Source organism: Gambusia affinis, linkage group LG24 (genome assembly GCF_019740435.1).
Source record: "Gambusia affinis linkage group LG24, SWU_Gaff_1.0, whole genome shotgun sequence".
Taxonomy (NCBI): domain Eukaryota; kingdom Metazoa; phylum Chordata; class Actinopteri; order Cyprinodontiformes; family Poeciliidae; genus Gambusia; species Gambusia affinis.
In genome coordinates, this window is record NC_057891.1 from 2,056,897 (window position 1) to 2,178,792 (window position 121,896).

Sequence of the window (121,896 nt, forward strand, 5' to 3'; positions counted from 1 at the left end):
TATTCACCACAAATAACACACAACTTCTCCTATTTAGCATGTTTATTTTAAACGTGAGTTTGAATAATAAAACCAATAAACTGAACAAAATCTTGTTTTGCATAAAATACTAAACCTTTAACACTTTTACTCACTAAAACTATGAAACATGAAACTGAAATACAATATTTTGTGCCTCTCTTTAGCAATGTGTTTTAATATGTTTTTAATAGAAAAAGCAGAAAAAGTCAGAAATGTGGTGACCCCTCTGCAGGACCGCCATGACCCTCCTAGAGGCGGCGCCCCTCATGTTGAAGACCTCTGATTTAAACCAATCTAATAAGAAGCACTTGGTAAAATGACTGTTTTTCTACATTTATTACATTTATTAGAACTTCTCGTAAAACTAAACTAAACTAATGTTACACAGAAAATAGAAAAAATAAAGAACAGAAAATTTACAAATATGACAGAAACTATTTATGTGGCATTTCTTGATAAATAAATAAGTTACACAACTCAATAAAGAAAAAACTAATAACAACTCCAAACATTGATTTAATAAAGCACAAAAAGTTACAACAAAAAAGATACAAAAAGACAAATTTACCACAGAAAGCTACAGAATTTCTACAAAAAACTACAAACATTAAAAAGTGAAAATAGCAACTTGACCAGTTTGAGAAACTAAATATAAATCAGCTTCATGTTGATAAACATCATGATGCTGTTGACTTATGGAGTATTTTTAATTAAAGTTGAAACAGTTTTTAAATCAGAGCAAATCATTTCGTGTGTTTGCAGAATAACAATGATCCTGCATTAAGGGGAGGAGTTTCTTACTGGTGGTATTTCTGAAAACTGGAATGGTTCCAGTCGTCGGCTGCAGGACAGGCGGCGGCGGTCTGGGGTCAAATGTCACGCCCACTTACGGCCGAGCAGTCGGAGGAAGAGTCAGAGACGAAATGTTCCCCTTCAACTCCTCAAAGGCCAAAAGGTGGAGTTGAATGTTTAGAGTGAAACATTTAAAGTTTTTGAAGAGCTGGTTGACATTTATTGACCTCCGTACATCTTTTTAAAATAAATCAAAAACACATTAAGTGTGAAGGGAAACATTTCCATCAGATTATGCAACCTGACATTTCAAAGTCCAACAGTAGATTAAAACTTCATGACCTCCTGCAGCGACGGCCTGAAAGAAAATAAGTTTTTATTTCCACAACAAACTCTTTGATTGTCTGATTGACAACAAGCATTTATAATAACTGATCAGGAAAAAATCTGAGGTGGTTATGTTTATTTAAAAATGAGATTGCAAGATTGGTAACTGAAAACGGTGAAATGGTTTTCAGAACAATAATATTTCATCTCTGTCTTATTGCTACAAAAACATACAAATAACCACAAATGTCTACAAAAGATAAGAGCAATAAATATAAAAACACAAAAAGACACAAAATCAAAAATGTTCCTGAAAGATTTTACACAAAAATTGTTACAAAGAAACAAAAAGCGAAATGAGACACAGAAGAGCATAAATAACCAAATCAACTCTTAAATGTTTTAATATTTTAAAAAGAGATTCTCTGTTTGTTTAGAAAACCCACTTATGGAAATTGCAGTGGTCTTGTAGAGGAGTGGAAGCGTTTCCCATTATTTCCTGAGTGATGTGTGTTTCTGAGTTTGGCGGTTTTCCGCCGCCATGCCTCCATGATGGCCGCTCTCCTCGTTCTGTCACCCTGTTAGCGTCTCTGCTTCCTCTTCCTTGACACAAATTCCTGCTTTCTTAATGCCGCCTCTCCGCCCTAAAAGCGTCTCTCCCACTCAATTTGTTTTTATTCATTCAAATTAAGGGTTTGGTTTGTTTGAGAGGAGTTCGGCGTCGATACGACTTCAATCAAGCAGCGGGGGAATTTCAGGGCGCATCCAGGCAAGGTCGGCATCAAATCCCACTAATGTGTCTCGCAAACGGCCGTTATTGAGTGAAGGCTTGTAATTAAAGGCAGGTTCAAGTCGATGAATGTGGGTTATTTAGCTCAAAAGATAATTTCTGCTGATGCTTTACATAATCCTTAAAATATACAAGCTTCTCCTGAGGAGAAAATATAAATTAATGGAAAAGCTAATGGACACGTTGATGACATTTCAGTAAACCTAATAAGAATTGATTCGTGGTTGTGGGAACGTTTTCATTCCTCAAGCTTCCCCCCCATCTGCTTTCCAAGCGTAATGAACCTGCCTGAGCATTGATCAAAAACAAAAATTGGGGGAGTAAATCTGCTTAAAACGCCGGGCTTTGTCCTGGCAGCGGGCCGGCCTGCTCTTTCCGAGGTGCTATATGTCTCTTAAATTACCAAACCGGGCCTTTCTCCACCGGCGACGGTTTGCGGGCATTAGCCGAAAGTTTTTCCCGCAAATATTTAATCCTCGCTGTGACTGACAATGTTGTCAGACCTCCGGACGGGTTTTACGCCGTTATTACAAGTGCTCCTCCGTCCGTGGCGTTTTGGATTACTCAAGATTATGTTGTAATCCCTTTAATCCTCATTGCATTAAGATTTCAGTCAAAATATTGCAACAGTAAAGTAGCACTCAGAGGTCTTAAGCAGGCGTCATGATTGGGCAGCCGCCTTCATTTCCTCCCTGTGTCTCTTTATTTATCCTCCCGTCTCGGCCGCATTGTCAATAAGCTCAGCAACAGATTTGCTTTTTAGACGCCACAATGAGTCATTTTATGCAGTCAATCTCCAATCGCAGCGGAGGAAAACACATATTTACCAGTGTGAAGGCGAGGCAAACACACACCCAGGGCGGGGTGTGTTCACAAGAGTTTGGATGTGGGAACTTTGCTGATGAAATATTTGTCTCTAGCCGTGCATCCAGCAGTTCCTGTTCGACTATTTCTCCCCCCGCTGCTCTATACAACCCTTATTTCGCCTCGCTTGACTTCCCGCCACATTTCCAGAGAGTCTCCAGCAGGCTACTGTCTGCATGAATCAAACAACGTCCAGCTTTCAAACTAGGTTCTCATTTTCTTTATGCGTCTATAAAGCAAATAAGCCGCATCATGGATGCAAATTCACGCAATGAAGGAGAGCAGGAAAATGGGCTGAAGATGTTTTGTTTAGAAATTATCAGGAAAGCTTGTGGAAATTTGACCACAATTTTAGCATAAAAATTTACTGGTTGGTGTTAAATTTGCTTCTTTAAAGGAATGTTTAAGAAAAACAGCAAGAAAAAACACTGATGTAGAAATATGAGACGATCTGGTAGGAATGGAAGAGCAGATGGACAAACAGGTTAGTTGATTTGGATGGATGATGGATGGATGGATGGATGGTTGGTTGGTTGGTTGGTTGGTTGGTTGGTTGGTTGGTTGGTTGGTTGGTTGGTTGGTTGGTTGGTTGGTTGGTTGGTTGGTTGGTAATTTAGATGGATGGATGAATTGATGGATGATGGATGGATGGATGGATGGATGGATGGATGGATGGATGGATGGATGGATGGATGGATGGATGGATGGATGGATGGATGGATGGATGGATGGTTGGATGGATGGATGGATGGATGTATGGTTGGATGGATGGATGGATGGATGGTTGGTTGGTTGGTTGGTAATTTAGCTGGATGGATGAATTGATGGATGATGGATGGTTGGTTGGTTGGTTGGTTGGTTGGTTGGTTGGTTGGTTGGTTGGTTGGTTGGTTGGTTGGTTGGTTGGATGTTGGTTGGTTGGATGGTAATTTAACAAAGTTTTCAAGGGTTTAAAAAGAGAGAGTGGCTAAAAGGAAACATAAATTGATCAACAATTTGTTAAAAAATGCAAAAGTAAACCAGATAATCTTGAAATCAAAAAATCTTGGCGGAAGTAAAAAAAATAAAAAGAGAAAATTATCTTACTAAAAATAGAGGAAGTTTATTTATTTGACTGAATGAGGAGCAGAATTTAGTTTAGAAAACAGTAAAATAAAAAGACACACCTTCACTCTCAGCTTTTGTACCAGAAATCACAATAAAAAACTGATGGTTCTTCTAAAACGGCTCATCAAGATGAATCAGCATGAATGCAGTTTGATGCAGTAAAGCTAATTTCTGTAATAGATTTTAAAAAAAGAACAGGAGTTGGAAAGGTCGTGTTTGAATGTCTGATTTTGAGAGCCTAATTATTGTAATGAAAAGCTAAAGTTGAAATGATACGGTCAGGTCAGAGTCCTCCATCTTTATCTCCGGCTAACCATTAGCTTGAAGCGCCTCAGATTCCTGCTTTTTATGGGCGCTGACATGTTTCCAGTGATGTAGAAAGGCTTGCAGGCGTAGAGACGGAGCGTGATCAGGTCTGAGGGAGATCTGCAGCAGCATCATCCTTAATGTGGTCACTGACGCTCCTCTGATCTGAGACCAGCTCTGCCTCCCAGACGTTCAGCTCCTCTTCCTCCGCTCCTCTTCCTCAGGACCTTGTTGTTGTTTTGTTTCTCTTGGGGGGAGAATCGCTCGGAGGTGAACGGAGAAGCGGGTGTTCTCGACTTCAAACCCGATAAGATCTCTGATTTGCCTCAGAGTCCGACTTCAAACTGGCAGCAAGTCTTTGAGACGAGATCTTGTTCTCGGCGCTACAGGCCAGTTTCCTGTCTGCTTGTGCGTCCAGGATGTTGTTTCCACTGACGTACTCACACACAGAGGTCAGCAGGCGCCAAAAACTGCCCCACATACTTTTAATTTGAAAAGGATTTGGTTTGAAGAGGTTGGATATGTTTCAAATGACTTGATTTATTGAATCAGGTTGTTTGTCTTCTCAGAAAGATGTTGAAAAAACGCAAAAGGAAACAAAGAAAATGATTACTAACAGAATAAAAAAAATGAGACAGAATCTCTGCAAAAAGAGGCAAATTAACAGCATTTAAAAATGGATGAGAAACAAGATGAAAGTGATTCAAAACCAAACAAAGTGATGCTTATGAGGGTAAAGAAATAGGCTTAAAAACACAAAAACTAATATAATATAATATAATAATATATACACAAATCAAACTGCATATAAAGACACCAAGCAAGAGTAAAAAAGTGTAAAAAGAAACAAAAAGCAGCAACAAAAGACAAAATATGTCTAAAAAAAATAAACAGAAGAAGAAAATAGAATATCAGATTGTTATAAATCCAAACAAAATGGCTACAAAACAACAAGATATTAGTAAAAAATAAAATGGTGGTAAAACAACATAGGTCTAAAAAGACAAAAATGTTCTTAAAGAATAATCAGTCAAAGTGGTTTAAAAATTAGGTCCATAAAAACACTCAGAAAGTCCACTAAAGTGTAAAAAACTGTCATAAGAGAGAAAACATGCTTAAATAATCGACAACATAGGAAAACAGTAATGAGAACAAAAAGACAGAATGTTGAAAAAACACAAAAACTACAGATGTTAGGAAAGAACACAGCATGTCCACAAAATTAACAATGGAAAACACAAAAATCTCACAACAAATGTCTGAAAATTAACATGGAAATTCAGAAAAACTGCAGATTAGAACCAGATGCAAAGTAACAAAATGTGACAAAAAGACACAAAGCAACAGAAAACAACAACACAAAATCACTAAAGGAAGACAGTAATAAAAACAACATGGTGATTAAAAATGGTCACAGTTTCAAAAAGGCAGAAAATGACAGGAAACAAAATGAAGCTTAAAAAGACCTAATGTCAGCAAAACATGAAAACTGACAACAAAAAAATAGAATAAATAATAAAAGAGGAAGATAAAACGTCTTAAAAATAAATGGAAAAAGAGCAGAAAAATGGACAACGATATTTAACACACCAGCAGTTTAAAATAGTATTTTAACTATAATAACGGCTTATAAATGATTATTTAAGGTAAATTAAAAATATCTCTGAGCATCGGAGGATTTTTCTGTGAAATCCTGCATGTACACTACAAAAACTATTTCTCAATGAAATGTTTTAAATTAGAGAAAATGAACCCAACCTGGTTCCATTTAATCAAGATTTTAATGTGATTAAGATTTTATTTAGTGTCAATGAAAGTAATTTTTAGAGTTATAGCATCGTTTTGTATGTTCAAACAGAAACATCTACAATATAATTAAGTAAAACTAACTTCCAAGTTACTTTTCAGTTTATGTAAAGAAATCTGCTCCATGGAGACACAATCATATTTTTGAAAAGGTTCCAGATTCTCTGACAGATTATTTCACTTCCAAAAGAAGGAAAAAGTTTTGTTGGAAGAGAAATAATCTGTATTTTTCAGGCGTTATCGTCTCGTCTCTGTTTTGTTTTTGCAGTGTAAAGTTTAGCAGCAGCGTTGGTGCAGGTCAGAGCGACCTGTTTGGGGTCGAGCGCCCGCCGTCGTCGCCTACGGAAACGCCGCGGCGCTGTGAAAAAAGCCTCAAAGTCGGCCATCTTCACTGTTTCGGCCTTTCGACTTTGCAGAACACGCGATCCGAACTGTTTCTGTTTGTCCGCCGCCGTGAAACTGGGTTAGACTTTGCTGTTGGGACATTTCTCTGACCCCTGGCCCGGATCCTGCTCCCCCTCCCCTCTCTGGGAGCGGGGTCAAAGTTCACAGGCAGCCTGGAGAAGCTATCACATGGTGGCAACAGTCAAACCGCTGCCCGCGTTTCCCCAGAACGCCACGCCGCCGCGGTCGCCGCCGTCCCGGTTCTGTCGCAGCGAATGAGCGGGTTTTCCCCTCGGATCAGCTCGGTGTCACGCTGACGAACAGAACGGCGGCCATTTTACATAAACTGGGCCGGATGAAGACGCTGCAGGTCCAGAGTGACAGGAAGACGCTGATTAACATCATGAGCAGCTCAGATGAAAAGTTTGTTTTTATGATCGTTAAAACCTTTAATGTCTGAAAAACAAGCTGAGATTTTATTAGGAATATTTTACTGAGAAGAGAGAAATTTAGTTCATGAGATTTATTGAACAAAGTCTTAGTTTTACAGTATTTCTGTAAGGGGAAAATGTTTTTTAATGCAGCTGGATATGAATCAGTAAGTAATCCCCGAACCTTTAATATGATTTTAATATCGTTTTGCAGCTTTTAGCACAGAAAGCTGAGGATCTCTGAGGGCTGCAGTAAAGTGCAGTTTGGCTCCTGAACATCTTGAAGTTAGAGGAGCGTCAGGGAGCCGTTGGACAGAAAGTTGACTGGTTTATACGAGTCGCAGCGAGAAGAGATATAAAACCCAGGACTGTTTAGTCAGAGCGGTACACAAAGCGCTCCAGGGGTCGCATCGCCGGATCGTCCGACATTTTTAAGAGGCTGGTTCTGGGTTAAAAACAATGAGCAGTAAAATTGTTTTAAAAACTCTCACTGGAGAAAAATGGCCACTTTCAGCAGCGCGTGTGTTTACACGAGCTCAGCTGGATCCGCCGCCGCCGCTACAAATAAACAGGAAGGCCGCAGGCGCTTGGACCCGGTCCACGCTCGTAAGTCACAAAGAGCCGCGCGTCGCCGAGGCCGCGGGGACGCTTCGCTGCAACGACGGCAGCGACCCGTCGGTCCGTAACGAGCAACGCCGCAGTCGTTGCAGAGCGCCGCAGCGTTTGTGAAGCGGCTCCAGCTGTTGGTGTGGAGGAGAGCCGTTTAACTACGAAGCTGTGGAACATGGAGGCGGGCTGGATGAAGCTGGTGGCCCTCCTGGCTCCTCCACTGGGTCCCTTCATGTACTCTAGTTATAAATGCGTTTATGAAAATTAATATGATTTTATCCTTAAAGGGACCTATGGTAGAACAATCTCATATTTATGCTTCCATCTGGGTTTCTACTGCACAACAATGCTCTAAAAAGGAAAAAAAACAACATCCTCCCATGTTTTTGTTGCAGTACTTTGATGTTTTTTGGTGTCTGGAAAAAGAAGCGTTTCAAAACCATTTGAAGGATTTCTAATTAAATTCAAAATTTAGAATTTCATTTCCTTTTGTTTGTTTAAAGTTGTTTTGATTTTCAATTTCAAAACCTTCCACTCACATTTCACCGTTACCTAGCAACCGATCCAGGTTTCTGCCTGTTACCTAGCAAACCAGGCTGAGCTCGTTTTGGTTTTATCTTTGTACAATGGCTGCTGGAATAGACAAGTGTTTTGTTGTTGACTTACTATCCAGAAACCACTTGCTATATTCTTGGTGGCTGTGCAGGAGGCTCCACTTATGCTTGTCAAAGATGTCTAGCAGTATAACTTTGCATCCGTTTGGATTTTATTTGGATTTAAAGTGAAAGGAGCCCCTAAAACGGCTCATTCTGAAAGGACTGAGCTCATTATCTAACGAGGATTTGGTTCAAAATAAAGAATTGAAAATGTTTAGTGTAAACCATTTTGCTTTTAAATTTTAAATTGGCACTTTTGGTGACGTCTTCCATTGAAAACACGTTTTTTCAACACATTCCCATTAATTTCTTATGATGAATGGAAAACATCCCAACTTTATGTAAATATTAGCTGGTATTTGAAAGAAAATACAAATTTTTATTAATTGTTGGTTCTAAAACTGTTTAATGTTTATAATGTACTGGAATTTCTGGAGGATATAAGTAGCATTAGTGATGAATTAAAAACAAAACCCCACATAAATCATGAAAACAGCAGCTCTTACTGTATTTTTTGATATTCTGAAAGTATAAATATGGAAGCAGCAGAAACTGTTTGTGTCTCTAGTGTGAAACAATAGCAGCAGATTTGCTCCAACGTCGCCGTTTTCCAGCCTCTTCAAACTGACTGACTCCCATTTTTTTATTTTTCTGCCACTAAAATAAAAAAAAAAAGCGTCCGATCTCTCTCTGCTACACTTAAACGCTCAGATGCGCGCAGCCAACATGAAAAGCAATCTTCAAAAGCTATCTTTATCCCCTCCGCAGCTTGAAGTGCCCAAATTAAAGTTGCATACGGACGCCGCTCTGGGAGATTAACGGCAACGCCGATCGAGACGCGATAATCTGAAATTGCCTCCTTTCACAGATCTCTAAATCCCGACCGGGTGACAGCGGAGAGTCGCCGCGGCGACGTCAGGCGGTCAGCGCCGCTGGAGACTGTGAGCCGCCATGCCAGTCAGCATCAGCGGCGAGTCAAAGGCCTGGAAGTTAATCTGAAGTTGAGGAGTTGATGCCTCGTAGATTAGAGGTCGTTAGATTATCTGTGGAAAGGCTTTAAGAGTTTAGATTTGTGTGGGAAGTCATTTATTTAAGGATTTAGAGATTTACTGAACTGCTTCTCAGTTTAAAGTCAGATCTGCTCCGGGTCTGGACCAGTTTCCAGACCAGTAGCTACTGGGGTTCAGACATTCTCCCTTTATGGAGCTTTATGAGCTCTTATCAGTCGGATCGAACACCAGAATACCAGGATGTAGTAATCCTTAAAATGTCTGAAAATCATTAGAAAGTATGTAATTTAGCCGTAAATATCCGAATCCCAGGTCTTAAACTTTGACTTTGTACATTCTGTTACTTTCCTAAAAGTTTGAGTCATTCTAATCTTACTAAAGGCCATTATAGCTACAGCTAACTAGCTGCTAATAAACACAGGCTAGCTAACTTCTGTGTAAAAAAGCTTCACACTTCCACCTAAAATATGCAATTTTCTTTTATAATTTCTGTAGTTACCCGGCTCTTAAATTTTATCTAAACTATTTTATTTTATTTTTGTTTTTTTTCCTTCTTGGACTTTTTCAGGCAAAACTTTGAGTCACTACATTCAGATTCAAGGTAATTGCGGCTACTGCTAAATAGCTGCTAATAGGCCCTAGCTAGCTAGCTAACCTTCAAAAAGCTTGGCACTACGATATAAAATTATCAATTTTCGTTTATAATTTATGTCGTAATACATGGTGTCGTCTTAAAAAGTCTTAAATGTCATTTAATGAAACAGAGAATTATAATTATTTGACAGGATTTTTTTGGTGCTTTATTTCTTCATTATATCTGTTATTTTCGGATCTTAAAAGTAAGGAGCCATGAACCCAAACACTAAAGGTGGAAGCTGGGATATGAATCCACAGGAAATATTTCCTGATTAAATACGCAGCAGGATGGGGGTAAAGGGCTTACAAAATACACCTCTTTTGCAATATAAACAGGGTTTTAATCTAAATTGTGTACACAGTGGCGATAGTTCAGCTGGAGAGCCTCAGGTCTTAGCTCACTAATATGGCAAACAGCTTCGATGCAGATATCACTCACAGGAGCCCAAAGTAAATACAGCTCTGCGATTCTTCCAAGGTAACAATCGAGCTTGTGTACGACATGATGGAGCTCACAATCCCCCGCCATTAAACACTGGTTCAAATATTTAGATTTCCCCACGGTGTAAATATAACAGAAAGTTTCACAGTTCTGGCATTGTTTGGAAGGCCGAGGAACACGTTTGAGTTATAAACGAGCGCCCGGTGACAGGTGGCCACGCAAAAATGAAGAGCGTCGAGGGCCTGAAGGTAAACAGAGCGCCGCAACAATACGGGCTGACGTGTCTGGGTCCAGAATGCCGGTTCTTTCTGTCTACATACCAAAGGACACACTTTCAAAATGTTGCCTTTTTCTGCTCTACGGCTGTGGATGGAAACAACTCCAGCTAGCTCCCTCTGTCCGCTAGATTTACTCACAGGTCTGAGCAGCATCGGGAATAAAATCTATAGTTTTTGATTATGGATCTTCCAGCAGAGAATGTTGTTTAAAACTGAAGGGTTTCGATGGCAGAAACAGATCAATAAGTCTACATAGAAAATAAAAACCTTATCTTTAATGCAAGAATCATATGAAACATGTGGGCAGCGCTAACTAAAAAGCTAGCCATGCTAACGGTAAAAAACTAAACATAAGCATTAGTTTGTCAATAACTAAAGCGTTATACCAACATGGTATTTAGCACAGGATAATGTGAAGTCACTATGCTAACATTGTATGTTGCGTAGGCTAATGCTAAAGTGTTATAGCAACATGGTATTTAGCAGATGCTAATTCTAAAGAGTTGTACCAACCTGGTTTCAGCAGATGCTAATTCTAAAGAGCTATACTAACATTATATTTAGCAGAGCCTAATACTAAAGCGCTATTTTGTTTCTCAGCAGTTTTTTCTCATACTAATGTTAATCTTTTGTTAAATGAGTTGAGTCTGTAGTGGACTTGGTAGCAACATTTTGATTTAAAATTTTTTTTTGTTATATTAATCTGTTGAAGTAGCTTCCATAAACTTCCAGTTAATTGTTATGAACCGATGCCAGTCGGATAAACACGATGTGACATGTCCAGAGGCCTCAGCGAGCGTCTGAAAGTTCAGACGACGCAGCAGAAAGTCATCTTTTGATTCAAACAGCAGCACAATCCATTTCTCTCAAAGAAACAAAGAGGTTTGTTAAAGTCTGATGTGAACGGCTGTCCAATAAAGATGAATTACAGTGTAGGGAGGAGAAAAGGAGCTCATTTGTAATGCAAACCTTTAATACTCCTGACTGAGGAGGCCTGACATGCTGAGGTGTAATGTCAGCTATCGATTGATCGGCGGTCGGGTGTCTCGGTGTCAGCCCCCATTGACATTCTCTCATCTTACGATGAAGGGAACTTGTTATATCTGTTTACGGCCACACGTATGTGCCAGGAACTCGTCGTCTCAGCGGCCGCTCGCTCCTCCGTCAGCCGGCTTTCTGGGAAGACATCGTAACGGATCTTGTAGCGCGTCGGCCGCGGCTCGGCTGTTGACTGTAAGTGCCAAGACAATTGATCACCTTCCTCCTCCTCTGCGACACAAATCCCATTGATAATCTGAGACCTGCAACGGTTTGAGTTGCAGGGGCAGCGATTAATCTAAATATAAGATTTTACACATAATAGGGCTTTTTAAATAGATGTCTATTAAAAGGTGCAACCCTGTACGGAACCCCCACAATGCCACAATTTGTTAAACGTTGAAGCTAAATATAATCAAGCAGATATAAGCATTCCTTCCAAATAAATTGTAGAAAAAAAATTGCATTTTTATATGGAACTATGTGTGTGCCATGTATTTGTGAAATTATCCAAAGATATAAAAAAATTTACTCTAGGTAAACTAAAATTCTGTGTGGAATGGCAACAATTTTTTTTTTTATCAAACTTGAATCTAAATGTAAAGAAGCAGGTTTAGATATTCCTTGGAGAAAAAACTAAAGGAAATGTTTATTTGTATGGAACCTTCTGTGTGCCATATTTTGTCGCAATGTCCAAAATATGTAATTTTTTCAAAGTTTCTTGATCATAATGGAATTCCAACAATTTATTTTTCAAAGTTGAATCTAAATTTAAACCAGCAGTTGAAATCATTTATTAAAAGAAGGAAAAATAAGCATTTTGTAAGGAACCACAATTTTCTAAAAAAGTTTATTTTGTTCTTAAAAATAGATCATTTTAGTACATGTTAATATACTACAAGAAGTTTGTTATTTTCTATTTATTCAGTTAAAATTACAATTCTGTATGAAATCCTCAATGTGGCAGCAAAATTATTTCAAACAAATCTCAATATAAAAAAGCAGATGTAAAAATTTCTTCATAAAAAGTAACAATTTAGAAATGTTTATTTTGTATGGAACCACCTGTTTGGCAATATTTTCCAAAATATATAGTTTTATGATGTTTATTCAATAAAAAGTACAGTATGGAACCCCCATGATGCCAGATTAATGTTACAAAGTTGAATGTAAATCTAAATCCTTCAAGGTTGTGTGATCGACTCTTTTAGTTTTCACACTATTCTACCTGAACACATGGAGAAAAACAGTGGATTTATTTTCCAGAGTCATAGATTAACAGTTTGTTTATAATTTTAATGATTTCTCATTTTCTGTTTTTTTTTGTTTTTGTTTGTTTGTTTGTTTGTTTGTTTGTTTGTTTGTTTTCCAGGCCTTTGAGAAATTTTCTCTTCATTTTTTTCTCTTTTGACATACTGGCATTATTTGTAATTTTACTTTATCTTCTTTCCTGTCGTGTTTTCTTCTTCTTCTTTGTTCATCGATTGATTTGTTTCACGCCTCGAGGCCGACATCGTTTTACCTCGCAGCTTCGCTCGTTGCATCCTTCTTTTTATCCAAAATCAAACTCCATCCTTCCGCTCAGCTGCTTCCTCTTATTGTTTTCTCCGTCCTCCTCCCTCTCTCTAATCGCTGACCTGCAGTTTATCTCATCGTGCATCACACCTCCAGAGCCGCTCTTCATGCATGCATGCACTCCTGCACACGCCGCATATGTATTTTCTCAAAACAAACACACAAACACCCGGAGCAAGCATGTGTTGTTAGGTGACAAGTCGGCGCCCCCCCTCCAGCGCCGTGTTTTCTGTAAAAATAAAAGCAGAGAGGAGGTGCGCGCCCCGCGCTGCGTCCCTCTTAGCGGGAGTTATCGATTGTGACGTGCGCTCGCAGTGCACCTTCCCAGTCGCCTGTCAGCCAGATGCGTCCTGGCAGGTCCGCCCCCTGACAGCTCCCGCGTGGCGGCGAGGTTCCAGGGGTGCCAGTGGTGTCAGAGGAGGTTGGGCGGGGGCAGAGAGATAGAGGCAGCTGGCGGGGCTCTGGCCCTCTTTCCATCCCTCAGCCTGCAGAAGGTGAACCTCGACCCCCATCCGGTTTGCCGCTCGGCTGTCGTCGCTACAAGGTGAGCGCAGCTGCCTGCGCCGGTTAGCCTCCACGTGACGATGGCCGGGTTTGTCGTTCTCACTCCGAGAAGCCCCTCAGGAGGAGAACGAACCGCTTCGGTTTTCTTTTCACCGCCGCGTTTAGCAGAACAAACTCCCCCCCCGAACCTCCACCTGTTTAATGGCAGCGCCTCCAGAAGGTGCATCCTGTGCCGGCGCAGACAGGTAATGAGTTAGCTCGGGGGATGCCGACATCACTGCACGCCTGCGAGAGTGTGAAATTACCTGACACGGCTTTCAGCAGCGCCTGTGTGTGTGTGTGTCTGCGGCCGTGGGATTTCTGCACACATATTCACACAGAGAGAGAGAAAACGCAACATATGCCGCTCGGTGAACACCTCAGTCCGATGCATGTTGTCACGGCAGCGCCAAAAACTTTCTCAATACCATGCTAATGTCGGAAAAACACAAGTTTGCAACTGCAGTGTCTCTAAGAATGAAGAAGTGTTTTTTACATTTTAAATGAAGTTTGTTTCCATGATAAGACAGCATTCATTCAGAACAAATATCCAGAAAACTGCAGAACACCCGAAACACAGAGTTCCTATAAATGAAGAGTAAAAACCCAGATGGTTAGAGACTCTGGAAACAGAATCAATAAAACTTTGACCACTATTTTGATGTGACCTTTACAAAGAGTAATGTCACTTTATATTTACCATCTAATGGTGCAACTTCACATTTTAACAAGAATTTGGCTTCACAGGCAATTTCAGAAAATCTGATTGTTGCAGTAGGATCAGGTAGTTGTAGTACCGTTTCAGAATTGGTTTATTTTGCAAAACTGCAGTGGAAACATTGTTACTGCGTAACGAGTCACATGGTCAACAGCTGGATGTTACTACTGGCAAAGAAACGGCCATTTTTTTAAAAATTGCCGTGTTTCCAGTAATGGAATTTATTTTTAAATTGGATAAGTGATCGTTCATTAGCAGTGAACATCCTGACCAGTTAGATTAATAACCAGGATGGATCAGAACAACCCAGAAACGCCAAACGGATCATAAATAATAATCAGCTGAGAGTTACAGAGGATAACCTCCATCCTCTCCTCGCTATCTCCGTCCATTCGTCTTGGAAAAGGAAATTACTGGATCCAATACAGTTTGATAGAAATCTGTGTTGGGGTGTTAATGCTGCCTGATGCAGGCGGCGGTTTCCGGCCGCGCGCCATCCGTCATCCTGGGGTCGCTCCGCCGGTCAAGCTGTCCAAAGCGCTGAAAGATGGCCGCTCCGTGGCGCCATCCGTTAACGGCTAAGGTTAGGAAGTTTGTAAAAGTCAGAGAAGTGATTTATATCTGTAGTGTGGTTGATGTCAAAGTATTTAGTAGTTTGTTTGTGAAACAACAGTTTACAACAAATGGCAACTAAAGGCATTGACCAGATAAACTGAGTCGATTTATGAACAGAAAAACAAAATTAAGTCAGAAAGAGTCAACAGACATTTAAAAGAAATCTTAAGGAAAGGGGATAATTATGAGTTTTAAAAGTTTTCATGAGGCTGGATGTATGGATGATTGCAATATTATCTTTTAGTGTGTAAATGCTGAGTCATGACTTTGTAATGTTGCGTCATGACTTTGTAATGTTGAGTCATGACTTTGTAATGTTGAGTCATGACCTCTGGGTGCTGAGTCATGATCGTTTCCTCCAGTCTGATCCCAACAGCAGATTCAGGTTCAGAGTCAAACCTGAACTTTGATTTGTCTGATCAGACGGATAAATCCTGCTGGATCGGTCAGATGTTTCAGGTTTGACCCGAGAGGCGTCTCCAAACCCGAGTAACTCTCTGGTCTCCATTGGTTTCAGAAAACTCTTCATCTTACTTGTTGACTCTTTTTCCCCCTGAGATCCACGGTTCAGGATTTCATGCATTTTTAATTCCTTATTAAGGCGAACGAGGAGCTGGAGGGTTTCTGTGATCACTGCCACGTTTTGACAGACCTGACCTCCCCTGCTGGGGTTGGGGGGATTACCGGGAACAAAAGTTGGCCCAGGCGTCGCCGTGCCGACGCTTTCGGCGCCGCGGACACGGATTAGGAGGAAATCTTCCACAGCCATCAGGAAATGGTGCACAGACATAATGAAGACGCTTTCATGAAGCAGGGAATCATAAATCTTTAGAAGTGCAGATTTCTGGATGCTTCTCTCTCTCCCTCTTAAAGCAGGTCAAAGGTCACTGGAGTCTCTGTGCGTTTCTATCCTCTGCTGTTTGTTGCTGAGTTTTCCATTTTATTATCCAAGACAGAGTCGTGTCAAACCAACCTGCTGTCAACGAGCTGATGGATGGACGGATGGATGATGATGGATGGACGGATGGATGATGATGGATGGATGGATGATGGATGGATGGATGGATGATGATGGATGAATGAGGATGGATGGATGAATGATGGATGGATGATGGATGAATGATGATGGATGATGATGGATGGATGGATGATGGATAATGGATGGATGGATGGATGATGGATGGATGGATGGATGGATGGATGGATGGATGGATGGATGATGGATAATGGATGGATGGATGGATGATGATGGATGATGGATGAATGATGATGGATGATGGATGATAGATGAATGATGGATGGATGATGATGGATGGATGATGATGGATGGATGATGGATGGATGGATGATGGATAATGGATGGATGGATGGATGATGGATGGATGGATGGATGATGATAGATGGATGATGGATGGATGATGGATGGATGATGATGGATGAATGATGATGGATGGATGATGATGGATGAATGAATGAGGATGGATGGATGAATGATGGATGGATGATGGATGAATGATGATGGATGATGATGGATGGATGATGGATAATGGATGGATGGATGGATGATGGATGGATGGATGGATGGATGGATGGATGGATGGATGATGGATAATGGATGGATGGATGGATGATGATGGATGATGGATGAATGATGATGGATGATGGATGATAGATGAATGATGGATGGATGATGATGGATGGATGATGATGGATGGATGATGGATGGATGGATGATGGATAATGGATGGATGGATGGATGATGGATGGATGGATGGATGATGATAGATGGATGATGGATGGATGATGGATGGATGATGATGGATGAATGATGATGGATGGATGATGATGGATGGATGATGGATGGATGGATGATGGATAATGGATGGATGGATGGATGATGGATGGATGGATGGATGGATGGATGGATGGATGGATGGATGGATGATGGATAATGGATGGATGGATGGATGATGATGGATGAATGATGATGGATGAATGATGATGGATGGATGATGATGGATGGATGATGATGGATGGATGATGGATGGATGGATGATGGATAATGGATGGATGGATGGATGGATGATGGATAATGGATGGATGGATGGATGGATGGATGATGGATGGATGGATGGATGGATGGATGGATGGATGGATGGATGGATGGATGGATGATGGATAATGGATGGATGGATGGATGATGATGGATGATGGATGAATGATGATGGATGATGGATGATAGATGAATGATGGATGGATGATGATGGATGGATGATGATGGATGGATGATGGATGGATGGATGATGGATAATGGATGGATGGATGGATGATGGATGGATGGATGGATGATGATAGATGGATGATGGATGGATGATGGATGGATGATGATGGATGAATGATGATGGATGGATGATGATGGATGGATGATGGATGGATGGATGATGGATAATGGATGGATGGATGGATGATGGATGGATGGATGGATGGATGGATGGATGGATGGATGGATGGATGGATGATGGATAATGGATGGATGGATGGATGATGATGGATGAATGATGATGGATGAATGATGATGGATGGATGATGATGGATGGATGATGATGGATGGATGATGGATGGATGGATGATGGATAATGGATGGATGGATGGATGGATGATGGATAATGGATGGATGGATGGATGGATGATGGATGGATGATGATGGATGATGGATGGATGGATGGATGATGATGGATGATGGATGGATGGATGATGATGGATGATGGATGGATGGATGGATAATGGATGGATGGATGGATGATGATGGATGGATGGATGATGATGGATGATGGATGGATGATGGATGGACGTGTGAATCAGTGAATCTTCAGTCATGTGGCTCAGTGGATGTTTTTTCTCTCTCTCTCTCTCTCCTAAAGCAGGTCAAAGGTCGTTGTGTTCTTGTTATATTTTCTCTCTTTTCTTTCTTTTCTTTTCTCTGTTTGTTGCTCAGTTCTCTCTCTTCTTATCCCACAGAGCCTCATGTTGCCCCATCCTGCTCTCAATTAGCTCCCAGTGCTCCCAGTTAATGGAACTTTTGATTGGGGGAACTGCAGTTTCCTGGTTGACGGGTCGTTGACCCTCTTTTTTTATCTGCTGCTGCAGAAAGATGAGTTGCTTTATTGAGCAACCCCTCTACAGTCAACTTGTGTTGTCCAGTTGTTAGTTGGCATCTCTGAAAGCAACAAAGATCTTTGTTTCTTTTATGTAGGGAAAAGTTGAAATTGACAGACATGTTAACAGACAAACTTCTCTAGCATTGCTGATATGTTACCATTAAATAATTAAATCAAGTTGATTAGTGTTGTTTGAGCAACAAGACATTTGAAGTTGCTTTATATCATAAAAACACCAATAACAGAATAGTCAGTTTTAAATAAATGTTGGGCAATGTTCCAGTTGTCGTAGTGAAACAGCAACTGTAAGTTGTTGGGTTTTAATGGTGGTTTGTGATATGGGTGGTTGCCCAGGGTGGCATCAGGGAAAGGTTGTAACATAAAAAGCATCTTCAGTTGATAGCAACTTGTCAACATGGAGTGGAGGAAGTTTCACTTAGTTGCTGTTTAGTAATGTAGCAAATAATTAGTGCAACACAAAAATCAGGAAGTTTCCTGAATGTTAATTATTTGGAGTGTGGAAGGGGGAGGGGCTTAAGGAGACGCCATTCCTCCACAATTTCATCCATCCATCCAACCATTTCTTCATTCATCCAACCAACCATCTGTTTGTTCATCCAACCAATGGCCGCCGGACCTTCATGTGGACACAGTCACAGACGTCCGAAGTCCTTCGGAGTGAGGAAGAGTTGTTCCTCTTCCTCAGGTCATAGGTCAGTGAGTTTCCATCGTTCCATCAGAGGCTCACATGAATCCTCAGCCTTCCAGGCTTCTTCTTCCTCCTCTTCCTCTGGAGCAAATGCGTCACTGACTTCCTCAGCTGCTGGTTGGCAGCCATGTTGGAGGCAAGGTGACCAAATCAAAAAAGGAGAATCATTTTTGTAGTTTCCAAAGAATGGCTTCGGGTGGAATAGTTCTGCAGTGGGGATGATGCTGCCACTTCTTCTTCTTCTTGTCCTCCGTTTCTGAAATGATGTGGAGGAGAGGAGGAGTGGAGTAAACAAAACACAAACGGCAAAGAAATGCACTCTGACAATCTCTTCTTCCCTGCGGCGGCTGGATGCCAGAAAGGAGTTTGTTGCCTTTGGAGAGTCGTTTCCCTGGAGATGCCAGAGAGAGAGAGAGAGAGAGAGAGAGAGAGAGAGAGAGAGAGGACTGCAGGATAAAATACTCTGGTCATCAGAGAGTCACTCAGAAATGGATCAGAATCACAAAACATCACTAATCTCTCCAAGTTTTTCTATTTTTTTCATTTGGTTGGTAGTGGAAATCCTTAAAACGTAAACAAACCTGGCAACCACTTCCACTGATAAAAAAAAAAAATTGTTTTTTTTACAAGATACATCCAAAGTCATGTCTTGAGAGCAGTTAGTTTTGTCATTATCATCTTTGTAGTATGAGAAGAAAAAAAATAGGAAATTTGAGTGTAAAATTGGGGGAAAAAATCAAAAAGTAGAAATAGAAATTTGAAATGTTAAAGGAAAGACTCAAAAAATTATCAGTTGTAAAATTCAGAAAGTGTTACATGACTGTTTGTAGGGCATCAGTCAAATTATATCATAGTTTTCCTTCCACTGAATTTTCCATGTAACTGTGTTTTTGTAGCTCCTCCTTCTTGTGGAGGGATACAGTTGCTGTTTTATAGTTTAACTTACTAATTACCAACCATACTTTTTCCTTCCACTGAACTTTCCATTTATGTTTTAGGAAACAGCACAATGTATCATTGATGGTATTAAATTTGTTGCTCATATTTCTTGTGGAAGCATTCACAGACAAGTTCCAAATATCTTGTTTACCCATCTTTGACAACACTTTTTTCTTCCACCAAACTTTCTATAGAAAGGCTAAAGATACAACACCTTGTAGCTTTTTTTTCTTCTCACCCTTCTTGAGGAAATGTTTCTTTAATGTGGTTGCTATGGAATCCCATAGGGTTATGTATGAATTTGAAATGATACTTTTTCTTTCCACTCAACTTTCCAATTTCCATAAGTAGGAATCAGGATGCAGGATTCAATGATGTTTGTAATTCTTTAATGCATGGTGAAAAGCTACAAAATACTTTTATATATTCCTCTTAGTTCATTTTCAACTATATATTTTGTCCTTCCACTAAACTTTTTATAGAAATACAATATCCTCTTGCTCAGTGTTCCTCCTTATATGTTTTTTTAATGTAATGCTGTGACGGTGGAATATTATCACAACTAAGTGATTGTAATTTTTTCAACGAAAAAGCTGGAATAATTTAAATTCTTTCTATTTATTTTAATCAAAAGAGCTGAACTTGTTGCCAGGTCTGTAGAAGTTTTAAGGATTTTCTCTTTGAGTTGTTTTTGCTTCTTGAAATGTGAAAACCTGCTCACACAGAGAAACTCTGACGTTTCTCATTTTCACAGAAATATTTTGCTGCTATCAGAACCAAAAAAAAAAAAAAAGGTCCCAAAGTTTCCTGTGGTCTCGCTCGGCCCGCCTTGAATAATTCAGCGTCCAACGCAAACAAACGGAATAAAACATGGACACAAATACGAACAAACGGCATCCTAAAGAAACAGAGAAGAAGAAACTGAGAGCGCCCGGCGTTTTGGAGCGACAGTGTTTGACTAGCTGGACCAAACATCTTCCTCCTCCTCCCTCCTCTTCCTCAGCAGCGATGTGAAGCCAAATTACGTTCAGGACTACAAAGCTGCAAAACAATAACTGGGATTCAGCAGCAGCAGCAGCAAATTGCAGTAAAATCTGAGTCTCTTTGTTTGAATTATTAATGAGGAACAAACCTAAAAAGACAAAAGCTGTTATGAGCGGCGGAGAAAACCGTAATTACACCAGAGAAGAAGAAGAGGAAGGGAGCCAGAATCCGGAGCTGTGGGCGCCATGTTGGGAGAAGTTTGATCAGGTTTTTAGAAATAAGATGGAGAAAAACACCAAATATCACCAAATGTTTTAGTGTAGATATATTTGACAATAAGACTAAACATTTCTGTAACACATACTAGCTTCATTTCAGTCGACAATTCATTAATATGATTAATACAATAATGATTTGTAATAATATTAAATAAATTAAGTCAAAACAAACAGATGTTTTTAGCTTCAAAGTTAGTGGATGAAAAAATGAATAGGTTAATTTACTAATGAAATAGAGAAATGTTGTGTAAAAAATCTAAAACGTGGTGAATTGTTGAGTTCAAACAAGCAGCTCGATATCCTGCAGTAAGTTGTAGATTAATGACTTGGTAGGATTTTGTGTTTTTTCAGTGTAGTAGTAATGAGATCATTAGGGATTTTTCTATATTCCAAGTTTTCAACCAGACATCTCAGTAAAAGTAGTTGGAAGGTAGAAATGTACCACTTTTAAACTGCAAAAAAAAGTACTTCCCCAAGTAATTTTGTTAGTGCAAATATCTAAATAATCTTTAAAGAACATAAAAGAAGCTTCAGGAAGAAATTGGATCTATTTAAAATAAAAAAATCTGTAATGTTGATAGAAGAAAATCTTCTAATGGTAGATTATTTCACTTCAAAGATGCTAAAAAATGTAAGTAAAATAAATAATCTAGTAGTTATTTTATTTTACAGAACATTTATAGATAAGTTTTACTTATTTCAACTGTGATAAGATGTTTGTATTAAAATGTGTATTAAAGTACTTTGTAATATTAAGTGTTTTTACAGTGTAGCTTCCAGCTCCGTCACGGCCGGTTCTGGAAGGAACGGAGATCCGAACGTTCAGAACCGACACGGAGAATCTTCAGCAGACGGGTCGACCTGGTAAAGGTTCAGCAAAATGAGGCAGAAATGCTTAAAATTAGGAAAGAAAAACACTGAGAAACTCAAAAATAGAAATCTAAATTATGATGTATGGAATGAAAGAAGAGGAAAAATCCACACCTTATTAAAAGATGAAAGCAATTAAATTGTAGAAGGTTTTTTAAGTGAACTAAAAGAAAGTAAAATGTTTAAATGGGTATATGAGATTTGATCTGATTTAGGATGGAAAAGTCATTTATTGTCAAGTTTTTCATATTTTCATCTTGTAGGTGTAAAAATCAGCTTTAACATGTTTACAGGTTTTCCATAAGTTCTAAAAACAACACAACTTGTTTCATTTTTGAAAAAATGTTTTTCTTCTCTGGTTGGTTTTCTATCAGTTTTCAGCCTCACATGTAAATTATTTGGAGAAGGAAAGAAATGTAATTATAGATCTATAGAGACGGATCCAAAATCTTAATATTTAGTAGAAACAAACACTGTAAAAAAGATTTTATTCACAGTTTGAGGTCGAGGTAGAAAAACCAGCTTATTTTATTATGTATTGGTCAATTGTAGGCTAGAAATTAAAATCTGTTTGTTATTAGAAAATAGTAGAGAAAAGAGTTAAAATCTTAGTTTTATATCAAATCAAATAAATAGTTAAGTAAAATAAGGATAGTAGAAAAATCTCCCATAATTATAGTAATCATAGGTATTGTTTAATGACTTTAAGTTCTTATATTAGGAAATTTTCATTTATTAACTTTCTACAATTTGATGTGAAGAAATGTAAGAACAATGTATAAAAATGGAAAAAAGTTATTTACTTATTTCTTAAGTTATTTCATAATAAAAATAGTTTTGTATGTTTGTACTTTAGTTAATGTGAATGTCTAATAACTAAGTCACTGTTGCAGATGTTTATTAGCAGATTGTAGAAATCTGACTGGAAAAGTAAGAAACATTTTAAACAGAATCAGCCAGAGGAAGTTTACTGATTTAATTTTAATTGAAGTTTAGTTAATTAATATTAACTGTAAGATGAAATTATAAGTTCTGTAGTGATCAATAAGTCGTTCTGTAATTTAACTAAATTCAACAAGTTAGTAAAAGTAAACATAGAAGTTAGAGATTGATGTAAACTATTAAAAAGTGTTGTACTACTAGTGAACATGTTGTGGAAGTTACTGCAACATAAAAGCTGGGAAAAGTTATTATAGCATTTGTTTCCTAAGTATAAAAAAACGAACCAGCAGGAAAGTGGAGTAAAAAAGAAGAAATAAAAAAACCAAACATTTATTTGATGAAGGATACAAAAGTCTTCAAATATTTTTAGAAATGTTTATTGTTTCTGGTCCTTTTTTTATGACTTGTGAGAGTAGTTACACACACACACACACACACACACACTGTGTGGTCCGGTTCCTCTGCTCACAGCAGGCCGCTGCGTCCCTCAGGGATCCAGAACCGACCAGAGAACCGATGGTGGAGCAGTGTGTGTGTGTGTGTGTGTGTGTGTGTGTGTGTGAGGAAGAGGAGGATGAGTTGATGTTGGTCAGCTGATCAGCGGTGACTCTCTATTGTATTTATGGTCGATTTGTTCATTGATCTGATCGTGGATCAGTGGTTACAGTGTTCTGATCTGGTTCTGGTTCTGGTTCTTCATCACTTGACAATGAAACATGTGAAGTGATTGTAATTCAAGCAAAGTCGTAGTTTAGGCTTATCTGCAGTCCAGTCGTTTAAAGATGTGAGACGTTTTTCTTCTGGATTGTTTGTGAGTGACCTTTGACCTGATGCAGCGTTAGTGAAGTGCTTCTCATAGAGGTTAAAGGTCGCAATGGTCTGTCTTTTGCTCCCTGATAGATGCTGTTGCTGATGTTTTCAGTGTTTCCTGGTCTTCTGCTGCCCTCTGGTGGCGGATTGGTGGAAATGCAATTTAATTTAAAACTGTATTAGTTATTGAACGTTGTTTATGGAGTAGCTGTAAATAATATGTGTGATAGAAATTTGATTTTACTTTAATTTAGTTTTTTATCACCACAAACAGTATTAGATGGTAATGTTAAGATTTTAAATGAAGTTCTGTTGAATCAGTTTAACGCAGTTAGAGTTTAGTCAAGCAGAGAAACAGTGAAGAGGAACATAAATGTACAATGTAATACAGGAAATATGTAGCAATACAAGAGTAGTTTGATATATCCATCCATCCATTTTATGTTCACCCTTTTCCCTAATGGGGTCGGGAGGGTTGAGAGGCAGGGTTCACCCTGGACAGGTAGCCAGTCTGTCGCAGACTTAATTCATGTAGTAAATATATAGAATCACATTAGCATGAAAGATATGATATAATGAAAAGGTAGAGATAGTAGCAGTCAGCCACAGTTTTAGAGTTTCTTTCAGATCAGTAAATTGTCAACATAGAGGAGAAACTTCTGATAAGTGAACTAATGTACCAATGAAACTAGTTCAGGTTCAGAGGTTACAGATGTTAGACAAACATTCCATCTTAGTAATAATCCAGAAGTCAGTAGGTGAATCATGAAACTTTGAGCGGCGATCACAGTGAGAACATTTCACAGTTTCAGGACTTGTAAGGCTCTGAGGGGTTTGTGTTGTGATGGAAATGAGCTTCCATGCTGACAAGGTTGCAGTTTGTCATTCCACATCATGTGTTTTATGTTTAGGGAGGTTGATATTTACATAATGTATTGGTTGTATATCTATAAAAGAGATCCTGAGACAAGCAGCTTGTAGCCAATTTGATAAAATTCTCTTTGCTTCAGCTGAACCTCCAACCAGCCGAGTCTAACCAAAAGAATCCGGTCCAGTGAAGTTAGTTTATCTCTGGTTCTCTTCACTTTTTGTTAACCTTGTGGTGTAGTTGATAGAAGAGCAGTCAGTGATGTTTCATGTGTAGCTTTTCATGAAGAGTGTCCTTTGCAATGATTGAATGAATGTGAAGAAAAGTGTAGTGCTGTGGATTGTACTTTAGCCAGCGTTCAGATGTGAAAGGAGCTGTAGACGGGTGTGTTGGTGGTTCAGAGTAAAGCAGAACAGGTAGTATGTGTTTTCTGTGATCTCTATGTAGTGTAGCATTGTGTATTTGGGTTTGGTTTGATGTAAAGCACTTTGAAATGCCTAGCTGTTGAAAAGTGCTATACAAATAAAGTTTGATTGATTGATTGATTGATTGATTGCAGCTCTACATGTGTCAAGGTCTATGTTAGATCGATGTGTATGTGAAAGGCTGACAATGTGTGTGTATAATGATGAAAAGAGAAACAGTAGCTGTATGTTAGCTAACAGAAGTCATCAGGGTTTCCTCAGGAGTGAGTTGGTGGGTTTCTAATAATCACTGGAGTCAGTAAGAGATGTCATAGTGTCATAGTTATATAAAATATTGGAGTTATGTGAATCAGAAACTGTTGTTCATGAGCTTTTGTAAAACCAACACTATTTAGCAGGAGGTGATGCAGTGGTGGTAGAGAGAAAGATGGTTTAGTAGAGGGACCAAGTGTTTATTAGCAATGTGAACAGCACAGTATATTTTTATTTTAGAGTCTTTTATCTGTAACATGTTTCTATGTAGGAGGTTGAATTAGTGGTGAAAAGGGAGATGGAAAAGAAATCAGTGAATCTCTGTAAAGAAAAAAACAAAAAGATTGGATGAGACTGTAGATGTATGAAAAGTTGTTAGTGAAGAATCCAAACCTCATGTCAGTATGTTGAAGTAAGGTTGAGAGAGAGGGAGGGAGGTTAGTCGATGGTGAATCATTGGCAGTTTTCTCATCTTCTTATCATTTTCTGGGTTTTTCCAGTTTGTAAATGGAGGTGTTGGTATGTAATGTAAGACATAGTTGATAAATTCAGAAAGGAATAATGGTAATTATTTCTCTTGACCAAGAAGCATAATGTAGAGATGGAGTGAAGATCTGGAGATGTGGAAATATGACTGTATATCTCCTGATGAGTCAGTATTGTGTGGTTAAGTAGGTTTCAGAAATGAGACACGAGTGTATGAGTTTAACATCAGAGTTGTTTCCTTTAGTAGATTTGAGTGATGGTGTTAACAGCTATTTTATAATATCTTTGATAGCAAAGATGTTTGGTGTGGAAGGGATTATCTTGGTGTCCAAATTGTAGCTGCTGTCATTAGGTTTAAGTATGTCCATGTCAATGTTCTCACCAGCATGTCTGTAACCCTAACCCTGAACCCTACTCTAACCCTAAGTAACCCTACACAAACCCTAACCCTAAGTAACCCTAACCCTGAACCCTACTGTAACCCTACCGTAACCCTAGAGTACTAGGGTGTTGTGGTCATAATGGGTTGTATTGTGTGAGTATTTCAAAAAAGAAAAGTCAAAGTGATGTAAGGTGAAGTCAATCATTTATGTTCATTCTTCTCTTCTCAGGATGTCAGGTGAAGCAGCAGCAGCAGCATCAGCAGCAGCACTGATGGTGTTTCTACAAAGGTTAGATCATGTCTCTCTCCTTAAGGTCAACAAGTCAAGGTTCTCATCAGTCACTCATTGAAAGTATAAACATGAGAAGTATTTTAGTGATGCAGCTAGAAATGAAGAAAAATAAGTCAAATGTTATGTAGTCAGGTCTGTAAGGAAATCCTTTTCTAAGCACAGATTGTCTTATCTGTATTTGTTGAATGTAGAGTTTGATGTGTGAACGTGTAGCGATGTTATTACTAAATGTTTGTAACTTTATGAAATAGCCATCTCTTGTTTACTGAATTGAAAATGTTTGTAAGTTGATGTTAGTGTTCACTTTAGCAAAGAGATCAATTCTCTTCTCATAGATGTTGACCAGAGTGAGTTTGTCCACTGAGAGGAAACTTTATTGTAGAAGAGAATCATTGATGACCATCACTTATTGGAACTAATCAATTTATATCTCTGTGTTTCAGGGACCTGCTGATGACTCCAGGGAATTCCCTTATTCCCTTATTCCCTTATTCCCTTATTCCCTTATTCCCTTATTCCCTTATTCCCTTATTCCCTTATTCCCTTATTCCCTTATTCCCTTATTCCCTTATTCCCTTATTCCCTTATTCCCTTATTCCCTTATTCCCTTATTCCTTATTCCCTTATTCCTTATTCCTTATTCCCTTATTCCTTATTCCCTTATTCCTTATTCCCTTATTCCTTATTCCTTATTCATATTCCTTATTCCCTTATTCCTTATTCCTTATTCCCTTATTCCCTTATTCCTTATTCCCTTATTCCTTATTCCCTTATTCCTTATTCCTTATTCCTTATTCCTTATTCCCTTATTCCTTATTCCTTATTCCTTATTCATTTATTCCCTTATTCCTTATTCCTTATTCCTTATTCCCTTATTCCCTTATTCCTTATTCCCTTATTCATTCCTTATTCCTTATTCCCTTATTCCTTATTCCCTTATTCCCTTATTCCTTATTCCCTTATTCCCTATTCCTTATTCCTTATTCCTTATTCCCTTATTCCCTTATTCCCTTATTCCCTTATTCCCTTATTCCTTATTCCCTTATTCCTTATTCCTTATTCCCTTATTCCATTCCTATTCCTTATTCCCTTATTCCTTATTCCTTATTCCCTTATTCCTTATTCCTATTCCTTATTCCCTTATTCCTTATTCCCTTATTCCCTTATTCCCTTATTCATATTCCCTTATTCCCTTATTCCCTTATTCCCTTATTCCCTTATTCCCTTATTCCCTTATTCCCTTATTCCCTAATTCCCTTAGTCCTTATTCCCTATTCTATTCCCTTATTCCCTATTCCTTATTCCCATATTCCCTTATTCCCTTATTCCCTTATTCCCTTATTCCCATATTCCCTTATTCCCTTATTCCCTTATTCCCTTATTCCCTTATTCCCTTATTCACTTATTCCCTTATTACCTTATTCCCTTATTCACTTATTCCCTTATTCCCTTATTCCCTTATTCCCTTATTCCCTTATTCCCTTATTCCCTTATTCCCTTATTCCCTTATTCCCTTATTCCCTTATTCCCTTATTCCCTTATTCCCTTATTCCCTTATTCCCTTATTCCCTTATTCCCTTATTCCCTTATTCCCTTATTCCCTTATTCCCTTATTCCCGTATTCCCTTATTCCTTATTCCTTATTCCCTATTCCTTATTCCTTATTCCCTTATTCCCTTATTCCCTTATTCCCTTATTCCCTTATTCCCTTATTCCCTTATTCCCTTATTCCCTTATTCCCTTATTCCCTTATTCCCTTATTCCCTTATTCCCTTATTCCCTTATTCCCTTATTCCCTTATTCCCTTATTCCCTTATTCCCTTATTCCCTTATTCCCTTTATTCACTTATTCCCTTATTCCCTTATTCCCATATTCCCTTATTCCCATATTCCCTTATTCCCTTATTACATTATTCCCTTATTCCTTATTCCTTATTCTTTAGTATATACTGTTGTTGGCAGATGTGTTAGTGTTGAGAGAAGGAGACATGCAAGAGAATTTGATGTGTGTAACGGGTAACAATCATGAGCCCAGATCTCTGATTGTTACTCTTCACACACATCAAATTCTTGCCAACACTATTCGCTTCACTAATCAATATCTCCAGCGTCTGTAAAGCTGAACTTACCTTACTGTGTTGCACCAATAAAATGATGATGAAGAAAAGAGGTCGTTTCTTTATTTACTGCTGCAACATGCATTTCACACCAATCCTCACAGGTTCTGGACTTGGAAACCTAAAATAAAACATCAATGCTGGGACAAGACATGCATTAAAGCATCACCAATACTTTATTCAACAAGTTGATGCCGTGTCTCCTGACCTCCAGGCCCAAGGACATTCAGGAACTTCTGGCAAAGAGGACAACAGACACTTTCATTAACAGTTGTGGTTCCACATTTTACTACTTCTTGTTTACCTTCTAACATACACTGGGTTGTGTTAGGAAACAAAGACATTAACACATGAACCTAATGACTCACCTCTTTGTTTGTGTAATCATGGCAGCTTCATGATAGTGTTTGAGGTCCTTCAATGAAATCTGAGGAAAGATTATACATGATAACACATCCTTACCATTGACTGTGAATAAACTCACGTTTTCACCCTTTGTTGGTCTGATCAGTTCATTATATGAAAGCATCAGGTCTCCATACCAACCTACCGCATAATGAACCTTTGGAACAAGTAACATCCTGGACACTTGCATTTCTTCTCCCTGGAATACATAAAAAGGACAAGACAAGCTACCTAGCATTAATGCTAAGACTTTTAAACCACTTACCTGCCAACAGTATAAAGGCTTTCTGATTGCGGGACATTCAACTCAAACAAGGAACTAAAAGTGTTGCAAGTAGCTATTACTTCTACTTTTTATGAAAGTCTACACTTCAAGAAGGCACCAAAGCATTCATTTCTACTGATATAGCTACACCTACTCTTCTAGTGATACCATTTACTGCTTCTATCTAGTCTCCCCCCTTCAATCTTTCAAACAAAGTCCTGCTGCGCTCCACGTTTCCTCCACCAGCTGCTTTGGATCAGCAGCACCACCAACGATAAACACCTGTAAATAAACCATTCAGACAGACATTAACTACAGTGTGCAACCATTACTACATATATTTCTATTTTACATAACTTACACAGATAACCTGGAACAAACACTAGCACTCTGTGGTGCTAGCATCTGCAGCAGCTACTACAACAGCAGCAGCAGCCACCACCACACTGATCAAACTCACCGTGACGTCTGCATGCAGCAAATCCTCCAAGTTGGAGAAAATCTCTGCTGCATCTGGATCCTTGGGAACTGCTGACCTACAAAACACAGAACAACATTCTCCCACTCACCTGGTTTCTCTGACAGACACACCGACTGTCACTGGCAGCAACCTGCCAACAACTGACCTTCCTCTGCTTCCTTTGGCCTCTTAACCTCTTCAACACAGGTGACTTCAATTACAGCTGATCACCTTCAGCTCCACCAGAACCTGGAACCGCCTCATATCAACCCACATGACCTCACCTGTGGGAGGTTGAAGACCAATCCTGCTACACTGATTACTGATCATGAACAGTTCATATATTTATTAAAAGTGACATTATTATAATTATTATGTACATCACTGTCTTACATTTCATTACATCACAGATCTTATATAAACTTTCTCCTTTTGTATTCTAGCATTTGTGACCACTGGAGCTCCTTCTTCACCATTTCACATAAACTATCTGCCTTCATACATTCTGTACTTTTATCATTATTTCTTCTGAATGACTACACCAAATGTTTACCCTTTAAAGTAATTATAACACTTTATTCTGGGTTATTACAACTCTATGCTACACCACAAAGATACCAAACATGCGACTTCCTCTTTTTTCTCTCCATCATTCCCTTTGATACAAATACAGATTAATTTCTTCATCATCTTTTTTCACATATTCCTTTTCATAACTGCTTACAACACCATAAAAATCTTTGATCATCCCTGTTATAGTGCATTTACCATTAAACAAATATTACATTAAACCTCATTTAACCATTTCCACTTTAGCATTAACATTTACACTCTTAACCCTCATCATCATAACACTTTTACTTTTTCTGTAGGGAATAATTTCAATTTCATATGATCTCTTTTATTGGAAATCACTTCCTACTTTAATTAATTTCATCTAACTTTGCTTTAACAGAACTTGACCTTCAGATTCTTAAAAAGACATAATAAAGACAAAACAACATCTGCTGAGTATCTATGAAACTTCTTTCTATCCCACATTTTCTTGACCACCATCTCATGGTGGATAAAATGTTATGTCTACATAATGTTTTCTACATCTCAAAGCACTTTCTCTATAAAAAAATACTTCTAAACCTGTTTCTACCTTACTAGGATTCCTTTAATGTTTCACACTTCTTAATCACTCCATCCCTCTGTACAGCAGAAACTGTGAAACCTGTTCTAATCAATCCCACTCTTTTCAACATTTATTTCTCTGACAGAACATAACATTCTACATTTTCTTTATCATCTGGATCTTAACACAAAGCTTCCCTCTTTTGCCCTGAAATAGTGATTAACATTAATTATTAACTCTACACATCCCTTAATAAAACAGGTTTATAACTTTTACCTTGGTTTCAGCTAACATCTTCTCTAATATATATATATTCAAACATTTCTGTTCTTACATATCTATTTTGGACTGTAAAATGACTGATTAACACAGACACATTTCACTACCACTAATCTTCTTCTGTCTTAAACATGAAACCAACACAACTGCTACACTGAACACATGAAACTCCCTTTATGCTGACATTTAAATGTATACATACAACAGATGCTCAGACTCACCTCTTTCACTCCCCTCACACCTGGGCTCCCAAACTCCAGTCCTCCAGTCGATGTCCTGCAGTTTTTACATGAACAACAGATACAAACTCACTGGAATGAAACATCTTCATCACCTCCTTCCTATGTGGATCATCTCTGCAGAGCCTCAGTGACCTCATTACTCTGTTCAGGTGTTGTGGAGTTTCAGACCTCTACCTCACACTAAAAGGAATATCTTGCTATTGTGTAATGATTTCATTTGGCCACACGATGGCGCCTATTTCCTCTTATGTTGATCTGATTAAAATATAAAGTATATTGAATTACTCACTGTAAACGTGATGATGGACTTCTTTGTAAATTACATAGAATGACCTTAATATTGAACTCTACTCCATTTGCTATACATACATCATACAGAAGCACTAACCCACCACCACCACCAGCCAGTGGACTTTCACTCTATTATGTGAGAGGACTAACTCTTTCACAGTGTCCCATACAACTACTGCATGTCCACTACACAGACCACTAGGACATCATCACTTCTTCTGGGTCACAATGGGTGAGAAACACTGACTTTCTGAAAACAACTAATTCTACATTCTTACCTTTCCTTGGTTTTCCAATCACATCTCATTAGCTGAACATTTCTTACATTTACATCATGTTTCCATACATCACTCATTCCTCTCATATAAATCCTATTTTTTCTTTTAAGTCCTCTAACTTGAACTGGATTATTTCTAACACAATTGACGAATTATAAAAGCTTTTTTGACTAAAATATTGCATAAAATAACTTGGAACTTACTATAACCACATTATGTCAAACAATACTAATTATTAATATATTACTTCAAATTTCCCATTACATTGTCTAACAACTTCTTCATGCATGATGGCTCTGATAACATTTCATTACAATATATATTGATAAATACATTCTATTTTTACAACACCTACAGCAGAAAATACATACTGATATAAAACACACATAATAATCTCCCAAATCTATTGCTTACACTACATATATCACATTGAATATATTACTCTACATATGCACTATTTCTTTCCATTTTTCTAAATATGCACCTTTTTTTCCTCTACATTCTAAAATTAACATCTCTCTCCACATTACAAGAATACCCCTCCTACATGAAACTTCATATAGAACAGCTACCTGTAAACAGCTTTAAGCTGAGTGACAGAGATGTGATGGGAGCTAAATACTGTGAAACATTTCCAGTTCCACCACAACAATGGTTCTCCTCACTAATGTGCTGCTACTGGATGCTTCCTCATATATACACAGTTCTGGGATGTTTACGCATCGCGCTGCTCTGGGCTCTGCGACTAGGAGCGCTGGCGCAACACGGTAGGTGCAGCAGAAGGAACCGACGCGTGCATGCAGCCTCACAGATCCAGAACCCAATAGCACCGAGAATTAGGAGCAGAACAGGCATGCTGTTGAGCCGCTGTCTAAAGGTTAAAAATGTGGGTCTGCAGGGCGTCTGAGAGCAGATCAAAGCTGATTATAGGAGACTTTAGAGGGCCTCGAGCCATTTAATGAGAAACTGAGGGGCAACAACAACAGCAAACATGTGGAGAGCACAGCAGGATGAGCTGGAGTAACAATAACTGTCTATGAAGCTCAGACAAGCAGGACTGCAGACGGATATTTAGGACTCATCAGATCACTAGCACATTATCTCATCAAAATGTAAAGGTTTTACTGACAGTTCAGTCCAGTTATTCCAGTTCCAGCTGCTGCGGTTCTCTTCCTCACTGCATTGAATCAAACCAATCAAATTCTGTGAGCAACCCGTTCCACTCCTCGCCTGTGGGGGCGCCGCACCAACAACCACACAAAAAAACAAGATCGAAACATCTGAGCACAACTTCCTTCATCAGATGTAAACTAAACTGGAGTGACATCAGATGTTTGTGATTGTTTTTGGTAAGAAACTAAAAGCCTTTGCTCCTGCTAGCACTAAGCTAACACACTTGTTTGGGATGTTTTTACCCACAATGCCATGCATTGTGGTCTCAGGGTCATTTGTCATTCACATCTCTGTTCAAACCATTCCAGAGTTCACTTAAACCAAACTGAGAGTTTTAGGGTCAGAGTTAATTTTTTTAACTCCAGTCTGACACCAACATGGTGGTGGAGTGATACTTTGGAGTTCACCAACAGATATTTCTTTTTTCTTTCTTCATTAAGTATTTTACCTTAAACTGCATTATTTTCTTCAACACAACAGAGAATATATTTGCATATTAAAAATTTGGATTTCACCTTTTTCAAAGCTACATTGACGCTGCAAATGCATCGTAGCTCTGACTTCTTCAAACAATCTCATTTGTGCCGCTTGCGGTCAGAATGCTCGTCACATTTAATCTGACTTTTCATGCGTCATAAATCTGCACCAGCAGAAGCCAAACGCTGTAAATCAGGACATAAACAATGGCTGAAGCTAGCAATGCCAACACTTTGATTTTCCCTTAGCTTTCTTTGTCTTTATATGTAGAGTTCCTCTAAAATGAGACAGAAAAAGTTTCATGCTAACATATACTTCCTACTATTTTTTTTTAACTTAACTTTTTACACGTCCATTTCAGCCACAACATAACAGGAGAGTGAAGTTGGTTTCAGCTAAAATCTTCAAACATTTCTGCTTCAGAAATATCTATTTTGTACTCAAATTTTTATAGTTAGAGATTTAAACTGCTACAGTTTTAAGAAGCTTATTTTGCTTTGAGATAACTAAACACTTCTTCCAGAGAAGGAAACTTAACATAAACACATATTACAACCAGACATATTCTATTATGTTTAAAACATGATGACAAAACAACTGCTACACTAAACACATCCTACTTGTTTTATGCTCAGTTTCACATTTAGAAACTCTACAGATTCACAAACTCGCTTCTTTCTTTGCCCATGTAACCAGTTTGTTGTTATAATTACACAAGCTGTCATTGTTTTGAACATGTTAGCCTACTTTAAGAACGGTAGCCCCTTCTTTTTATTTCTTCTTTTATAGTTTCGTCTTTTAAATGTTTGCGTCCCTTAGGCCCTCTCCTGTTGTCATGTTGTCCTGCGGTAGAGGTGTGTCCTATTTATTTTCTATCTAAATACATCCAGTTTATTTAGATATTTATTCTGTTAATTTCTGTTATGTATTTCTGTTTGTGTAGGACTTGGAGCGGGCAGCTTGTAAAATGATTGCTTTTCTTTTTAATATTTTCGTCAGAATAAATCGATGACAGCCAAACCGAGTGACGGCCTGACTAACAACCAATAACCAGCACAACGCAGAAGGGATCCGGTTACACCCAGAACAAAAACCCATGTGTTGTTCTGCAGTGACTTCATTTGACCACAGGATGGCGCTCATCTCCTCTTATTTTCATCTAACAGAAATAGAATATTGGAAAATTCACTGTAAACCTGATGATTATCTTGAATGTAAAATATATACAAACAGAACATGAGTGGACTGGGTTTCATTTAGAAAACAGACACTAAAATGAGCCAAACCTGATCATTTCATTTGATTTGAACCTTCTCCACTTACTATCAGCACATCATACAGAAACACAAACACAGTTTCACTGTAATGTCAGAGGACAAACTCGTTCTTCACTGTAACATCTCACAGTGTCCCACACTGATACTGCATGTCTACTAAACAAAACCACAAGGACACCGTCACACGTTCAGGGTCACAATGGATGACAGCAACTCTGTTTCAAATAACATTGAATATATTTCAACTTCCAACACATTACAGATAAAAAGTACTTACTGATTACATTCTAGTCTGACCTTTAGTTTTTTCACCCACTGACACTCATTAGATGGATAATCGTAAAATTAGCATCACTATCCTAGTTTATGTGCAGCAAATTATTCCTAATAAATTAATCAAATATCTTCACAATAATCCTCCAACCTGGAGTGAATTATTTCAAAGACATTTCATGAGTGATAATACCTTCTAATGGTTAAAGTGGATTATACAAAGACTTGCACCTTAAAATACACATAACAGTATGTTGGAGAATAGAAATTGTATAAATATGAATTTGGATTACATATTACATTGTCTAAAAACTTCATCATTCATCATTATAAGATATATTGATATCAAATTTGTCAGATTGTACATCAACAGCACAACATACATCCTGATGTAACTAACATAACATCTCCTAAATTGTTTTATTACACTTCCACTATCACATTAAGTATCTTCTTAAAAGTATGTTTTCGTTTTTTTTCTTATTCAGCTTTTTGATTATAAATCAAAATTGTACCATAACTATATGCTAAACTCCTTTCTCCACATAACAATCCCATTCCTAGATAAAAGTTTCTGTATATTATCTACCTGCAAACTGCTTTAAGATGACTGACAGAGATGTGATGGCAGCTAAAAACAGTTAAACATTTCCAGTTCAACAACCACACTGGTTTACCTCACTGATCTGCTGGTACTGGATGGTTCCTGACAGATCTACAGAAAAAACTGTGATGATGTTATTAAAATGATGAGAGATTCTATCACAGAAAAGTGGTGAGTACTTCTTCAAGTTTAATGATAAACAAATGATAAAAACCAGGAATCCAGGGCAAAATACAACAATGTGCACAGGAAAGTAACAACATTTAACAAAAGAAACCAGCAAGGAGTGACTGAGAATGATTTCTACATATATTGGATAATTTGATTATTGAACTAGGAAAACACGACTCTTTAGAAACAGATGTGAGAAAAGAAAAAACACCAGCAAACAAAGTGGAGAAACTGGGAACATGGAGAAACATCTAATAGATAGAGATACATAAAAACTAATCACCACTTATTTTTGCTTCATTTCTGATTTACTTTTATTAAACTTTTCTTAGTGTTCTTACTAACAACATGATAAATAATGTTATCACTAATCTTAAATTACTACATCAAACCCCAAAACAAGAATGCTAATAAACAAACATAGAAACCAGAAGAAAAGATGCTCCCCACTGCTGAAAACTAACCGGTGTTACCAGGCAGTGTGCCGTATTTATTCCCTCTCGTGGCCTTTATTTAGCAAAATAAAGCAAAGTGGATTATAAGAGAGGAGGAACACATGGTAAAAACATCATCAGGCCGTGAGAGAACCCAGTGAAAGCAACATTGAAGAGAAAGGTTTCCATTTACAGATCGCTCTCTACCAGTGAAGAGACAGTTTTGGATGATAACATAAATATAGATCCTGTTATTTACATGAGCTGCTGACTCACAGCTGCTTCACCAGATTTCAAACTTCTTGTTGCCCTTAAAAGGAGTTTTGTTGATGATGTTGTTGTTGTTCAGTCTACAAAAAAAGCAAAGCAGAAAAAATAAAATTTGAGAAACAACAACATGGCTTCCGATGCTCAGAGATCAGCCAGGGTTTACCATCAGAGGCTCAGAGATCATCCTCTGATGGTAAACTCCTCCAATGATGGAGCTCTGAAGAATGTCTGCTCACCTCAAACAATCAATGAAAGGGTTCATGAAGCAAAGACGGAGTAAACAATCAGTGGAGAGATCAGTGATGTGATTGTGACTCAGACTGAAACACAAACACAAGACAAAACTTCATCAAAACATGTTGATTATTGATCAGTAAATCTGAACCAAAGAGGAAAGCAGCCAATTCCTTATGAAACCGTCCTTTTGTATAACATGTCTAGGATTTATCTGACAGTACATTTCACATCATAATCCCAGTGAAATACTTAACAATGACCCATTCCCCATTGGCTGGCTGAGGAAAATCCTAATCTCACCCCTCTGCTCATTGCATGCAACCAGATTTAGAGTCATCTGGTGAGATTGTAAAGCACATCTCACCAAATAATAGCATCAATTAGCTGCCCTAATAATGGTAGCTAATATATATTAGCTACCATTCTATCCCCAGTGATAGAATGGGAGATACTGAATAAGAGGGGTCCCAGAATTGAACCCCATGTGACTCCTGTCAATCTGATGAGATGATATCTCTTGATATAAAGTCCATTTTCCTTAAGTACATTTCAAAACACATTTCTGCACCAGGGAGTCGTACCAAACTCTCCAGTCCCTGGAATAATATGTGAGATTAAAATCATGTGAAATGAGGCACTGAGATCCATTGAAAATCAGCACTGCAGTTGTTCCACTGTCTGTTTACATGGACGTCATAAAACACTTTGAAAAGCAAAGTCTCAATACTTTGATGAGCACCAAAACCAAACTGAAACACATTAAAGCTGTTGGTCGTCTCTATTTAACTGTTAATAAATATTTTCTAACATTTCATTTCTTAACAACAGATTGAGCATTGTCCTATAATTGCACTGTAGTGATTTAGAAAAACTTATTTTGTTTATCAGTGGTTTATTAATTGGTTCTTAACACCTGAAGATAAATAACTCACAGAAGAAATGACTTCTCCATTTTATTTAGATCAGATGCATTGACAGACAGAACTTCAACTGAAGCTGTGAATAGAATGTGCAGAACTTCTCCAGATAACTCAAGGAGAACAATAAATGATTTATCATTACATCCTAATTTGCAGGGTTCCAAGTTCACCACATTTGTTATGTTAGAGCTCAGTACTGGAATTGGATTTGGTGCTGATCCAGGAATCCTGAATCAGATCTCATTCAGGATGAGGATCCATCTGGTCCAGGCTGGAAATGGGTCTTTGGGGAGAGCTGGCATTTGGAATTAACAATTGTTTGTAGTAAGGTTACAATTTTTTTACATTTAAACCTTTACACTATTATTAAATACTTCAAGTTTTTTATGACACATTACTATTTGTTGAAGGACAGTGTGAATACAGAGATGTCTCTGAAACCAGGTAGAGGCTCAGTTCCTCCAAGTACTGGGTTATTTTCTGCTTCCACTCAGGGTAACAAACCTCACACCTGCAGCTAAAGAGGGAAGAGTTGAATATATTGTAGGGAAAAAGGTTTTGTGTGATTATTTAGGTGAGTAGTCTCTTAGAGACTTTTGCTGTGAGATGTTCTGAGAAATGATATCAAAAACAGATCTTCATATTGAATTAAAATGATTATTTTCACCTTGCTCACTCTTTTAGTTCTGGTTTACTCCTTCACATATAGATCAAGGAGAAATTTACTGATCTTAAAACACTCCATATCTCACAGAGGTCAGTGGACTCACTTGCCTGGGGATGTGTTCCTGCTGACCAGCAGTGTGTGGCAACCATTTGGGATGTACTCTCACTTTGGTAGAGAGAATATCCACATACATCGTTTGTGATGGAGCTGTGCTGTTTTGGGATGAGCATGTTTGAATACCTACAGGTTCATTATGAGGGACCTTCCTCCACTGGGGAAAGTGATTGGCTTGCAGTTAATACTTGGCTTGGAGAAGTGGGATGAGAGAAGTGCAGGTACCTGAAAGCCATGGCCATAAGTATTGTTTGGTTGAGGGCCAGACTGGGTTTGCTGCTATTGTCCAAACAATTGGCAAAGATGAGTTGAGTGACTCCATCCATCCATCCATTATTAGTACACCCTTCTTCCCTGATGGGGTCGGGAGGGTTGCTGGTGTCTATCTCCAGCTGCGTACCGGGCGAGAGGCAGGGTTCACCCTGGACAGGTCGCCAGTCTGTCGCAGGTGACTCCATCTCAAGAAAGGGATCCTATCCACTTCCTTTCCCCATCACATGCAAATAATATTATTTACATAACCACAGAAACATGTCTTGGTTAGGTGACTATGGAGCAGGTACAACCTGGTGTGGTTGTGCCTGGGTTAATGTTGCACTAGCCTAGCAATAACCTTCCTCCTCAATTCCACTCAATTCTAATCTCACTATAACAACTGACTAGTGACAAAGATATTCAGCGACATCACAGCAGTTAGAATTAATTTCTGATTTGTTTACAAAGACAGAACACACTGAATCGTCAGCTGCAAAACTGCAGGGAAAAAGGAAACTTCAGAGGAAAGGAGATTGATTCCAAATAACTGTTAGTTTCTTAAACAAGATTACCTGGTCTGATGATGAGCTGCCACACTGATTAGCAAAGGGGCAATAAAAAGTATAGAAACTGTGCTGGCAGCAAGCTGAGGGGCAAAAACTCTTGGAGCAAAAGAGCTAATGTGGGTACGTACTCCTATGATCCACCTCAATCCATGAAATAAGACTCAAGGACATAAGCAGACAGCCCCCATGACCAATGGCAGAGCTGCAGCGCAAAGACATAGACTGAGCTGAGAGTCCAGTAAATAAAACAACAGAAAACCAGGGCATAAAGGCTAATCAGGAAGAACAAGCAAGAAAGTGACACTGGACATAGCAATGAGCTCCACCAGCCCTGAAACATGAAGAATGACTGCTTTGATAACCAGGACAGACTGAGGCCTAGCAGATCCTGGATGATACTACATCCAGTGTGCCTCTGAATCTAAACACTTCATATAAAAGATGGCTCCATCCTTGTAAAGGGAAAGAGACGTCACACTCTTTCATGTGCCCAGCTTCACTAGGGGAATCAAATAAGTCATATTGGAAAAGCAGTGAATAATGGTGATTATGGTGGTCCATGGTGTTGGAAGTGGTTAGACCTGTGATGAATTCCAGTGGGAAACAGGCAGAAGGCAGAGAAACCCTTATGCAGGATGGAAAGCTGGGAACACACCAGGCAGTCTGAGACTCATTCCTTCACATCCCTGGTCATGTTCCTCTATCAGAAGTGTGACTGGAAAACCTTGAGGGTCTCAACACCACCAGGAACACTAAGCTACCTTGAAACACAGAAACACTTCAACACCTTTAGGATTAGATTGTGTGAGAGAAGTAGATGGTGGGAAGGAGAACCCTGAGGAACAGTTCCTGTTGGTTGGCCTCCATGTTCCTGTTCTCAACCTCTAACTGGGTTACTGTCACACTGACTGGAGAAGAATAAATCACCCCAGTGGAACAAGTGGTTGTTATGATGAAGCCCTCTTTCAAAATTTGCTCCTGATTTCTCATTTTTGGATGCAGGCCCATAACATAATATAAACTATAGAAATACAGAGTCCAGTTGTCTTGCCTGGGGAAGAATATTTATCTGTCTTTATGTACTGCAGATTCTTGTTAAAAGTTTCTTAGCTTCCCCAGCAAATGTCTCTATTCCTCCGCTGCTAACTTCATCACAGACAATGGAGATGATGGTGATAGGAGTTCACTACCCCACATTCAGTAGGTTGCCAGTTCAGTCCCTACTCTCCCCACCTGTGTCATTGTGTAGTTGAGCAAGATACTTGACCAGCCTTGCTTGCTGGTGGTGATCAGACATGAAGATCAGTAGCTTACCATGATCAGCATATAGTCTCCATTTGGGGTATTGAAGGCATTTTTCCATTCGTCCAAATACACACCACATTTTGAGTATTCCTTAGACCTAATTTAGAGATGACAGTAGAGCCCTGGATGCATTGAAATTCAATGTTTGTGAGTGGGACAGAATAATAAATCTTAATGGCAATCTCATTAAAACCTCTGTCAATGGTAAATGGACTGAACTTATATAGCACTTCTCCGGTCATTTTGACCACTCAAAGCACTTTCCTCTACAGTAATACACCAATACCTACAGATCGGTAGTCAATTTGGGGTTAAGTGCCTTGCCCAGAGGCACATCGACATGTGGCAGGAGGAAGCTGGAATCAAACCTAGAACCTTTCAATCGCAAGACAACTACTCTACCATACAGCCACAGTTGCCCTCTAGTAAATGCTATGCCCAAATGAACCATCCTTCTTTCCTACTTAGGAGAGGAGGAGGAAGAAATGATTCCTCCTGGAGGCCCTCCTTTGCGTGGCCCTGCATGATCTGGTCTTCACAGATAAAAAAGTGAATAAAAAGAAACTTTGGATGTTCTGGGCCCCTTGCAGAAAGATGATGGAACAATCATAGGGGTAGTGAGGAAGCAATGTTTGTACAAAAATAAAATACATCTCCTTGAGGTGATGGTAGATGTTACAGATGTTGGAAACCATATTTGTTCACAAACTGATCAGATCTATTATTTAAACATTCCTTGTGCTACAGAGATAACTTCCAAACTCCCCTCAAGTATCTGATAACATTTAGTCAGATAAGAACTGATCCCAACTACAAAAGCAAACATCCAAATAAATTGTCTTTGGAGTTAGCCTACAACAAATACATACAAGCTGAAGATCTACTTCATCTAACCTGCAAGTGAGGAATAGAATTTATTACAGACCTTTGAAATGTGCTTTTGAAAACTTGTACACAGCAAACTGCCCTTCTGCATTCCTACAGAGAGAAGAAAACTCTTGATACGTCTACCTACAGAGGCCACCTGCAGTGACCTCTCCATTCCTTTTAGAGAAGGATCCTTGCTTTACTTTTTCCTTAACTAAATTACCAGAGATTCTAATGACATTCATTATTGTGTAAAAACTTTCTTCTACCAGTCAACTGATTTCCTTCTTTCACGACACTGAGTGACTTAGGACTCCAGACATGCTGGACTTGGTGTCCTGATTAAAGATTTTTATTGTTATATAGTTTAAATTATAAATTATTTTTAACTACTATTAATTATCACATAAGTAAAACATTGATGACAGTTCTCACATTTTTTGCAAAATTTTTTCCTTCCTACATTTCTAATTGCTACCAAGTCCATGTAGGCCATTCTTCAAAATAGTAAATCTACATTAAAGTTAGATCAACCAGCTTGTTGAAGCTTTTCTTAACATCAAAGAAAAGCCCCAACAAACCTCAACAAGCAAAATAACACACATCTTAGTTCGCGGTTTTTTGAGCTTCTAACAAAAGAAACCGAGGAAAAAACAACTTCACATCAACTACTTTAGTAGTTTTCAAGTAGCAGCAGGGTTGAGATGATGCTTGTTGAGCTAGCTGACTCAACAAGCATCATCTCTTTTCAAAGAGATGATGATTTGGATCATCTTTACAAAGAAAGGTATAGAACAAAGGGCTGGTTTTCACCAAGCTAACGCTGCACTGGCAGCCATGTAAGTTTCTCCACCACTATGGTTGTCTGTGCAGTGATGGACCTGCAGCTTCAGACTTCAGGGAACCTTTCTAAGACTTCCTCATTTCTCCCTTTGGCCCTGGTGGGAACAGCTGTGCCTTACCAAACCAACTTTTACCCTATTGAAGAATCTCAAGCAGAAACCTACAAACATAAATGCACACAAACACAGACAGGTGTTTGACTAAAGGGTCTTCAGATACACTCTGGTTGCCACTACATAGATCTTCAATTAACTTGTACCTTGTCATTTTCTTATGTTGTTTGTCACTAATGTTTCTCTCTTCTATTCTCTTTCACTTTCTGCAGGTGGAGAAGTAAACTTCTACAATATTGCCTTGTACTTTCTCTATCCTTCTGCTCCCCCTACTTTTATCTCTTCTTTCCTTTTAAACCTTTCTCCCTTCCCCTTTCTTTACCAAGGTCATTAAATTTGAAATAAACCTCATGAAGTTTAACATCATAGCAAATACCATAAGGCTCTGTAACATAACCACTATGTTTGTTTTTTTCCTGAATAAATACATTAAAAAGTATGAAAAATGTATCAAACTGTCGTGTAGAACAGTTGCTGTGATTTCATTGTTAAAAAATATTTTCTAATTTCCACTGTTTGTAACTGATTTGGGTGAATCATGATGTTTTCAGGTGTGTGTGAAATTAGAGACTAAAAAGGGGCGTGTGTGTCGGCGCGAGAAGGCACAACCGGAGAGGAAGACGCTCACCGTTACATCTCTGCAGAGGGACTTTTCACTTGTCTGAACATTTAAAAAATAGTAAAATCAACGAAAAGACGTAAAACAACGATCAAAGTTCACCCCAGCACCGCAGATCATATCTTAGGAACTGGATCAGAACTGGTGATTCATTGTTGCTAAGAATCAACAAATTTCATATTGAGTGGTTGGGTTTTGATTTATTTTTAACAAATTAATGGTGTAGCATATTTTTACCTGTTACCTAAGACAGATCCCCCCTGAGTGTATTGTGATTTCAGCTTCAAGCCTAATTTTACAGCTCTACTTGTGACAATACATCAGTTGGGTCTCACCTTGATACTGACAGAACTCTGAGTACCAACCCTTCACCCCAAACACAGATACAACATGGATGGTCTGTGTCTGACAGAGAGGAGAGTCTGGGAAACTTACTCCAGGTTGTGCACTTTGTGCAGATGTCTGATGAGTTGGTCTGTCAGCAGCTGGTCTGTCAGCTGGCAGTGACTGAGGTCCAGCTCTCTTAGATCTTCACAGTAATCCAGCATCAGAGCCAGAGCTCCACAGAGCCTCTGATCCAGTGGCCGGTGACTCAGGTCCAGTTCTCCTCCCAGGGCTCTGCACAGGGACGTTGCTCGTCTCACGGCGTCCCTCTGATTGTTCACGGCAAGCAGAGACAGAAGCTGGACCAGGACCGTCTTATTGACTCTGAACAGAACAATAACACCAAAGAACATCAACTTGAAGGTCAATAAACTTCTCCCTGCTTCGGCTTCGGCTTCGTCGGCTCTCTAACTGACCTGAGACGGACTCTGTCCAGGACGGGAAACAGCAGGTCCAGCCCGCTGTCCTCCGCCTCGCAGTCTCTCAGGTCCAGCTGTGCGTCCCTGCTGCTGTGTCTCAGGACGGTGGAGACGGCCCTGCAGTCGGCCGCCGTCAACCTCAGAGGCTCCGTCTGATCCTCCTCTGGTAGCTCCACGCAGGACGAGCAGGAAAGATCCAATCTGTGCCGTAGGGTCCACAGTAGGTCTGATGCTGCCCCCTGCTGGCTGTCAGAGGCAGCGCAGCAGTGGATGAACCTCAGCAGGAGATTCCTGTCCACACTGGTGGGAAAAGAGAAGAAACAAAACCAACCGGGTGATGAACGGGAGGGAATGGTTCATCGTGGGAAGGAGGCCTGAGGAGCAGGTTCTGATATCTGACCTGAGATCAGAAACTGTGTGCAGCATATAGAGGATGGACTGAATTCCCTCTGTTGGGATGGAGCTCCACAGCAGCTTCAGTTTCACTCCCTCACTGTGTCTGAGGATGAACAGCAGAGCGTCGCAGTCCTTGGAGTCCAGCTCTGTGCAGTTCAGGTCGATCACGTGATCCAGTGACCTCAGCAACCCGGTTATCGTGTGATAACTGGGGTGAGTCCTGAAGATCTCCCTGATGGAAGTCCTAACAAAGCTGGGACTGGGCCTGAAAGAGGATTCAACACGACACTTTGTTAGTTCCAGGAACCACAGGCTGCTGATGGAAGATCAGACCAACTATTGACTAGAAAACAAAACATCCACCTTTCAATCACCATCCTGTGCAGGAAGGGCAGCAGCTGAGCAGCTCTCTCCTCTAACAATCGGTTCTTCCTCAGGTTCACGGTGATGGGCTGAGCTGTCGGCTGCTGCAGCAGGAAGTGAAGAAGCTCCCAGCTCAACTGGCAGGAGCTCAGGTCTCCACCGACCTTATTCAAGAGGGGCTGAACGTCAGGTTCTGGTCCTGAACCTCGTGGAGGAGAACAAGAAGCTGCTGGAGTTTCTCTTTACTCAATCTGCAGAAATCACAGATTAAACTCTTACTGTGTTTCTTAACTGTTTACTTTCTGATAGACGTGATGAAGATTTTCACCTGAGTGTGAGAGGAGCGTCGTGAAGCAGCAGACTGAAGAGACTCTGAGGAGGGAGTCCGGACTCGGTCAGGTCCAAGCGTCCCGCTGTCCAGAACCTCAGCAGAGACGACAAACTGCTGCCGACCTTCAACAAGACTCTCTGTGGCTGATATTTGGTGGAAACCACAGAAAGCTCTTCTAGGACCAGAGGAAAGGCCACTCTGCCTCTTCTCACCCACTGAGAGAGGAACAAGACCAGACTGTTGGAGAGTCTGGATCAGAGAGAAGAACAGAGATGATGGACATCAAGAACTGATGGTTCAACAGCAGATAAGAGATGAGAAAGAGACGTTGTTCTTCAGGTTCCTGCCTCAGACTGTGGAGATGTGTTGTAGATCTAAAGAGGACAGCAGCTCCTCTGACGGACATCTGGCTGTCTGTGAGGATTAGATCCACTTTAGATCCACACAGGGAGAGAACTTTTCCCACAGAGCTGCAGGTTTTCCTGGATAAAACTCCTGTTAGCAGCAAATTGAAGTTCAGAAGCTGCAGGAGAGAAACCAGCTGCTGGATCTCCTCTCTGGATCTCATTGACAGAGATGAACAAACACTCTGGAAAAACCCAGGAGGAGAACTGAAACAGAGAGAGAGAGAAGTGAAAAAAAATAATTTGAGATAAAGGAAGCTAAAATCTCAATGACAACATCTTACTGTACCTGAGCTGTGAGATAAAAGGCAGACACTGCAGGAAACTCCTCACTTCACTCTCTTCATGTGAGCAGTCTGTCAGCATCACTAGTTTCTTGTCTGGTTGGAGTTTCATCACTTCCATAAAGTCAGACATCTTTCTCTCTGACAGATTTATGGTCCAGTATTCAGGAGTCGACTGTAAAACTGACTGTAATGATGGAAGGAGACTCAGACCTGATTTAGTCTCTCTGTCCTTCATCTGGGAGTACAGATCCAGCAGGAAGTCACTCTGTGATTTTCTGCATCCATCTTCAAAATCAGCCATGCATCTGTTATCTAATGGAAATGTTTTATATCTACAGACTGATGCCAACATCTCCAGCATCTTCTCTCCTGTCTGCTGTTCTCTCTCTGCTGCTGCACAGAACAGTTTCACTAACAACCTGGTTCCTTCATGAAAATCTGAGCTCCAAGGATCAAACCTGGAACAACAAGAAGGAAACATTTAGTGATTATTTGATCTGAGCTGCATAAATTCAACCTTTGTTGTTGCTAGGCATGTGGGTGACCAAGGCACATATGATTTGTTGTTGACTTCATGTAGGAAGAAGTTACTTTATTAACCTTTTTTAATCTGGTTACAAAGGAGACGTTATACACACTACCAATTAAATCGGAATGGAGTATATTTATGTACATGTGGATAAAGATCTATGTAAGTGTTACATATGGAAAACTGTTAATTTTCACAAAATATCCACATGATACTCATTTTTGTAACTCAGATTAAATATAATGACTGTACCTGAGTTGTGAGATAAAAGGCAGACACTGCAGGAAACTCCTCACTTCACTCTCTTCAGGTGAGCAGTCTGTCAGCATCACTGGTTTCTTCTCTGATTGGAGTTTCATCACTTCCAGGAGGATGGAGGTCTTTCTCTCTGACAGCTTTCTGGTCCAGACTTCAGGAACTGACTGGAAAACTGACTGTAATGATGGAAGGAGACTCAGACCTGATTTAGTCTCTCTGTCCTTCATCTGGGAGTACAGATCCAGCAGGAAGTCACTCTGTGATTTTCTGTATCCATCTTCAAAATTAGCCATGCATCTGTTATCTAAAGGAAATGTTTTATATCTACAGACTGATGCCAACATCTCCAGCATCTTCTCTCCTGTCTGCTGTTCTCTCTCTGCTGCTGCACAGAACAGATCCACTAACAACCTGGTTCCTTCATGAAGATCTGAGCTCTCAGGATCAAACCTGGAACAACAAGAAGGAAACATTTAGTGATGATTTGATCTGAGCTGCATAAATTCAACCTTGGTAGTTGCTAGGCATGTGGGTGACCAAGGCACATATGATTTGTTGTTGACTTCATGTAGGAAGAAGTTACTATGTTAAACTATTTTAATCTGCTTACAAAGGAGAAGTTATACACACTACCAATTAAATCAGAATGGAGTATATTTATGTACATGTGGATAAAGATCTATGTAAGTGTTACATATGGAAAACTGTTAACTTTCACTAAATACTCTATTTCATAACTCTGATTTAATAATATGACTTTACCTGAGCTGTGAGATAAAAGGCAGAAACTGCAGGAAACTCCTCACTTCACTCTCTCCATGTGAGCAGTCTGTCAGCATCACTGGTTTCTTCTCTGATTGGAGTTTCATCACTTCCAGGAGGATGGAGGTCTTTCTCTCTGACAGCTTTCTGGTCCAGACTTCAGGAACTGACTGGAAAACTGACTGTAATGATGGAAGGAGACTCAGACCTGATTTAGTCTCTCTGTCCTTCATCTGGGAGTACAGATCCAGCAGGAAGTCAAGACGAAATTTAAATCTGTCATCATGATGATCATCATCATCATCATCACATGTTAATTCATCTCTACAGACTGATGTTAACATCTCTAGCATCTTCTCTCCTGTCTGCTGTTCTCTCTCTGCTGCTGCACAGAACAGATCCACTAACAACCTGGTTCCTTCATGAAGATCTGAGCTCTCAGGATCAAACCTGGAACAACAAGAAGGAAACATTTAGTGATGATTTGATCTGAGCTGCTTGAATACAACCACACACTACTGATGGACTCCATCTTGTCTGTCATCTATGGGATGAAATTACATGTTCAACATGTTTGATCAGAGCAGCTCTTACTGACTCTCAACACAAACTCTGATCCTGTGATTCACATCTCTGAGTTATTATCATCTCTGGGGTTTTAGCATTAAGTTTTTAAACTAAAACATCAAAACTAAAACCAAACATGAGAGAAACGACCAAAACTTCAGTTCATCTCGTGAACAACAGGAGCTGAAGCTTCACCTTGATCCTCATTTAACACATAAATCTCAGTTCTGCTGCTCAACATCTGCAGCTGGAGACACAAAGTGATGAAGACTCCTTACTGTCTGCCATCCTAATGTCTTGCTCTCTATAGAGCTGCTAGGATCTTCATCATGCTCAGTAAAGTTCACTGCAGTCACAAGGTCAAATGCAGCTACATGGAACATTGTCTGTTTGTCTCATGCTGGGTTTAAAAGCTGTTCAGTGAAACTAACAGAGATTCTTCTTTGACTTTTTAGCTGCATGTTTCCAAACTGCTGCACCTCAATGTTTCTCCCTCAATGTTCTCTTGGAACCATTTGTTCAACCAGAGACCTTTGTTCAGACCAGTTAGACCAGTAATGGTTCACGTTGCTGTTCTGAGGACTGGAAACACGGGGGAGGAGTTAGAGAGGATGGACTGGAAGAGGAACCTGAAAACTGACTGGAGTCAGTTCTGCTGAAGCCAGAAGAAAATTACAAACATGAAGCTGAACTAACAGCATCTAGAAACTAATAAACATTAGTTCACATCCTGGTAGTTTACTGGGAAATAAAACTAAAGTAGATTGAACTGAACTCATGTTTAATAATATTAACCTCAAAGATAATTAGTAAATAAACCTTAACTACAAATATGTTAACATTAACAGATCAGATTTTCCTCTGAACTATAAAGGACATTTAAACAATATGAGAACATTAATAATATCAGACGATAAAGAAACATAACTGGATTATTTTAACTTTGTTCTAATATTATAAATAATCCAAAATTTAAATCATTTACAGACAATGGTTATTTTACATAACAGTAACATAAAATAATATGACTGTACCAGAGTTGTGAGATAAAAGGCAGACACTGCAGGAAACTCCTCACTTCACTCTCTCCATGTGAGCAGTCTGTCAGCTCCACTAGTTTCTTCTCTGGTTGGAGTTTCATCACTTCCAGGAGGATGGAGGTCTTTCTCTCTGACAGCTTTATGGTCCAGACTTTAGGAGCTGACTGGAAAACTGACTGTAATGATGGAAGGAGACTCAGACCTGATTTAGTCTCTCTGTCCTTCATCTGGGAGTACAGATCCAGCAGGAAGTCACTCTGTGATTTTCTGTATCCATCTTCAAAATTAGCCATGCATCTGTTATCTAAAGGAAATGTTTTATATCTACAGACTGATGCCAACATCTCCAGCATCGTCTCTCCTGTCTGCTGTTCTCTCTCTGCTGCTGCACAGAACAGATTCACTAACAACTTGGTTCCTTCATGAAGATCTGAGCTCCAAGGATCAAACCTGGAACAACAAGAAGGAAACATTTAGTGATGATTTGATCTGAGCTGCATGAATACAACCACACACTACTTGTTGGAGCCTGTAAAGGGTTGGATGAATTTGTTTTTGTTGATGTTGCGGATGAGTGGTGGATTTATTGTTGTTTGTTTGTTTTGTGCTGGGGCCCTCCTCCTCGTCAGTCAGCCTACTTCTATAATTGGCAGGCAGGCAGCAGCTGGGAAGTTCTGGTTGTTTGATAGAGGAGTGAGGAGTGGAATGGTTTTCTTTACCGTCAAATAAACTTTACTTATTATAAGTCAACTCGGAGACTATTTTTGATTAAAAGTTTTGATATCTTTCGACAAGAAGCCATCTCCGCGAGTGCTTTTTGGTTTTGACGAGTCAAAGACCTCCTCCTGAGGACTACTCTGGCGATGAGAAAATTTGGAGGCTTGTTAAGACGCCAGAGTAGCCGTAACACTACTGATGGACTCCATCTTGTCTGTCCTCCATGTGATGGAATCACAGTACTTGGACACCCACGAGTCTTACACTAGCATTGGGTCCCATACAGGAACTACTAAAATTAAATCCTGAGGTTGTTTAATCCCTCACCTGTTCCGAATCACTGTTAACCTAGTGAATACAACCACCATGGACTGATAAAAAACAAACCTACTGTGAGATTTTTTTAACATTTAGAACTATGAGCATTTTAATGATGATTGGACTCTATATTTTTTTTGTTGTTGTGTTGGAGCCTTTGCCTGCCTTGAGAAGACAAGAAGAGAATTACAAACCCCGGTTTTGTGAGCAAACCAAACACATAGTGGTGTTTTTCCCCGAATAAAAGGGCTGGTTTATCAGTGAAAATATGAGATGCTCTGCGACAGACTGGCGACCTGTCCAGGGTGACCCCACCTCTCGCCCAGAACGTAGCTGGAGAGGCACCAGCTACCGACCCCATTAGGGACAAGGGTGAATAGAAAATGGATGGATGGACATGAGATGCTGAAGGACCAAATCCCCATCAAACTTTGTCCCCACCCACTTACAATGGTCAGTTAGTTATCCTGTCAGGTGAGCCTCTCTCTCTCTGAATGTATTATTGACTCTTGAGTTGATGAAGCTTTCATAGATCTAAACCCTGAATAGGGAGACCAGTCAGATGTTGTTACCACTAACGATCCAAACTACTCCCTAAAAATGGTTTTTTTTTTCATCCCCTTTTTTTTACATAAAAAAAGTTAACATGGAACGTGCTGTGGTGGCGCAGGGGTTAGCAAGCACTACGTTTGGAGGCCTTAGTCCTCGACGCGGACGTTGCAGGTTCCTGACAACCATGTCTTCCCCCCTCTCCTCGCCCTCTTTCCTGTCTGCCTATTGTTGCAAAAATACAAGCCACTAGCGCCGCAGAAAAGTTTTTGGACAAAACAAAAAAGAAAAAAAAAAAGTTAACCTGGACCAGAGCACCTGACCTCAGGTTCCACCTTTCTAACACCCACAGTGCAGCCCTGACACTCAATTTCACAGAGACTCACACCTTGAGACATGTAAACAAAACAGCGCACATCTTAGTGTCACTGAGGACTTGTTAGGATCATCAGAGTCAACGGTGCTAACAGGGAATTGAATAGAGGCTTTAGAGGCAGATCCATAGTACCCTGATTGTCTCTACAGTGATTTTAATGGCTTTGTTAGTGACCTGTATTGCCCTGTCAGTGTGAATGTTTGTGATGATACTAAATAACCCTGATATATAGGGTTATATATATCAAAACAACTGTCAGAACTGAAGAAGTCTATAAGATGAGAGGTGAAATGTCTTCAAGATAACAGGAGGAGTCGATTTCTCCACATTTAAAATACCAAACATCTGCTTGGTCTGCACCAGTTTCATAGCCACTCCTAACATACAGAAATAATGTTTCTTACCTGAGATAATGTGTGTATGGCAGAGCCTGTAGCAGGGATTCACACAGACTCTGGCAGACATGATCTCTTTGGGTCCACTGGAGGCAGACATTGACCTTTGTAGCTGACCTCTGCATGACCTTCAGAGCTCTGTCAAACAGCTGCTTTTTAACTGGAAAATAGAGCTGGTTTCCACAGCGCTGCAATAATGTCATATATTCTGTCAGCCCTTCACTGAGAAAGACAACAGTCCACAGCTGCTGAGCCAGAGGGTAAACCCTGTAATTAAAAAAAAAACTAAATCACTATATAAAAATGTTATACAATATTAGCATTGTGTAACCAAACTTATCTGGAATAAATTTTGTAATAGTATATGTCCTTATCAAAACAATGAATATGAAACAAAGCATGTTGAGTCATACCATTGAAGATTTTGAATGCAACCAAACAGTGGCTTCACTCCTTGCTCAGACACCGTCACATCCTGAAGGTTCAGATTTATTTTCCTTTCCTTTGACTGAGTGACCACATAGGCCAGAGCACAGCAGGAATATGGGTCCAGATTCTCTCCACTGAGGTCAAGATGGAAGTCCAGTTTCTCCAGAAAGGAAATGCAGATTTCAGAGCTCTGTGACTCATATAAACATTGGCAGAAAAACAGTACATCAACATCAAGTTCAGTGTCTTCATTTTTGGAGATAAATGTGTCAATCATCTCTTTGAAGAACCATCCAGATGTTTCCTTGATCTCCTCAGCTGGAATCAGATAGCTCATCAAACGTGGACTCTTCTCATTCAACAAACTGCACATGAACGGGATCAGATGCTTCATGTGTTTCTTCTCCTCAGTGAGGCACTGCTGGAAAACCTCCCTGATCTTATCAGGATTCTTCAAAAGCCACAAAGCTGCAAAAAACTCCTGCATGGTGTAATGGAGGAAAGCATAGAGGGTTATGCTTTCAGTAGGAGGTACTTTTACAAAGAGTCCTTTCAGAAAGGAAAAGATGCATCTGTCTTCACAGTTCTGAGTAATCTCCTCAGAAAGTTCTCCCAGGTTCACAGTTTTTCTTTCGGTTGCATTAAAAGCAGCTTCAGCCAGAGACAGGATCCCTTTTCTCTTGGTTTGGATGAATTGATTGAGGTTCCTGATCCTGGTTTTGTTGCTGTTCGTCTGAAGACCAAATCGAACAATATTGATGTATATTTCAGTCACAGTTCTGGGCTGCAGAGAGTCTTCTGATGAAAAGCTGGCAGCCACCATCAGTGCATACATTGGAACATGACAAAGAGTCAACAGCTCCACGTTACTCAGGACCTTCCTGTGATCTTCACCCAGAGTTGAAGACAAATATGTCTTTATTGTTTCCTCACTGAAGCCTTTCACCTCCACTCTGAGCCAGTCTTCAGGACAAAGGTATTCCTCATCTTCAAGTCTGCAGGTAATGATGATTTTAGCATCAGGTAATAAATCTTTGTCTACAAATTTCTCCACAACTGATGTAGATAAATCAGTGACTCCATCCAAAATGACTGTAACATTATCAGAGTTGCTCTTTATGTCCTGTAAGACTTCATCTCTACCCTTATCTGGTTCACTGCATGCAGTGAAAAGAAGATCCTCCAAACTCCTGATCGGTGGGATGTTGGTTAATTTCCTCATATCAATGTAAAACATGTAATCCAGCTCCTTGTTGTCTCTTTCTGACCACAGTCTCAATATTTCATGACTCAGAGCCGTCTTTCCAATTCCAGGTTTTCCAACCAGGAGGATGTTTTTATCTGTTTTCAGCAGGTCACTGGGGGAGATTTCTGGTTTATTCTCTGGAATATAAGTTCTTAACTTTTTAGGACGGGACTTCTTGCTTTTATTGTTTTTAATTTTTTTTATTTTGCATGAAGAAATCTTTCCTTGGATATCAAAAACAAGTGCACTGTAAAACAGATCAGGCTTCTTGTCTTCTGCAAAAAGATCTTTACTTGCCCTCCAGAAGTTCTCTGATAATTTTTTTGCTTTTGATTTTAACTTGTTCTGATAGTTGCAGCATGACCTTGGACCTGCGATAAAAGTAACAATAGGTTAATAAATTAAAATAATTTGGGAATTATTCAGTAGTATTATTCTCTTCCAAGAGACACATTAGATATAAACACATAAAAACGTCACAACATTAATGCATGACTTGATAAAAAACACAAATATACCAGACGTTTTTATACATTCTGGCAGTTGCCGATTTGGTGTCCAAAAATACTAACAGAAGTGTCACTGAGGTGACTAATCAATTGACTAATAATTAAGTGATCAAAAAGTTTGTAATTTGAAATTTGGAATATTATATAAAACATTACTTTCTAATAACTTTTTTACTGTGAGCTGTCTGGACACATGCCAAACTGAAAGCTAATCTTAACAACAAAACTGTTGTAGAAAAATCTTAGTCTTTAAGCATTCATATTTATACTGGACTGCCAATTAAACTATGAATGTTTGTTTCAAAAGCAACTATAAACAGGTGGATTTTTAGTCTAGATTTAAAGGCACAGTGTCGGGTCTATTTCAGTTCCCAACCTGCAAGGATCAAACAGAGACATCAGTTACTCTTCTGCAGAAGAAGGGAGAGAAGCCAGACATGGAGAACCGCAGTCAACCAACTGTCTGGGATTAACTCCACCGGCTCTCATCTCTCAGCTGATTTTTATTATCATAACAAGGAAAAGAAGGTTGGGTTTCGTCACACAGTCACACAGACTATCAGAGAATTCTGCCACAGGATGTTCTAGGACGCTCTTACAAGGCACAAAGCTGCCTGTCTAAGGCAGGCAGTTTGATAAAACCATAAGAGTGTGCAGCGTTTCTAATCTTCAAGCAAACATCCAAAGAACAGGTAAAAAAAAGTTTAATTAAAAGAAAAAGTGTCACAAAATAATATAAAACATAACCTTTCGGTTAAATTCATAATTTAAATGAACTTAGATAATAATTTTTCAAACATTCTCTCCTGTTTTTCATATTATTTACAGTCTAACAAACATCAGGAATACATTTCTTGCTGACGCATTTTCAATGCACACACCATTTCTTCACACCATTAGAAATGGGAATCTTCATCGGAGAAGGAGGCAACAAGTTGGTACTGATACATAACATTTCCAGCACACTGTATTTCAGCAGCTTTGCAGTTTTCTGGAAGTTTGTTCCAGATTTGTGGTGCATAGAAGCTGAATGCTGTTTCTCCATGTTTGGTTCTGGGGATGCAGAGCAGAACCAAAACCAGAACCAGAAGACCTGAGAGGTCTGGAAGGTTGGTACAACAACAGAAGATCTTTAATATATTGAGTGCTAAGCCCTTCAGTGATACATAAACTAAAAACGGTATTTTAAAATCTATCCTCTGAGCTACAGGCAGCCAGTATAGGGACTTTAGAACTGGTGTGATGGACTATATCTTCCTGGTTCTTCAGGTGACAGAAGGCCGACTTTGTAACTGTCTTTCTGTGGCTCTAAATGTTGAGGTCAGAATCCATCACTACTCCCAGAATTCAGGCCTGAACATTGGTTTTTAGTTGTAATAACTCTTGCTCATTCTTCTTTAGATCCAAAGATGATAACTTCAGTTTTGTTTCTGTTCAGCTGTAGAAAGTTTTGGCACATCCACACATTTATCTGTTTGAGGCATTTTTTCAGTAACTTGGATGGGTTCCGAGTCTCCTGGTGACATCGTAATGTAGAGCTGTGTATCATCTGCATAGTTATGGTAGCTGATCATATTTCCTGTTATAACCTGCTCTAGTGGGAGCATATAGATACTGAATAAGAGTAAAACAGATCAGTCTCAATCCAGGGCTAGGATTGAGCCCTGGGGCCCTTAAGGGATGGAGGATAAAAATGTATCAAATATATTAAGCTTTTGTGAATATTAAAGGGGTGGTACTTTCTTCCCAAAAATTTTAACTGGTAAAACTTTCAAGAATTGAATTACACATGTGTAGTGATCAATTCTTTTGATGTTCCCAACAACTTTATGTAGTCAGACCCTCTTGACGTAATCAACATGATCTTGTGTCAGAAGACAGATAACAAGTTGCTCTAACACTGGCCCAACGGCCTTAGATTTTCATCTAAGGCCGTTGGGCAAAATCAGCTCCAATACATTTGGCTCTAAATAAAACACCTATGAAAAACTAAAACAAATAGTTAAAACCTTTTTACTCCTAGTTTGACACATCATTTGCAGTTTTTATGCTTTCTGACGTGTGTACTGTGCTACTTATTTGAAGTTTTAATTACCTCGTATGTAGTTTTGATCCATTTCTGGATCTTCTGTGACAGGAGAGCAGCTGATCCAGTGGTGCGGGTCAAACTTTGTAGCCTCAGTTGAAGCTTCATGACTGTTCTTGAAAAGAGGAGTTGGTCTCTCTAAGGTTCTCCTCCTTGTCTGGTCAATAATCCTTAGAAACCTGTAGCAGGCTTCTTCACCTTTTCTAATGACTGAGTCCAGTATTGCTCTGGTTCTATCATAGTCATCTTTCTCTGCCTTTATCTTGCTGACCTCTTCATCAGTGAGAACTTTTTGCTGATACAAGTTCTCAAGAATCACTGAAAGACTCTTTAATTCTCCAACAAGGTGAGGTCTGGCATTCTTAACATATTCCAAGGCTGACTGTGATGTGCAAGCCATAACTTCAGAGGTTTGTTGTCAGAAAAACCCAAATTCACTGATCTGAAAAATTAAAAAATCAGTTTAAAGAGGTTTTGAGTTAAGGCAGCATATATGAACACACACAGCACATTCATTACGTTTAAGTTCCCCATAAACTAGTCTGGCCCTTTGAAAACTACTGAAACAACAATATGAACAGTTCTTGTAGTTCATTCCACAAGTAAACATCATTCCTAATTCAGTGATATGCATTTAATAATATTTTTCTATTTTATTTAAATAATCACTTGATGTAAACTAGTAACATTCTCCTAAAACTCAAATATTGGCTTAAAAACATTAAATAAAATTAAGTTGTTATCAAACACCAGACTTAAAACATATTATACATAAATAAAACATATTTAAGCATATAAATACATATAGAATTTAGAAACACCACAGTCACAAAAAATATTTACATTTAAAGATGCAAAGTCTGAACATTTTCAAAAGATAATTTTGAAAATGTCCATATGTGAGTGTATGTGTATGGTTGTTGATATAGTGTAAGAACACAAGAGTTTAAGTCAGAGTATCCATTGCATTTGACATAACTGACTCAAAATTCTATCAAATGTAAAAACGTCCTCAGTCATTTAATCATATTTTAAAAGACAAATAACTCTCCTGTATTGGTTTTCCTTCAATATTTGCCAACAAGAAAATCCAAACCAACCTAAACATAAACATACACATTTCATATATCTACAATTACATTACAAGTCATGAAGTAAATTCAAGATATATTGATTTGAGTTTTTACTAGTCATAATTCTAACTAACGATGTCTGGAATGACAACATAATTCAAGATATCTTAAATTGTAATTACGGATGTGTCCCGTCAATTGACGGATCCAGTGTCGTAATTTGAGATATTTTGAAAAGAATTTTGACTCGTCAAAATTTAATTGAAGATATCTTGATTTATTATTCTTACTAGTCAGAATGTAGATGGAGACATCTTGAATTACCATTCCGTACAGTCAAAATGTAGTTTTGTCTAGTTAAGAGGCATTTTTAGAAATCTATAATGTAATTACGGATAGTCAGACGAAACAGAATTTATGTTAAAACGACTTGACATAGCATGCCAGTTAAAACACGGAAACACGATTCATTTTACTAGGACTGTGTTTCAGGTTTATTTCACCTAACGAAAGGAAAATAAATTCTTAATAAACATCTACTTCTCATCGCAGGCTGTCAATCTTTAGTAAAATAAGCAGAAGCACTCACATATAGATATCTCCTGAAAAACAACTTCTACACTCAGTCCGACGTCACTAGCCTTTAAACTTCCGTGTAACTTAAAAAGCTATCACAAGTTAAAATAGTTTCTTCAAAGAAGGGAGTCTAAACACTGTACCTCAACACATGAGCGTTTATATATACAAAACACATGAGCAAATTGAAATCCATTAAAAATAGCTTCAAATCTTACCTCTGTGTCATTTGCAATAACGGCAAAAGATTCATTGTTCTGCATTTCCTCGTTGAAATACGGACTGTCGTCAATCTAGATCCGTGTATCTTCAGGCGTGTTTTTTCGTTTGGAACAAAAAACTAAAGAATTTGGCTTTTCCGTGTAATGAACCAAAATTAAAAATTGGATAACAAACCAAACAGTCATCGGATTTCCAATTTCTGGCATTAAACGAAAGTGAAACTGTTAACGAAAATCCTCCTCCTGGGTGGAGGATTTTACATCAGGAAGTAATTAAAATTTAGAACAGCATGTTTCAAAATAAAGCTTCAGGTTAATGGTAAAAAGAATCAAGGTAAAGATTAGTTAATGTTAATGGATAAAATAATCAAATTAATAATTTTATCTTTTTATCTATCAAATCTGAGCAAGGGGAAAACTTTAGATACGTTAACAAGTCAGTCTAATAAATGGCTAACACCTACTCAAAGTCAGGCGAATGGTACATATAACTTGTCATGCTAATAGATCATAACTATTCAGCGTAAGGTACATAGTCTTAGCAAGAACGATGTACTGCTAGTCAGGTACTAATCAGTCTGGCATCTTGACTGGTCGGAATCAAGGTCATTCCTGACAGTTAAGCTAACATGGTGATACTAGTGACTGATAAACGTCTAGCAAACAGTTACACTGTCAGACTAATAGCTACTTAATATCAATATAATATTAAATAGACTCAAGTTAGTGGTTCAGTTTTTGTACATTTAAATAAATGAGAGATTCATCTCAATATAAGATGTACAAGTTTAAACATGTTTAAGTGGGAGAGAAACTGAACCTGTGTCCCTCCAATCAGCCAGTGATTCTCTTTTGTATTCATTGATTGATCAATCGGAGCAGACTCAAGTGTTTTATAATTTGTTTAATGACACTTTCATCTGTCATTGACAAGATCGTTGCATATGGACAGGACGTTGCAGCACCCAGGGCTTGTTGAGGTTGCTGAAGTTGTTTTCTTCTCATTTCGGGTTTAGCTGCTGCTGGCAGCCAGAGCTTTTCCCAGAGTTTCGATGAAGCGATGCACGTCCCTGAAGGAGTTATAGAGCGGCACCGGAGCCACTCGCAGCACACTGGGCTCCCTCATGTCACACTGCAACAGGGAAAAACGCCATTCAGAAACAAATATTTAGCTTCAGATTTTACAAAATAAGAGGAATTTATCTTATTTTTATCTGTTTACTCTGCCGTAAACAGGATTTTAATTTACTGCAATATGATTATATAAAGGTTTATGTAACCATTCTAATAAATAAATAAATATTATAAGAAACTAATATTTATATTTCCAATCTCTTCAGTTTGTTTTTATAAAAAATCAATCTACTCAGGAGGTACGATGCATACTATGGCCATTGTAGATAGAAAAAAAAGGAGATTTCTGCCAATAAATTTTATTTCAGACATTTTCTAAAGAAGTGCTAGGAAATTTCCAATGAAATTTTTTTTTTTAATTAACCTCAGAAATTTTCTTAAACCAAAAACCCCCCTGACATTTCTTGAGTTTGAAAATTCAAAACATTTGCAGCTCAAATTTTGAGATTAATCAGAAAAACTTTCTAGAAAACCTTACTTTTAACCTTCTTTTGGTCTACAATGGCCCTAATACTCTATTGTAAGAGAAGCAATAGTTCATAATATTGTTCTCATACAAGTAAATAAACAATACAGTGCAGTAAAACTACTCTTATAAGTATCTTCCCCTACATCACCTGCAAAAAAAGCTATTCCAGTAACTGCATCTATTATGACCCAACTCTGAACATGGACAACAAAATTACCATCTATTCTTGTTAAAAAGCTTAACATGATCTATTGGACTAATTAATCAATCATTTAGTTAACATCCAGCAGCATAACTCAACTTACTCTGTTTGGTAATAAACTGCAAAGTTCTTTCCCTACTGCTGCTCTGCTGCCATGTTTCTAACACGCCGGCGTGTCGCTCTGCACAGCAGCTTGTCTCCGTCGCTGGTTTAAAACTGGCAGGAGAATCTAACGCTCATGTTGTGTTTAAAGGCAGCTCGGAAAAACACGTTACGACATGTTAGCAATGGATTAAACAGTTGTAATGGCTGGAAAAAGAGCAGGAGCCCCTACTGTATGAAACTGAGATAGGAATAATAGAAAGATGGCCACTCTGAGGTAAAAACAAACAAATAGCGTCCAGTTGAGGTGCTTACAGCGACTCCTCTCTTCTCCAGCTCCTGGAAGACTCTCCGGATGGGGATGGAGAAGGAGAGCGACAGCTGGCAGCCTCTCTGCTGGGGGTCAGAGGGCGTGAGGATTCGGACGTAGGCTTTGTGAGGCTGGGCCGGGTCCTCTGTGTAGAACTCCTTTATCAGGTACTCCAGGTACCCGGTCAGGAGTACAGACTTCCTCCGCAGCGACTGCATGCTGGCCATGTTAAACACCTGGAACATTTTATAGGCCACTTTAAAAACAACTAGCTTCTCACACAGAACATGAATCTATGAAAAAAGTCTTGTAAGGTTCAATACTTCTAAGCTGGCCTGTAGAGGGCAGACAAGAAGAATGGGTTGATTTGAGAGTCTGAAGCCGCTCACTCCAGGCTGCAGCTCCATCACTGGGAACAGAAAACAGTAGAAACATACATGTAACACAATATTGATGGAAGAGGATTAGGGCCACTGAAAGAGAAAAAGTATTCTGAGTTTAACCTCACAAATTTATATAAATCTGAATTCAGAGATTAAACTCAGAAACCTGACATTAAAAGTCAAATCAGAGAAAACAGTCTAAATTCTTAGTCTAAAGTTCGTATAGTTTTTTTTCCAGTTGCCCTAATTATCTTCAGTACAACTATTTTAGAGCCTGAATAGTAATTTTTATTGAATGAAATAGGATTTTCCTCCCACATTAATCAACACTGTGCATGAAATACCAAAAATGGCCACAAGATGGGAGCAAAAAGCAACACTATAGACCAACTGTCATTAGATAAAGTGGACAGTTTACCGTTGGTCATCCTAAAGCGAGTTGTCAGGTCATGACCCCACCATCCTAACAGCCTGAAGGAGACACAAATTAAACAATTAAAGTGACAGGCCCCCTTTATTCTAATTGGCCAATGGGGTAATAAGCAGCTTAAACTTAATTTGTACTTTAGTTTGGTTGTTTAACACAAAAATCAACTTCTGGGATAAATTAAAAAGAAATTAGTTTGTTTTAAACAGTTGTGTTACTCACGCCGGTTTGATGTTGTCTTTATGTTTTTCATGAATGAACGCCCCGGCGAGACCACCAGCACCTGAGTTCAGATACTGTAGAGCCATAACACAATCATCAACAGTTTCCTTTCTTACATTTCTGTCTGATTCAGGCTCTCTGCACAGACCTTATAGGAGCACCAGCAGGCAAAGTCAACATCCCAGTCATGCAGCTTCAGTTCTGCGTTTCCCACTGCATGGGCGCAGTCAAATCCAACAAAACAGCCCTGATGATGCACAAAAACATATCAGAATCAGTGATACCTCTAATGTCCAAATGAAATGTTCTGGGAACTTTGCAGGGAACTGATGCGTCTCCTGCTACCTTTTTGTGGCCAGCCTTTGTGATGGCGTGCATGTCAAACAGCTGACCGGTGTAGTACTGGACCCCAGGCAACATCACCATGGCGATGACGTCGCCTTCTTTCTCGATGACGTCCAGGATGTCCTCCGTTCTCAGGGTATCTTCACCCTAAAGACAGAGAAAAAGATCACATTTGTGGGAACTCAGGACTGAATCGATTGGATTCCGGTGTGAGGTGTTGTGGACCCACTGGTCTGGGAGACAACATCAGCATGCTGCTCTCGGGTGAAAATCCTCGCAGGCGGATCTGAGACTCGATGGCGTACTGAGAACAGAAGAAACATTTCACAATGAGTCTGAAAGTCCAGCTTAAAAAAGCTACAATTGCATATTAGGGCCATTTTAGACAGAAAAAATAACATTTTAAATTAATTAAATTTCTTTCCTCTAAAATAAAAAGATTGACAAGAAAAAAATGCAACCAGTTGGTGTGTAGGAGAAATTTGAGATTAATCTCAGAAAGTTTCTACAAAAAATAAAATTTTTCTAAAAATGACCTAGAAAAATACTCAGATAGTCATGCCACAAACTTCCAACAACTTTTTATCCAAACATACTTGGGCACATCCATCAATTATATTCAGCTAAACACAAAAAAAGTTTCTACAAGAAAATTCTCATTTTTGTTGCTGGAAATAAACTAAAACATTTTATAGAAAAAAAAATATTCAGATTAAGTTAAATACCTATAAACATTAACACAAAATATCATACTAATATTACTCCTTTAATTTATTGTTGGCCAGGCAAAGTAAAAAAAAATCTCATTTTGGCCACTGAAGACTTTTAACTTGGGCAATTTGGACACCACTGTGTTACCTGCAGTCAACTGCTCATTACTGTAGTTTGTTTTGGGATTTTTATTGTATTTGATTTAATATAACAGGACAGAAGCTAACAAAGGAGGGTTACAGACATACTCACATGATCCGAAGGGAAGGCTTTGCTCTCCAGAAGGATTTTGTATCTAGTTGGAGTCGGTTTGTAGAAGGACAGCTGCAGAGTGACACCATCAGATGACTCAATTCTTCCATTTAACCCTTCACTTTAGACACATTTCTGCAAGGCGTTACCATTAGGAGATGCAGATTAACCGTCAGGCCGTTCATCAGCGCTACCTCCCCACTTTTAGCTCCTGGCATGAAACAAAACCTTCTTATTAGTTCAAGTTGGTAAACTTAGATAATCAAGGTGCTGTCAATACATTCAATGTTGTAAACATTTAGAAAAACCTGAAAATTAATGTGGAGTTCCTGAAAATCTACTGGTTTAAACTGATCTGGTCAGTCAGTGAGTTCAGGGTCAGTCTGGTCACTGACCTTCAGACCAGAGACTAACACAACTTGCCTGAAGCTTCACAGCTTAATGTGCAGAAGATGCAGCTTTAGATCATTTTGAAGTCAGTGCTGCTCTATGGAAGTTATCCAGAATTCATTGTTGTCCACAATTTGTGTAACTAAACACAAACATCCTGACGTTCACACTAAACCTAAACGTGTCTTTGAAAGAACTTTGGAAAAAGGAACGTAAAAAAGCAAAAAATATATTTTGTAATGACTGAGAAAGGAAAATGTTTTTACAAGATTTTCTTCTTCCTGCTCCTTTTCACTCATGTTGAGTTACTGTTGTAAGAGTTTGTGTTTGTACATTGATTAAATTTGATAAATTGAATGAACTTATTTATTGATTGAGGTTCTTTCTTCAGTCATTGGACTTTCTGAACCAAACCCAAAACTGAATATTTTTACAAACTTCCTGACATTCTTAGATCTGCCTCCCTCACCTTCTTCCAATCTCATAAACTTGTATCAAATGTTTTTACTGCACAAATTTTCTCTCATGCTGCTAATAAAAAAGGTTTCCAGATGTGATCGTCAATATTATTAATGCAAAAGCAGCACAAACTACAAACTTTGCTGCACGTACCATAATGATTGACAACAAATTTGCTACATTTTGTAAAAGTGACCTCTGATGACCTTTGGAAATGTTTTATTAATATCTTGTAAATGATAGCAGCACTGATGAAAAGTTTTACTGCACCAACATTTGACACCAACCTCGTTTGGTTTGTAATGTGGGGGAGCTGCATGACCTTTTGACCTTCAAACTTTCAGTCATATATGCAAAGCAAAAGTTAATCAGCACAAATGTAGCCGAGTTTATTGACGTCAGATGGTTGACCTTCCATGACCTCTGGTAACATTTATTAATACATTCTAAATTTTGGTTGCTTTTGACACCAATTTTATTCAACTTAAAGGTCTTCAACCAAAATTTAAAGATATATCTCCAACTTTATTCTACTAAAACTTCATGAAACATTTGTGTAAATTGGCACTTTAAAATTTATCCAGATAAGAGTCATAAATACTGCAAAAGTTAGTAAAAATGCCAAACCGGCAAACAAACATTTAACTCTGATATTAGCAGATTCAGTGTCCCAGTCACTGATGGTAGTAATCTTATAAGCTAGAGTATTTTTGTTTTATCTGGATACTTTACATTTTAAGTTCAAGGACAGTAAAGTAATAGGAATGTAATGGTTGTATTAAGGAAAACACTTTGCTTTCCTCCCAATAATATTTATTTCTTTTTTATTGAAGGATGTCAATTTAAATCGTTGTTCTGTGTTTCCATTTTCATTTCTTCCTAATTTGTTTTATTATATTTGGAGGTTTTTTGTCATTTCTCTGAACTCACCAACAATATTGGCCATGAAGTCTTCTAGGTTGTTTTCAGCCCACGCCCAAGGCCTCGAGCCGACAGTGTGACCATGAATAGCTCTGTTTAAAGGACAGCAACAGAATGTGAATAAAATACTTTACTAACAAAGCTAATAATGAAACAAGCTAACATCTTAGCCCAGTTGTCCAGCTCCTCCTCCAGATATTTCCGTGCATTTTTGGGTTGCAGACCCAATGAGTTTCCACACAGGTAAATGCATTCTTGGCTCCCGTCCACCAGAGAGAGATCAGCTGCAGAGAGTCAAACTGAATCATCACCACAGTCCACCTTCAGGCCAGCACATCTCAACTGCAATATTTTCTACTCACTGGGAGGCAAATCTGCCATTTTGGGCACCAGGAAGTTTTCTCTGAAGTGCTGCAGTTTGTCGTGTTTGTCAAAGTAATCAGCTACTTTCTCTGAGGTTGGACTGCAGTCCAGCAAGGCGGACGCTCGTTTCACCGCCGCTGTGGGACTGAGGTCAAAAATGTCGTCCATTGGTGAGGGAGCAGAAAACCCTAACAGGTGAACCAAGAGAAGCAGTGGGTGATGTGACCTGATGCATTACAAAATTTCAACATCACTGCTAAGATAATAAAATCTTAGTAACTCATTGTGGTCAAGCTTCGATAGATAACAATAACAAGTGACTTTTGATGAAAATAGTTCTAGTTCCAGTTCATAATTGCATAAACTGCTCATTTCTTTGCTTCTATAAGATCCTGTGTTGTCAATTTTGATCTACATTAAGTTTTTTATTTTTCTCTTATTTCCCTGAATGCTGCAACACAAATCAAGTTTTCTGTCTGCACTCTTTAAAGAGAAAGTTGTAACTCACTGCGACTCGGTGGGTTATAGACGAGTTTCCTTCCTGCTGGCAGGACAGAGTCTGACTGAACCCTGGGAGATGCTCTTTAACCTCTCTGTGCTCACTCTCAGGTTAATCATTGCATCAATGAACTGACCTCCAGCTTCAGATAACAGCTAACCACTTAAACAAAACGCCTGGATCACATTCAGCCCCGTAACTGAAAGTTATGAAAAAAGCTGCTTCCTCTTTCGTGTTTTCAGTTTTGAGTGTGAAATTTGAAGAGAACAGGGTGAACTTCCTCATAAAGAGCCAATCATTGCAGCTGCTGTTGCAGAAACAGCCAGTTGTTTCACCGGATCTCAGCCAGACAGCAGGGATTTGTTCCCATTTACTAACTAGGAAAGCTGGTCTTTATGGAGATTAAGGCACAAAGGGACAAACACAAACTGCATTCATGAGGCTGGACACATTATTTTCATCCAGTTTTCTTTTTAATTTAATAAATTCCGTATTCATCAATCTTTAAATGTGCAATTAATAAAGACCAGTCAAATTCCTTTGGAAGAAAGGTTTACCCCTTCTCCACCAGAGGGCAGAAGAGGATATTTAAATTGTCTTCACTAATACTTTAAAGGGGCAGTTTTATGTTTTGACTCAAATAAATAAGTATGTTACCTTCAGTTGTTATAAACATTATTTATATCAAATCGTCAACTTCCTAAAATAATATCCTACATCATATCTTGGCAATAAAGAAACAAAAATCACTTAGTAAAAAGACGATCAAAGGATTGATGTTTTGGTCAGTAACTCAGTACTTCATTAATCTCTTTACCCAATATGTTTTTACTCTTACTTTAGTCATTTCTTAGTCAGATACTTTCTATTTTTACTTGAGTACAATTTTTGGCTGCTCTACCCACCTCTGTACCAACCAGGTAGGTAAGAGTGTTTGTGTGATTCCTTTGCTGGAAAATCCAGAGATTTCAAAGAGGAGTTCACAGAAGTTCCCTGAAGCAGCTGGCCAGTCAACCAGCAGGAATCTTCAGTGTGTCGTCCATCGGTCTGGCTCACCATCACATCCAAACTTCAACGTCAGTTCTAGGGCTTCAAAAAATAAAACAAACAAAAAAAACCTCTAAAATTTGGAGCTCAAACAACAGAAATTAACTAAAATCCACATTTTCAATATTATTTATAACTGTTTTTATTAGTAACTTGCTATAGCACCCAACTTTCTACAACAGAGGCAAAGTAAATTAAAATATAACTAAATTTTATGTTTTCAAATGTTTCTATAATGCCCTATACATTTGACTGGACTGACAACAAAACACTAATTTAACAAAAGGAATAAACCCCAAATTTATATATCATTTTATGTATAAAATATAAGACAATCAATAATTCATTGAGCTATTAGGAATAATAAATAGTCATTAAATATTCAAAGAAATCGTAAGGTAAATGATCTTCTTGCTCAAATTAAATGCTTTAACACAAAATACCAAAAAAAAGTTTTAAAAAATCTAAAAACTTTTTCTGGCATTTAAGTTTGGTCTGATTTAACTTAAGAAAGTGTGCAACAAATCGTTTAATGTGTTTGAAAATATCTGGTTTCAACTGTAAATAACACTTTTCAAATTTAATCAAATATTACACTACAATTATATTACAAAACTGTGAAGTTTAATATCAAGCAATTTTCAAGCATTTTCTAGGTAAGTTTTCAAACGCAATCCATATTTTATACAATTAGCCTTATGAACACCTTTAAACTACATAACATCATGAATTAAACATTAAAAAATTTCTTAAACACCCCAATTGGTTTTTAACTGACTTGTTTAACCGTTATAAGAAAGTGTCAGCTAGCAAGTGGTTAATTAAAGTAGTTACCTTCACTAAACAACCTAGTAACATCACTATTTTAATCACCTTTTTCCAACTGCTAAAACAGCTAGCAGTTAGCTTAGCGGAGGTAAGCTAAGGTTAACGAACATTTTTGTTATCGTCAAAAATGTGGGTTACATTTTTGGGTTAAAATGTAACAGAGACTTTTCCACTGTCACCATTAGCTTGACTCACCGGAGTTTCCAGAGTAAGCGACACTTTTCAACCTCCGTAAATATACGCAGTTCTTTAATACGGACGTGGAGATTTTTTTTTCTTTTGCGTTCCCTGATTTTTTTACAAACTGTCGTATTGTTCTTTTTTGTTTCGTTTTCCCTTAATTTTGTCCGCGAGCTCTCTATCGCTGACCTCAAACGTTGCTCTCTCTTCACGCACGTACGCGAAAGCCGAAGGAGAAGCGTGCCCCCTACAGGCGCTACCGAGAAACACAACAGTTTTAATGTTAATGTTTTTAGTGACCCAACTCTGTTAATGTTTGAGTTACATTCATACATACCTGTCAAGTCTACCGTACTACAGTATTTTACCCCTCTATGTTCGGTCGTGATCCCCGTTAGTATTTTCCAGTAAATTTCCCGTATTATTACACACTCTCCTATATGTTTAAGTTGATATACAATTTTGTCCTTTTTTGAATTAAATTTGTTAGAATGTCGAGTACTACAAGACATTATGAGTCATAAATGATATTGAAACTGTTTTAACTCCAAAGTTTGGTGCCTAAAGTTTGATTACTTACCTAGAAAATGGTTGAAGTGTGCTTGAGCCTCAAACTAACACGCCTGGCTCCTGCTGCGTTCGTCTTATTTTGCTTCCATAAGCAGGAGGACATGTTGTGACTCAGATTGGAGGAACAATGTGGCTGCAAGATGTTTGCAGCTCCCCAGCAGCTGACATGCCGCTCGCTCTTGTTCCTGCAGTAAAACGAGGATGTGGGACATCTGGAAGCAGTCAGGAGGCAACAACGGATGTTTCTCTGGGCGCTGAAGTCAAACCAGGAGGTAGAAAACGTTCTCTCTGCTGACTTCAGAAGATTCAAGGGACAAGAGAATAAAATGCCATTAAATTATGATTTGTCCACTGAGAAGCTTTTCTTTGCAACAAATGTTTCAGAAAAGCAAACTGCAGCATAAATGCATCATCACATCATTTAAAACATCTCAGAAAGGAATTATGAAAGGAACCAAAGAACATTTTTAATTATGCCCTTTATTCTGCAAAATGCTGAGTCGGCAGTTTGTGGCTGATAAAACCAGAAGCTCAACTTTATCAATATGAGAAATTTCAAATTAAACCTTTAGATACCCCGACACCTTGCATTTTATCACCAATACTTTAATATTTAAATTATTACATTAAACTTATAGATAAAATCTGTTCCCAAGTTGATTTTGCTGATAAAGTGAGGTGCTAATAGATGTAGCATGTCTTTAAAAATCAGATTTATGAGCTTATTTTGTATATTTATATAAAACATGCTAATTAGACCATTTGAAACAGAAGAAAAGGAAGGGTTATTCTCATAATGTGAATTATTTTCATAAAAATTAGCAGAAATATTCAATTTTCTTGTTGTTTTTAGAGTTTGCAGGTTGTTCCTCTCGGATCTCTCAGTGGAACGGCGAGTTCAGCACACCTGCTGCTGCACTCTGGTCTTTTATTTAGTGGAAAGGTATGTGTTTTCTCTCCTCTCTGTGGCCTCCAGCACCTGATATTTACCCCGGTCAGGAGGCCAACCCACCCCCAACCCTCCTGCAGGGACATCGGCTCAGTGACAAACCGCCTCCCATCACATGAGATGACTTCCTGTTCTTTAAGAGTTTCACTGAATGTAAAACTCAAAGGAACAAGAAACTAAACAACAGCAAATTCTGTTTTATCCTCACGTTTCTGCAAAGCCGTTTGGCAGCCAGTCAGAACGGACCGATCCGGACTGGATGAGGAACAGTCAAATATTTTGGCTTTTCTTACTTAAACACCAGAACCGTTTATGTAGTTTAGTCAGAGAACTTTTTGAAATAAAGAATTGTACTTTTAGATAAATATGGACTATTTGAAATATTGTCGCATTTTTAAAAGATCACCATTTTATTTATTCTTTAGAATTTAGAATAAACATCAAATTTGGCCAAAACTGTGGATGAAAAATTAACCTGCGTTTGGTTAAAAAGAAAAAAGAATAACATAAATAAATGTACATAGAATAAAGTTAAGAGCTTTTGTGGAAGGTCCAAAGAGCCACTTATATCAGAAAAGAGTTTAAAAGTTAGTTCTACAACACATTTGAGTTAATATTTATCTAAAATGATAAGATTTAACAAGTTGAGTGGACAGATTAAAATCACTCTTTAGTTTGTGAAGTTTGCAGACTCCTCCCTTGTTACCAAATCTTTTTAAAGTAGATTCTGATACAAATGTCTCAGTAAATGGTACTAGTTGGGTCGGCCCCCTGCTGCACCTTTTTGTTCTTTTTTATTGTCTCACCAGGTCCATCTTTCTGTTAACTGTTTGGGGATTTTCTTTTTGTTTTTTGGATACAGGAATTGAGGGTATTTAACTCTCTTTATGTCTTTACAGAATATCAAAAGCAGCTGAACCAAAAGGGAAATTTCTACAGTTTTTAAATAAAAACAATATTTGAACCCTCAATTTTGCATCCGTGTTCACAAATATATTATGCATTACTTTGTTCCCCTTTCATATAAAATCTGACCAAAACAATTAAATATTGAGTCCATAATGTTATGCAAAGTTTTAAGGGGTGTGAATATTATGGGAGGAGATTCTAAGCAGCTGGAAACGCAGCGAGAGCCTCATGTTTACACAAACTGAACCTGGGAGGAGAACGACTCTGAGAATCTCCAAAGACCCTCCTCCAGCAACAAGCGCTGTCCTTCCTCCTCTTCCTCCTCCTTCACCTCCCAGCCAGTCTCCTGAGAGCCGGACGCAGAGTTTAGTCTCTCATCCTCTAATTAACAGAAATTTTTGTGCCACTTTTGCAACCTCTCCCCCTCTGCTTCCAATGGGCCAGAGAGACTGATCCAGCTGTTTGAGCTGCACACATGGATTGTTGCACCTTTGCTGCGGTTCTGGGATGTTTACGCATCGCGCTGCTCTGGGCTCTGCAACTAGGAGCGCTGGCGCAACACGGTAGGTGCAGCAGAAGGAACCGACGCGTGCATGCAGCCTCACAGATCCGATCCAGAACCCAATAGCACCGAGAATTAGGAGCAGAACAGGCATGCTGTTGAGCCGCTGTCTAAAGGTTAAAAATGTGGGTCTGCAGGGCGTCTGAGAGCAGATCAAAGCTGATTATAGGACACTTTAGAGGGCCTCGGGTCATAAAATGAGACACTGAGGGGCAACAACAACAGCAAACACGTGGAGAGCACAGCAGGATGAGCTGGACTAACAATAACTGTCTATGAAGCTCAGACAAACAGGACTGATATTTAGGACTCATCAGCTCACTAGCAGATTGTCTCACAAAAATGTAAAGGTTTTACTGACAGTTCAGTCCAGTTATCCAGTTCCAGCTGCTGCGGTTCTCTTCCTCACTGCATCCAATCAAACCAATCAAATCCTGTGAGCAACCCGTTCCCCTCCTCGCCTGTGGGGGCGCCGCACCAACAACCAAGCAAGGAAACGATATCGAAACATCTGAGCGCAACTTCCTTCATCAAATGTGAACTAAACTGGAGTGGCATCAGATTTTAGTGGTTGTTTTTGGGAAAAGACTACAAGCCATTTCTCCTGCTAGAACTAGACTAGCGCGCTTGTTTGGGTTGTTTTTACCCACAATGCCATGCGCTGTGGTTCACTGTCTTTTTTGCTGTGGTCTCAGGGCCAGTTGGCGTTCACATCTCCGTTTGAACCGTTCCAGAGTTCACTTCAACTGAACCGAGTGTTTTAGGACCAGAGTTAATTTTTTTAACTCCAGTCTGACACCAACATGGTGGTGGGGTGATACTTTGGAGTTCACCAACAGATATTTGATTTTTTTTAATCTTCATTAAGTGTTTTACCTTGAACTGTATTAACACAGAGTAGGATGAAAATGTGCAAAAAATTGCACATAAAAAAGTGGATTTCACCTTTTTCAAAGCTACATTGACGCTGCAAATGCATCGTAGCTCTGACTTCTTCAAACAATCTGATTTGTGCCACTTGCGGTCAGAATGCTCGTCACATTCAATCTGACTTTTCATGCGTCATAAATCTGCACCAGAAGAAGCTAAAGCAAGCAATGCCAACACTTTCATTTTCCCTTAAATTTCTTTGTCTTCAGATGTAGAGTGCATCTATTAAGAAAAATAGAAAAAGTTTCATGCAAAAAAATACTTCCAACGATTTTTTTAAATAACATTAACTGATTTGGTGATCATACTATCAGCTCCTGCTGATCAACAACTTTAAAAGTTAGTTGTATGAACAATGTAGTTCTTCAAAATCAGAAGTGAGAATCAAGAACTGTTGTGTGGATGTAGCCAAAGAGAAATGTTTTGAGTGAATAGATTACCACTTTCTTGTTCAAATATGTTGTTTTTTTTTAAAGGATCTGGAAGATTTATTTGAAAATAGTCGCTTCATTCATCCAATCTGTTCAGCTTTAGTTCAAATCGCTGGAGATTTATGGTCCCATTTACTGTGACAAACTGAAAGAAGGTGGTTTAGATTGTGTTATGATTCAACACAAACCTCAGCAGATGAAGAAGTTGAAACAGAATAGTGCAGGTATAAAGCAGGTAAGTAAAGGAAGCCATCTTACTCCAAATATTCACATTTTATTCTTGCATTTTATGCTTTAATTTCCTTCTTGTATTTTGTGTAAAATCAACTTTTTGAGCTTTACTTCTTATTCCCTGATTAAAACATACCTGGAGTGTTGCTTTCATTCTTTCTTAATATTACCTCTTTAAAATAAAATAAGCTCATTTATGTTTCAGCTGATCTCCAGACGGTCCAAAAACGTTTACTGTTTTTTCCTCTCAGCCCTAATCGTGTTTCTCTCCGCCTATTCATCAGTTCTATAAATGTACTAATCCAGGGGTTTAACCAGCCGCTGCAATCTGGTCAACCATCATCCTGCCTGAAGACCAGGCTGTTTGGATGACCTGTGACCTCGCGCCTCTTCAGAGGAGCTTCCAGACGGGTCGTGCGCTCAAACAGGCGACAATGTAAACAAAAGCATTTGCTTTAAAGAAGCTGTCAACAGGAGGATCGGCTGTAACTGTTCGAGACGTTCTGAATGTTTGTTCAGAGGAAGCAAAGTCTGTTTCAGCTCCAGAGCAAAGATCGCTGCTTTGACAACAAATGCACAACATTTGCAGGTCCGTCTTCACCTTAACGCCGTGTTAGTCATCCCCCGTTGGACTGAGCGTCCGTTCCTGAAGCAATCCAGGAGAGGAATGTTATTCCTGGGAACTGAGATCACCTGAGGAGGTGAAAAGATCCTTCCTGTTACTAAAATCAGCAATCCTGTCTCCGGTTTCCTTTAACTACTGAATTTTACAAGGTGAAATGTGTAGTTGTTAATTTGTTGTGCAAATCCTTAATTAAAAAGAACATGACACCTTTTATATTTGCAAAAAATGTGGTTGGAGTACGTCTTTAGTGAAGGTTGGCGTTTAAAACCAGATCATGTGTATTTTGTGCTGTTTTATTATTGCAAGTTTTTACTCTTTAGAGATTTGTTAGCTCAAATGGAAAAGTTTGAGAAGTTATTTGTACCAAGATACTTTTTGAAGTGACGTGCTTCCCAGGAAAGGTCTACCTCCAGCAAACACACAATATGATGTTTATTAAGCAGCCTAGCACATCTTCAAATTGTGGAATGATTCTTCCTGGGAATGCATCACTCCTCTCCTAATAGGATAATTTTTCCTCTCATGCCCGTTTTGAACGCACCAGCTGTTTGTAATTTGAAACCATCTCAAATCTGCATGTGGGCCAAATGAAGTCCAGATTGGACCGTCTCTTCTGGGTGCCTGAAATTGTCATTTTTCTGAGTGTACAACACAACAGAAATACTAAGGCTGCGTTCCCACAACCCCTGCTTAATCTGCTTTAACTGACTCCAGTCCGTTTGCGTAGAAAGTCCGGTTCCTTTGGGGAAGTGTGAATGCATAATGCAGCTCTGGTCCGCCTACAAATCTCGGTCCTGGTTCGGTTGAAGTGAACTTCGGTTCGGTTTCTATGCATATGTGAACAACAAGTGGAGCGGAGATTGCTCCAAAACCAGGAAGTGAACTACAGCGCAGAGCATTCTGGGTAAATACTATCAAAACAAACATGAGTCTGGTTGTGGTCTTTTGCAAAACAATAAGATAAATCCTTCAACTGCTAAAATATGAGGTTACTTCATTTGTGTTTAAATTTCGCGAAGAAGGAAGTTGCCCTCAGTCTCTTCGAGGTTTTTATGTTGTTTCCTTCAGTGGTTCCTGTTGCAGCGCCCCCAAAGGTCAGGAGGGGAACAGGTTGCTAAAAACGTACAACTTTATTCTCATATAATTTTGACTTTATTCTTGTGTAATTACGAGTTGTACAACTTTTTTCTCGTAATATGGCTATTCTTCTATAATTACAACAATGTGTTTATTCTTGTATTATTTTGACTTTGTCATACGACTATTTTCTCGTAATATTATTCCAGCATAATTATATATTTGTTCTCATTTCTGTCAATTTTGTCGTACAACTTTTTTCTCGTAATGATTCGTAAAATCCTAGCTTGACCCTAATACTCTGTCCCAGTGTTTAAGTGAATGTAAATAAGAAACATTAAGTACTTAATGTAATAAAATTAAGAAATAAATTTTTTTTAGTGAAGGCTATAACAGCATTTAGCTAAAATCCACTGGTTTAAAAGCCAAAAATGTCATCTAAGCCTGTATTTTATTATGTAAAACTTGGGATTCCTCTGATATTTGGAGGTAAATATGAAACATATCTGCAATACTTTGAAGAAATGCATCCGGTCACATTGAGTTTCTTCACATGCTGGCTTTTCCCAACTTTCTCAGCAGGATTTAATTTAACCGACATTTAGAGACCAGATGTTCAATCGTGTAAGAAAACAAGCCAGATGAAGTCACAGACGACAGAGAATAAAAGTCTCAATAAAACCAAAGAGTTGCAAATCCATGTGCCGATTCCCACGGGCTGGTTTTGTTTTGTCTACCACCTAAAGGTCCGTTCTGCAGAAAACAGCTGTAGATAAAGACCTGACCTAATTATGGTCTCAGACTGGAGTCTGCAAGGCTCAAGGAAGGGATTTTAGGTGGAATGACACTGACTCAAAGTAGAAAAGCAAACCCAGTCATGAGAAAGTTTACAGCATTTCGTCATCTTTCTTCACAGCTCCAGAGTGTTACCCTGGAGGACATCGGATCTTACGCAGCCCCTACCGCAGCACCGACTTCGACTCCACAGAGATCCAGAACACGGCCATCCAGGACCTGATCTGTGACCACTCACTGTTGGCCGGCTGGTACAGATTCCGGATTAACAACAAGCCGGCAGAGATGCCAACCAGCTGCATTGAGGTTGGAGATAATTTCACCTCAGTCTAATGTAACAGTGAAGGACTTTTGCACAAGTCTTGGTCAAAGTCCAACTTCACTGTAGAAGAGGGGGATGGTTCCATCACCTGAACTTTCTCATGGTGCTTATTAAAATCAGCAGACTTGTTTAATAAGCACCTTCAGTCCAGCTGCAGGGAATAACAAACTCCTCTTGTGGATAATGACTGGTTCTCGATTCTCCACCTGCAGATGAACCACTGTGGTACCCAGGCTCCAATCTGGCTGTCGCTGAAGGACACCTCTCTGCCGCGACCCGGCCAAGTCCGCCAGCTCTCCGCCTGCGCCACATGGCAGTTCTTCCATGGCAGCGCCAAAGACTGCTGCCTTTTCCGCATCCCCATCACGGTGAGGAACTGCGGCGACTTCCTGGTCTACTACCTGCAGCCGACGCAGGGCTGCATGGGATACTGCGCTAAAGGTGAACACCAGGAGGTTTCTGTTTTCTTAAAGATGACCTATCTTTCTTCCTTTAAATTTTTCTTAGAAAATGAGATTTTAATGTGGTCCGTTCTGCCTATTGTGAGCTCAGAAAGAGCTGCTTTAGGGCCTTTGTAACTTTAAATCCAAATAAGCTGCTGCTGGTCGTGCCCTCAAAACTCAATGTTTACACTAACATGTGAAAATGGCTGCCATTATACAATCCTTCATATTTGAAAAGCATTAGTAGAGCCTCCTGCACAAACAGTAACAATGCAGCAAATGGTTTCTGAATGGTGAGTCAAATACTTCTATTTTCCAGCAGCCATTGTACAGTGGTAAAACCAGCTGGAACTCAGCTGGGGTTGCTAGGCAATATTGCAGTGGATGCGACTTAACATCCGGGATGTTTTTCAAAATATCTCAAAAAAACATTAGCTTACTGCCAAAAATTCCAATGTGTGCTTTTTTCCAAGAACTTGGACTTCTTTTAAAAGCAGTTTAAACCCAAATTTAAGTTCAAAAGTGTACAAAATATGTATTTTGCATAACAGGTCTTCTTTAACTATGGTGATGACAATTTATCTGGTTAAACTTTTGTTTCAGTTGCTCCAGAATCGGGATCCAGAGTCTGTTTGCCAGGAGAAGTGGAAGTTAACGGACAATGCAAAGGTAAGACTTACAGGAAACTAAAGCCATTCATATTTCTTCAAAATATCTTAAAATGTGTACTTCTGTCCCCAGTTTTGGTTCCGTCTTTGCCTTCCCGGCCGGTGATCACCCCAGAACCCATCGGACACAGCGTCCATCTCCGGTGCTCCTTCATCCCGCCGCCTTGGAGCCAGACGCTGGGCTTCCAGGTGGTTTGGGCCCGACACATCGGCCAAAAGATGAAGGCCGAGATCAGACAGGAGTCGACGCTGAAGCCCTTCTCCCTGGTGGAGATGGACGGCGTCCACTTCAGGCTGGGAGAGACGGTAATTCCCACCAGATTGTACTGGGATTACTGGAGGTAGGGGAGCACATGTGGAAGGCCTCAGCATGAGATATGGATCACACAGAAGTATTTTAATATTCTTTGACCCGCCTCAGAAAAAAAGCAAGCAGGGAATGTCTCTCAGATTGAGTTAGGAGAGAGCAAGTGTAAGGAGGGGAAGTTAAATCAAAAGCAGGTTGGAAAAGTCTGGATCCACATGGGTTTCATTCACAGTGGATTCCAGGGAAGCTCTTTTAAACACACAGATGGTACAGAACAAACTCTAGAAAACATCCAATCAAACCGGATGAGGAATACAAATGGCTGAAGGAACAGGAAATGAAGACACCTGAAATGTTTACAGCTTCCAGTGAGTGAATCCAGAAGCACCAGTGAGTGAAACCCGGATACCAGGAACAGAGTCCAAACCAACAGAGGAGAGGGATTTTATGGCCTGATGGTTTTTTTCTTTCTTGTAGAACATTTTAATCCGCGTTTTTCCTTCTGATGTTATTTAATAAAACTTTAGAGAAAGAACTGCTGAGATAAGCAGAACCATGTCGCCATCAGAGAACTGAATACATAGGAGAGAAGAAAAGCAAAATAAAGAAATATAAAACAAATAACAGTAGAACAAAACTGCAAAAAAGGAGAGGAAGAAAGAGCAAGAAGATTTAAAGAAATAAGTGTAAAAAGAAATGAAAAATGGAGGAAATGAAAAATCTGTAAACAAATAAAAAAAGCTAATTTATTTTTTTCAACATTCCTTTCTTCTGTTGGGTTGACTGACGTTCCCTTTTCTACCAACTTTATTTGAAGCATTTCAAACAAACAGAGAGGTCAGAACTGTAGGACAGAACCATTAGCCATGTTTTAAGTCTTTAAAGACGGTGACTTGTTTCTCGTAAAACCCGGTCTGAGCAGAAAGGATGAAGGAGGTTGTTACACATACAGTACATCTTCCAGCTGGAGCAGCCTCAAAGCAGCTTTGACTAGACCTAATAGTCAGTTTCCTGTTTCCAACATTCACTGTCACTGATTCCCAAACATCCAGTTTTCATTTCCTGGAGGAATTTTTCAACACCAAATTATCACCATTTATCTTATTTCTCCTACAAATCTTTTATTTTCTTTGCAGTTCTCATGTAGTGTGTCAATTTTCAAAGTTAGCTCCAACAACACCAGATCCTCTGCAAAGGAAAGTGAAAGTTTCTACGCAGGATTAAAGGTAAAACTTGGTTCTTCCCATGTTCTTAATGATTAAACCAACTGTTCTCCAGCAGCTAAACTCTTTACTTTTCCTCAGTTTTCTCCAGACTCTCTTCACATAGCAGAGAACAACATGGAGCATGAAGTGACCGTCCACAGCACAGTCCCCATTCCCTGCTTTAGCTCCAACCTTGGCCGCCAGTGTGGAGTCCCTCTGGCTCTGAGTGTCCACAATACAGGTCAGGTCTGCTGGAAAACTGTTTTCACATCAACTAAAACGAAGCTGAGGAAAGCAAAGGATGCAAAATCCAAATTGTGGCAGTGAATAAAAGTCCCTGCAGTTCACACCAAACCAAATGTATCCCTATAGTCAACCTTAATATGGTTTTAATTGGATGATCTTTGTTTTAAATAACCAACAAAGCAAATCATTGTCAGATTTGCAGCTGACAATGATAGTAAATAATGAATATGATCATATAATACTCCTTGGTACTCATTTTTGTTATTCTCAACGATCCTGTAAATCATCACATCAGAGTCTGCTGAGAAGCTGTGATTACAGTTCAGTAGACATCCGTCTGCTAATGCCAACTCAACTCGGTGTTGACATCCACAGAGAGCCTGAGGCATGAGGTCCCCAATGTGGTGTTGTCGGCCTGCCAGGTGGAAATCCAGTCAGAAACCTGCAGGGACGGAACCTGTGGCAGCGCAACATTTGTCCTCACTGCTGTGACGGATTTCACACGCGACGGAAATCGACTGAGCCTGGTCTCCGTTTTGCCTGGACCTGGTGCTCCGAGACTCTGGAGGAGCTACACCCCAACATCCCTGAAGGTGAACTCATGTTTCCAGTGATGATGTAAGACAGGGTCTTGCAATTAAAATCCTACTGAAGCCCTTTCAGTTTAGAGGTTGATTGTTTCTAGTGTGTCCTCACCAGGTACTCTGCTTCTTCAGGCAATCCAAAAATTTACACATTAGCCGAACTGTCACATTCAAATTTCCATTGGCTCTAATAAATTGCAGACATGGTTGTTGAGCTTGTGGCCTCCAACACTGTAAGGAGTGTGAGAGACTTGAAGAACATAGTGACAGTGTAGCAATTCAGTAAAATTGTAAGGACATTGATGCATGTTCAAGGAAAGTTCTCCAATAGCACAAGCTCATCTTCATGTTGGTGTCGATTTTTCAAATGGCCATTCATTAAATGGCCATTCATTAATGTTTTCAAAAGAAGAGAGTGAAAAAGAGAGTGGAGGTTTTTATGTTATAGGAAGGGTCAGTAAACATTTCATGAAACTTTATTTTAGTCCAAAACGATCGTTGAAGCATTTACAGTAAGTTTACTGAAATCAAAGCTTGAGGTTTGGACGTGAGTCTACCTTCATCTGCTCTTCCTCCAGGTCATGGTCCAAGACATTCCCACCTCTATGTGTTACTCTTTGACTGATCCACATGTCATCACACTTGATCGCAGGTAATTAATACCTCAAAAGAGGCCCTAGAAACAGATCAATCCTATTAAATGTATGTCCGTGTCTTAAATCTGCTACCTCCAGGCGTTATGAGAACCACCAGACTGGCACCTTTCTTCTGTACCGAAGTCTTGCCAGGAGGTTTCAGGTCCATTCTCGCCAGTGGGACTGTGGCAGCAGACATTACTCAGTTGCCTGCAATTGTGGTGTTGCTGTGCAAGAGGGGAATGACATAGCAATCATTGACATGTGTAATGGCCAGCTTCAAGAAACCCGACCTCAGCTTATTGTAAAGAACATTGGTGAGGAGGGGAGTCGGGTTAGGATCCTGGAATCCCATCAGGGAAAGAAGGTCACCGTAGGTATCTGGACATTTTACCACTGTGTTTTTGTTTCTTTTGTGCTTGAATGATGGATATTTTCTTTAGATGAATCCATGTTAACTTTGTGTTGGCTATGACTCTTCTGTCATAGTTGATGTTTCCCTCCGGGGCCTTTGTCAGGGCAGATGTAAGTGACTGGGGGATGAGTTTGTCTGTCCGAGCTCCAAGTGTTGACTTCAGCAACACTCAAGGATTGTGTGGGACCTTTGACCACAACAGAAACAATGACTTCCATGGTTCCAGTGGAGGCTTTTATGGTCCTGATGACTTGGACCGCTTCATTGAGGACTGGAGGTCAGCAATTTAAGCTTACGATTGTTTTCTTGACTCTGATGTGTCTCTAAAGTTATTTGATATAATGGTTTTCACTTCTTTCATGTTAGGATAGCTCCTGGTGAGAGTTTATTTGACAATACACCGCCTCCGATCGTGCAAAAGGCCAGGCGTCCTTTCTGTCAATGCCACAGAGAGTATACCCCATCTCAACTATATAGCAGAGGGATGGTTCAGAGTCCTTTATCTCACTCTGACTGCTCTGCATACGATAATGTGGATTACACATCTGTTTTTCCTTCCATGGATACAACAATGGAATACATCAAGAGTCCCAAAAGAAAGGAAAGCATCCTGGAAGTGTCTGCTTTGAGGAGTCATCCTCTGGAGGGAAGACACTTGTGGATCAATGGGGAGAGAAATCAACATGGGGATAATTTTGAACTGGATGGTGAGTTGAGAAAAGATTTTCTGCTTTCACCAGACAGGCCAAAGAGACAGGCTTCCTTTGATTTTCAGCCCATCTTCCCTGCTCAGAGCCTGAGCCAAAAAGATTTGGAAAATTTTGCCTACTTTTTTCCTGAAGATCACCTGGCAGAAGCTAGACCAAAGGTTCAACCCCAGTGGCCCACACCAACTGGACTGACCTCAGCCAAAGCCCTGGAGGTTTGTCAGATGGCTTTGGTTAACTCCACCATTGGTGTCATGTGTGGAGGTCTGCTGGGACGCCATCTTGTTGAAGCAGTGGATCTCTGTATGATGGACCTGCAGCTAAAGGATGACCTGGGTTGGGATGAAGCTCTACTGCCGTTTCTGGAAAATGAGTGTGAGAAGCAGCTGCTGGACAACAGCACCCAGCGAGCCATGGAGGTTGATACTCCACCAGGTACTTCTGGGGAAGTGGTGATGGCATTGCGCTGCCCGAACTTGTGCAATGGAAATGGAGAGTGTACCGAGTGGGGATGCCAATGTTATCCAAGTTACAGCAACCATGACTGCAGCCTTGCCATCAGTAAGTCTCTATGGATTGCCTTTGCAAGTTTTCTATTGTGTGTGAATTATGTCAATGATGAAAAAACCCAGAACAGTGCTGATTTTAGGAAATATTTCACGTCTTCCAATAGGCCAGCCTATTGAGATAACCGATTTGGAAAACGATGGACTATGTGACATCCGAACCTTTGACTGTCGCAGTGTTCGAGTTTTTGGCCTCGGCTTCATCGACTCTGCTGACCTGAGCTGCCTCACAACAAGACTAAAGGTGAGCCAAAGCAGTTTTGCATGTCAAGCCAACAGTCATCAAAACAGGAGCCTCATTGGTAATTTTTCTGAGCTTCCTCTACAGTACATAAACAATGGTTGGGTTCCAGAGGAGCAGCAGAGGACAAAGGCGACTTTTCTAAGCTCCAAGGCTTTAGACTGTGCCGTTCCATCACTGAGTAGTGCAGCTATCAGTACAGAGGACTTCATGATGGACGACAAGCCATATGCACGATGGGACATTAAGGCATTACATTTACCTGCAGCTTTTTTTGTTTTCCATCCTTCAAAAAAAATATATACTTATATCGGCCTTTTTTGGATTCCAGGTGACCAATGATGGATTCCAGTACAGCCAGGCAAAGACATTGACGATTTATGACGGTGTTTGCCAGGTCTGTGAGACATCGCACTCTGGACTCTGTAAGTTAAAGGTAATTTCTTTACCAAAGGGAGCAATGTTTTCACATACAGTTCATACCGCGTAGGAGTTGGTGACCAAAGGTGCATCAGGGTTGTAATGATGGTGGGTCAGTTTCAACCAGCCATCCAAGTCAAGACCTTACAGTTGATCACTACTGGTGATGGACGGGTCGTGAAAGATCACAGCATAAAAGGGGCTGATAAGTTTGAAGTCTATTAGAAACAAAACTATTTATGTGACTTCTGGATTCCAGAGGTCAGGAATCTCTGGTTTCGCTAATGGCGCTAATGAGACTGACCTTAGAACTAACGAAAAAAAAAAAAGGTAAATCCGGACTAACCCATTATTTAATAAGGGATGTCAGTATTTTCTCCATAAACAGCCCTGTTAGAGTGGAGGGCTTTTTGTTCATAATACAATCAATTAGTAAATCCTGTTGTTCTCAACAGGATTTAACTGAGAAGCTGTTACTGCTGCTATGTTTGGGAGGATTTTAGAACAAGGAGTTTTAAAATCAGAAGGTGTTAAGTGGTAGAGTTTGTTCGCGCCTTCAAATGCTCTGATAGTTGGCACGGGTCTGATTGAAAGCAGAGACAGTTGTTCAACAGCTGGCTTGTTTAAATGGGCTGAAAGGGTCTCTGTTACTGGAAAGACTGTTTTACTGGATTGCAATGAGTTAAAACACAAACAGCCGCAGACATGCATCAAAAAGATTTGCGGCTGTTTGAAGAAGCTGGGATTAATTAAACAGCTCATGAAGTGTAAATAGAGTCCATTTCCTACAACTAATGCGGAATCCCATTAAAACCGTTTCTGTTTCCTCGTGTTTTATGGTCCTAGGAGAAGACGTGCAACATAGACGGGATGTGTTTTGCAGCCGGAAGCGTCAGCCCCAGCAGCCCCTGCCTCGTGTGTCATCCTGACACTTCCAAATTCACCTGGTCTGTAAACCAAGGTATGAACATTTCCTTGCAGCTGAAGCAAGGTGAGGAAGTAGGAAAAACCGAGTGAATTAGCAGGATTCCTTTTGGCTGCTGCCACGCAGGAGTCCAGCTGGGATCCTGTTTGTCTCCATTAGCAGATCAAAGGAGTCTCCCCGGCATGTTCTGACCCGTCGTTTAACCACTCCTGGGTGAGGAGTGGGGGTAAATCACATGTTTTATCCACAGAGCAGCACTGAGGGACTATCATCCTGAAGTAGTGAGGCTACCCTGCAGTAAATGTCCAACTGAATCAAGAGTAAGATCAGTAATTAGCCTCAGAACTGGATCAAAATGGAAAGCGACAGGAATAAAGTACTTCAACATGACTAATTAAAGTCTCAACAGATTTTAGAGACTTGCATACAAATCAAATACAGCAATTGGCCTTTTCACACAGCTTAGCATGAGATCAACACCAAACTAGTCTTTCAGAGTTATTGTTGACTTGGTTGGGTTGAGTTTCTAGGTTTTGTTGGTACCAAATGTCAATGTTTGACATATTCTGTAAAGAACGAGCAAGTCTTTCAAAAAATTTTATGCATATTGATTCTCTTGTATGTCACTTTTTCCAACTAACATTAAAAACATTTAACACAGCTGTTAAAAGAAGCCCGTTTGTCAGATTTCCAGTGAAGAACAGTATGCCTTAAAGTCACAAGAAATCCCTTTCAATTGAAACAAAACAATGATCAGTTGGGGAGGTACACCAAAGACGGGTACAAAATTCACATAAATAGGACATTCCTAGAACATCTTGCACATGTAGTTGGAATACATTTTTGCAAGTCTGAACTTGCATGTTTACAATGATTCATCCAGGAAGGGCCTGGTTGTAAAGAGCCTCACTGAGCACAGAAAGCTTCTGTCATCAAATCTTTCTAGTTGGAGAACAGTAAATGAGAAGGTGGGGATAACCAGAGGTGTTGCCATGACATACAACTGGATAACGGTCAGGTGTCTGTCTGTTTTCCAGTAAACAAGCCTCCATCTTTCCACCGGCCTCAGAGCAGCCTGCAGACATTTGCTGGAGAGAATTTTGTCTTCCAGTTTGCAGCATCTGACCCAGAGGGCTCAGCGATCCTGTTTCAGCTGGAGGATGGACCGGAGGGGGCTGCGCTGTCTCCTGCTGGCCTCCTCATCTGGACGGTCCCCTCGATTCTCCTGCAGGAGGAAGTTAATCCGTCCTTCAGTTTCACACTCTCTGATGAGTGCAACACCCAGAGCACCTTCACGGTGCAGGTAAAGTTGAAGGTAACAGCTGTATTTATGCAATCAATTGTTTGTCAACTCATTTTGTGTCACTCAGGTTGATGTGGTGCCGTGCGGTTGCCTGAATGGAGGGACCTGCGTGACGGACATCAGTTTTCCCGCCGGCAGTGGGAAGTACCTTTGTGTTTGTCCTGAGGGTAAACGGGGCGAACTCTGTGGCGAAGACATGGATCAGTGTTTGTCATCTCCATGTTCAGCCGGTAGGTGCATCCGCACCAACAGCGGCTACAGATGTGAATGTCCTGCTGGACTGAGAGGTAAGAACGGACACCAGACACGATCCAAGGACGTCTCTGCAGTCGCTTCATCATGTTACCTTTCACAGGTTTAACATGCTTGGAGGACATCAATGAGTGTGAGAGGAATCCATGTTTTCTTGGAGTCCAGTGCATCAACAGCATTGGCTCCTTTAGCTGTGGTCCATGCCCCAAAGGCATGCTGGGAAATGGAACAAATTGTACAGGTAAGAGGACTCCTCCAACAGGGTGGTATGTACCAAAGAAGTTGATGGTTTGGATCAGGGACAGCCTATTATTTCTTGTCAGGAACTACAACATGTCAGATACATGGGTTGAACATTTAGCCTGGATCACTGCCTTTTGGTAGGAACATTTTGTCTTTCTGTAACAAAAGCCCAAACAATGACAAATCTCCACCCTCCCAAATAACTGCAAAGCTAATCACAATACCCTTTGGTTTATGTTAGTGGTACAAATACACAACAAATGCCATTCCAAAGTACTACACAAGAGAAATATATAATCAATCCAATCTATCCTAATCCAATTTAGGAGCAGAGGAAACTGCTACCTGCCATGATTTTATGTCTCCTGAATCAAATTTTGAAATAGAATCTGTGCAGAACAATAATCGCAGAGCCGTCCCTTTATGCACACAACAGCGTTGAGCTTTTCCAATAAAGCTGTTCAGAGGTTGTGGAACCACATAAAACTTTCTCAGTTCACCGATTTCTTTACTAAATTAATTGTATTTGATCGTAAAGACTGTGATGTTGGTTTATGTTTCTCTTTTCCTGAATTTATTTCCATTGAGGGAAAAATTTGGAGTCTGGTCTTCTGAGAGGAAACTTCAGGTACATAAATGGAGCGCAGCAGAGACTCTGATGAGCCCTCAGCAGGGATACAGTCCTTGTAGTGAATGGAAAGCAGATGTCTGATTGCAGCTGATGCAGATGCTTTGCTCACTTGCTTCCAGCTAAGCTTAGCCTCTCTGTTGTCAAATGTTCAGGATTCTTATTTATTTTTTTCTGCTTTGGCATTTTAAATCTCCAAAAAATACTCTAATCTCAGAGCCAAAAACCCAAAAAAAACACATTTAAGAAAAATGTTTTTCTTAAAAACATTTGTGTTAAAAAGTAACAACACATTTCTTAGACAGAACTTGTCTGAAAGCATGAAATAGGCTAAAAGACATCAGAAAGCAACATATCATGACCAGATCTGAAGAAATGTAAAATCAGATGAGAAAATGATTAATATTCATTAGTCTGGAAAGAGTTTCTGTGGTAGAAGGACTCCACAGAACCACTATGCACATACAGAGAACCTTCCAGAGTGTCCAACCTACCAAAAATACTGCAAAATACTGCTCATCAACGACTCATCCAGGAGGTTATAGAGCAACAGCTAAAGCTTCGGAAGTCTCAGTTAAGGTCAGAGTTCATGATTAAATAATAAGCAAGAGAGACCATGGCTCCATGCTGGAGTTCCAAGGCCAGAACCAGTACTGACCCAAAACACAAAGGCCCAAAGAGATGAAAGCAGAACTTCTAAAAAGGTTTGGGTAATGCAAAGCAGGTGTTACCAAGCAAAACCGATCATTAGGTTTAGGGGGCAATGACTTTTTCACAAATGAACAGGTTGGTTTGGATAGTATGAATATTGCTGCTTCAGCTGTGATGCAACCGAAACAATCCTTGTCACCACAAAAAGTAAATTATGACTTGGACACTTTGGTTTGACTTTCTTGCTTCCTTTAGTGACAAAGATTTGCAACTTTTAGGCATCAGACATGAATATTGTCCGATTTTATGCATGTTTTGACTTTCGACATCAGAACTGCCCAGAAAAGCACAGTAAGACTGTAAATTCCCAAGCAACCTTCTTGTAAAAATGGGGTAATAATAAAGTTAGCTCTTCCAGTATGTTAACCAATTAGTTTAACATAAAAAACATTCTGAGATATGCTGAAAATGAACTGAGTTAGTGGCCAGAACCTTCAGTAGTGTTAAGACAGGATAAATCAGATTTATGAGTTTGACTTGCTGCCTCGTCTAAAACCTGTCGGCGTAAATCAAATTCACTCGTGGCTCTAAATGTGTTGATAAGTCTAAAGGAGGGATCAGTGTTGAGACTTTTAAACAAACTTCTTTCTTTGTAAAGAACTGGCCTGTTAAAAACATTTTTGTGTCTCAAATCATCTTATTGCTCCATTTCTGCAAACTGATACAAGGTGAATTTCTTATTTTTCCCCTCAAGCAGCAGTCTTTAGGCCGGATGCCATCATCCCAACACGTTTTCCTCTTACAACTGTTTACAAGATACCAGATGTTCTGCTGCGAGTCCCAACAAAGACGGACTCTTTCCACAGAGCCTCCACCTCTTTGAAGCCAGAGGTGGACAAAGAGACAAGTCCAGAGTCCACCTCTTTGAGGAATATCCCAGGAATTACCCCCAACTTAAAGGTCAGGACGGCGGAAACCAACATGAGTGTGGCAGCAGATGCTTCCCAAAACACTGGTGGCCAGCCAAGAAAACCTCAAAGAGGTCCTTCGGTTTCATCCAAGCCCATCAGCAACACTTTTGAGGGCAACTCAGAGAGTACAGCCATCAAGAATGAAGTTGAGAATATTTCCAATAAAACATCAGAATCAGGTAAATGGAAGAATAAAAACTGTTTACATATCAGGAAGATGTTTAATGTTTCATAGTTTTCACGATGGAGGAAGAATTTATTCTTGAAACCCATAAGGCAAGAAAATGGTCTAGTAACAGGTGCCTAACAAAGTGGCTATTGATTGTATGTCATCAAGCATTGAATTAAGCACAATATATTTCAGATGTTGTCCAGAGAAAATGGTTCTTTCTAAATGTTGCTGAAGGACCTGAGCAGGTGATAAGGCAGTCTTTCTCCTGACCACAGGTCCGGTTCGGTCTCCAGCTGTGCCAGTCTCAGCAACATGTGCCAGCAGGCCGTGCTTCCCTGGGGTCCAATGCATCAACCGCAGGCCTCCACACATTGGCTACGTCTGCGGTCGCTGCCCCCCTGGACTTCACGGCAATGGTCGCATCTGCATGAAGACCCCCAAGGAAGGTACGGGATCCATTTACCTCAAGTTTCCAAACTAATCTGTAAATTTTGGGAATGTTTAATAATAAATTTACAATTTACCCCTTTGACGGTTCTGTGCATGTTTGTAATTATTTAATTATCTGAATCCATTCAGAAGTTATGTGCTGCTTTTGAGGTCTTTTGTATTGTCTGATTTTCCCAATGTTCTCTGTTTTCTTTCATTTAAAACAATGTCATTTATTGCAGCACATAAATCAGTGTGAGAGGTTAGAGACTGCCTTAATGTACTAACCACCCGGCCACAAAGTTTCACCAGCAGATTGCTTAATGCTGTTGCTCTTAAGGGAGACCAGGGAACTCTGACCAGACAGTTGGATTCCAGCTTTAATCCCTTTACTGTGGATCTTGTTTATCTGGAATGTCTCAAAGCAACTTTGGGTGTTTCTGCAGATGCCTCAAACCTCTAACAAGGCATAAATCGCTTGAGTGGCTTTGTTTTTATTGTATTTGTGGCAGCACTCATTAAATACAAGCTCTGTTTTGGAAACATTCTCAATTTTATGGCAGAATGGATAAAAGGCCTGATCCCTCAACTGTTTGATGCAAATCTTTGGCAATTATGAACACCGCAAGTCTGATTGTATTTCTGGTACTTGAACTTCAAAAGCACAAGTAGAGAAGAAGAAATTCAAGGAGAATTTTTGCAGAAAGGCACTGATTTGACCTCCTGTCTTTCCTCAGCATCCAACGTCCTCCCTCAGCAGCATATGTTTGGTAAATCCAGCCGATATTTGCATGTAAGCAAAGCCAAAACTTCCCAACTTCACCTCCACCTGCCAAGCTTCCCATCCAGGCAATCTATCAGGCGTCCACTTTTATCAGTGGCCACACAAGACAATCCACCACGTCAGCATTTATCATCACAGAGAGGCGGTGGAACAGGGAGAAGGGAAGCTGTCTCCTCTTCCTCCAGGGACACTCCAAGGACATTGTCCAATGCTTTGTTCAATCCCCACTCCACTCACGAGATTGACATCTCCAGATCTGTCACCAGGACATTCACCAGGTCAAGAACTGGAACATTTAGAGAGTCGGGTCCCAAGGTGAGTTGAATTGTTTTCTAAAAGAGCAGCTGATGTGAATCTGAGTATTAACTCTACAAAATCTTCCTAAGATAACCCAGAAGTCTGAGCGAGCTACAGCCCTTAAAGTGACGCCACCACAGGGAGTTCAGCCACAGCTCAAGTCCTGGACGCCTCCAAAGCCTGCGCTCCCTCTCACCGCTGCCCTCACAGCTCTGTCCTACACTCTGTCCGAATCAGAGTTCTCCGCAGATGGAGACGAATTTGATCCCCTACTCGAGAATCCACCAGCACCCCCAGCACCAACTCCTACACCTCTTGTCCAGGCAGTCTCCATCTTCACACTATATAAACCTACGTCTAGTCATCTCAAAATAAGGAGCGACATAACAGCCAAGAGTCATGTGACAGCCTGCTCCAGTAAACCTTGCTTTCCTGGGGTCCAGTGTGAACCGGCGGTGGGCGGGGGTTTCCGCTGTGGGAGGTGTCCTGCAGGATACATCGGAGATGGACACGCATGTCGGGGTAAGGCTAAACCCAAGAGAGCAAATGTTCTTTCAAATGTGGTTGGGGTTCATCAAAGTGTGTGTTAAGGCTACGGGCTAACAAAATCCCATTTTCATCATATTGTTCCAGAATAAATGGCTGACCAAAAGTTCTCCGTACAGCTTAAAGCAGTTCTTGCTAAAACGTTTGACTCCACCCTTATTTTGAAATTCCAGATTGCTTAATGCCTATAAACAGATGGATGTGCCCAAGTGTGGGAATGAGCACAAAAAAGCACTGTTGCCAAGACATATAGCGACTTTCTTGCTATATTTACTGAGATGGTTTTACACCTGAACCCAGGGCATCAGCACAGTTATACCACTGTAACCAACAGGAATATTCTACTACAGTAGCCACTGCTCAACCCAAAGATGGTAGCATTGAGACAATTTTAGACTAAAATATTATGAAATTACCTGTCAAGGGTGTACCCCGCCTCTCGCCTGGGACGCGGCTGGAGATAGGCACCAGCAACCCTCCCGACCCCATTAGGGAAGAAGGGTGTAAAGAAAATGGATGGATGGATGGATGGATATTATGAAATTTTTAAAAATGACACTAAAATATCACAATTTGCTCAAAAACATAAATAAATGCAATGCAATTGATTTAGTTTGTATAAATAGTTGTAACTCTATCTGATGTTTGAAGTCTGACCCAATCCCTGATTTCCAAATCCAACATGGCCGACTTGTGCATAAAGCGCTGCAGAATGAGTATCTGTGACGGATTCAATTAGCACGTCTCACAGTAACTTTGCTAGCATCTTATGTTGAACCACAAATCCTTCTACTTCTACTCATGATTACCTTCTCAGTGGCGCCACCTTTTGGTTTTTAAGCTGTCTGCAGGCACACATGTGGCAGAAACATGGAGTGTGCTGCACCCAACACATGCCGCTGCAAACCAGGCTATACAGGCTCAAACTGCCAGACAGGTAGATGAAAACTGTAGAAGAACCATTTCATTTTGTTCAGATCTAAATTTAGTTTTAACTATTGGATTTTTTAAATTTTTTTCATCAGCGATTTGTGACCCGGAGTGTGTGAACGGCGGGGTTTGCATTGCTCCCGGTGTGTGTCAGTGTCCCGGAGGTTTCCATGGAGAGATTTGTGAAGAAGGTGAACATGAAGTTGCTTTAACAGTCAGATACCTGTATATTTATTAGAAATGTAAGAGCTTCCTGTCTGCAAAGCTCTGTGCAGGTTTCCATGTGAAAATGGAGGCAGCTGTGTGGGACTGCAGACTTGTTCCTGTCCATATGGGTTCGTTGGTCCCCGATGTGAAACCAGTGAGTCCAGAATATTTATAAAGTTTCTACACAGTTTTATTTGTGGTTTGGTAAATATTAAGATTTAATGCCATCCAGTTTGTTCATCTGGGTTCAAGTTAAAGATATTCTCTACTTCTCTACCTCAAAATGTTCAGCTTTTGTTTTATTTAATTTGTTATAAATGTCTCCTCTAAATTGTTTAAATGGGAGAATCACAGTTTTACAATTTATTTTTTCTTATAAAACTATGATGTAAGTTCATACAAAAACAAAACTGGGTTAAAAAAACATATTTTCACCATTTTCAAACAGACAAAATGGTTTACAGTTCACTTTTTAGCATTTCATTAGCGGTTAGCACAGCTACCGAAACAAAAACTCTGAGAATGAGCATGTAGATCCTTACCTCAATGAAGACTTTCAAAAGGCTGCTGACATTTTCTAATCCAGTATTCAGATCTCCTGGACAATCTGGATAAATGTGGAAGAAAGAAAGTAAGAATATGGAAAATATTTGTATTTATAGAAATAATTCTCTATCCCATTGCCTAATCCTTGATTAAAAGAAAAATAAACTCTGTTATGCCATCTGCTTTTCTGTCATCACAACCTCGCCTTTGTAGCAAATCAGTCATTTTATATGAGACATTGACGTTGCAGCTCAGCTGAATGAGAGTCATGTGAAACTTAAAAAGCTTATAAAGTGTTTATATGTCAAAACAGAAACGGATAAAGTCCATTTAAACTGGACTGTTTCCCGTTCTGGTATGGCCCTGCCATCTTTATTTCTGTACCAACTGGCTCCACTTAAGGATGACCAGAGGCGCCCTCTGGTGGATGGAGGCCAAACTACAACACTAAAAGAAGGTCTAAGCAGACATTATTAATTGGTTAGAACTAATTTTGTTCTAATAAGCCTTTATTTGCTTCCCCTAATCCAAAACTCAGACCTGAACCTGGTCTGATGATGTTCTTTACCGCAGTGGTCTGCAGCCGCCACTGCCACAACGGAGGCCAGTGTGTGTCTCCAGACGAGTGCAGGTGTCCTCCAGAGTGGACCGGACCGTCCTGTCAGACAGGTGAGTCCCTGATGTCTCAAGGTGGCAACCAGCCAGCAGGTAACCCGTCTGTTTTCTCTAGCTCTATGTTCGCCTGTCTGTTTGAATGGAGGAGCGTGTTCTAGGCCCAACATCTGCGAGTGTCCCCGCGGTTTCTACGGAGCGCAGTGTCAGAACGGTAAATATAAACCTCAGGAAAACGCAACGTCATACCAAAGAGGATTAGGACCAGGAAAAAAAATCATTAAAATTTAAAAGAGTTCTGACTTTAATCCCAAATCTCTGACTTTTCTTTTCTAAGTATGTATCAATCTGTCAAAATCCAAATATCAGAATCCAAAGTCAGAAATATTCGATTTACATCAGATTTCTGAAATTAAAGTCAGATTAAAGTAAAAAATCTAAGATTTACATCAAATTTCTCAGGCTAAAGTCTGAAATCTGAGAAATAAAATCAAGTAAAAAAGTCATAACGCTCAGATAAAAGTGAGAAGTTTACAATTAAAGTCATTTCTGGAAAAAAAAGTCTGAGAAAAAAGTTTTAAAAATGTAGAATTCAGAGATTAAAGTCAGCTATTTTTTTTCAGAGGCCCTAACCCTGTTCTGCACCCCAGCTAGATGTTTTATAGTTTAATCTTAATCTATAATCTTCTCTCAGCTGTCTGCAGTCCGCCCTGTAAAAATGGCGGCGTGTGCAGGAGGAACAACCTCTGCTCCTGCCTGCAGGGATTCTCCGGGGAACGCTGCGAGAAAAGTCTGTCTTTGCTTGCAAATTTCTCTTTAAATTATCTGAAAACATGATTTCCACATTCGGTTACCTGTCTGCTGTCCGCCAGGTGTGTGTGACCCTGTGTGCATGAACGGCGGCAGGTGCGTCGGCCCAGACGTGTGCGACTGTCCGTCCGGCTGGCGAGGGAAGAGATGCGACAAACGTAAGAAAATGAGAGAATTTCTCTGGAAATCCGACTAAAATCAGATTAAATTGCTCATTACTCCCCTTCTTCAGCATCAGAAGGTGATGATATCACGGCTTTGTGAGCTTCTGATAGGATAGTTAAGAGTTTGAGTTGAATTGATGAAACTGCTGTGTTCTCCTGTGTGTCCAAACTGTGGTGCGGGGGCCATTTGTGGCCACTGGAATCAATTTATTCGGCCTCCTGATTGAAATTTAAGAATAAAGCTAATTTTGCTACTCAATGAAAACGTTTGATGCTGAACTGATGATGAGTTCTCCTGCCAGCCAGCTGCCTGCAGACGTGTCTGAACGGAGGGGAGTGTGTCGGTCCCAACGCCTGCCACTGTCCACCGGGCTGGCAGGGATTTCTCTGTCAGATCCGTGAGTACCACCTGCTGCTGCTGCATGTGGGGAACGACGGCGTTTCTCCGGTTCTGACCGAGTCTCAACCTGTTTTCACCTTCAGCTTGCTGTGAGACGCCATGTTTGTTCGGCAGCCGCTGCGTTCAGCCAAACGTCTGCGCCTGCAGGGTCGGGTTTGCCGGGGCTCGGTGTTCGCAGAGGGTAAGGAGCACAGCATGCTTTAAAAGAGAAACAAAAATTTTAATTAATGATGAGTTGAACTGATTAAAGGGAAAAAAATAATACAGCCTAATAATTAAATTGATCAAAATTAGATATGAAAATAGTAAGTTTTATTGAGATGTTTGTATTTCTTGAATGATTTTCAACATGTTCTAATATTTTAGGTATTTCAGATTATTTTTGCATTTATATATTTTACTTTGAAGCATATTTTTGTGTTTCAGCTCCCTGTCGCTCGAGGCTGAAGATCAGCGGATTATTGATCCAAACTCTGACTACTGTAGAAACTCGCCATGTTCAGGTTCCTCGCCTATAATCTGACTTTCTCTATCAGTATTTATTTATTTGGATGTTTTATATTGTCACATATCCTCGATGTATATATCTTAATCACTTTGTAATCTGCTGCTTCCCATCAAATCTTTGTTTACTGATGTTTTGTAGGAAAATAAAAAAAAGTGTTTTATAGGCATTTCTGATTGGATCGGTCTATTTCCTGGAGGTTGTACTCATTTGAACTTTCAAATCGCTTAAAATATTCAATGATATGCTTAAAAAATACTCCATATTTCAAGGAGTAAATTATTCTGAGTAATTTATTCTAGATTATTTGAACTAAAGCAAAAGAGGACTGTGGATTAGGGTAACCTTTCAAAATAAAACTCATGCATTCTCTTTAAAATGAAGGTGTTAATTTGAAAATCTGATCCAAAACATGACTGTGTTCCTGATGAATGGAAGCTGAGATACGTTTCACAATAAAAGTCTTTGTTTTTTCATGGTTTAATTATTACAGAGGTAGTTGTGTGGCTTCAAATGGGGTTCAAAGCACTTTGAATTGCCTTGTTGCTGAAAACGTGCTATATAAATAAAATGACCTTTAAAGTCTAAAACTGATGCATTGTGGGTCTGAAGTTGGGAATATGTGGAAAATGTAAAAGGTTCAACATATCTCATGGAAACAGTGTTTCAGTAAAATCAACAGGGATTTATTCATCTCAAACAAGGCTTAGAAACAAAACAGAAATGGAACATTTTTAACTTTGTATTTTGAAGAATCACAATAGAAAATCCACAAAAAATAAAAATGATTTCCTTATTTTTGCCAAAATGTTTTTAAGGAGGTCTAATAATAATAATAATTTTTTAAAAAACAAAGAGTTAACTCATGGACTCTTTTCAGTTTTCTGAGATACATGGTCCAGAAAAGTTATGTAGGAAAAAAAAGTCATAATACTACAAGAATAAAGTAATGAGATTAAAGTCGTACAACAAGAAGTCAAAACAAAAATAAAGTTGTAATAAAACAAGAAAAATGACAATAGGGTTGAGATAACATGAGAATGAAGTCATAATCAAGTACCAATTTTAATGAGAATTTCTATGCAAACAAAGAAAATTAAAGAATCCTGAGAATCATTTGTTTCCATTTTACAAACATTGACAATTAATTTTTAACACATCATATTCAAATTATCAAATTTTGAGAACTATATCAAAATTCTAATCACTTGAAAATTTTACAGTTTTTGTCTGGGAATATTATGTCTTTATTCTGCTAGTCTGCCTCAATACCTTTACATAAAAAAAGCTTTATTTAGAGATCTGAGGAAGTTTTTCAGATTTTAAGGTAAAATTATTACTGGGAATTTACCGCCCTCTAGTGGCAACAATTGAAAAAGACAAGAATATGACATGATGTGATAAATTTTCACTGAAACCACCAAAAGCAGGGATAACACTTCACTGCATCGCAATATTATCATTTGTTTCTGTGAAGATATAGCATGAGCAGCAATAAAGTCGAGGCAACAAAGCAATATTTGCTGGAAATCAATAAGTTCAGTGTCAGTGGGAGCTCCAGCAGCAGCAACCCACATGAGGCAGATATTTATATCTGTCCCCAAAGATGGCACTGGAGCGGACGGCCGGGTCCGGCCCGGTTCCACCTGGACTGTTCACTCAGCAGGAGCTCAGAGCAGGCGGCCAAAGTTCACCCACAGCCCCTTGGATCCCGACAAACAAACACAAACACGCTGAGGAGGAGGATCCATGGCGGACTGGGGTTCATGCTATCTGAGTGAAGGATGCACTAATCAAACAGCTGGAGAGGAATTTAAAACAACTGGACCGCAATAAGGTTCTGTTTAACACAAAACAATACGTCTGTGTGTACTGCAGCAACTGTGAAGCATGGTGGTAGCAGCATCATGCCGAGGGTTTGAATCGACTGGAGAGTTGGGTCGGACTCTCCGGTCCAGTGCTTAACTGGTTTGAATCTTACATAAAGAACAGGGATTTCTTTGTTTCAATTGGAAACTTCTCATCAAAGAGGTCAAAGGTCACATGCGGGGTACCCCAAGGTTCAATCCTAGAACCCCTCTTATTCAATATTTATATGCTCCCACTGGCTCAGGTTATAACAGGAAATAATATTAGCTACCATAACTATGCAGATGACACACAGCTCTACATTACGATGTCACCAGGTGACCTTTGACCCCATCCAATCACTGAACAGATGCTTAGAACAGATAACTGTGTGGATGTGCCAAAACTTCCTCCAGCTGAACAGAAACAAAACTGAAGTTATTATTTTTGGACCTAAAGAGGAACGATCTAGAGTTATAGATTTAGAGTTATAGATCTAGAGTTATAGATCTAAAGTTATATATCTAGTCAGTGAACAGCTTCAGTTATTACAAATAAAAATCAGCGATCAGGCCCGAAACCTGGGAGTAGTGATGGACTCTGACCAGAACATTCAGAGCCACATAAAGACAGTTACAAAGACGGCCTTCTATCACCTGAAGAACATTTCCAGGATTAAAGGACTAATGTCTCAGCCAGATCTAGAGAAACTCATCCATGCGTTTATCTTCAGTCACATTGATTATTGTAACGGCGTCTTCACAGGTCTGTCCAACATATCAATCAAACAGCTGCAGCTGACCCAGAATGCTGCTGCTGGAGTTCTGACTAAAACCAGGAAGATAGAGCACATAACACCAGTTTTAAAGTCCCTCCACTGGCTCCCTGTAGCTCAAAGAATAGATTTTAAAATACTGTTGTTAGTTTGAATGGTTTAGCACCACAATACATTAAAGATTTGCTGCTGTTGTATCAACCTTCCAGAACTCTCAGGTTCTGGTTCTGATCTGCTCTGCATCCCCAGAACCAGAACCAAACGAGGAGAAGCGGCATTTAGCATCTATGCACCAAAAATCTGGAACAAACTTTCAGAAAACTGTAAAACAGCTGAAACACTGACTTTCTTTAAATCTCAACTAAAAACCCACTTGTTTAGAGTTGTATTTGAAACGTAATCAATTGCAAATTTATTGACGGAATCTGACTTGATGTTCTGTTTTGATTGTTGATTCTATGTTGCATTGTGTTTTTGTGTTTGATTTGATGTAAAGCACTTTGAAATGCCTTGCTGCTGAAATGTGCTATACAAATAAAGTTTGATTGATTGATTGATTGATTGATTGATTGATTGATTAGATTTCTGGGGAAAAACCAACAAATTTTAAACTCTAACCTCCAATTATAAACTGTTTATAAAACAGAGTGCAGCTGATTATCATCACAAACGTAGCATCCAATAATACCTGACCGTTGACCCCGAAACCCAGAAGAGTTACAGAGGAGGAAGTTCAAACCATCTCTACTGTGTATTTTAATCCCCTACTCCAACGTCTTTCTGCTCGACTTTCTAGAAAGATTTAAAGAGGAGCGGCAAAGGAGGAGGATTAGCCGAGCTGATGGTGTTACTATGGAGCTGTTAGCAGGTCATGACAGCTGTGAGTCAAAGCAATGATCTTCAGTCAGAGGCTTCTTGAGATTCGTTGGAAGACTGACTGCTACAGGAGATCCTTCCTTCTCACATCACTAAAGATTCTCAGATGATTTTTTTGACATTTAATTTCCATTTGTGGAAGAAAACAAAGTATTTTTGAATTTGATCATGTCAAGATCACCTATCATGATGCTGCTACCACCGTGCTAAACACATCAAACACATTTCAGTTACATAAAATATGAAGACATTCAGGAAAACAATCAACATTACTCCAAGTTTTCTTCAAATAGACAAAGGTAGTAAGTTTACACTTAAAAAACGTTGAAAAATTTGATTAATCTGAGAAATAAGGAAAAAGATTTTAATTTTTTAGTCAAAATTTTGCAAGAGGAGAAGCCCCTCAGATTTTGAGATTAATCTCAAAATTGTTGGAAATTTTTGAGTTTCAAAATTTTTTATTTATTTATTTATTTATTTAAACTTTTGAACGTCGGAAATTTCCTATTTTTTTTTACATAATTTCTGAGTTTCAAGAGGTTGGAATTTGCAAGAAAAAAACTGAAATTATTTTTAGTTTCAAAAATTGCAAATATTTGACTTTTGCAACTCAAACGTTTTAATTTTTTTTTTATTTGCAAATTTTCTAAGTGTCAAAAGCTGAAAATTTCCACAAGTGGAAAATGCTTCACCTGAAATTCATAAATTTTCATGTTTTTTTTCTTGCAAATTTTCTACTTTTCTAACTTGAACATTACTTTAAAATACTCTACAATTTCTGAGATTAATCTGAACATTTCTGTGCTATTTTGGCAGAAATTTTTTCCTCCATTCTTATTTCTTCTGTCTATCATGTCCCTAACAGGCCGTTGTACTGTCCTGACGTCATAAATTCCCAGCAGTTTTCAGGTTTTTAGTTGTGGGAAAAGTTGAACCAGCATGAAAACTGTGGAGTCTAATTTAGACTCCATCCTCCAGACCACAACAGGTGCCTCCCCTCCTCCTCCACCTGTCTCCCCCCTTCCGCGGCGCGCTGGCCGTGACCCAGAAAGCAGCCGTCATTCTGCAGAAATGGTATGCAGCCCGCTCGGTTCGGTCACCGGATCGGCGGCAGCTGCTGAGCCCCGTCCCCGCCGGGGCTATTTTCACCCGCCGGATAAAGTGCCGCAGCTCGGCGGGATTCGGCGCAGAGTAGCGGAAGGATGAAGTCCCGCACAGACGGCTGCGCCTCCGAGCTGGATACCGACACGGACAGCTCCGATGGGAAGTCCACGGGCGGCTGCAGCCCACCCCGGGAGTCCGGGGAGAGACTGGAGGCGGAGGGCGGCTGCCCGGGCGCGGCGCGGAGGAGGCGGCGTCGCAGGAGCGGCGTGGGCAGCGGCAGAGACGCGCGGCTGTCCGGCGTCAGCAAACAGCGGCAGGCGGCGAACGCGCGGGAGCGGGACAGGACGCACAGCGTGAACACGGCCTTCAACGCGCTGCGGACGCTCATCCCCACCGAGCCCGTGGACCGGAAGCTGTCCAAGATAGAGACGCTGCGCCTGGCCTCCAGCTACATCTCCCACCTGGCCAACGTGCTGCTGCTGGGGGAGGACTGCCGGGACGGGCAGCCCTGCCTCCGGTACCAGGACATGATCCTGCACGGCCCCGCGCCGCTCAGTGGCCCCTCCCTGCGGCCCATCTGCACCTTCTGCCTCAGCAACCAGAGGAAACAGGTGGGGCGCTTTCTGGACCGCAGGGTCCGAGAGACGGTGCACCGATTTATCGGTCCGCCGATTCGGCCGATACATGTGAGGCCCATCTACCTCAGCAAAGATCTAAAAATTAACCTCTGCCCTCTTATGCTCTCCTGTGAGCAGAAGAGAGCAGAGAACTCAAAAATTATACTCAAGTAAGAGTAGAACTACTTCAACATATTTTTACTCAAGTAAAAAGTAGCCATCCAATTACTCAGACAAAAGTATTTGTTAAAAAGTCTACTCAACTACTGAGTAACTAATCAAATTATCAATCATTTAATATTTAAAAATTACATCATCAGACGGACTAAAATATAAAGTTAAGTGCAAATTTTGGTATTTAAGTACAAAATGACGATAATGCATAAAAAACTAAAAAATTTAATAAAATCAGGCAACTGAAAATGTTTCCAAATCAGTTTCTTTTAATAAAAAACTCAATAAAATTTTTAACAAAACTGAACTGTGTCTGGTGAGTTTTTGGTTAAAATAAGTTTGTTCTTCATTCAGTGGCTAGAAAATGTGAATCGGCAGGTCAGGCTTTTTAAAAGATCGGCCAGAAAACCGCAATCGGTGCATCTCTAGTCTGACTATGGCTCTCAGCAGAAAGAAAAGGAAAATACTTTTTTAAAAAGTGCGAGTACTTTTAAAAATAATTGCTTCAAAACTTAAATATTACATTAAAATACAAAAAGTTATGTACCATATATGTATGATTATAAAAAAAAAAACAATCATGAAAATGTTTATTGTATCGTGTGTTGTTTATCATTTATGGTGGAAAAAAACTAAATAATTGAACAAATCTGAAGTGTAGTAGAAAGCCCATTTAGGAATCATTTTGTTTTTATTATTTTTTTAAATATAAAAAGAAAAGAAATTACATTTCTACTCATCTGTTTGAACCCAATAATCAAACAAAACGTAAAAAAAAATCCCCCCTAAAAAGGAAATTTTGATTCCAGCCTCCAAAAAAGAATAAATCATTTAGTTTTTCCAGTTGAAATACAATTTTGGTTTAATTTTGTTGGTACTTAAAACTTCTCTAATTTATCTGTTTTATTTATTTATTTATTATAATTTTTGCCCAAATTCAAACATTTAAATGATCTTTTTAAATACTTTCCTACTTGTTTTTTGTCATTTACAGCAAGAAAAAGTGCCACCTACAGTCAGTGAATGATGGCTGCAGAATAAGGTTCTGCTGCTTGTTTTTCAGATTTTACATTAAAATACAACAGGGTTTAATTTTTGATCATGAAATGAAAAACACAATTCTTTAAAATTTATTCATATATTTTTTCATTATCTAACTGAATTCAAAAAACTTATTTTCAAATTATGAAAATTTTTTATTAATATTATCTCGCATATTTTATCACCAGGAACACAATTATGATGAATAAGAACAAAATAAACCCATTTCTACAATTTTTCATCAGCTGGGATGAATATTTAAAACGATTAAAACGCGTTTTTTAAATCACACTTAGAGCTCATCATCGTTGGCCTACTGTGATGATGTCACAGGAAGAAGAAGAAGAAGCATATTTTGCTAATGCTAACTGAAAATGTGGAGGATGTTAAAGTTGTTTCTCAGTTTAGCTGTATTTTATTTTTAGAACTATAAAATTATTTTTATTGACCACAAAATTTTTTTCAAATGGTTGAAATTTCCATAAAACCTCAATATAAAAATTACATATACAAATTTTACTCCATCTGGTTCCTGATAATTACTAAAGAGTTAATGAGATATATATTTACATGAGCAAGCTCAAATATGTATCATTAATTGTCAATAATGTATTAAATAAACAATTAAATGCAAAAGTTATTATTTGAAAACTTGTATTCATGATAAACACACACATATTTTACGCATTTTAGAGATTAAATTATTAAAACAATGAAGTATAATTTAAATGGTCATAGCGTACACTAGATTCCATACCTGTTACGCCAGAATACAGAAAGGAGCTGCTTCTTCCTGTTCGTCTCCAGCTGCCCCAGCCTGACCAGTAAAATCAGGAGTTTAAAATAAAACTGCAAAATGAAAAGAAAAGAAGAAGAAGAATTTGTCACAGGTCGGGATGAAAACCACAGTGAACATATTAAATATTAAACATGTAAAGTCATTAATTTACAAGATTCAGTTAAGACAATCTAAAAAATCTTTGATTACCATAAGAAAAACGTAGAGAAGTTACCAGCGGTCAGAAACAGGTGGGGGAGGAACTATGACAGCTGAAGTTTACCATCCAATATGACAACTAAATATGAAAATACTATCTTTGTTACCAACTTTGATGGTTTTTATCCCCTTAGCTTGCCTCTTTACTCAGCTGATAGTTGTTTATGTACTATTTCTTGAATCTATTGTAGTTTTAAGTTTATAACTTTAAATTTTTGGCATATGTTAATACCAGTGCATAATATCTGACAAAATAAAACCCAAACCCAAACAAAAACATCTATAAAAATAATAAATTTATGCATTTCATCTCATCCTGTAGGAACCAACGTCTTTATAAACACATTTAAATACACAATGTTGGTTAAAAAAACTGTGTCTTTATCTCCACAGCTCAGAGATGGAGGGAAACACTCTTCTTCAGTGTGAAACGAAGCAGCTCTGGACAGACCCGGAGTCCACCTGATGTTTACAGTCTAAACTTTGTAAATACATATTTATTTTTTTTAAACATACTACAGGACAAACATGACTTTTTTTGAGCACTTTCTGTCCAGCTTGGTGAGCTTCTGAACCTCAGTGTTTTGACTGACACGTAACCTGAGCCCTTCTGCGCAGCTGCACCTGACGTGGGGCTATTTTGGTCCCCACCGATAGTACAAACTACCCCATGGCCCACCACCACCAAGCGTAACTCCTAAAAACAAGCTGGTCACCTTCAGTGCAGTAGTTGCTGTCAGTTTACTGGTGGCTGCCTTCAGCAGTAAGAAGGCTGTCCATTACTACTGCCTCTAGTGGTGGACGTAAGTAACTGCAACACTTACAGAACCGGGCAGTGAAATGGTTTAACTTTATTCCCCAACAACCATTAGTGGAAGTTCTCAACATACTTGATAAAGAATTGGACACACTGATATTCTACCAATCAACAAGGTACAAAACCACCAACTGTAGGAGAAAATCAATTGGTTACCTAAAGAGACGGGTTGGCTGGCCTGTTGTTCCTTGCAGGACAAAGGTTCTGGGTCTTCCTTGTACCTGAGTGAGTTGTCTACAGGTTCACTGAACAAAAACATGGCTGTTAGCTTTAATTGTTGCTCTAAACCAGTAGAGTGTCCAACTGTATTTCTCCCCAGCTGCTATCCTGTTTGGTATCTGTTTTGCATTACTGCCACCTACTGGTATGGAGTGTCATTACCAGGTCTTATTCCTCTTGTGGCATTTAGTTGGCAATTCTGACATCTACACCAAATAATTTAAAACTGTTAATTAAATCCTTCCAACTATGCCTATGCACAAATGAAACTGCAACAAACCTCTCCCTATATTTCTAACAATGTAGAATAATGTATACGACTGCCTCTTCCCGATCACAAAACTCATAATTTCTAATTTTTCTCTATTCTATAAAGTGCTGTTCAGTTCAGTGTGTCCAAAACTGAGTTGATTTTATTGTAGACTGAAATATGAACCTTCATTTATGCCTATTGAAAATTATTTGACTTGGAAGCAGAGGAATTAAAAAATTACATTGTGCTAACAAAATGAATGTGTTCATGTGAAAGAAATGGAAGTGAAAATTTTAAACAAATTTGTTTATTCTTAACCAAAACGTCAATGTAGCTAGCTAGTTAGCTACACTGAAGCTAGCTAGTTTTCAATATATCAAATTGGCTGCACTGAAGCTAGCTAGCCTACTACATGCAGTGGTAGATTAATTGTACATTTGTTTTATATGTCAATGTCATATTTTCTGGTTGCAAGTTGGAGAGATTAAAATATTTTCCTAAGTTGGACATCTATGAAAGAGAACATGTTCAATAGCCAGCACACATCAATAGCTAGCAAACATCTTTTATTTAAGAAAAGGCAGGTTTATAACTTTGATTCTGACATATCAGAAACTCAGATGTTTACAAATGTGACATTTTTATTGTGGGGATTTTCTTAACCTGCTTCAAAAATGTTTATGATTAGTCGTAACTTGACTTCACAGCACTGTTCAGACATATTAGCCTAAAGTGTTGAAAAGTTTACTACTGCAATGCTGCACAGTCACTTTAACAGCACATGATAAGCATCAGACTGCCTTTTGCACTTTTATGGAGAATTTAAAATGTGATATTAAACTCAAGTGGATCCCTTTGATATTTATAATACAGCACTAAACTATTACTGGGAAATTTTGCTCTCTACCTCAGATCTATGTTTTAAATACGAAGGCCTACCTCTGATCAAAATTAGGAACAGGACTGTCACAAATACTTGAATGTCAGACACGTCTGTCCTTTGCACATTGAATGAAACTGCTTGAAGAAAAATGTATTTTTGTATGAAAAAATAAACTTTATCAACCTGTCTTTGTACATTTCTTTCCAATAGTAATCTGAAGAGTTTTTGACTAACCAATCACTAATCAGCTAGTAAAGTTTCATCAATACCACAATTTTTAATGTACACTGATGTTTTATATTTTAGTAAATCTATATATTGTTTACAATATTTCCTATAAGCACCTATGGATAAATGAATTAATAAAGTAGCAAAGCAGATTAAGTAAGTGGGAGGAGCCTGATAACGATGGGTGATCTGATCAGACCAATCAGAACTGGTTATAGCTTGTGGAAACCTTTGTACTTTTATGAACTTCACAACATTTGATTTATTGCAGTAAAATAAAACAAAAACAGAAAATAGCGTTTCAATAATCTTTATTTCATAAAAAAGTGAAACTGGTTTATATCAGATTAAAGAAAGTATAAACTGACGATAGTCAGGTAGCTGGCGAGGCATTTTACAGGGCGGTTGGGGCGTTTCCTCAGACGGACTGAGCAGAAACGGGAAAAAAGTGGAAATAAAAATAAACTGAGTTTGCCAAAAGAAAAAAAAAAAGTTAAATAAAGCAGGACAAAAAAAACTTTGGCAAGACCGATGACATTTGTCAGCCTTGCAGTCGCACGACTTTACCTTAAATGTAAACCCAATCCTGCTTCAGAACCAAGAGGCTGAGATTACATCGAATCCTTGGATCCGGACTACAGAAGGCGTTGGAGACGAATCGAGAAAATAGGGAAGAATTCCTGGCTTTTCTGATTCCCCGGCGGAGCCGAGGCTCCTCCAGGACCGTTTGCTTTTAATTACTACTGCAATGTTTCGGTGGCAGAGGTGAGTGTGGAGAGAAATCAGTAACAGGAGGTAGAAGAGGAAGGGCCAAGACATTCTACTGCTCCTGCTGCTACAAAACAAAACAGAACAAAAAAACTGGAAAAGCTCGTCTGGTGATGAAGATTTCAGTCCGCCTCCTCTTCATCAGATTCAGACTCTGCAGAAAAGAAAATCAGGTTTTTTAGTAAAAGCTTTGGGAGCCACTTGAGGCCATGTTGCAACGTTTATTTTGATACATTCTGTACAAAGGAAAAGATAAAATCCTCATTAGCTTTCTAGATAACACCTGATGATTTTGGGTCAGTTTTCACATCATGATGCTACAACTACCAGCTTTCAAAGTGGATGTGAGGAACTTTGGCCGATAACGGGTTTTTTCATATGAATATGAAGAGATTGGGAGAGTTGTGAGAAGTTGAAGCTTTCCAGTTTAATTGGAAAGGATAACGACAATAAAAATGGTAGAATTTAGAAACCCTAATATTTGCTTGGTTTTAAGAACTAAAGATACTCCAAAAGCTTTAAAGAAACAGCTTGTAGACAAACCATTAGCATGTAGATTGGAGCATTAGCTGCATTACTGTTATAAGCTAATGCTACAAAACTGATTGAAGTCAGTGAAGTAGGAAACTTTATTGTTGAAACACAAGCCAACGTCATTTGTTTAAATATTAGCGTTATGCGACATGGTTCTATGTGTTTGAATATCAAGGTTATTTTTGGTATTTGTAAAAAGTTTTAAATAAAGTCAAGAAGAACAAAGATACAAGTTTATTAGAAATCTGAGGCCTGGTCTCTACAGCTTGCTACGCTATTTCATGAGTTTTTATCAATCTGTGAAAACGGGGCATCAATTATGGTCAGGATGTACATTCATTTTCTTTTAATTGGTCTTTTTCTAGAAAGCTCAGTAAATCAGCCACTAAGCTAACGTACCTTCCTCTGCGTTCTTCAGCCACTCGACAAATTTTTTCATCTGCTCGAGGAAAACGCTCTTCCCCTTGGCGACGTGGGCTTCAGAGTACCACTTCATTATGGCCTCTTCGCTCAATACGTCAGCTGGGAGACGGAAGACAGAGTTTCTCAAAGCGCCTGCTTCGACTCAGACTTAACACAACGGAAAACAAAAGGCGGTGACTCAGACCTTTGTAGAGGAGCACCACGATCTTCTGAAACGCCTTCATGAAGTGGATGTTGTCATAGCAGTACTCCTGGATCTTCAGCAGCAGGCTGAGCTCAGACAGACCCTGGGAGGTGAAGGCTTTCAGCAGAGGGCTGTATTGCTTCAAAAAAAAGATTTACAGGAAATTTTACCACAAAATTCTGCATTATTTTTACTTAAACATCTCTGTTTTGGTCATAGTAGTTGGAGCTGTAGACTGCTAAATCGTGATACGTTCTTCAAAGATACTTTCCCTGAGGCTCACCTTCAAGTGTTTGATGGCTTGTTCGGTCACCAGCTCTTCCTTCTTGTTCCACTCCACGCAGCTCATCACGCTGGTCCAGATGATGCCAATCATGGCCTGCTCTGACAGGCCCGCCTTCTTCATCTCCTCCCTGGTGAAGGTGATGATCTGAAGAACAAACACCACCTGGTTACCGCCCGTTCGCCCTCGCTGTGGGTGGAGTTACAGCAGGAGAAAGCTCACCTCTTTCTGAGGGTCTCCACGCAACATCATTTCCTGGAGCTCCTTCTGCAGCTCCTTGCGTGCGCCGATGGATTGCTGGTTGCGGGCGAAGTCGGACAGCTCCTTCAGCCCGGCGTCGGTGAAGTACTTAGAAAAATGCTCACAGCTCCGTTTGTTGGCAGGAAAGAGTTCCTGAAGGAAAAAAAATAAAACCGTCCCAAAGTAGGCGAGGTCAGACGCAGCTAAGGACAAACTGCTGGAAAATTGTGAAACATGGAAGCTATTTAGCCTTGTTAGCTAACATCATCGTAATTTAACTATCTGATGTCGACAAAAAGGTTTGGTGAGGTTTGTTGTTTAGGTCATAAAACACAGAAGGAGCTATTTAAATATAATTTTAAAAAATCTAAATTTTATTTCGCAATTAAGACAAATTAATTTGTAAGTCATATATGTAAGTATTTAATTCCTGATTCACAAATAAAATGCTGCATTTGACCTGAACAGAGAAGTCCAGACCAACTGTTAGCTTGTGCAAATTTCTTCCTTTCACTTAACTTTCCATTTACATCCTTGAGTATGATATAAATAATCTTTGTAGCCAACCTATTTCACAGTGAACTATTTCAGAGGTAAACCTGAAAAGAGAAGTTCAGACCTGCAGTTAATTTGTGCTAATTTGTTCCTTCTACTTTGACATAATCAGCGTTTGTAGCCAACTTCTTTTAGAATGAATATTTTGGAGTTAACCTCAACAGAAAAGGTTAAATCTGCAGTTAAACCCATGTGGAATATATTTACATAATAAATTAGCTTGTTATTTATTGACAAATTAAATGTTAATCTGCTTCATCTAGATTCACCAGGAGCAACTTTTCTTATAAATACAGTTCAGTTGCCTCAACATTTTAAAAATAATGTTGATTTTCAGCTAAATATTCAGATATCAGGTTAACATCTGGATTTCAGGTGGCTCTTCTGTAAAAACACTGGGCGTTTCCATGGTTACAGGAGACAGAGAGCAGCTCCGGTGACTCTGCAGCGTTTTACCATCAGCCTGTTGTCCATGCCGACTTTGCGCAGACTGCCAGCCACAGAGTTGATGTCCTTCTCGTTGATCCACGACTTGAACAGCTTGACAGCAAAAGCTGCAGAAACTCCTGGAAGCAGAAGTAGAGCCGGGCAGAATCTAGTTACTTTTACTCAATTACAGTTACTACAGTAACTTCTTTTATTGAAAACAAATAAAGGTTTAGGAGCATTTTTCATTTTTATTTCAGTTTTAAACTGAAAATAAAACTGATTTGTAAAAAACTATTTTGTTATTTTCATTACTTTTATAAATTATTGTCATTAAGTACCAAAATTTCCACTTAACTTTATAATTTGGTGTGTCTAAATATGTAGTTTTTAAATATGAAATAATCAGTACTTTTTACCAAGTACCTTTTACTTTTACTTGAGTAAAAATATGTTGAAGCAATTCTACTCTTGAGTGAAAGTTTTGGGCACATTCGGGTCAAACACAGGAACAGGAAGTGGAGAACCCCAGCAGAAAGTGGTTGCAGCCTCACCCTCTTTGACGAGGTTCTCGTTGTAGAGGCTGATCAGGATGGAGGCGGATATGCTGCCGTTGGCCAGCAGGATGCCGGTCAGCATGGCCAGCTTGTTGCGCTCAGACTCAGTGAACCCCTTTAGAAACAGCAGCAGCTGCAAACAAACAGTCGCAGCGTTAGCAGGTGCTGCAGCAATAATCCACTCCATCTATAATCAGCTGCGCCACCTTACCTTCTTGATCTCCTCCTCGAAGCCCTTCTCCAGGTACTTGTAGCGCCTGATCAGCTTGTTAAAAACCTATTGAGAGGAACAAAAACCTCGTCAGCGTGCATCACTTAAACCCGCCGGAGCGCTGCGTCGCGTCTCACCTGAGCGTAGGCTTGCATGGTCTCCAGGTCTTCCTGCGCCGTAAAGAGGCAGAACTCGGTGCGGGTCAGGTCGTCAGACAGCGTCCCGCCTGGTGCTGCAGGACACACGCCGCCGCCGGTTAGCTTTCAGGAAACTCAAACACACACCGCAGCCGGTCATTGACACTTACCCAGCATGCCGCCGGCCACCAGGATGTCAAAGAGTGTCTCTGCATACCGGCGGTAGTCGAGTTTGGCGCCAGAGGCATCAAGGAACTTTGCAACCGCCTCCAAATCAGTGCCAGTTTGATTCAAGCCTTGTACGATACTTTCTTGAAACTGAGTAGGGTCAAATCTCTCCTTTTCATCTGCGAGGGGGAGAAATAAAAACATTAAATCAGAGGAAGAGAAAGGGAGGAAGAAACACCAAGAGGAGAGCGGTTACCTCTTTTCCTCGTTTTGAAACGCTGGCCGGTTAGCGTTGGCTTTTGCTGCTTTTGATTATTCATAAAAGACACCTGCAAGGAGATGAAGACGCCGGTTAGCAACCAAACTACAACAGAAGAACATCTTTATACCTTTCAGACACTCTGCTGCTCTATTCAACAATAAACGATGAAGGAGAGCGCCACCTTGAGGAATAGAAAGGGCATGCAGATCAATCCACTTCCAACACAATCTGACAATATTCAAACTGATCACACAGCAGCTCAAACGCCTCAACTTGGCATTTGATTTACACTTAAATTACTAGTTTTCCTTACAAAAAATTATTAAACTCAACAAGATTTAATATTTCTGATTAACAGCTAAACTGAAACTGAACAAACTGGATGGAAGATGATGATTTTACTCAAAACAAACAAAACTCTCCTGGTAAATTTGTTATAAAAATAAACCAAATTCAGGAGGAAACTACTCTTTTCTAAATGTTTTTAAAACAATTTCACACATGCTGTGTTACTACACACTGCTGATCAGCTTGCTGAAAAACAGGCAAGAAGATTAAAAAAAACATCTGTTTAAATAACATTTAAAATATTAATATAGTTTGGCAGCAGAAGAAAAAATTGTTGCTTTTTAGATTTTAGAAAACTATAAAAAAAATTTTTAGCTTTTTACTCAACAATTTTGCTGGATATTTTAAGAGTTACATCTGCTACAGGTAATGTAGGAGAAAATGTTTTACAATACAAAACAAATTTATGTTTTTAACACTTCAGTTATAGAAATAAACAAGAAAATGTAAATGTTTTGTTGCCGTTTCACTCACATTGTCACAAAAAAAGAGCTGTTCTTATGCAAAAGAGTAATAATCAAAATATTATGATTATTAAAATATGTTCTACAGTAGCTGAATTTAACAAAATTCAGGTACTGATAATCTAGTTCTACAAAGGTTTAAACTTAATTTAAAATGTTTTAACTATCTCAACATTTAATTTATAACACTATTATTAGAAAAGTCGTCATATTTTTCAGGTGCGACCTGAGTTTCGGGGCAGTTCGGGTCACATCGTGCCACCTGACCCCAACATGTCTTTATACCGAAGGTCTTTACAGTAGTTTGCTCAACGCTCAGAAACATAATTACCATCAGATTGTTTTAAAACACACCACAAAACTGTTTTAAAAGTTATTTTATGTAAAATGACGCGAAACAACGGATTTAAGTCTATTTTTTCCTTACAGGTGAGGCTTTCAAAGCGCCTCACAAAAGGAAGGAGGGCCAGACAAAAGGCGAAGATGGGAGGTACAATGGAGCTGGTGGGTGTCGGATCGTGATTTCGAACAACTGTCGCCATTTTCGGCCATTTTACAAGAAATTGTGCATAAATCCAACGAGGAAGGATATCAGGAATATTTTTGAACAATCTGATCATTTGTGAACTGGGATCATTTCATACTAAAGCCGGCTAACTGAGGGATTAGCTCAAGCTAACTACGGGCCTCACCATGCGCCGGGCCGCTGTTTGTTAGCCGGGCCTGCTGCATTACTGACCGGGCTTACATCACCAGCATTCTTCGGTTCAAACCTCACGGAGACCTAAGGACAGTTGGTCTGTACATAAACACAACCTGCCATCGCAATGTCACGCCAATCCGTGACACTTTTTTGAAACAGAGCTAAAGAAAGCGTGAGCGCAGCTAATACTAGCAGTAAGCTAACTGAACTGGAGGAAACAGGATTCGCCCTCCGGTGGACCAAAACCCCCGGCTCCAAAAGAGCCTCTAAACTTCACTTACAACAACTAGTTGAACATGCCGCCGGCCCAAATGAACAACCCATAGTTTGGAGAACACTTGAGGTTGCTGGTGAGGATACTCACCGAAATTAATGCAGATAAAAAACGGTTGTGAACCAGGGGAAGTGAAGCAAGTGTCGAGTCTCTGAGCGGCCCAAATAAAAAGACCTTCCCGTCAAGACTACAGCTGGCTCCGCCCACCGCGCATGCGTGGTTAAAGCGAATGAGAAAAGGAGGATTACCAACTCTTTCAATCCACCCAAAGCTCAAAGTTTACGTTTTATGTTCAATTTATTGTGTCTCAAACTGAAAGAATAAAGAAAATCAGTTGAATAAAGTTGAAGTTATCCAAAGGCAGGCAGTTATCCAAAACTTTGGAAAGGTGGAATCTTTTGAATACAAATCTTATTTAACAGGACAAGAAAACATCATCTTTCTGCATCAGTGTTGATATCAGACACAAAAAAGACCAACAAGTTCACTCAAATCTTTGAGTCTACACACAATTTATTGTTGATTACATGGTTTTAAAAAAAGTTACCTACACATTTACATGTGGTTCAGTTTTTAAATGATCCCCCAGTTACATGATTGATTCTTGCAAAAGTAGAGTTAAAATAATAAGTATCCAAAATTGGTCCCTTTCATTTTTCCAAAGTTGATTAGGTCATGGATTAATTGGATATTAAATGTCTAAGGCCCAGGGTTTGAAGGATCCTGGCTCACTGGCTGGAACCTGTGAATGAAAACAGATTAAAGTTGTAATATCAAGATGAATCTTTCACTTTTAGGAGTCCAAGTAAACCATCCTCAACTCTACCTTCTTAATAAACGGCGAGGCACAAGCCAGACAGGCCCTCTCTGGAGTCGCAGGCGTGTCCAGGAAAAATGGGCCAGACAGACCGGAGTCGGAGCGAGCCGCTGCCAATGCGTCTTTGATGGCGAAGAAGACGGAGCTGCCCAGAAAGAGGGTGGGTTCCCCGATTCCCTGTGGCGCCAGACACAGTCATGAGAGGTCAAGTATAGGTCGAGAATCGCTTCAGCACTCGGTGCTGACCTTTGAAGAGTAGATGGCGTGGGGGTTGTAGGAGTCCGGCAGGAGGTAGACGTTGAACTTAAGAGGCACGTCGCACACCGCCGGGATCTTGTACTGGGACGGACCTCGGGAGTACAGCATCCCAGTTGGGGAGTACTTCAGCTCCTCCAGAGTGTAGAGACCCAAACCTTGCATGAACGCTCCTTCAATCTGAGGAAGTCGACAAACAAAGAGGTAAGGAAGTCAAAATGTGTAAGTTTTTGCTGTGAGATGCTCTAACCGGGTCCTACCTGGCCGATGTCCATAGACGGGTTTATGCTTCTTCCGATGTCCATCACAATGTCCGTCCTCAGCGTCTGCAAGAAGCAGGAAAACACTGACGTTACTCCATTTTCAACAAACCCGATGGATGGTCCAACGGTTAAAATAGGCAGATCCACACCCGGTAGTCTCCTGTCAGGCAGTCCAGCTCCACCTCAGAGCAGCACACCCCAAAGGTAAAGTAGGCGTACGGATGGCCCTCCATCTTTTCCCAGTCAAAGTAAAGGTCTTCCCCTCTGAGAAGGAACAGAGGAGAAAGTTCTCACCTGCTGCTTTGGTTAGGAAAGACCTGAAACAGAGTTTAGACGTACCTGAAGAACCCAGTGGCTGATAAACTGATCTTCTGCAGATGAGCCTCCTTGATCTGCCATCAGAGCAAACAACCATGTTACAGACCCATTAAAACCAGTGGTGGTAACCAGTGGTAACTAAAACACTAATCATAAATACTAGCTCTGCTAGTGCTAAGAGTAAATATTAGTCTCAATTACAGGTATTAGTTCTCCAAAAGCTAAAGTGCTCATCATAAGTATTTTTATTGTTGTTGATTTCTCCTACTACTTAAAGACTTCTTAACAGCTTCAAACTTAATCATTTTAGAAATCATCTGGAGAAAAATAACTTAGAGGAAGCTAAGTGCACTTAACACTTTTTAATGTTGTCAAAAGAGGTAAAGCGCTAAGCTAAAGATTAGCTCCACTATTAGCAGACTCATGGAAGTGTGCCACCCACTGATTCAACTTCATGTTTCCAACACTTCATACCCAACTCTCCCATGATCCTTTAGGGTCCTTCAGCCTGATCGGCTCCAGTCTGCGGTACAGAATCTCACAGGCTTCCTGAAAACAGTCACAGCAGCAGAAATGAGCAAAGATGGCCCATCCAGACAACAAAGACAGCAGGAACGAGGCTCACCTTGACCGCCATGCCGTTGGCGTCGGTGCCGAAGGAAGCGGCGGAGGGACAGGTGTTTGGAACGGTGCCGGTGCTGGTTTCACTGAGGAAGATCTTTGACGTCGGGATGTGAAGTTCCCGACTTGCAACCTGACAACAAACAGGATCCCAGGTTCTTTTATCATCAAGGTATTTAGTCTGTTCAGACATTAAAGTAGATCCAGTTAGTGGTAACATGAACCACTTGGTTCAGGTTCAGAAAAACTGAAATGTTCACTTTCAGAGTAATTTATTCTTAATATATGTTATACATCAATAGCTCTGTAGTAAAATAAAATAATAAAAAATTATTTTTAACTTTATAAAAATGGCTGTACTTCTATCGAATTTGTTGTACATTTTAATTATTAATTATTACATTTTTTATTTATTTTTCATTTATTTAATTATCCGCTTTATATCATTTAAAATAAACTAATATTTAGCTCTTTTTATTATTACTTATTGTCTTTTTTTCTGCACTAAAAATAATAATCAGAAATGTCTATAAAAATATAAATCCTAATTTGTCCTAAAAACCAGCCGCATCCGGTCGAGTTCAGTACCTGCTGCATCTTGGTGTGGATCCCCTGACCCATCTCCGTCCCGCCGTGAGTCACCAGAACAGAACCGTCTTTATAAATGTGGACCAGCGCTCCGGCCTGACAAACACACCAACAGAAACTCTGAAAATGTTCTGGTAGTTGACGTGGACCCAGATGGAAGCGATGTGAACAGAACCTCACGGACCTGGTTTAAGAAGCTCTCTGCGAAGGCGATGCCGTACTTGATGGGAATGAGGGCGACGCCCCTCTTCCTCCAGCGGTTCTGCTGGTTGAACTGGTCGACGGCCTGGCGCCGGGCGCTGTAGTCGCTCTTCAGCTTGCAAAGCTCCCAGCAGCGATGCAGGTTCTCTGGGCTGAACTCGAACTTGTAGTGAGTGGCTGACGGGCCTTTGTACATGTTGACCTCTCTGACCTGCAGAGCATTTCACAATCAGACGAAGGAAAGTTCTTCCTAAAAACATTTGAGCACCAGGATGACCTCTGACCTGGTCTGCCGGGCGTCCCAGCGCCATGGCAACGTCATTGATCATGTTTTCCACCACCAGCAGGCCCTGTGGGACGCCGAAGCCTCTGAACGCCGTGTTGGAGGGCAGATTGGTCCTGCAGGCGGCCGAGTGGCCTCTCATATTGGGAATGTTGTAAACGTTGTCCAGATGAAGCAGAATCTTCTCAGAGATCTACAAGGCGATCCAAATCAGTGATTCTGTTTTATATTCTTGTAGGTCAGTAAATATTTTCTTGTAGATCATAAAGTCAGTGACCTACCAGCACAGATTCGTCCACAAAGCAGCCGCCGTTGGCGTAATAGTAGTAATCCACAGCCATGATCCTTCCATCGTTCATAAAACCCACCTTTCATAATAAACAATAAATTGAAATCTTTGGTAGTATAAAACACATTTTTTACAATTTATACAAACTTGGACAAACAAAAAAAAGACTGCAGTTCCCATCTTTTCTGCTTTCCCACTGCAATCCCTGTTCTGGCCAGTAGATGGCAGTCAATGTTCCAGCTGCTCCTTTAAATTTTGGGGAATTTCTGGACAGAAATGGCCACTCATAACTCAGACCAACTATCATTTAAGTAATGCAGATCAGATGGCTTCAGATGAATATGTTTGAGACTTGCGTTGCATCTGAATGTAATGCCTCACAACAGAACGTAACTAAATGAGTGTTTTGTGTTTCACCGTAGTTTACGGAACAGAATCCATCTTTTTTTTCTAGTTAGTGGGTACTGCAGCAAAATATTAATGGCTAATTCTTAACATGACTAACATCAATTCAAAATATGAAAAAACATAAACAGCTATACCCAATTTAGCCAGTAGATGGCAATATGTGATCGATGGGGTTCCTTTAAACCTTCAGAAAAGTCCAACAAACACACTTTCATTTTTATAATGTGACTATTTCACACACTAGATGCATTGAGATAATAATGCTCTGGAATAAATACTTAAATAGTTGTACTTTTGTTGAGAGTTTTGTCTTAATTGTCATTTCTGGGAACAAGATATCTATAAAATGTATGTAAACAAAACAGCTGACTTTTTTTATTTCCAAATTACAATTTGGAAATTAAAAATGCAAAATAAAAAAAACAAAAACCTGATTCCTGCTTCTACCACTAGATGGCAATAACTGATCCACACTGCTTCTTTAATCCCGTTGGATTTTGTGGGCAGAAAATCCGACCAGGTTGTTTTTATCTCATGCAGTTTTAGTCTTACTTTGAGTTTTTTCTTACTTTGTATTTTCCCAGGACAGGATGGCGCCCCCCGGTGATCAGCATGTCCTCGCCTCTCTCCAGGACACAGCGAACAGCTCGGTTGGTTCTAGAAACAAAGAAACAAACGTAAACATTGTGTTGAGGAATTTTCTGATTGTTAAATTTGCAATCTTAAATAATGTGAATAATTTCTAACTTTCTCTTTTTATGAGACTCACTTCCACGCAGCCACAGAAGTGATGGAGGCCAAGACAGAGGTTACAATCACCTTCCCTCCAAAAGCTCCACCCAGTCGTTTCACATGACAGGTCACTCTGTTGGACTGAATGTCCAGCGTTTCTGCAACTGCTTCCTGAAACCACAAAACGATCTCTTCTAAGCTTTTGTTTCAGTTTTAGGAAAGTGTTTAATTCCTCCACTGTGTACCTGAATAAGCGTGGGCCACTGGGTGGAGATGTAGACCTTGAACTCCTTCTCCTCACCAATGGGAACAACCAGCATGCTCTGAGGCTCCATGTAGAAATGCTCCTGGCCTCCCAGTCGAATCTGTCCTGAGAAAAACACAACAAAACCAATTAGAGAAGCTTAAGCATGTTTATTGTTTACATCTGAAGATATTTACCTTCGTAAACTTGATCACACGTCTTAAAAGCTTCAGTCACGTCTCCTTTGGAAATCATTCGCCTCGGCTCGTAGTAAGACGACTTCTCGATGGCGTCCTGAGAAAAACGAGGGGCGCTGTAATGACCCCTGAGTGAACAGGTCAAAGGAAGTTGAGGTTAAAACACAGACTCACCTCTATGGTGAATATGGGGTCTGGCAGGTCTTCGTAGGTGATCTTCACGGCGGCTGCTCCTCGCTTAGCGTGAGTTTTTGTATCAGCCAGAACAGCGCAAACCGTCTGACCCACGCAGAACACCTGAACAGAACAGGAGAGACTCAGCATTTCACACTTGGTTTAAAACTCCTTATTTTATTATATGTTGGATGTTTTGAGCTTGGAAAAAACAGAAAAGGAAAAAAAGAAAATTGTTGCTATTTCCTTTTTGACCCAGAAGGCAATATTTATTACACACGACTCCTTTAATTTATGAGAAACTTCATAGAGAAAAAGTCAAACCAATCATGTACGCACTACAAAGTTTATACTTTCCATGACTCAAATTTCGGTACCAGGATGAATAAATGGATGGATGAAGGATGGATGGATTGTTGGATGTAACCCAGAGTTTCTCCTCACCTGGTTCTCCGCCAGCAGCTCCTGCTCGTAGCCAAACATGGGGCGGGCTTTCTTCCCCGGAACATCATTGGCTGTGATCACGTCAACAACTCCTGGAAGCTTCAGGGCTTCGCTGACGTCCAGCAAACTGTCGGACCAAAAACATCAAATTATCTAAAGAAGAACAGAAAACCTCCAACGAGCTGAAGGTTTCCTGGATCCTCTCCTCACGTGATCTTAGCATGTGCTCGAGAGCTGGTGACCAGAACCATGAAGAGCTCCCCGTCCGTCTTGGGAATGTCATCACAGTACACCGCCTCACCCGTGGCCTGGCTGATGGCGGAGCGGTGCATCATGGGACGCCCCACTGGGTCCTGACTGTCCTGGTCCTTCGGCACATGCTGAAGAAGAGGAGAAGCGTTATGCAGGTGTGCCGGGTGTTTGTGGTGTGAAGGCCTGAGGGAGGAGTCCTGACCTGGAACTCCTGCAGACTGGGTTGGATTTCTTTTGGCAAAGGCTGCAGCTTTTCCAGAAGCTCGTCTTTGATCACATTCTGCCAAGAAATGAGGACGTTAAAGCAGCTGGATGCTGTCCTGGTATAAAAGCTTAAAGAGGAAATGTGTTTTACCGCTTCTTTGAGCTTCTGCAGGACCTCCAGGTTGAATTTAAAGAGGAGGCTGAGCGTCAACGACCGGCGAAACTCAACCTTCCCACCAGGAGCGGATGGAGGGAGATCCAGCTCCTCCAGGAGGGCGTCGTACGCCTGATTCAGGGTCTTCTCATCCCACGGCCTGACGGAAAACCAACCAGGAAGGGATAAAACACAGATAGGGGTTTAAAACAACATGAGAGAACACAATAATACCAACATCCGACCTTCCAGTGATGGCTTTGCAGGTGTTGGTGGCGTTAACGGTGGTTGGACCCATTCCTCCGAAGTACAGGCTGACTTCCTGAACTACTCTGGAGCCCTCTGAGAAACACACTCTCATTCCAGTCGTTACCGTGGCGAAGGAGACCTCCTTCCTCGGCGCCTGTCGGAGAGCTCGCACATACTCCCCCTGCAGGTCAGACAAAGGTATTACATTTATGATCACTCCGTTTTGTAGCCCACACACGACTCTTCATAGTTCAGTACCTGCAGATTTTTCTGTGGAGTGTAGCTTCAGATTGTTAATGTAAAAAGCTAATTCCAACAACAAAGCCCACAATGTGAGATTTGCTAAAACCAAGTTATGCTAAAACAGAAATTATGCTACAATGGAAGTGAAGCTCAACTTGCTAGCATTAACAACTGTTTTAGTAAAACTTTTCCAAAGGTGTGTTGTGGTTTTGCAAGTTCTTGACCCTTCTGAGCCACCGTAATGCTTGGTCTTAAAACTATTAATAAAGGTAGTTATTAGTGTTTCTAGTATTGGGGGTTTCAAGTATTAGCCGATATTAGCTATTCACAAACAGCTATCGTTCCTAATTTCCTGCAAACATGGAGACTTCACTGTACTGTCTCTTTAAAATACAGAGTCATTTATAAGCCTGATTAATTCCTTGAATAAGATAATGTCATCAATGCAGAACCTATCAGAACTCAAGGCAGTTACTAGCTCAGTGAAATGTCCAAATGCAATCGATTAAAGGAAAGTTCTGCACCTTTCTTGTGAATGGAATAAAAACTGAGACGACAACGTCCTCCGGCTTCAGGATGGTTTTCCCGAATCCAATGAAGAAGTCCTGATTCAGCAGAACCTCTCGTCTTCCTCCTGAAAGACTCAACCAAAACCAACTTAGAAAAGATCTTACTGCTTCGTTCAGTAGAAGTGATGGAAGTGGAGGAAGCTCACCGGTGGAGACGACTTTAACTTTGCAGTTCCCGGCTGCCAGAACAGGGTTCAGGTCTGAGTTGGGGTACGCGCTCACAATGTTTCCTCCGAGAGACTAAAAATGAAAACCAATGACCCAGAAACATTTATTCACTAATTTAACAGCATTTCCAACATGGCTGCTGGTTCTTTGTTACTTTTGGAGCAAAATAACTGTAAGTTTTATCCAACTGACTGTTTTGGACTGAACTTCTGGAATGAAGTTAAACAAGAAAACCAACAAATAATAAATTGTCCCTACGGCAACATTGCGGATCTGCAGGCTGCCCAGGTTCCTCAGCTGCTGGATCAGAGCTCTGAACAGCTCCGTCTTCTCCTCTGGGAGCTGAGGAACCATTTTCTCCAGCAGAGACTGGAGCTCAGACAGACTGGAGCCGGCTCCGACCCAAACACCTGCAACAAACACGAAGAGACGAATTCAAAGACAAAATGGTTCATTTCAAACCATTTTTAACTGAAGTTTTGATGCTTATGGATCCCAGAGAATAAAAACTCAAACTTCAGTGTCTCAGAAAATCTGAATTTTGTGAAAACTTAAATACATAGAAAGGTGAGTGGAAGGAAAAAGTGTGGTAGAATATATTCTGTGAATTTGTGGGATCTTCATAAGCAATGATGAAGATGAGATGAAGGCAGGTTTTAAAACAAACTGGACTTCCTGAACCTCAGTAGAACTACCGGCTGATCTCCTCCATGCTACGCTGCACTGATGCAGTAATTCAGCAAAAGGAGACCAACCAATGTTTGAGTACATAGAAATATGAAAATTCAGTTTAAAATATAATTTTTTATTGATTTGATGTAATATTCTGAGACTAATCTTAGATTTTCACTCTCTTTAAGCCATAAAGACTGAAAATATTACACCCAATGTTGAAACAAGACATTAATTTAATTTCTAAATATTGAACTTTCTCAGAATATTCTCAGTTTGAGCTGCTCTGGTTTGGGACAGAGAGGCTTTGAAAAGTTCACCAGAACGGAATAAAAACTGGTCAATTTTTTATCTAACAGTTAATACATACAATTTTCGGTTTTTAAGACTTTAAAGCTGCAAAACAATTAAATAAATCTGTAGAAGGAAGTGAAGAAGAGCCCACCGTCTGCTCCCTCTGACACTCCGAACAGCTCTTTGACTCTCATGGGAGAGATGATCAGTGGATGCAGGACGCCTTTGAATTTAATATCTGGACCTGCAATGAAAAGAAAAAGAACCACCATGTTTAGGCTCAAAGTTGATTCATTCCTACCATCACAAAGGTAAACTCTCTACTATGAATTCCAGGTTTGATTTGTATTCAGCTGTTTTTGACATTTTAGACATCTGAGTGCAAAACATCCACATACTTTGTTTTCTTTATTTGATTTGCTTCACAAAACTCAGGAAAAACAAGGATCTAGAGGCCAAAGAGCATTTTGGATACTTTTAGATCCAAAATGGCTTTTTAGATCTTTTTAGCAACTCAAAAAACAGAATTTCTGATAAGTGAAGCAAACAGGTTTTGTTAATAAATCAGAGCAGAAAACTTTATTTAATCATATTTTTTGTCTTTCAGGTAACAAAATAAAACACAAAGAACTAAAATCTGGAAACTCAAATTATTTTTCCATAATTATCCAGATTTGGAAAATAATCAAATGAAACTCAGCACTTTCCCAGACTGCATTGGAACCCTAACATACAAATGTTAAGCATGGTGGTGGGCGTGTGATGCTGTGGGCTCTGAGAAGACTGTCAGGGTACATAATATCATGAAAAAACAAGCCTGTTGGCCTCTGGGAGAGATTAGAGAGGACTCAGAGCTGTGGATGATTGGTATTGTGTTAGTGACCCTTGCGGACCAATGTTGGTGTTGCCCAGGACCAGTGGAGCCTTTGGGTTCTTTGCTCTGAGCTGGACCAGCTCCTCCAGGGAGGTGGGGGACACCCAGGTCATCCTCTCCCCATGAAAGGTCAATGTTTGGGGGTTCGCCGCCTCAGCCATCAACTGCAGAGCATCACACAAAGAGATTAATGCATATTTCTGCAAAAAGGGTAGTGAGCTGCAGATTGATGACCTACAATCAGTTCTGGAGGAAAGATCAGCTCCTGGGTCGGATCCAGGGGAAGAAACTTCTCTTGGTCAAATAGTTGTGGCTTTTCCTAAATAGTGGGGAGTAAAATGTGGGTTTTTAGAGTCTGGTTGATGAAACAAGACAAGGTAATTGAAGTAAAAGTGGAGAAAGAGAGATAAAACCCGTTGGAACAGAGGTACAATGCTGGAAGAAAGGACAAGAAAAGATTGTAAGATGAGCTCACATGCTCTGATTCATTGGTATTTCCTTCTCCATTCAGGCAACAATTAGCTCCTCCATTGGCTTGGCAGCAGTTCCCTTCCTGCTGGCAGAGATCAGACTAGTACTGTTTATAATTGACCATCATGTGAGACACGAAACAGAGACAGTAAAAGTTAATAATTCCTGGATGATAAAACCTGGCAGAAAGTCCTGCAGCCGTCCACAATGGGTCGATATCCAGTACAGCGACACAGATTTCCTGAAAATCACCAAAAACCACAATCTGGTTGTGTAGAAGAAAGACTTTGAGTGACAATAATCTACTCTGGGCCAGTAAGTGAGTACTTAGAGTTTAATAAAGCAAACGAACCACCCAGAGCCTGCGTGATGTCATCCATGGTTGGCTTTGGCTTGTTCCTCAGCAAGGCGTACATGGACATCACCATCCCCGGAGTGCAGAATCCACACTGGGAGCCATGAGCCTTCGCTATTCGCTCCTGAAGGAACAACGGCAACTTGTTCCATGTTATGCCGTAACTTGGTATAACTTCCAGAATCATTGTCTCTTACGATCTCTGGTACTATTGACCACCAGATTTCAGTAACCCAGGCTCAATACATTGCCCAAACCCTGGTGATTCCTACTGCTAGATCCCTTTGTACTCTGAGAAACCAAAAACTCTTTGAACTTCTCATTGATGGATCTTGTGTTGGTCTCCAGACTGCTCAGAGCCTCAGTACTCCCAACTGCTGGATCTTTAGGGAGTAAATATTTCTTGAACTGTTGGCACTCCTGACTGCAAGATCTCCTGGCCTTATGGCGTCTCAACAAGCCCTTGGTACTTCTGTTAGCTGGTTCTTCTGATGGCTAAATATCTCAGTAACTTTTAGCTTCACATGTATTTTGTGTTTCAAAAGAAGTAAAGACAGGAATTTTAATTTAAATAGCAACAAACAGCTACTAAATAAAGAGATCCTAAGACAGAACAGATGTTTTTGCACAGTCATCCATCAACCATCTTCCTGTTGATGATTCTGAAAATAGCTGTGGGACAAAGGTTCAGGTATGGGGCAATAGGACAGAGGTAAGTTTTAATACCTTTACTTTTAGTAAACATCAGCTGGTGTGATGCTTTTCTGTGCTGTAATTTTACTCCTAAATCCTAAAATGTGCAATACTTTTCTTGAGGTCTTATTGTGCGTCTCTTCTTTAATTATCTCAATGACAATTTAATTAAATTTGTCTTTAGAACATAATTAAAAACTACATTAAGAAAACAAAGTTACAAGTTTTTGGTGCTGAGGTTTAGAAAAATCTGACATAAAATTGAAAATACATCAGATATTTTAGGCAGAAGGGCCAAATAAAATGGGGCCTGACCTGCACGGGGTGGATGCTGGTCTTGGAGCTGCCGATACCCTCCACTGTGGTGATGGCGGCTCCATAGAGCTGACAGACCGGCAGGAGGCAGGCATTGGCTGAGTAATGACTGATTGTGCAGTGAAGGGAGACTTCTGCTGATTTACTGGAAGCACTGGAAACCTTATGACTTTATTAAAACAACTGTTTCTGTTGTCATGAAGCCAAAGATGTACCGATTTAACTTGGAGCGACCTTGATCCCTTTGTTTCTATGCTACATGTAGCATGCAGGTTTATTTTGCAACATCTTTCTGACCAGCAAACATGATCGGAGATCTTTCTTTTTAACTTTCAGAATAAGAGTTTCAAGTCAAAGAAAAATTACAGACAATTACAGACATAAACTGTAATTTTCAGACAATTATTTCTTGTCTGCTGTGTTTCAATGCACTGCTAACTATCTGAATTGAACTTTAAGCCCAGTTTAAAGCCAGAAATGAAAGGATCCAGAGGCAAAAGAGACAATAAAGTCCTTTTTAAATTTTGAAAAACTGCAGGAAGATTAATGAATGGGACATAAATATATTGTTGTTGTTTTTTAAGAAATTCAGATTTTTATATGCAAGTACAACAGAATATGAAATAAAGTGTGGAAATTTCTACATTATCCAGACCTGAAAATGAGCAAATGAGATTCAAAACTGTGTTGAAATCCAGAGGGTCGTTTATCTTTGGTTTGTTTTGAGGTTTTTAGCTTTATTATAAATCAGATGTGTGTATTTTATATTAGTTATATGTTTTATGGTTTAAGTTTGAATTTATTTTAGTTTTGTCAGACATCAATCTCTTTACTAAACAATAATTTTGCTATTATTTTGCAGCATGTAAGGTTGTTAGCTTAGCATCTCCACAGTCTATAATCCACCAGAGAATCTTTTCAAAACGTATTATTCATTAGCTTTAGCTTTAGCATACGCTAGGCTAAAAAGTGTAGCTTTTGATCACTATAACATATTTTCAAAGTAAAATTATCATTTAGAAACTGGTTTTCTTTGATATTAATATTTGTTTGATGATTTGAAACAATTAGATCTTTAATTCTAATACCACAGAAGAAGAACCAGGAGGACAAAGGATACACGATGGTCTTGGTAGTGGGTTGGTAGCGTGACACCATCACAGTACAGGCCCCGCATCCTCCACCGCCGCAGCCAGACTTGGTCCCAGTTAACCTCACTGAGAGAAGAGTCAAGAACAAAACAAACCTGCGTTTATAAAGAAAACTTCAACAGGAACATGAAGATGGAGTCGGAGATGATCTGAAGGATACGCTTCTCCCTGAGGAAGGGCAGCAGCATCGTCTCAGGATCCACATGGCTCTCAGTCACCTGTTAAACCACAGAGAATGTAGCGTTTATTTATTCAGGTGTCTGCAAACCAGATGAAACCCACAGCTTCAAAAACCTTCTGCTGCTATATTTAAAAATGGTCTTGTGAAAAGGCATCAATTCCGAGATGTTCCAGAGTTTTTTTAAAATTATTTCTACAGTTTGCACAATAAATAAACTCAAAACTACATCACACAGTTTTACACCATTAAAAACTAAAATTTTCAAGAAAACAAACGTTATGTAACTGTCTATTAGCACTGAAAATGTCTAAAATCCCGTCATATAATTTTTCCTACTTCTGCAACAATTTGGTGTGGTTCTGGTGAATACAAATAAAAAGTGACCATTATATTTACTCCTTTACGTTGTATACCCCTAATAACGTATTAACTTTAAATCAAAAGAGCGTTTATTTGATGAACAGTGACGTCAATCCGTCCCAGAATCCGAGCCGTGACAAATGTCCGCAGAACACCTGAACTTCCCTTCTTTAAATTTGACTGAAATAGGCAGTTTTATATTAATATGTTCTTATGTAAACACACTTTATTGCTCGGATCGATGCTGCCTTCTGCTCTAACCTAAAAGCAACATGTTTTCTTGGTTATAAAAAGTAAACGAAAGTCTGTTTGCTCGGACTGAGTGAGGAAACCGAGATGAAAACAGTCTAAAATGTCTGCAGGTTGAGCCAAAAACTGCATAATTCATGTGAAAAAGGAAAAGTTTACCTTTTTCCCATTAATAAACACGCACAGAGCGTCTCCTTGCTGTGCAGACATCCTGCAACTGCACAAGTGCAACTTTAACCCTGCGGCACTTCCGGTGGTGCAGCTTTCAGAATAAGAGTCTCAAGTCAAAGAAAAATATATTTTCTAGATTTATATTGTCTTTTATTCTATCCAGACTTTCTGGAGATGGTTTTTATTTATTGCTACTTGTTGACTTGTGTGGTCCAGTTTATGGTCCGCAAATATTTAAGATGGTGTTTTATTTTTTATCAAAGTGATACTTTATAACAATTATTATGTAACAATAATTACAAAATGAAATAAAAACAAGTGAGAATCGGATTTTCGTCTCTGGTTTATGAATTGCGAGAATACTTTTTCGCAGTAATAGTTAACTTCCAAG

General features: G+C 39.6%; 6 protein-coding genes across 15 annotated transcripts; 2 read left to right on the forward strand and 4 right to left on the reverse strand.

The window, feature by feature from the left end:
- Positions 1-35,773: 35,773 nt before the first annotated feature.
- LOC122827483 lies at positions 35,774-46,649 on the reverse strand. The gene is made up of 8 exons (XM_044110490.1): positions 46,351-46,649; positions 44,876-45,127; positions 44,548-44,787; positions 44,189-44,449; positions 43,786-44,088; positions 43,421-43,693; positions 36,716-36,799; positions 35,774-36,559 (listed from the first exon to the last, which is right to left on the reverse strand). The coding sequence occupies exons 1-8, from the start codon at positions 46,647-46,649 to the stop codon at positions 36,493-36,495; spliced, it is 1,779 nt and encodes a 592-aa protein (XP_043966425.1). The 3' UTR covers positions 35,774-36,492.
- Positions 46,650-58,109: 11,460 nt separating this feature from the next.
- Positions 58,110-67,180, reverse strand: kynu (kynureninase). Of its 4 annotated transcripts, XR_006370069.1 has the most exons (16): positions 66,480-66,674; positions 65,315-65,498; positions 63,910-64,098; positions 63,711-63,831; positions 63,557-63,639; positions 61,927-61,988; positions 61,778-61,849; positions 61,044-61,118; positions 60,815-60,961; positions 60,618-60,716; positions 60,470-60,543; positions 60,239-60,291; positions 59,761-59,846; positions 59,443-59,673; positions 59,129-59,241; positions 58,268-58,352 (listed from the first exon to the last, which is right to left on the reverse strand). XR_006370069.1 is itself a non-coding variant. In XM_044110452.1 (15 exons), the coding sequence occupies exons 2-15, from the start codon at positions 65,466-65,468 to the stop codon at positions 58,233-58,235; spliced, it is 1,566 nt and encodes a 521-aa protein (XP_043966387.1). In that variant the 5' UTR covers positions 65,469-65,498; positions 67,045-67,180; the 3' UTR covers positions 58,110-58,232. The 4 variants fall into 4 exon arrangements, 3 of the variants coding, with proteins under 3 accessions (XP_043966387.1, XP_043966386.1, XP_043966388.1); XM_044110452.1 differs by lacking the exons at positions 59,129-59,241; positions 66,480-66,674 and adding an exon at positions 67,045-67,180 and having other exon boundaries at positions 58,110-58,352; XM_044110451.1 differs by lacking the exon at positions 59,129-59,241 and having other exon boundaries at positions 58,110-58,352; positions 66,480-66,673.
- Positions 67,181-69,231: 2,051 nt separating this feature from the next.
- Positions 69,232-92,151, forward strand: si:ch211-246m6.5 (von Willebrand factor D and EGF domain-containing protein). Of its 4 annotated transcripts, XM_044110450.1 has the most exons (34): positions 69,233-69,455; positions 73,665-73,849; positions 74,078-74,306; positions 74,912-74,977; positions 75,050-75,282; positions 76,420-76,509; positions 76,588-76,729; positions 77,110-77,327; positions 77,897-77,970; positions 78,053-78,326; positions 78,443-78,645; positions 78,735-79,075; positions 79,211-79,636; positions 79,749-79,885; positions 79,970-80,131; positions 80,214-80,318; positions 81,149-81,263; positions 82,265-82,530; positions 82,598-82,817; positions 82,886-83,023; positions 85,059-85,454; positions 85,723-85,893; positions 86,614-86,975; positions 87,047-87,479; positions 88,345-88,440; positions 88,529-88,624; positions 88,699-88,794; positions 89,760-89,855; positions 89,917-90,012; positions 90,493-90,588; positions 90,671-90,766; positions 91,075-91,170; positions 91,256-91,353; positions 91,599-92,151. In XM_044110450.1, exons 1-34 carry the CDS (start codon positions 69,368-69,370, stop codon positions 91,617-91,619), a joined length of 5,961 nt encoding a protein of 1,986 aa, XP_043966385.1. In that variant the 5' UTR covers positions 69,233-69,367; the 3' UTR covers positions 91,620-92,151. The 4 variants fall into 4 exon arrangements, 3 of the variants coding, with proteins under 3 accessions (XP_043966385.1, XP_043966383.1, XP_043966384.1); XM_044110448.1 differs by having other exon boundaries at positions 78,735-79,636; XM_044110449.1 differs by having other exon boundaries at positions 78,735-79,636; positions 85,062-85,454.
- Positions 92,152-95,879: 3,728 nt separating this feature from the next.
- Positions 95,880-102,423, forward strand: si:ch211-246m6.4 (transcription factor 15). Its single transcript, XM_044110455.1, has 2 exons — positions 95,880-96,891; positions 99,503-102,423. The coding sequence occupies exons 1-2, from the start codon at positions 96,379-96,381 to the stop codon at positions 99,536-99,538; spliced, it is 549 nt and encodes a 182-aa protein (XP_043966390.1). The 5' UTR covers positions 95,880-96,378; the 3' UTR covers positions 99,539-102,423.
- On the reverse strand, positions 101,804-108,312 carry bzw1a (basic leucine zipper and W2 domains 1a). The gene is made up of 12 exons (XM_044110454.1): positions 108,137-108,312; positions 106,252-106,324; positions 105,998-106,174; positions 105,828-105,922; positions 105,691-105,756; positions 105,477-105,612; positions 104,953-105,062; positions 103,924-104,094; positions 103,702-103,848; positions 103,419-103,557; positions 103,211-103,333; positions 101,804-102,431 (listed from the first exon to the last, which is right to left on the reverse strand). The coding sequence occupies exons 2-12, from the start codon at positions 106,313-106,315 to the stop codon at positions 102,400-102,402; spliced, it is 1,260 nt and encodes a 419-aa protein (XP_043966389.1). The 5' UTR covers positions 106,316-106,324; positions 108,137-108,312; the 3' UTR covers positions 101,804-102,399.
- Positions 108,313-108,539: 227 nt separating this feature from the next.
- On the reverse strand, positions 108,540-121,550 carry aox6 (aldehyde oxidase 6). Of its 4 annotated transcripts, none has more exons than XM_044110032.1 (35): positions 121,494-121,550; positions 120,705-120,762; positions 120,514-120,610; positions 119,394-119,502; positions 118,383-118,509; positions 118,210-118,271; positions 118,035-118,112; positions 117,798-117,878; positions 117,579-117,723; positions 116,837-116,929; positions 115,978-116,129; positions 115,698-115,791; positions 115,507-115,616; positions 114,736-114,920; positions 114,488-114,650; positions 114,335-114,412; positions 114,091-114,260; positions 113,881-114,007; positions 113,437-113,559; positions 113,263-113,359; positions 113,067-113,191; positions 112,859-112,992; positions 112,659-112,746; positions 111,674-111,760; positions 111,394-111,585; positions 111,093-111,320; positions 110,909-111,004; positions 110,325-110,453; positions 110,174-110,248; positions 109,721-109,773; positions 109,531-109,645; positions 109,379-109,444; positions 109,110-109,298; positions 108,873-109,040; positions 108,540-108,788 (listed from the first exon to the last, which is right to left on the reverse strand). In XM_044110032.1, the coding sequence occupies exons 1-35, from the start codon at positions 121,542-121,544 to the stop codon at positions 108,738-108,740; spliced, it is 3,996 nt and encodes a 1,331-aa protein (XP_043965967.1). In that variant the 5' UTR covers positions 121,545-121,550; the 3' UTR covers positions 108,540-108,737. The 4 variants fall into 4 exon arrangements, with proteins under 4 accessions (XP_043965967.1, XP_043965966.1, XP_043965965.1 ...); XM_044110031.1 differs by having other exon boundaries at positions 118,035-118,115; XM_044110030.1 differs by having other exon boundaries at positions 114,335-114,650.
- Positions 121,551-121,896: the final 346 nt, after the last annotated feature.

What these genes read in the sequence shown, in the direction of transcription:
- si:ch211-246m6.4 (XM_044110455.1), top strand. Translation starts at nt 96,379, where the DNA reads ATGAAGTCCCGCACAGACGGCTGCGCCTCCGAGCTGGATACCGACACG. An exon ending in TCAGCAACCAGAGGAAACAG is followed by an intron (nt 96,892 to 99,502) that starts GTGGGGCGCTTT and finishes TTATCTCCACAG; the next exon opens with CTCAGAGATGGAGGGAAACA.
- bzw1a (XM_044110454.1), bottom strand. Translation starts at nt 106,315, where the DNA reads ATGAATAATCAAAAGCAGCAAAAGCCAACGCTAACCGGCCAGCGTTTC. An exon ending in CGAGAACCTCGTCAAAGAGG is followed by an intron (nt 105,063 to 105,476) that starts GTGAGGCTGCAA and finishes TTCTGCTTCCAG; the next exon opens with GAGTTTCTGCAGCTTTTGCT. An exon ending in GTGGAGACCCTCAGAAAGAG is followed by an intron (nt 103,849 to 103,923) that starts GTGAGCTTTCTC and finishes TTTGTTCTTCAG; the next exon opens with ATCATCACCTTCACCAGGGA.
- kynu (XM_044110452.1), bottom strand. Translation starts at nt 65,468, where the DNA reads ATGGTGAGCCAGACCGATGGACGACACACTGAAGATTCCTGCTGGTTG. An exon ending in CTTCATGGCCAATATTGTTG is followed by an intron (nt 61,989 to 63,556) that starts GTGAGTTCAGAG and finishes GTTTCATGCCAG; the next exon opens with GAGCTAAAAGTGGGGAGGTA. An exon ending in TCGCTTTAGGATGACCAACG is followed by an intron (nt 59,847 to 60,238) that starts GTAAACTGTCCA and finishes TTCTGTTCCCAG; the next exon opens with TGATGGAGCTGCAGCCTGGA.
- LOC122827483 (XM_044110490.1), bottom strand. Translation starts at nt 46,649, where the DNA reads ATGGCTAATTTTGAAGATGGATACAGAAAATCACAGAGTGACTTCCTG. An exon ending in CACAAAGTGCACAACCTGGA is followed by an intron (nt 36,800 to 43,420) that starts GTAAGTTTCCCA and finishes TTTGTGTTTCAG; the next exon opens with TCTGAGTCACAATCACATCA. An exon ending in CCTTTCATTGATTGTTTGAG is followed by an intron (nt 36,560 to 36,715) that starts GTGAGCAGACAT and finishes CTTTTTTTGTAG; the next exon opens with ACTGAACAACAACAACATCA.
- aox6 (XM_044110029.1), bottom strand. Translation starts at nt 121,544, where the DNA reads ATGTCTGCACAGCAAGGAGACGCTCTGTGCGTGTTTATTAATGGGAAA. An exon ending in CATCACGCAGGCTCTGGGTG is followed by an intron (nt 118,272 to 118,382) that starts GTTCGTTTGCTT and finishes GGTGATTTTCAG; the next exon opens with GAAATCTGTGTCGCTGTACT. An exon ending in AGTTAAAGTCGTCTCCACCG is followed by an intron (nt 115,617 to 115,697) that starts GTGAGCTTCCTC and finishes TGAGTCTTTCAG; the next exon opens with GAGGAAGACGAGAGGTTCTG.
- si:ch211-246m6.5 (XM_044110448.1), top strand. Translation starts at nt 69,368, where the DNA reads ATGGATTGTTGCACCTTTGCTGCGGTTCTGGGATGTTTACGCATCGCG. An exon ending in GTCATCACACTTGATCGCAG is followed by an intron (nt 77,971 to 78,052) that starts GTAATTAATACC and finishes TGCTACCTCCAG; the next exon opens with GCGTTATGAGAACCACCAGA. An exon ending in AAATGGAACAAATTGTACAG is followed by an intron (nt 83,024 to 85,058) that starts GTAAGAGGACTC and finishes TTTCCCCTCAAG; the next exon opens with CAGCAGTCTTTAGGCCGGAT.